The following is a 144,179-nucleotide window of genomic DNA, read 5'->3' as shown; positions in this document are numbered from 1 at the left end:
AACCTGGGAGGCGGAAAGAAGGGCCCAGAAAGAAGAAGGAATCTATTCAGGATCAGTGGACTCCGCAATGTGAGGAGACATTCAGACAATTGAAGTGGAGCCTTACTACTGCTCCAGTGTTAGCTTATGCGGATCCTACCAAGCCCTATGAACTGCACGTGGATGCCAGCCCGAGATGGGCTCGGTGGAGTGCTCTACCAACATCATAATGGACAATTAAGGCCCGTTGCTTATGTGAGCCGAAGTTTATCCCCTGCTGAGAAGAACTACCCCACTCAAAAACTTGAGTTTCTGGCCTTGAATTGGGTCATGATGGACAAGTTGAGAGATTACCTGTATGATGCGGAATTTGTGGTCAAAACAGACAACAACCCCCTCACATACTTACTCACCACCGCAAAGTTGGATGCCACAGACCATAGGTGGTTGGCTGCTCTTTCAACATTTTCCTTCAGCCTGAAATACAGACCAGGAGTGGGCAACAGAGATGCAGATGCACTGTCGAGAAGACCCCACAGTCCCCTGAGCTCCCAAGAGGATTGGACTCAGCTCGCCCCCGAAGGGGTAAGAGCCCTTTGTGAAGGAGCAGAAAAGCAGGAGAAAGGTGGAGCCAGAACTGAAGAGATCGGCGTGACTACAGCAGGGGTGCCCAGGTATTACTGTAATGTCTCTCAGATTGCAGCAGAAGGTCTACCTAAGTTATCAAGAAAAGACCTTAGGAGAGACCAACAGGAAGATCCACTCTGTAGCTTGATACTGGAGGCTTTGGAGAGTCAGCACCCTGATTTACTTCTGAAAAGTGCCCGGAGGGAAGCTCTGTTGTTACACAAAAAGTGGAGTCAGCTGCAGTTCCAACAAGGGGTGGTCTACCGAAGGGGCCCCTCTGAAGATCTAGAGGAGAAGTGGCAACTGTTTCTGCCAGAGAAACACAGGGAGAAAGTTTTAATCGCCCTGCATGATTGTCATGGCCATCTGGGGTCAGAAAGAACTCTTCAACTGATAAGGGATAGATTCTATTGGCCTTACATGAGGAAAGAAGTGGAGAGTTACTTTCACTCCTGCCATAGGTGTATCCAGAGAAAGACTTTGCCGCAACGAGCCGCCCCGATGGGTCATTTATCAAGCCAAGGTCCCATGGATTTAGTTTGCATAGATTTCCTGTGTTTAGAATCCGACTTGAGTGGACAAGGAAATATACTGGTAGTCACAGACCATTTTACCAGGTATGCTCGAGCTTTCTCCACGAAAGATCAGAAAGCAGTCACAGTGGCGAAGAGGCTAGTGGAAAAGTTTTTCCTCCATTATGGCTTACCACAGAGGATTCACTCAGATCAGGGGAGGGACTTTGAGAGTACGCTCATCAGGAGATTGTTGGATCTATTGGGAATTCAGAAGTCTAGAACTACGCTTTATCACCCACAAGGAGATCCTCAGCCGGAGAGGTTTAATAGAACCCTTCTTAATATATTGGGGACACTGACCTCCGAGCAAAAGCCCAATTGGAGTAAGCATATCACTGCTTTGGTACATGCGTATAACAGCACCAAGAGTGACATCACAGGATATTCACCTTATCGATTGATGTTTGGGCGAGAGGCTAGATTACCAGTGGACCTGGCTTTCGGAACTTCTCTGGACCACACCTCAGAGACCTCTCATCGAGGATATACAAATAGGCTGCGGAAGAGTCTGAAGATTGCTTATGAGAAGGCTCGGGCTATGTCAAACAACAGAGGGAGTAGAAATAAGAGCAACTTTGACCACAAAGTAAGGATTCAAGATCTACAACCTGGTGACCTAGTTCTATTAATTTGGGTATTCCTGGGAAACACAAGCTGGCTAATCGCTGGAGGTCACAGCCATACATTGTATGTAAACAGCTTCCAGGGCTTCCAGTATTTGAAATTAGACCAGAAGGAAGTGCTGGACCAGTTAAGACTTGGCATCGGAATCACCTTTTACCCCTCACTGATGCAGTCAGGATAATCTTTGAGGAGGAGTTATCATCTACATCAGATGTTGCACGTCGGCCTGTAACTAGGTCTCAGTCTGAGTCTTTAACAACTGAAGATAATGAGGAGAGAGACATGGACATCAGTTGGTTGTGGTCGTCTGATACACCCGAAGCTGAAAGGAGTGTTTCATTCCCGACAACCAGAGAGGATAGTGAGGCCCTTAGGCCAGAAGCTCCAGAGTTTGTACCACTGTCTGAATGGTCTGAAGAGTGTTTGTCTCCCACTGAATTGGAGGAACCAAGATCTGTAATAGAAGAAAACAGTGTTTACCCAGAAATAGAGGACACACCAAGAGAACAAAGAGGAAAGAGAAGCATTCGCCCACCCAAAAGACTAACATATGATACACTGGGCGAGTGTTTTGAAGTAGCAAAGGTTACCAGTAAAAGGAATGTCGATGAGCCTAATTCCTCCTCTGTCAATCTGGAAATGGAGAGCTCTGTTTCACCCCTTGACACATCTGTATCTGATACCAAGGTGACAGTTGTGGGTACACAGAATAGTTTCCCAACACCTGAGAATTGGTGGGAGGCTCCTCTGTCGGTCCTGTGCACTCGTCTAGAGGCCAAAATGTGTAGCAGGAACAAGGTCTTGCATATCTTTGAGGACCAAAGATTTAAAGCAGGGGGAGTATATAGCGCTGACAACTTTTGTTTCTAGTCATATGTGTTGTTGTAAAGGTAATAAGTTGATATAGCGCCATCTAATGGCCAATTATAAGGGTACAATACTTTTATTTTTCATCATTTTGAGAAGTGACATGGAAGTGATTGATTGTTTACTTCTGGACATTAACTATGACGCCCTCTGTCGAAGTCAGGATATGACGAAACGCGTCAGGGCGTGGCTTACGCGACGTAGGAAGTGACGTGTGCGCTCCACCTGAGCCTACTGCACAACTAGGAAGTGAATTTCGGTTCCTGTTTAGCGGCGCTGACGGTTCATGGTGAAGTAAAACACGCTCCTACTACCTGCTTCTATGATTGCTTTATGATATTTATCATTTGATGTACGTGTACATATTGAAGGGGAGTTTTTTATGTGGTGGAAGGGATATTATCAATAAACAGGATTACGCTATGTATGCCTCTCTTCTTGTTTTTGATGTATTATGAGCCCTGAACATCCCTGATCCCTTATGAGTGATGTCAACTTCAATTTGCTGACTTGGATTATTCTGAATGCTTTATTATTTTCCAACTCTGGTGAGTTTAACCCCCTAGGGGGAGTGTGTCTACACTGGGTGGAATCCTGAGTGATCGGTGGAAGGTGCACGTTAAGAATTCTCTTATTATCAACTGATGACCTGTTTGAAGTACACCCTGAACTCTGCATCACTTATTTCTTTAAGGGACTTTTTCTTTACGGATGTTCCTATAATGGATTTCCTTATGCATGTGTAGTTGGCCACGTGTCTATTGGATGATAGCTCAACATTAGCGCTGTTTTAATGTGTCATTATAGTCTATTTTTAGATTTTTTGAAACATTGTGTCTGCATTAACTATGACCTACCCACAATGCTCATGGACCAGAGGAGAACTGAACTGCATTGTGGGGAGGATATAAAAGGGCTGGGAGCGGCCATCTTAGGTCTCTTGTTCCTGGGACACGTGGCCTGCCAGCAGAACTCTGTGGGCGTGTGTGTCCCACAGGGTTGCGGCCTACTTTGTGAAGGAACGGAGCAGCAGCAAGAATCCTGCTATTGATCACAGTGTGCTGGAGCAGCAGAAGTGATCGTTCCGGAGACCCGTGGAGGAGATAACCGAGGACTCCTGGTCGTTAGTGAATGGAACGGTGTGACAGCGTGGTTGTGGCTCCATACGGACTGAGAACTGCTGAAACGGAGACATCCATCTGTCCGGATCCGGTGTGGTGAGAGGGTTAACGCCCAGAAGTTTGTTCAACATTACACACATTTATAGCAGTTACAGAGTGTTGCTGGGACTGATAGTCCCACGGAACAATTTAGTTGGAAAGCATTACATTTACACAGACTTCAATATCCAGGGATTGATACTAGATGTCTGTCTCCTTCAAGTAAGAACACTCAATCAATTTGCTTGATTATAATTACTTTTGTGTATTACCTTGCACTGCGCAACACTATAGAAGAACTCTCTTGTGGATTACAAATACTAATTTATAGCTAGCTGAAGATTGAAGACGTCAGGACTATCTCTTCTATTGCAGGGCCCTGCATCTAGTCATAAAGGATAGTGACTTTACTGTTTAAAGCAGGGGGAGCTCCTTGGTATTTATATTGTGGAATATTCGCATTCCTGTGTCTTTGCGCTTGCTACAGTGTGCTGGAGGTGGGAAGGTGTCCAGAGCTAAGACGATTTCACTTTGAACACTAGTCCCACCTGGAGACTCACCAACAGGGGGATTTTTCAGGAAGGTTCTGTGTGTGTGGATATATTTTTGTATATTTGCGTATCTGTACAAAGACTGTTGTGAATATTTACTGTACTGTCACATTACGTTGGTGTGACAGTGTAGTCACTGTAATAACTTTTATATATACATATTCTTAAAGTAAAAAGAAGTTACTTTGGTTATCACAGAAGTTTGTGTGCAGTGTTGTTTTTCTCCTGCAGGTGGAGTCACAAGCACCCAGGTAGAGGTATATACAGTATATAAGTGTCAGATATATATATGTATATATTGTGAGTGATAATTGGTATTAGTGTCACTACAACACTGCACTAAAGTTGTGTCAATGGGATTGAATAGGTTAAGAGGGGTGAAGAGATCAGAGAACAGGCCCGCTTTAAATCAACAGCTCCACCGTGAGTTATTGCTACATTTATTATTAGTAGTATTATACTAATAATAATAAATGAATGAATCAATCTAAAACTAAATACACAAATAGATAAAAATCATAAATAAAAAATAAATACATTAAATAAATTAATACTAAGTAACACTAAATAAATAATTAACCCTTAACTTTAACCCTTACCCCAAATTCAAAATAAATTCAATAAAATGGTTGTAAACTACACAGCAACTGTTAACAAAATAAACACTTTGGTCAGGGCTATGTAACATGCAACATAGATACAAAGTTAAATCTGGGTCTGGGAGTTCAATGACCAGGTCTATGTAACACATGAGTGTATAGAAAGCGTCAGAATCATAGGGTTCTGCTGGTCAGTGGGAAGGGGAGCCTGCTATCATCGGGGTAATAAAAAGCTCTACCGTCAGTGGTCTTTGGAAAGAAAAAAATGCCCCAGAATCTGTGAGAAGAAAGCATCCTAATGTCAGTGATCAGTGGAAGGAAAAATGTCTGTCGTCGGTGAAAGGTAAAAATGCCCCATGTCAGTTGTCATTGCAAAGAAAAAAATGCCTAGCATCAGCATTCGGCGTGAGGGAAAACGTCTGGTGTTCGGGGTCAGTGGAGGAAAGAAATTCCTAAGAGTCAATGACAGTGGGGGAAAAATGCCCTGATGTTGGTGGTCAGAGGGAGCCAGTGGGGGAAAAGAGAAACTTTGGTGTTAGAAGGGGCTGGAGGGGTACATTGGTGGTCACTGGGGGCTGAAGGTTGGTGGTCAGTTAATATTGGTGGAGTACATTGGTTGTTAGTGGGATTTGAAGCAGTAGAGTGGTGGTCAGTGGGGGCTGGGGAGATATATTGGTGGCAGGGGGATAGGGGGGAGCTGGGTTGGGTACATTGGTCATCAAGGGGGCTAGTGGGTTACACTGGTGGTCAGTGGGGGCTGGAGAGGTACATTGGTAATTAGTGGGGGCAGGAGGGGTACATTGGTGGTCAAGAGGGCCGGGGGTGTACATTGGTGGCCAGTGGGGGCTGGAGAGGTACATTGGTAATTAGTGGGGGCTGGAGGGGTACATTGGTGGTCAAGAGGGCTGGGGGTATACATTGGTGGCCAGTGGGGGCTGGAGAGGTACATTAGTAGCCAGTGGACACTTACCTTGTAATAGTCTGTGTTTCATACTGCTGATCTCTCCATCTGCCTTCTTTTCTACATCAGGACTAGACTATGTAAACTCCATCAGACAGGGGATCACTCTGCCCGCAGTCTCCATGTTCCTGTGCTTGGCTCCAGAACATGGCTCAGATCCGCAGGACAATGAGATTGTGTTTAAATCCTGGGACAGTCCCATTGAATCTGGGGCTGTTGGGAGGTATGAGAAGACCTCCCTCTGTCCTGGTATCCAAAAACATAATGGGGGTGTTCTGTAGTCTAGAATAGAACTCCTCTGAGCCAGAGGATGACAACACTTCTTTGGATTTCTCATTACAGGAAATTAGGAATTTCTGGGAAGATCAGCAGGTGTTTTTCTGTACTTTCAGTGGTTTAAAATGCAGTAGATATGTACTGCATATGTTATTTTATTTATGCCCAGGTATACACTTTAATTAAAATAATGTTAACATGCAAAAATGTGAAGTGCAAAACTCATTTCTCCTTTTAACAAATCTGGTCGCTAATATCCTATGGCTGCCCCAAACTACCAGATTTTACCAACAAATGGCTAGTGAGGTTGATCGATCTACCCACTTTAAGCTGCTGAATACTGTTTTCTGGTTAGGCAAAGTGGTTAATGTATAACATCTTCCTTGTGCGATATGATAACATAAACCCAGAAGGGTTCATTCTAGGTGCCCATCGCCGTGGGAGACAAGCAGTCTTACACTATTTTCCTCGTCTTTTACATCTAAAGTTAGTTTTGACATCAAAGTGTATATTTTGGCATGTTTCCGATCTCTTTCCTGCCATTTTAATTCCACACAACAGTTTCCGCTGATTATAAATAAATCATTCTGCGTAAAAGTATTTATGTAACCTATGACACACTTGACGAATATTGTTATAATCATTTACCGGCTGAATATGTCTGGAGCAGATAATCGGTGTATGCTTAATTGCCAGTATGAACGTACTTTAATTTCCTGTTTATTTGTTTGTAATAACCTTTGCTATGGGAAAGAACGCTGATACGCTGTTGTTGGTGTTGTTATTTCTTTTTGGTGGAATACAGTTTTAATTTAGGGAGACAGTCTACTGAATACCAATATATTTATGAAGTGAAACTTGTTAGTAACTTGTGTCTTATATAGCTTGGATATTCCATGAGATCTCCCTGCCAAATGATGATGCTGTTCCTGTCTATTACTCCTTCTGTTACATTCTCCTTAAAGGGGTTGTTAAGTCTCTAGGTTTTTCACCTTAATGCATTCTATTCTAAGGTGAAAAACCTTCTGTGCTGCAGCAGCCCCCCAGAGCCCCCCTTTTACTTACCTGAACCTGTTCGTTCCATCATCGAGGTCGAGTCCAGCCACTGTCTTGGGTTCTCATTGTATAGATTTATAGCAGCAGGAGCCATTGGCTCCCACTGCTGTCGATCAAATCCAGTGACATGGGAGCTGGGGGGCGGGGCCGGTTACTGCTGTCTGTGTCAATGGACGCTGCAGCAGGACTCAGGAGCGTGCCCGCACGAGTGCCCCCATGGAAAGCGGCTCTCCGTGGGGGCACTCGATGAGGAGGAGAGGAGCCAGGAGCACTGCCCGGGCACCCCAGAAGAGGAGGATTGGGGCCACTCTGTGCAGAGGAGGTAAGTATTACATGTTTGTTATTTTTTTTTTAATGAACATTAATTAATGAACCTTTACAATCACTTTAAGGCTGGGTTCACACATATGTGGCCGCGGTTTCAGCGCGGCAGTTCGGTACAGTTCTCTTCAACGATTCAGGTGTGAATTTTTACCTGAAATTGCACTTGTACCGGACCCAAAATCGCACAGGACCCTTTTTAAAACCACACCGCGGCCACCCCGCACATGTGTGAACTGGCTCCATTGAAGGCCAGTCCAGTTCACATGTTATGCGAATTGGATGCGGTTAAAAATGCATGCAATTCGCATATATGTAAACCAAGCCTAAGGCTGGCCATACATACATGTTCAATCTTCTTGTACAATTTTCCTTTAGATTTACCTTAAACTATGTAGTGCAAGGGCCTAATTAGTGCTTAATTGGATACATTTGTAAGTTGTTTCGTTTTGACCTCATATTATATGGTTTTTGGTAAATCTAAAGGAAAATTGTACAAGATAATTGAATATATATGACCAGCCTAAAGCCTCGCATACATGATCGGATTTTCGGACGACCGTTCGGCCTTTCGTTCGTTTTTTGTTGCATGCTAGTCTCGTGTCGAAAGTGAAGAGGTTACTCACCATACGACAGAATACACCAGAATACAACTTCAGAAGTGAAGTAATGTGTTGACTAGTTTTGTATGTATTCTTTTGTTTTGTGAGCATGCGTAGTTTTGCTCTTACGATTATTTGCGTAGGAAAACCATACTAATTAAACGAAAATTGCACGTTGAGTTAACGTACGATAAAAATGTTATAGTCTGCACATCCAGCTTTTGTCTGATGAAAAAACAAAATCAGCTGTCGAAAGCACCGTACTAACGATCCGAAAGTCGTCAGATCGTTCATCGGACAAAATTTTTCTTGCGATTTTCGGATCGTGTACGGCCTTAAGGCTACATTCACAATGTGTTGTTACCCAATGAAAACAAAATTTATAAAGCTAAACTAATTAGAAACAGGTGTGTGATCAGGATTAGAATGACCTATAACACAAAAATATGCAAAATATCTGATGCCTGTGTATACACAAAAAAGGTGAAAACAATACAAATAAACACAACCTGAATATGATCTGAATTTTGAAAACCACCAAAAGGGTAAAGAGTTATGAACAGTCTCTCTCAGGTTCTGAAAAGAAAATTAAAAAACAAATCGGATTCAACTGAATTGAAAACAAAACTGATTATCTCATAAGTCCTAAATTGAACAGATGCCGATCCCAAGGTGTATAGACACCTCAATATGAAAACACCACTGTGCTCAAAAATAATAAGATTAGCTGCTTACCAGACCCACAGAGGTCACGGAGCGTGTCTGCTGATCCTTAGCTCATGGAGGCATTCCTCTGTCTACCAAATCGCGGGAATGTACGATGGACAACAGCTCCCAGCAGACCCGGATAAATTGGTAAGAATGGCTGCTCATCTGTGACTGATGGAATGGGTTCCTCTGTACCTTCCTGCAAGGGCTTGAGTGGATCCCTGATTAACAGCTCATGGTGGATGATGAAAAAAATTGGAGGAAGACTAAAAGTGCATTATCTCTTGATAAAAAATCAATTTATTCTCAATAGCACTTACAAAAATATAAAAATCTTACAATAAAAAGTTATGGCACGGCCAGCTGCAGTGTGGTCTGTGCTCCCTAATATTACAACTAGCTCCCATCAGTGCCGCCTATCAGTGCAGACTCATCAGTGCCCATCAGTGCAGCGTCATCAGTGCACATCAGTGAAGGAGAAAAATGACCTGTTTGCAACAGTGCAGTCCCAACAGTGCCCATTAGTGCTGCCAATCTGTACCCACAAGTGCTGCTAATCAGTGTCTACCAGTGCTGCTAATCAGTGCCCATCAGTGCTGCCAATCAGTGCCCATCAGTGCTGCCAATCAGTGCTCATCAGTGTCTCCTCATTAGGGATGAGCTTCGAGTTCGAGTCGAGCGTAAGCGACTCGAACATCGGCCGTTTGACCGTTTGTCGAATTACGAACATTATGGGCCAATCGCGACAAATTCAAGTGGCGCGTCACGGCCCATAATTCACTGCGGCATTGCAGTGCATTGCTGGCTGATGATTGGTCAAGCATGCACTATGACCCGCATGCTTTGGCCAATCACAGCGCGGTAAGAACGGAGAGCCATAATTGGCCAAAGGCAGGGTGGCTTTGGCCAATTATGCCTCAGGGGATTTAAGACACACGCCCCACACTATATAAGGCCTCCTGGAAGTTGGCCTTGTGTAGTGTGTTCCGGCGTGCTGAGAGAGAGAGAGAGAGAGAGAGAGAGAGAGAGAGAGACAGTGTCATTTAATTTGAGTTAGAGCAGGCAAGCGAGTCAGTTAGCTGCAGTCAGTGTATTTAGTATATATATGTATATATGCATCCCAGGTTTTGTGTATATATATATAATATTCTGTTTAGCTAGATCCGTTCCTGTTATTCTCTTCCTAATATACTTGCAGGCAGGCAGCTGCGGTATTTTCAGTCAGTGTACTGTATCCTGTGCACAGTGTGCAACTAAAGCTAACTGCAGACAATTGCTGGTGTTCTCTTCCTAATAATACCACAGGCAGGCAGCTGCAGTATTTTCAGTCAGTGTACTGTATCCTGTGCACAGTGTGCAACTAAAGCTAACTGCAGACAATTGCTGGTGTTCTCTTCCTAATAATACCACAGGCAGGCAGCTGCAGTATTTTTAGTCAGTGTGCTGTATCCTGTGCACAGTGTGCAACTAAAGCTAACTGCAGACAATTGCTGGTGTTCTCTTCCTAATAATACCACAGGCAGGCAGCTGCAGTATTTTCAGTCAGTGTACTGTATCCTGTGCACAGTGTGCAACTAAGGCTAACTGCAGACAATTGCTGGTGTTCTCTTCCTAATATACTTACAGGCAGGCAGCTGCAGTATTTTCAGTCAGTGTACTGTATCCTGTGCACAGTGTGCAACTAAAGCTAACTGCAGACAATTGCTGGTGTTCTCTTCCTAATAATCCCACAGGCAGGCAGTTGATTCAGCTAGCTGCAATATATTAATGTACTGTATACTGGGCACGGTGTGCAGCTAAAGCTCACTGCAAACAATTCCTGTTGTTTTCTTCCTAATAATACTATAGGCAGGCAGGCGATTCAGCTAGCTGCAGTATAATCAGTATATATATATATACATCCGAGCTTTGTGCACCTACATCTCACTGCAGGCCATTCCTTGTGTACCTATTCCAATACATCAAAGACAGTATGTCTGGAAGGCCAACAAGGAGAGGCAGACAGTCACAGGCCAATAAAAGAGGGCAAGCAGGCTCTGTGTCTAGAGGCAACAGTGCTGGTCGTGGACACGGTGCATCCTCATCAGCACGTGGCCGTGGGGCACGCTTGTCCTTTTTCTCAGCAGCTGGCCGCGTTGAGCCACAACTTGCCGAAGAGTTGGTAGAGTGGATGACCAAGCCGTCCTCATCCTCCTCATCCTGTCACCCAGGCTACCTTGGCTGCCAATGCAGGTGCCAAAGCGGACTATTCCTTAGACTCTAAGTCATCATCAGTTACTCCTTCCCTAGCCCCACTGGAGGAGTCCCCCGAACTGTTCGACCACAGTGTCGGGCACATGCTGCAGGAGGATGCGCAGCGTTTTGAAGGCTCCAATGATGGTACCCAGCTTCAGGAAGGCAGTAACGTGAGCCCAGAGAGAGGTGTTGCCCAAGAAGGACAACAAACTGGCAGTCATGTTCTTTCAGCTGCAGCATACTGCCAGGTTTGCTCCAGTGACGAGGAGGGAGGGGATGATGAGCTCACTGACTCTACGTAGGTGCCTGATAGGAGAGAGGAGGAGGAGGCGGAGGAGGAGGAGGCAAGGAGCCAGGATGCCCTCCAGGGGCCAGCTTAAAGGCAGCCAACCGACTGCATCACACTGCAGAGCTCCGCAAGTGCAGGGCGGTGGTGACTCCGCGCGTTATTCCAAAAGTTCTTTGGTGTGGGCCTTTTTTGAGATGTGTGCAGCAGATCGCACCGTTGCTATTTGCAACATATGTCTGAAGCGTATCAAGCGTGGACTAGACAGCAACTCTTGGGCACCACATGCTTAATCAGACATATGTCGAGCTCCCATGCAGCCCGTTGGCAACACTACCTAAAAGACCCACACCAAATAACAAGGCCGACCTCTCCTTGCTCCTCCTCATCAGCTGGGATCTCCAACCCCACTATACCTTCAGTCCTCTCAGAAACCTGCACTGAGAGGAATGAAGGTGTAGAATTAGGTGTGTCACTGCCAAGTACTTGCGGGCAATCTGCTATCGGTACACCAACGTCCGAATCTAGCAGGCAGATTTCCCTACCCCAGTTGCTCCACCGGCGAAAGAAGTTTGCTCCCAGCCATCCACATGCCCAGCGGTTGAATGCTAGCTTGGCTAAATTGCTAGCACTTCAACTGCTCCCTTTTCAGTTGGTAGACTCTGCCCCCTTCCGTGAGTTTGTGGAATGTGCGGTACCTCAGAAGGCGGAAGGCGATTCCGGCTTTCTACCGGCATGTGGAAGGCAATGTCCATGCCTCGCTGGACAGGGTAGTCAGCGGTAAGGTGCATATTACCGCTGACTCATGGTCCAGCAGGCATGGACAGGGACGTTACCTATCTTTCACCGCTCACTGGGTAACTCTCCTGGCAGCTGGGAAGGATGCAGGACAGGGTGCAGTAGTGTTGGAGGTTGTTCTGCCACCCCGCCTCCAAAATTCTACTAGTGGTGATTCTGCCACACCTCTCTCCTCCACCCCCTCCTCTTCTTCTTCCTCCATGGCCTCTTCCTGTGCTGATTTGTCCTCAGAACCAGCTGTGCTCCGTAGGCGTTCAAGGGGCTACTCAAGCACGCAGGCAAAGAGATACCATGAGGTGCTTGAGCTGGTGTGCTTGGGGGACAGGAGCCACACTGGGGCAGAGATTCTCTCAGCTCTGCAGGGGCAGGCTCAGAGGTGGTTGATGCCACGCCAGCTTAAGCCAGGAATGGTGGTTTGCAACAATGGCATCAACCTCCTCTCCGCCCTCCGACAGGGACCACTGACCCATGTGCCCTGTTTGGCTCACGTCCTTAACTTGGTGGTGCAGCAGTTCTTGGGCAGGTACCTGGGCTTACAGCATGTACTGAGGCAGGCCAGGAAAGTCTGTGTGCATTTCTGCCGGTCATATAATGCCAGTGTTCGGCTGACCTCCAAAAGAAATTTAACCTGCCCAAGAACCGCCTAATCTGTGACATGCCCACCAGGTGGAGCTCAACATTGGCCATGCTGCAGCGGCTGCACATGCAGCAGAGGGCCATCAATGAGTACCTGTGCGACTATGGCACCAGGACAGGGTCAGGGGAGCTTGTTTTTTTTCCCCACGCCAGTGGGCCATGAGCAGGGATGCATGCACTGTCCTGTCACCATTTGAGGAGGCCACGAGGATGGTGAGCAGTGACAGTGCATGCATCAGTGACACTGTCCCTCTTGGCCACCTGTTGGAGCACACGCTGCGTGGAATAATGGACAGGGCACTTGAGGCAGAACAGAGGCAGGAAGAGGAGGACTTGCTTACCTCTCAAGGCCCCCTTTATCCAGATAGTGTTCCTGCGTGCCCACCGATCACACATGAAGAGGACGAGAAGGAGGAGGATTGTGTCAGCATGGAGGTGGAGCCTAGCACTCAGCATCAGCAGCAGTCTTCAAAGGATCATTTACAGTCCTGAAGAAACCCATGGACTTGTACGTGGCTGGGAGGAGGTGGCTGCGGATCATGTCGTCCTTAGTTACCCAGAGGACTCTGGACCGAATGCCTCAGCAAACCTACGCTGCATGGCCTCCCTGATCCTGCAAAGCCTGCAGAAGGATCCTCGTATTCGTGGTATCAAGGGGAGGTATCATTACTGGCTGGCAACCCCCCTTGATCCACGTTACAAGGGTAAGGTTGCAGACCTTATCTTGCCGTCGCAGAGGGAGCAGAGGATGAAACATCTTCGGGAGGCCTTGCAGAAAGGTTTGTGCAACGCGTTTCCAGAGCCTGGGAGGTTACAATTTCCTGGTCCTCCTGGACAACGTGTTGCTGAGGCTTCGGTCAGTCACAGAAGGAGTGGTGGAGAAGGTGGCTGTCTGACCGATGCATTCAGACAATTTTTTAGTCCACAGCCCCAAGGTATGATCGGTTCCAGCAACCATCGCCAGCATCTGATTCACATGGTGCAGGAATACCTAGGGGCAAGATCAGACTTGGACACCTTTCCCACCGAAAATCCTCTGGGTTACTGGGTCTTGAGGATGGATTACTGGCCAGAGCTTGCACAGTATGCATTTGAGCTACTGGCCTGTCCTGCATGCAGCGTTCTTTCGGAACGCACATTCAGTGCTGCTGGAGGCTTTGTAACCGATCACAGGGTGCGCCTGTCCACCGAATCGGTTGATCGGCTGACCTTCATAAAAATGAATCAGTCTTGGATCACCAGCTACCAAGCACCTGATGCTGATGTAACCGAATAATTTTTTTTTAAATGTGAGATCCCTTCAAGACTGCCTATGCTGATGCTGAGTGACTATCCTGTTATGCTAAGTGACTATCCTCTTCCTCCTCAATGTTCATGCTGATAGCTTGTAAGAACATTTTTGGTTCTGGGCACCGCCACCAGTGGCTAAGGCCCAATTTTTCAGCCCCTGTTTAACAGTGGCATGTAATTACAATTTTTGATGCAATACTTTGCAGCAGGGCTCATTCCTGCGCTCCAACTAGAGTATCTGTGAGGGGGTTGCAGAGTTGTGGCACCAGCACCAGTGCCTAAGGCCCAATTTTTCAGCCCCTGTTTAACAGGGGCATGCAATTACAATTTTTGATGCAATACTTTGCAGCAGGGCTCATTCCTGCGCTCCAACTAGAGTATCTGTGAGGGGTTGCAGTGTTGTGGCACCAGCACCAGTGCCTAGGGCCCAATTTTTCAGCCCCTGTTTAACAGGGGCATGCAATTACAATTTTTGATGCAATACTTTGCACCAGGGCTCATTCCTGCGCTCCAACTAGAGTATCTGTGAGAGGTTGCAGTGTTGTGGCACCAGTGCCTAAGGCCCAATTTTTCAGCCCCTGTTTAACATGGGCATGTAATTACAATTTTTGATGCAATACTTTGTAGCAGGGCTCATTCCTGCACTCCAACTAGAGTATCTGTGAGGGGTTGCAGTGTTGTGGTACCAGTACCTGTTCAACAGGGATATGTAATTACAATTCTTGATCTAATATTTCACAGCAGGGCCTGTTCCTGCGCCCACCAAGAGTAACTGTGGGGCCTTACAGTGTTGTGGCAACACCACCACATCGTCCACCACCAAAGGCCCAATTTTTCTGACCCTGTTCAACAGGGGCATGTAATTACTATTCTTGATCTAATATTTTACAGCAGGGCCCGTTCCTGCGCCCACCAAGAGTAACTGTGAGGGCTTACAGTGTTGTGGCAACACCAACACTTAAGGCCCAAATTTCTGCAGAATATATAGGGCAGGCACCTACTTTCAAACATCCAACTTACAAACGACTCCTACTTGCAAACGGAAGGAGACAACAGGAAGTGAGAGGAAATCTACCCCTAGGAAGGGAAATTATCTCCCGTAAGAGTTCCTTGTTTCACTAAAAACTCCAAATTTTCAAAATCCAATTGTCAGGGGTGATAATCCTTCCCTATGTTTTCCAAAAAGCTTAAAAATAGATTTTTTGGCTGGAGCTACATGTAAAAAATGTACCAGTTCCAAATTACAAACAGATTCTACTTAAGAACAAACCTACAGTCCCTGTCTTGTTTGCACAGCCTGTATACTGCTTTTCAGAGTATATAGGGCCTGGGGGCCTCACGCCTTTCCTTTTTTTTATTTGGGTGTGGGGTTCCCCTTAAAATCCATACAGGACACAAATGGGCTGGTAATGGGCTGGGGGGGGGGGTTTCAATGATTTTCATCCATATTGCCAGTGTCTTGCCGAGAAAGTTCCCCTGGCGGATAAGGACCCCCCTGTACTGCGCAGGTGCAGCGCTTGCGCAGTACGAACGACTAGGAGCCGCCGAAAATAGCCGAAGCTGAAAAACTTCAATCAGCTGTACACGGCGCCTGCGACCTGGGTCCAGGTTGAAGCCCCACCATCCAAGTGGACCTAGAGGGAGAATATAAAAGTGCTGAGCGAAGCGAGGCCATGCCTGAAGCGTGGCGAGCGAAGCGAGCCCGCGAGGGGCCCTCTTACAGGCGCCGTGTACAGCTGATTTCTATTCTATTTGCCTTCGGCTATTTTCGCAGGCTCCTACTGCGCAAGCGCTGCGCCTGCGCAGTAGAGGGGGGTCCTTATCCGCCGAGGGGAACTTTCTCGGCAGAGCACCGGGACCAGACATGACATTAAAGCCGCAAGCAGTTTTAAATGACTTTTTTTCCTTTAGAAAAGTCATTTTGAGCAGGGACTGTTCTAAACACAGGAATCAAGCGCCACTCTACAGGCATACTATAGACACCCCCCAGGCGTGGCCTGGCTCAGGATGTGAGCGGACGTGTTCCTGTGTAGCTCCGGTCTCTCCCTATACAATCCTGCTCCATCCTGATCATCCATCGTCAGCACCTGATTTCTTTCCAGCCTAATCCCTTCAGGTGTGTCTTGTGCATCATTGAGAGGCATTTTGGTTGATGGGAAAGCGGCGTACGAAGAAACAGCCGCCGGTAAAGATGAGCATCGCTACACGCTCCTGCCAAGATGGCCGCCGCCATACTGTCCACGGGCCTAGCTCATCCCCAGCCTCCACTCCGGATCTCTTCGGTGATGGCCTGGACGGATCCCCACCACCCTCCCCAGAGATTCCGGACCCTGCAGCCATTCCTTCGGTACCGGGCCCGGCGGTCGCGGATGGCGCCAAGGAACCTACCCTGGCAGATGTCCTGGCCATTATCAAGGTAAACCATGCAGATCTGGTGGGGAAGGTGGATGGGCTTAAGATAGACTTAACTATTATGCGGCAAGATGTGCACAAGCTGCGTGGCCGGGTTACCGAGACTGAACAACGTATCAGTGATTTGGAGGACACTATTGCTCCCATTTTACCTAGACTCAATACATATGGGGGAAAGATTACAACTTTGGAGGATAAGGTCAACGACCTTGAAAACCGCCTACGCAGGAACAACCTGCGCCTGGTTGGACTTCCGGAGCGGGTGGAGGGGTCTGACCCTGTAGCCTTCCTAGAGAGCTGGCTTGAGCAAGAGTTTGGCTGAGAACAGTTATCCCCCTGTTTTGTGATCGAGAGGGCCCACCGAGTCCCACCGAGGGCCCACCGAGTCCCCCTACCAGAAGGTCACCCCCCACGTACGATGGTGATTCGTCTCCTTAATTACAGAGACCGCGACACCATCTTGGGGGCCGCCAGGCGGAAAGGAAGTCTCCGCATTAATAATGCAGTGGTCTCACTCTTTCCAGACTACTCCGCGACAGTTCGCAACCGTAGAGCCAGCTATCAACGGATCAAGCAGAAACTTCGGGAACAAGATATTCAGTATTCCATGCTTTTTCCTGCCACCCTTCGGGTCACATATCAAGGGAAAGCTCATTTCTTTCAATCCCCGCAAGATGCCATGTCTTTGTGGGAAGCAATACCCCGCCCTCCCAAGCCTCCTGCCTGAAGCGGATCCCCACATTATGATGGCTCCACAGCTTTAACAGAAGTTTCTTCTCCTCTTTGGGATCCCCTTGCCTGCATTATAATTTTTTTTTCTTTCCCCTTCTCCCCCTTTTTTGCTATATTGGTTATGATGGGCAATTTTTTCCGTTTCGGTACGGATATGTGCTGACCTTGAAGGATCCTACTTGTCTCCGGAGGGAGAGTACCAAGTCCCGGTTTATAACTGGGCCCGAGCTGCCTTGGGGCTCAGTCCCCTTATTTTATTTCCTTTTGAAACATTATAATTGACTAATGACTTTTTTTGTGGCCTTTGAGCTTATATTTTTTTCCTGCCTCCTGTTCCGGGTCATGCGCCCCAGGCACGATACAAGTTTAGGGTATAGGCCCACTCCCCTTTTTTGGAGCTGGGCAGGGGAATCAATGCCCCTGTTGGGTATTGAATGTGACAATGTCTGTTGTTGTATGGTTGTATGTATGATGTATGTATGGTTGAATGAATGTCTGGCACTGCGACCCTTAATTGTATATGTGGCCATGACCGGGGGAGGGATTCTTCTTCAGACCCCTCCTGACCCGTATACACCCATGCTATCAACTCCATGTCTAACGTAACTGTTTGCTCGTGGAATGTCCGCGGGTTGAATTCTAAACTTAAAAGAGCATCCATCTTTGCGGCCCTGAAACTTAGTAAACCACATATCCTGTGTCTTCAGGAGACTCATTTAATGGGGGCCAAGGTGATGGCGCTCAAAAAACACTGGGTAGCCAACCATTATCACTCTACCTACTCAAATTATGCCCGGGGCGTAGCCATATTAATCCGTAAGGGATTGCCCTTCGTGTGTCACCAAGTTGTCCTAGATCCCAAGGGGCAGTATGTTATTTTACATGTATCGATACATGACACACCCCTTATTCTGGTGGCGGTGTATTTCCCTCCTCCGGTCACGGCTGCGATGTTTTCTGGTCTTGATATTCAGTTTGCAAATCTGCCTAGCTGTCCTATGCTTATCCTTGGGGATTTCAACTCGGTCTTGCAACCTGACCTAGATAGATTAAAACCTTTGAAGTCCGGGTTGCTCCGTGCGTGGTGTAATACCTATGGATATGTGGATTTGTGGCGCTGGAAATTTCCAGAGGCCAAAGTGTACTCCTGCCAGTCTAGGTCCTATGCAGCCCTTTCCAGAATTGATTTTGCTCTCGCCACGAAGGATTTCTTACCAGTTGTTCAATCCATAGCGTATCTCCCCCAGACGGAATCTGACCATTCTATGATACAGGTGGATTTGACTATGGGCCATAGACCCGGGTTTCGAACTTGGAGACTCAGCCCTCTCTGGATCTCTACTCCGGAGATAGCTGAGGGCATCCCGACTGACATGACTATTTATTGGTCTCTTAATACTGACTCTGCTCCTGTGGGTCCTGTTTGGGATGCCTTTAAGGCCGTGGTAAGGGGTTCCTATATTTCTAGAATCAAGAGCTACAGATCTGCCGGGAGGAGGACACAAGATGAGCTTTGGAGGGTTTTGGAGGAGGCTCGTGCCCGTCATGCGGGCGCCCCCTCCTCTGAAACCAGAGGCGTGCTGACTGAGGCCCACCGGGCGCTGCAGTTGCACTTGGTGGACTTGACCAGGAAGCAACAGTTGTACCTCTCAGCTCGTATACATGAACATGGTGGGAAAAATGGCAGACTCCTGGCATATCTTGCTCACGCGGACTCTCGGGGAACCACAATTGCTGCAATTCACTTACCTGACGGATCGATTACATCCAACGCATTGACTATTAATAAAACCTTTGTGGACTTCTATGCCACATTATATAAGGGCACGGAAATCCCTCCAGAGACAGACTTTATGGGCTTCTTTGAATCCCTTGACCTCCCGGCACTCAACACCTCCCAGCAGTCCCTCCTAGACAAACCCATCACGCTGGAGGAGGTCACCAAGGCCATAAGCCTCCTTCCCTCTAATAAAGCTCTGGGCCTGGATGGGCTTCCCTCGGAGTGGTACCAAGCGCATGCAGAGGTGCTGGCTCCTAGGCTCCTCAAATTGTTTCAAGACTCCCTTAAGTTAGGGAAGCTTCCTGAATCCTTAAACGAAGCACTTATTGTGGTTATACCCAAACCCGGTAAGGATAGTAAACATTGCGGATCCTACAGACCTATTTCACTTCTGAATGGTGATGTAAAGATCTTAGCAAAAATTCTCGCCCTTAGACTCCAGTCTGTCATCCTCGCCCTTATACCACCAGATCAATCCGGTTTCATGCCTGGCAGGAGTACATTTGATAATATCCGAAGGTTGTACCTACATGTTCATGAGGCGGCACGTGCGGGGCGACCTGGGCTAGTTCTGTCCCTAGATATACTAAAAGCTTTTGACACTGTGAGTTGGCCTTTTTTATGGGAAGCTATGGCATGGATGGGCATTGGCCCAACCTTTATTCACTGGGTCCGCTTACTATATGCAGACCCAAGAGCTAGGGTTCGTACAAACATGGATATCTCTGCACCATTTTCCTTAGGACGGGGTACTCGGCAGGGGTGCCCTCTCTCTCCCCTGCTGTTCGCAATAGCCATTGAGCCATTGGCTCTGCCTCTGCGGCAGATGGCCGAGATTGGGGGCATCCGCTCGGGCCCGTTGGAGGAAAAAATCTCCTTATACGCAGATGATGCCCTGGTATATCTAGACGGAAGGGAAAGCTCTTTTACTAAACTAATGCAGGTGGTGGAGGAGTTTGGTGAGGTCTCAGGACTCCGAGTGGGCTGGGAAAAATCGCAGGCCTTGGCTATCGGTCCCCCTTCCCCTTACAACTATCTACAGAAGTCATGCATTCAACTGACGCCCTCCCTTAAGTACCTTGGTATCCAGATACATACTGACCTTTCTAGGTACGAGGAACTTAATGTCACCCCTACAGTCCAACAGATGACGGAGAAATTCCATACCTGGTCGTCATTGCCCCTTAATTTAATTGGTCGCATAAACATATTTAAAATGATCTTTCTACCAAAATTTCTCTATAGCTTTAGGGCCTCCCCGGTTTTCCTTACCAAAAAATTATTTGCAAAACGACTCTGCCCTGTTTACTTTCATTTGGAACGGTAGCCAACCTCGTATAGCCAAATCATTACAAGCGGCCAAGCCTGTGGGCGGATTGGCTTGCCCAAATTTAAGGAACTATTTTCTCGCTTCCCAGCTCACTTATATCCATGATTGGTTGCACTCTGATCCCCAAACTCCGTCCACGGCTCTTCTATTATCTTTATTTGCATCCCCTACCTCCTTGAAGGACGAACTACATAGGTCCAAAAAAACGGGTGGTTCCAGATTTTCTCCCGCTGAGGTTTGCTTTGTGGCCTGGAGGGAAGGGGGAAAGATACTGACACAATCCCAAGTCGATATTTCGCCACAGACTCCTCTGTGGCGGAACCCGAATATTCCTGAGCTCTATGGTCATCCAGATTCGGCGTGGTGGGCCCGTTTTGGGATCACACACCTCTCACATATTTTTGAGGACAATATACTACTGCCCTTTGAATCCATTAGATTTAAATATGGCATTGCAAACAAATTCTTCTTCAAATACCTTTTATTGCGACATGCCCTCAAGACACAATTTGGCTCATTGACCATAGAGCTCAAGGAATCCTCCATGGAGGACCTTCTGTCATTTCCAGAGATAAACAAACTTGTGACGACCTATTATGGGCGCCTTCAGGTGATGGGCGCGGATCCTTTTCAGAACTCTCAATGTAAATGGCAAAGGATTATGCCTGAGCTTTCTGAAGAGGACTGGGAGGAGGCAGTGGAAATATGCTTTCAGGATATCATCAGTACAGCTGATGTCCTGATACAATTTAAGTTTATACATCACTTACATTATACACCCGCTAGGTTGGTTGCAATGGGACTGGATCAAGATATTGCATGCGCTAGATGTAAAAGGATTGCTGCTGATTTCTTTCATATGTTTTGGACATGTCCTGGACTTACAGCATTCTGGAAAGATGTTTTTTCCTTTTTCAACCGTAAGCTACATATACCGCTGCTGCAAACTCCAGAGGTCGGACTTCTGGGAGTACTAAATGATAGTGTTCCTCGTACTCACACTAGGATGTTGATACGTAATTATTGTTTTATGCACGTAAGACAATTTTACTGCATTGGAAAGATACTGAACCCCCTTCAGCCCAAGCCTTCTTCCGTATTGTTCATGGGACTCTCCCAAAATTTAAGTTGATATACAAGAGTAGGGCATGCTCTAGGAAGTTCACCAGGATCTGGCAGCCATGGCTGGATGTTTCGAGGGACTTCTGGGGGGATGTCCTCTCCTCGCAGTTATCTCAGTGAGGAGACGAGGAGATGTGTTCTTAGCAAACATTATTTGACATATATCTTAATGTGGATGGAAATTTGTATACATTCTGGTGAGAGTTTATTCCACAAGGCGTGCCGGAATTATGCTGTATTACTGGTGGTCGCGGGTGACAGATGTGTGTATGGGTGTGTGTATGAATGGTGTGACTTTGTTCTGGTTGGGGTGTTACTGTTTTTTACAGCTGTACTACTTCATGATTTATGTTATATCTTCATGGAGCTAAATACCTATGACATACATGTATGTAGAGCAGTCTGTATTCTTGGTTCTTTTATTATTTCATCTTTTTTGTATTATTTTCATTGTAAAAATCCAAAAATAAACACCTTTAAAAAAAAAAAAAAAAGCATCATTAAAATCACTGGAAAAAAAAAACGGCTGTTTTTAAAACTTTTTTTTGCATTGATACATGTACCCTGGGGCAGGACTCGGGTCCCAAAACCCTATTAAGGACAATAACTTGCATATTAGCCTTTAAAATTCGCACTTTTGATTTCTCATGTTTGAGTCCCATAGATTTTAACGGGGTTCGAAAGTTCGCAAGAACTTTCGGTCCGTTCGAACGTTCTGATGTGAACCGAACCGGGGGGTGTTCGGCTCATCCCTAATATATGTATAAACAAGGGTTGTGGCGCTTCCTATGGGGTACTGGATGGGAGGGGTGTTAGTAATGTACACGTGTGGTTCTTTCAATGAACCCCAATACAGGTACCTGGTATCTACCAGGGACAAACTATGTTACCGTACGGGTATGTATGTCTATGGTTAGATATACACACATACATCCATATACACCCGCTTATATCAACAAAAATAATAATAATAATAATAATTCTGAAGATGGTTCATTCAGACCTAATTAAAAGAGGTGTGGGCTGGTTCATTCAGACCTAATTACAAGGGGTGTGGGCTAGAGCCCCTGTGGCTGTGATACATATGCCACCACTAGGTAATCATGTGTGTGTAACCTTATAATTGCTCTACTGCAAAAATAATCCAAAATAATCCAAAGTAACCCAAACACTCTGCTCCCGTGCAAAGTGAACATACATAAATGAGCATACATAAAAAATGTGTTACCCAAACATTACATATAATAATCAAATGAACATAAAGGTGATCAAATTAAGTGCAAAGGAGACCAGTAATTAGTGATAATAGTCCATAAAATAAACTTGTTCAAATCCAGTATTCCAAACAATTTCGTGACTTGGGTGCTCTCGGGTAATTCCTGTGACTTTAGTGCTCCCCCTTCAGATCCCCACTCACCAGATGCAACAGCCCCGTAAAGGGGCAACCAGCATGAGATGTCTCTTTCACGATCTCTTTTCCACGCTGATCTGGCGGACTTTGCAGGATGGTATCCGTTGGTTATCCCAATAGATTCCCAGACCCGGGTATGCAGGTGGCTTTCTAATAGGTAGAATGTTCACAAGGGCTCCCTCATGGAAAGGAAAAATAGGAAGCTTCCATGGTGTAGTATGTAAAAGGCTTTATTCAAAAAACTCCATCAACAAGCAGCGGAGTAATTAGGCAAAATAAAGTACATAAACCATAAAAATATATAAAAAATATATAAAAAACTACTCAGACCGAAGCCTGAGAACAGACCCGTAGCAAGGTGGAAAGCGCGCACCGCTGAGAGGAGCTGTGTACGCTCTGCTTGCGTTCCAGCTAGAGCTCGTGTCCGGAAGCGGTATGCGCTCCACCTGCGTGTCAGCTAGGGTCCGTAACCGGAAGTGACGTAGCGTGCGTGGCGTCGTTGTACGCGTTTCGTCATAGACGTCTTCAGCAACGATGCCAGCACGCCACGCGCTACGTCCATTTAAGGAGCCGTCAGTTTCGATCCGCCCCTTAATTTCTACCCCATCCAATCCTAACATACCAAGGCGGGGTGACACTCCAACCTAAGCTGGAGTGTCAGCAGAGATGGTCGTGCGCCAATTACCGTATTACAAACCCAACTACTGGGTTAGAATCTGCCCTCCTATATATTAAATAATACCAAATGGTTAGGAGGTGGGCATAAGGAGAAATATACCGTAAACTAAAATTAAAATTTAAATACAAAAAAGAAAAATTTAAAAAATTAAATGGAGTTAAGTTTAATTTAATTAAATATATAGATATATACCCAGACCGGTGTGGGACAGTAAATATGGGAAAAACATGAGGCTTATTATGGATCAAGTGTGTGAAGGAAAGATTTGCTCTCAGACACTTGAGATCAGGGAAGGAATAAGGGGATGTTGTTACAAGTCAAGACCCCCAGTATTAGTAATAGTGAAATTATAGGTTTCTGTATTCCAAATATTAGGGGGTATTGCCTTTTGGGTCAGAGGATTTTCTAGAAGGAGATTTGGGGTCACCCCCCTAGTTCTATGTGTAAGTGGCTAAGAAGCTATATATGCATTACCTTACACCTTATATCCATAGGGGGAAGAGACGGTAAATATTCACAGATATGGGTAATGTAACCCTATCTCTCACGGATTAGCCAGGAAACAGTTTAAATCGATATCCAGGTTGAGGCCCCTCGGAGCAAGGGACCTCAGCCTGTATATCCATGCGGTTTCGTTTTGTGATATAAGTGTGGTTTTGTTGCCCCCTCGCCAGTGATCCCTCACACAGTCAATCCCATAGAAGATCATCCCTGTGGGATCCCGGTTATGTACTGTGTCGAAGTGGCGGGAAAGATGGTGTTTTGGGAACCCTTTTTTGATGTTTTTTATGTGTTCCCGTATTCTCACATATAGGGGTCGGGTGGTTCTGCCCACATATTGCATTTGGCACGGGCACTCGATGACATAGGTCACGTGTGTGCTCTGACAGGTGATGAGTTCCCTGATCTGGTATTGTTTGTGATCTGATCTTGATTTAAAAGTTTCCCTTTTACGAGGTTGTTTCTTGGTGACCCTACATGGTAGACATTTTTGGCACCTGTAAAACCCTTTCATGTTTGGAAAAATCCGAGTAGTTTTGGGGGGGTTTATAACATTATGTACTAAAAGGTGTCGTAGATTAGGCGCTTTTCGGTATACTACCTTTGGTTTATTAGGTAATATGCCTGCTAGTGTTCTATCCTCCTTTAAGATAGGCCAGTACTTCTTCAGGATCTGCTCAAAATCTTTGTATTGAGAGTTGAAACCTGTAATGAACGTCAATTCTGCATTGTTTTTCTTCCTTTTGGGTTTTGTCAGTAAATTCTTGCGGTCTAGTTTTGCTACGTCCCCTTTCAGCTTATTCAACGAGTCTAGGTTGTATCCTTTTTCATGGAACCGCTCCACCAGGATGCTCGCTTGTTCCAAATAATCATCCATGGTTGCGCAGTTTCTCCTTAGTCTCGTTAACTGGCCTTTGGGGATGTTATCCTTCCACTGGGGATGGTGACAACTGTTAATAGGGATGTACCCGTTTCTATCAGTAGCCTTGAAGAAGGTTTTTGTACATAGGCCATCATTCTTCTTAAATATTTCAAGGTCGAGATATTCAATCTTTTGGGGGTCCCATTTCCCTGTGAAGGTTAGTCCGTATCTGTTGTTATTCAGCCCTTGCAAGAATTTTTCAAAGGTCTCAGATGTTCCCTCCCAAAATATGATTAAGTCATCTATGTACCTACGGTACAGTTTCACTTGTGGTATATCTCTAGCATAAATGTATTCCTCTTCCCACATGTTCATGAGCAAGTTGGCCACACTTGGTGCGTACCTAGCGCCCATAGCGACTCCCTTGGTTTGAACATAGTAGTTTTGGTCATACCAGAAATAGTTACAGGACATCGCCAACTCCAGGCCTTCAAGTATGAAATCTATCTGTTCTTGTCTCATACTAGTAAGCTCGTGGAGAGCTTTTTCCACACCAAGCAAGCCATCCTGTTGTACAATGCTAGTATATAGCGAATTCACGTCAATAGTGGCTAGTAAATAATTTTGTGCCCCGTCTATTTCCTGTAATTCTTCTAAAAGTTGGGCACTATCCCGTAAGTACGATTTTCCCTTCTTGACAAGCGGTTTGAGGAATACATCAAGATACTCCCCAAGCCTAGAGAATACTGAATTAATGCCACTAATTATGGGTCTTCCTGGTGGTTTGTGTAATCGTTTGTGGATTTTTGGTGTATAGTAAATCACCGGAGTTTTCGTGGAACTTGAGACTAAATATTCTGCTTCTTTAGTGTTTAGGATTCCAATCTGTTTTCCTTCCTTCTGATGTGAACCGAACCGGGGGGTGTTCGGCTCATCCCTACTCCTCATTAGTGTCACCTATCAGTGCCACCTACCAGTGCCTCCTATCAGTGCCCATTAGTGCCGCCTTATCAGTGCGGCCTCATTAGTGCCCATCAGTGCAGCTTCATCAGTGCACATCAGTGAAGGAGGAAAATTACCTGTTTGCAAAATGTTATAACAAACTATGAAAACGTTTTGTCTTTTTTTCAAAATTGTTGGTCTTTATTCGCTTATTTAAAAAATAAAAAATAAATAAAAAAACCCAGTGGAGATTAAATGCCACCAAAAAAAATCTCTATTTGTGTGAAAAAAATGATAAAAAATTTGCTTGGGCACAGTGTTGCATGACTGCGCAATTGTGATTCAAAGTGTGAGAGCGCTAGAAACTGAAAATTGGCCTGGGTAGGAAGGGGGTGAAAGTGCCTGGAAGACAAGTGGTTAATTTGAGTAGAGTTGTCAGTCAAACTATTACAGCAATGAAATCTAAAAATTACCTGGTAATGAGGGAGTATTACAGGCTGGTACTCAAGCTCTCTCCCTCCTCACTGGCTCTCATTAGAGGCTCTCTCAGCTCTCTCCCTCCTCATTGGCTCTCATTAGAGGCTCTCTCCTCCTCATTGGCTCTCATTACAGGCTCTCTCTGCTCTCTCCCTCCTCATTGGCTCTCAATACAGACTCTCTCATTCCACATTGGCTCAGATACAGCAGTTGGAGCCATTGGCTGTCAATCACAGCCAGTGACGAGGGAACTGGGATCGGGATTGAGCCCTGCTCTGTTTGTCTTATGGACACACAGAATGGGGCTCAGGAACTGCAGGAAGCTGCTTGCTATGGGGACATTCGGCAGGGGGAGGAGCCAGGAGCGATGGCGGAGGACCCAAAGGGGGGAGGATTGGGGGCTGCTCTGTGCAAAACCACTGCACAGAGCAGGTAAGTATAACATGTTTTTTATTTTAATAAAAAAACAAATAAAACAAAGATTTTCTTTAACCACCTCGCGCCCGCCGGCTGTCAAATGACGGCCAGGCGGCGCAGCTCTCGTTCTGGGCAGGCGTCTTATGAAATCCTCCCAGAACGACCACTCTCGCGCACCCCTGGGGGCACGCATCGTGGCGATCGGTGGTGCGGTGTGTCAGTCAGACACACCGCTACACCGATCTCGGTAAAGAGCCTCTGACGGAGGCTCTTTACCACATGATCAGCCGTGTCCAATCACGGCTGATCACGATGTAAACAGGAAGAGCCGGTGATCGACTTTTCCTCACTCGCGTCTGACAGACACAAGTAGAGGAGAGCTGATCGGCTGCTCTCCTAACAGGGGGGGGTCTGTGCTGATTGTTTATCAGCATAGCCTCCCCTCGGATGCCTGCCCAGGACCACCAGGATGCCGCCAGGACCACCAGGGCATGTAATTACTATTCTTGATCCAATATTTTACAGCAGGGCCCGTTCCTGCGCCCACCAAGAGTAACTGTGAGGGCTTACAGTGTTGTGGCAACACCAACACTTAAGGCCCAAATTTCTGCAGAGTATATAGGGCAGGCCCCTACTTTCAAACATCCAACTTACAAACGACTCCTACTTGCAAACGGAAGAAATTTTAGGTCTTTTTTTATTTGTTTAACAAAAAATAAAAGACCCATAGGTAATCAAATACCACCAAAAGAAAGCTCTATTTGTGGGAACAAAATGATAAAAATTCTGTTTGGGTACAGTGTAGCATGACCGCGCAATTGTCATTTAAACAGTGACAGCGCTGTAAGCTGAAAATTGGCTTGGGCAAGAAGGGGGTGTAAGTACCCGGTATTGAGGTGGTTAAAGAGGTTGTAAACCTCAGAAAAAAAAAAACTAACCTGGAAGACAAAGGTATAATGAGCTAGTATACATTGCATACTAGCTCATTATGAAATACTTACCTTAGATCGATACCCTGCAATGTCGCCCGCACTCCGTTCCCACGGCCGACATCTTTCACCGGCGTCACTTCCGGGTTTGCTTGCTCCGGCACTGGGATTGGCCGGAGCCTGCGATGACGTCACTCCCACGTGTGCGCATAGGAGCCGCCAGTTACAGCACGGGCCCTGAAAAAACGGCACCAGCAGGTTGTTTTTTCAGTGCGCATGCGCCAATGACGTCGGCAGCAGCGCATATAGTGAATATCGCCTAAACTGTGCAAGTTTAGGAGATCTTTACAGTACCTACAGGTAAGACCTTACTATAGGCTTACCTGTAGGTATAAGTGGTGTAACAGAGTTTACAACCATTTTTTAATGATTACAGAGTCTTATTCATTCATGCCCGGTGTCTATAACACATTGCTTAAGTATCACCCCAGTTATGCATCCAGCTTCATAAAACTGTGTCATACACTCCAGTATGTGAATTGTGAAATCCAGAGACACAACAACAGTTCCTACACAGCCCAGCCCTCTGTCAGGACTTCCCATCCCAATATATAATAGAAAGACATGGAGCTCTTCGAAGAACTACAACTCCCGGCATGCTCCCGCACTGACCAACCACAGGCTAGTAGGACCAACCAATGGCTTCTTTTTCGTCAACATGCGCGCAGCATCCTGGGAGATGTAGTGAGCTCGCCGCTGGTTGTCAATGCAGCAGCTCCTGCATGGCCACAACCCCCACAATGCACCGCGGGGCGGACTTGAACTGTGCGATTGAATTGTACAGCCAAGTGAGAAGTGCTGGAGGGGCCCCAGACGTGTCAGGTATGCGGGAGGCTGTGTGCTGTTCTTGCTGTATATGACTATGGATGGAGTGTGTATAAAGTGGGGAGGGAGAGTTTGTTATTGAATTGTACATGATAGGTGATTGTGTGTGGAGTTAGTTCACTTCTTTCTTTCTTCTGCTATTAATCCCTCAGTGTGAGCTGGAGCAACACTAGAACACATGCATGGAGGGGGTCATCTTCTATAATTCACAAAGAAATCTGAAAAACTTTCCCTGCATTTCTATATTCCTCCCTGATAGTGAGTGTTCTCCTGTGCTGACACTGCACCCGTCACAAGGCACACTGCACCCGTCACAAGGCACACTGCACCCGTCACAAGGCACACTGCACCCGTCACAAGGCACCCATCACTAGGCACCCTGCACCCGTCACAAGGCACACTGCACCCGTTGCAAGGCACACTGCACCCGTCACAAGGCACACTGCACCCGTCACAAGGCACACTGCACCCGTCACAAGGCACCCATCACTAGGCACCCTGCACCCGTCACAAGGCACACTGCACCCGTCACAAGGCACACTGCACCTGTCACAAGGCACCCATCACTAGGCACCCTGCACCCGTCACAAGGCACACTGCACCCGTCACAAGGCACACTGCACCCGTCACAAGGCACACTGCACCCGTCACAAGGCACCCGTCACTAGGCACCCTGCACCCATCACAAGGCACACTGCACCCGTCACAAGGCACCCCGACACTAGGCACCCTGCACCCATCACAAGACACCCTGCACCCATCACAAGGCACCCTGCACCCATCACAAGGCACACTGCACCCATCACAAGGCACACTGCACCCATCACAAGGCACCCGTCACTAGGCACCCTGCACCCATCACAATACACCCTGCACCCATCACAAGGCACACTGCACCCATCACAAGACACCCTGCACCCATGACAAGGCACACTGCACCCATCACAGGGCACACTGCACCCGTCACAAGACACCCTGCACGCATCACAAGACACCCTGCACCCATCACAGGGCACACTGCACCCATCGCAAGGCAGACTGCACCCATCGCAAGGCACCCGTCACTAGGCACCCTGCACCCGTCACTAGGCACCCTGTACCCGTCACAAGGCACCCTGTACCCGTCGCAAGGCACCCTGCACCCGTCGCAAGGCACACTGCACCCGTCGCAAGGCACACTGCACCCGTCGCAAGGCACACTGCACCCGTCGCAAGGCACACTGCACCCGTCGCAAGGCACACTGCACCGTCGCAAGGCACACTGCACCCATCGCAAGGCACACTGCACTGATGAGCCTCTATGTGCCCGCACAGGCTCACATTTCTTGCACTGAGCCTCACATGCTTCCCTTTCTTCAGCTTTCTTCCCTTTTAGCCCTCATGCACACAGGCTGTTAAATAAACGTTATGAAAACGCCAGTATCTTTGCAGTGATTTTTTTTAACTTTTTTCAGCTTTTTTCAGCGTTTTTGCAATAGCGTTTTTGAGCGTTTTTGAGCGTTTTTCCGCGTTAGCGTTTTTGAGCGTTTTTTTTTTTTTTTTCAAATTTTTTTTTTTTTTTTTTTTTTTTTTTTTTCAGTGGATCAAAAACGCTGAAAAACGTTGGTGAATGACGTTTTTGAGCGTTTTTCAGAGTTTTTCAGCGTTAGAGCGTTTTTACAGCTGAAAAACGTCTTTCAGAACCCACTGGTCCTGGGTTTTTTTTACAGCTTAAAAACGCCTATGCCACTTGCAGCTCAAAAACACCTAGGTGGGCATGAAGCCATAGACTAACATAGACAGGCCTTTTTAAGCTGCAAAAAAAGCTCAAAAAAGCAGCTGTAAAAACGTCCGTGTGCATGAGGACTTTCACAGAGATCTTTGTGTCAGACCCACAAAACACCGCTGTATTCTGTTAGAACAAACCTCATTTTCCGCATTCCTTAAAGCTGAACTCCGGGGCTCAATTGGTTTAGTTCCGCTTTATGATTTACTGCTGTTTGGGGGCTCTGGGCTTCAGCAAAATGGCAGCCTCCAGCAAGAAGAAAGTTGTTATGGGTAAAGTTCTGCTTTAAATTAGAGTTTTTATGCCCACAGTTCAGCTTTAAGCTGCAAGGCAGCAGAATGTGGTTGTACATATGCTGCAGCCACTCTAAAATGTATACCTTGTTACTTTTGGCGAGCAGTTTGGATATTGTTTCAAGATCCATGGTTTGCTGGTGATATGTGCTTTGACCATTTAACTGAATGCCCAGTCTTCTGTGCTCTGTCATTCTCACCCCGGCCCCATGTAACTCCTGCAGCAGGGGACTAGGAATTTAGTGTACCAGATGCTGGAGAATCTTCAGTGGGGGGGTATCTCTGGCTGAACAAAGCAGTGCCATGGGCAGTGAAACAAGTAGGTATAAAGCATGGTTTTTGATTTCTGGTGCTCAGAGGTCTATTTTAAAAGAAGTATCACCAAACCTTGAAAATCTTTGTTGATTCCCTCAGGGTTTTTCTGTTTGTCCTGTAGCTCCACCCCAGGCTGAAGCCCAATTTATTGGTGTTTCTATGGGGGGGGGGAGGTAGATTACAGCACTGTTGCCCAATGTAGAGAAAACTACAAAAGGGCAGACAGCAGAGCAGGCCTGCTCTCCTGGGGAGAGAGTCCAGACCACTAACTTGCAGCTTGTGTTGCAAATGATGGTGCTCAGAAGCATCGTCATTCACAACTCAAGCTAGTACACTGGTCTCTTGCCAACTCCTTCAACTCCTTCACACAATTAACTTGGAGTTCCTGCAGAATGACATCAATGGTCTGGATGAATATGGCTCAGCACTATGTACCACATGATTAGGGATCTTGTCACCACAGCTGTATTGCCTCCCTCTACTCGCTGTACAAAAGCTCAATGCTGCATCCAGGTGGCTTTAAGAGGTGGAGTAACGTATAGGTCTCAATCTGGGGACAGAACTTCTGTGGGGTCTCGTCTGTGTGTATTGTCTGTTACGCCCCTTCTCTGTGTATGCTGGCACTCAGAGCTAATTATGTATATACACCCTTCTAAGCAGCATGATCAGACAGAAGTGGGGAGCATGAATGCCAACATATACTGTGACATACTGAAGCAGAGCATGATATCCTCCCTTTGGTGACTGAGCCACAGGGTAGTTTTCCAACATAACAACCCCAAACACACCTTCAAGATGACCACTGACTTGCTAAAGAAGCCAAGAGTAAAGGTGATGGACTGGCCAAGCATGTCTCCAGACCTAAAGCCCATTGAGCATCTGTGTACAGAAAAAAGAGGGAAGTTGGGACTTTAAATGAAGCAGTGGAATAGTGGAGGTGAATAACAATAAAAATTGTTTATTTGATGGCATAAGTCTAGAGACATAAAAGTGTAGTTCATTGCAATACATACAAGAAAACGTGCACAAAGGCTAAGATTGGTAAATGGAAAAATACATGCATAACAACCCATGATCAAAGTGCTGGATGTGTATAAAAATGGCGTGCACGTGCCAATAATAACATGCCCAGGTACCAGTATATGCATCCACATGGTGTATATGTGCCCAACCAAATGATATAAAAACATCCTAAAATATAATAGTGGTAAAAATATTATAGTAGTAAATAGATATCTATCAGTCCGTATGGGGTGTAACTGTGGCATCGAGTAAAGCTCTATGCGTTTCGTGGGTATTCCCAAAAGCGTGCAAAATGAAAGTAATCAGGACTGTCTGATGTTGCATCCCTGTGCTATGCCGCCTCAGCTCCCGTGGCGAGGTTGTGTTCTCGACCGACCCTGTGACGGCTACCCCGCGTTGCATTTTATGTCCGGGTTGGTGAGTGTTGTTGGTTCACCATCTACATACATATATAATAATTTTTGAAAGTTTTTCATCTCTAGAAGTATGGTTCTACAAATCTTTTCTATATTTATGTTCCATAGGAATGTCTGTCGCATCTGCACCTGAAGAGTGGGAATACCCACGAAACGTGTAGAGCTTTACTCGATGCCACAGTTACACCCCATACGGACTGATAGATATCTATTTACTACTATTATATTTTTACCACTATTATATTTTAGGATGTTTTTATATCATTTGATTGGACACATATACACCATGTGGATGCATATGCTGGTACCTGGGCATGTTATCATTGGCACGTGCACGCCATTTTTATACACATCCAGCACTTTGATCATGGGTTGTTATGCATGTATTTTTCCATTTACCAAGCTTAGCCTTTGTGCACGTTTTCTTGTATCTATTAAAATGAACTACGCTTTTATGTCTCTAGACTTATGTCATCAAATACATGGATATGTAATGTAATACTGACACATAATCACACACATAGGTTGGACTTGATGGACTTGTGTCTTTTTTCAACCTCACCTACTATGTAACTATGTAAATAAACAATTTTTATTGTTATTCACCTCCACTATTCCACTGCTTCGTTTAAAGTCCCAACTTCCCTCATTTTTCTGTATACAGTACTGGGATGGAGGCACCTTAGGGTGCTTCATTTAAAGTCCCAACTCCCCTTAAATATATATATTGAGCATCTGTGGGGCATCCTCAAATGGAAGGTGGAGGAGTGCAAAGTCTCTAACATCCACCAGCTCCGTGATGTCGTCATGGAGGAGTGGAAGAGGACTCCAATGGCAACCTGTGAAGCTCTGGTGAACTCCATGCCCAAGAGGGTTAAAGCAGTGCTCCAAAATAATGATGGCCACGCAAAATATTGACACTTTGGGCCCAGTTTGGACATTTTCACTTAAGGGTGTACTTACTTTTATTGCCAGCGGTTTAGACATTAATGACTGTGTGTTGAGGTATTTTGAGGGGACAGCAAATTTACACTGTTATACAAGCTGTACACTCACTACTTTACATTGTAGCAAAGTGTCATTTCTTCAGTGTTGTCACATGAAAAGATAGAATAAAATATTTACAAAAATGTGAGGGGTGTACTCACTTTTGTGAGATACTGTATATACTGCCTGTAGCTTTAGCTACATACAGTACACCATACTGGATTCCGGCTGTGAGTCAGAGACTTCCCGTTTTACACCCGGAACAATACAGTCAGGCTGAGCAGCGCTAAACCATTCATAGGCAGTATTGTATTCTGTAAATAAATACAAAGCTTCCTCTGATTGATTGGCTGTGTCGGAGAGCATGGCGTCATCAGCCCACCGGCCAAATTTTTATCCACATATGGGCAGGCTGGTTGTACTGAAGTCGATCCATCGATCAACTTCAGTACAACCAGCCTGTTGTTTCTTTTTTCCCCTGATCACTGCCGACGCCTATAGCTGCCAGCAGTGATAATTGTATTCTGTCGGTGAAGAATGCTCCCCGCCTTCACCCCCAGCAGAACACACTAGCGCTGTGGGAGGGATTCCCCCATCAACTGTCGATGGGAGAATCAAGCAATTATCTTTTCTTCAACCAAGCAATTATCTTTTCTTGAAGGAAAGAAAATTGCATATTGTATGGCCTGCCTTACTTATTTTTGCTGCATCTAGTAAACCCAGTGTCTTCTATTCCACTACAACATAAATATGATTGATGAGCCATCATTTCTTCAGGAGCCTTGCAGACCGATATGGGGACAGATACAGACAGATCAGCTTATGTAATAAATTATCTGGATATATTTGTGTTGTGATGCTCATGATGCGATAAAAAAGGTTACTACCAAAGTTTTGTCCAGTAAGATGCTTTTAAAGTGATACTTTGTAATTTCACCCTATGAAATTATATTACAAAAAAAAGCTAATGATTTCCATATGCTATATATACATACCTAAACCTAGTATGTCCATTATTTTATTGCATTCATTTCTACAAATTATCTCCATTTCTTGATTTATTTTTTTTTTGGTAGGATTCATTTAAACGGTTGTTTTTTTACTTCTCTGCATGCCCTGCTATTCATATGTGGATGCTTTAGTCTGGGTTCAGACCTCCGATGGATGTGGCTCGCACCTGGGGTTCGGTGCGTCCCTGTTCTCAGTTTCAGGGACGAATCGTAGCCAAATTTTTGCATGAATTCGTCCCTGAAATGGAGCCAAAGACACACAATGTTCCTGTGCAAGCCGCTTCGCAAACCGCAACGGAGATATGTGAACCGGCTCCCTAGAGAGCCGGTCTCAATCTCCTGTAGTGCGAATCGGATGTGGAGAAATCTACATCCAATTCGCATAGGTGTGAACCCAGCCTTAAGCTGTGTAAGTGGCTTATTCCATCAGGTTAGTGTGATTGCAGTGGCCATTTCTTTGTACTCATAGGAACATCCAGTAAACAACCATTTAAATGTGATCAGGAGGACACACCGCAAAATGAAGAATCGTGAAAACAAGGAAAGAAAGGTATTTGAATATCGTGAAAACAGCAGAGGTGTTCAGTGACATTAAAGTAATACTAGAGTAGGCTGGTTATGTTGTGAATGTTTAGTGTTCCCCCTTTCACTAATCATTTTATTGCCTAAGACATTTAGAATGTCAGATCTCATTTTCTGATGTTTCCGGTATACTGAAATGCAGTAATTCTGACATGTACCGTGCTAACAGAATATTGAAAGTTAATAAGAAAACTTGTAGATAGTCTAGCTTAATCATCAGTTCTGCTTTATACACCTTAGCAACCTTTGATACCAGTCAAGAAAAGGCAAGGACCATCGAGGAGCTGAACAAAGATCTTCAACTGTCGGCAAGAGCACAGAGTGAGGACAGCTCCAAAAAAGGTGGGATATCTATCTATCTATCTATCTATCTATCTATCTATCTATCTATCTATCTATGGGTATAGATCATAGTTTTTTAAAACTGAACAGAAAATGGGACGTGGAGTAAATCAAGTATACTTTTTAAATATCCAATATTTTCATGTGTGACAAAGTCTAAACTCTTTTATAATATAGCAAAGTAATACATCCCAAAAATTGAGCTAACTTTGTTGGGCAAGTTTTTAGATAAAATGTATCAAACTTTAATTACACATAATAAGTTTAGGCACCAACATGAATATAAATACACATACATTTAAAAGCAATTAAAAGATGTCCTATCCAACATGCATATCGAGCTAATAGCCAACAACACCCTATTCGAGTAATACTAGTAGTATTGCACCAGTTGCTATGCATTACAGAGACAATGATTCAAATATATTTGTATTGACCAATAATGTATACATTATCAATATATCTGATATAGATTTCTGATGTCAGATAAACACGCTTGACTGTGTAATCGAGTGCAAATAACCATATAAACGTGCCTATAGATCTACAGATCTATTTGAAAATCCACTACTTGATATATCCAAGGTGTGCTTCCTTAGTGAGTCCACTATATTGCAACCCTCTTGCAGATATATCTCATAGGGATGAAAGTGTAGTCATACAACTATGACATAATAGCTAGGGACTACTATGGAACAGTAAATGACATATACACCAAATACTGACAGGCTGTCTAAACATCTGGAATCTCAATTTTCATTGTATGATTTTACCCATAACTCCCCAGTATTGGATTACTCCTGAGCCATTAGTGTGTCCCCCTGAAAGTGCTTGTCACATCCTCAATATAGAATTGCTGGAGATGACCTTTTATGTAGGACCACAGTTTATAGAGCCAATTATATTTACCACTTAGAGAGGTCAAATCTCATATTTTCAGAGATAAGTAATCCAGGTCTCCTAAGAAGTGTATAAATCAAATATCCACTCAAAGTGGATGTATGTGCATCTCCTGTGCATTATCTTAAGATGCCTCAGAATACCTGAAGTCCCATCTATACAATAATAATACCACCAGGATGTCGAAACCCAAGTCCAAGAATGGTGAAGCCATGTGATCCTCTGACGTGTTTCTTCCCCAACAGGACTTGCTCAGACTCCTGCCAGCTGATGAAAAGCTATGAATTAAGAGTCCTTGCTACAAAATAATAAAACCACTGTGTTCTCAGTTTTTTTTTTTCTTTCCCGAAATGATTATTGCTCTCAGGTTCTATATTCAAAAAATTAAAGAATGGATCGTTAATATCTGTGGGATGTGAAAGTGTGTACTGGGAGTACATTTTTTGCCTGGTTGTACTTGACTCGAGCAGTGAGGGAGCACATTGCTCAGGGCATTGTGGCAAGAGATCAACTTCCAGTAAATATCTTTATGCTGCCATCAAGTCCCAGCAGTCTAAGATCCAATGACACCATTGACCCTAGGAGTACCATAATCATCACAATTTTTACTGGTGCCACAGAGTCAGCTCACAAAACCATGAACTGGTATTTCTAGTAGATGAGAGCGGGGATCGCAGTATTACAGACACTAAAAATACAGGTATTGTTGTTTGAGATTCCAGCGGCTATTTTTACATAATTGTTTTTTGCTCTTCTTGAAATCTACCTTTGTTTATTCATACAATTTCTGTGGCAGTAAGAGTGAATCTATTTGATTGCAATTTTCAAGAACAATCGGGTTTTGTTCACATCATCACATTGCAGTAAGGCACCATATACCTGTTGGAGCAATATGATGCTGGTAATTTTGAATGGCTTCCCAATGCACCTGTGCTGCTATTTTGTGCGCTAGGATGCTATCCAAATGAAAAGGTGGCTTTAACACAACACACTTGCAAAGTGAGAACAGACCCCAAAAACAAAAATGTAATATATTACAGCTTACTAGTCCTTGGATGTGGTGGCTGCATTAGCTTTCCTTTTTTAATGCTTCTTTTTGTTTTAATTTCCCCGCTGATCTTGCTACAATTACATAATCTCTTAAAGTGACAGCGCTCACTTACTCTACTGTGTTTGTGGAGGAACCGCATCGTCACCCTGGACTGCTTTGGACTACAAATACCTCTCACCTTCTCATCTTTATTGCATTGGCATAAGTTCTTTTGTGGTTCAAAGAAGACATCTTAGAAAGCTGATAACATGGAGATTTCAGTTCAGTCCACTGGAAGTTACAATGACTCTTTCTGAAAGGATCAAGGGTTATTTTTCTGTACTTGTAGAATGTATAAAGCTTGAGAACGAAAGTAGTCACCATAACAAGAACTGCTAAGCTGTAGAGCTGCACGATTAATCGTTAAAAAAACCTTGATCTCGATCAACCCCCATCACGATCTTAATCCGGCATTTCCACGATTATTGTAATAAGTGCAGAGGCGTTCTCTGCTCGCAGCTGACAGCTGTCAAAAAAAAAAGGCAGCTGTAAAGCTTATCACATTGCTCAGGGCTGAGAGATAAAAAGAAACCTTGTATCATTTGGTTCTTTTAGATCCGTGTTTCTCAAACTTTTTTTTTAGTCTTGTGGCGCATAAAAAAGATCTAAAAATTTTCGTGGCACAGCTGAAAAGATTTAACAATTTTTGTGGTCAGCAGTAAATATAATATATACAAAAGCATCAGTCTTGTGTGATCCCCAATATTATATATCTATATAATATTGGGGATCACACAAGACTGCTGTTTTTGTATGTATTATATTTTCCTGCTGATATAATATTGGGAAATGGGGATCACACAAGACTGCTGCTTAAATTTACTGCTGATATAATCACACACTGGTCTGTCCGTCCCCTTCTCTTCTGGGACAGCCAGGAACTGCAGGCTCCTCTGCTCTGTTGTGGGTCGGACTGGGGGAGGGAATGACATCACGTTGACAAACAAGATATTTGGGGGGCACACCCTAAAAGATGCATTAAAGATGGTGCAGCCATAAGACCGTACAGTAGAAGAAAATATTACAGCGCACACATGCAAAAAAGACATTTACCTCCAGCAAGGCTAGTTTAAAACACCTAAACATTTTCAAAAAACATAAAAAAATATGGGGATTTGGTCACACCATATTGCTATATGGTGCTAAGCCCACTTACTGCGACAAAGTACCCCATGATTAGTGGGTCCTACACTATCCATGGATTGGGAGATCCTACTTCTCTGAACCATGAGAGCATACACTCTTCTAAAATGGGAGAATCTTGAGGTCTCCACCCATGACACAAGTGGACACTAATGAGAGATACTTAATGAGGGGAGTGGGGTCCTCCTCACCCAAAGGGATTTGGTCAGAATCCATACAATAGACAAACAAGATATTTGGGGGGCACACCCTAAAAGATGCATTAAAGATGGTGCAGCCATAAGACCCTACAGTAGAAGAAAATATTACAGCGCACACATGCAAAAAAGACATTTACCTCCAGCAAGGCTAGTTTAAAACACCTAAACAACCCTTTGGGTTTTTTCGCTGAGCTTAGTGAATGAGATGAAGCTCTGCAGACTTTTTTTTTTCTTACATGTGACTGGATATTCTTTGCATAGTGAATTTTTACCACACTCACTGAGTTTCCCAGAGTTTACTGTTCGCTGAGTGAACATGCTTTACTGCTTTAAGCAGTAGAGTTCCACCCAAAAGTGCAACCTCCGTTTATTTGCTACCTTCCCCCTCCGGGGCCACATTTGGCACCTTTTCAGGGGGGAGGAGGGAACGGAGACCCCACTTTTGGCACCCCTCCGCCTTCCCCTGCCACGGGCCAATTAGCGCAGCGCTCTTCGCCCATACGCAGTAGGAAACCGGTTCCCTCAGTGGAGATGGCAGCGGCAGCACCTGTCAGCCGATCTGAAAATCGGCTGGGGTGCTGACATCTTGGGCTCCCTGGACAGGTAAGTGTCCATATATTAAAAGTCAGCAGCATTCGTAGCCCCCAGCGGGAGACGAGGCCTTTCCACGCGGGGGGGAAATGAATGCAGCACACCCCCTACCTTACCTCATCTCCCCTCCCCTACCCTGTCCAAGCCAGGGAGTGCCGCTGTGGGTGAGCCATCACAGTGGCGGCTGGTGGGTCTTCTCTTCCGGCCATGCTCTCCTCTCTCCTTTTCCCTCCTTCCTCCTCCTCCCCCTAGGCGACCAATAGGATCACCTGGCATTTGAGCCAATCAGGAAACGGGTCTCATGACCCGCTTCCTGATTGGCGGGGAGGAGATTCAGTGTAAAAATAGCGAATATTTATTCACTATTGTTACACAACTTGGTGGGCTCGGTGCGCAGTGCTCTGCACCCCGAGCCCACCCTTTTTTGAAGCCTATTAGAGCCTCTGGCTCTAATTGCGTGCTTCAGAAAAAACGCACCCCCCATTGGAATCCATGCATCCGGCGCCCTGTATGTAGATGGGGGGCGGCACCTGTGCACCCCTAATGGACGGGCCGCCACTGTCAGTAACTCTTTAGTAAACATTTAAAGTTACTCTAAATGTGTGTGGGGTTTTTTTTTTATAACATACATGTTAAACTTACTTGCTCTGTGTAATGCTTTTGCACAGAGCAGCCCCAATCCTCCTTTTCTCCTTTCCTCAAGTTGCTTGCTATGGGGGTATTTGCGTGGGGCTCACTCTGTGTGTCAATCAACACAGAGTGTGGCTCAGCCCCGCCCCCCCCGCTCCCTTTCCACTGGCTGTGATTGACAGAAGTGGGAGCCATTGCCTTCTGCTGCTGTGTCTGAACCTCTGAGGAGGGAACGAGCCACTGCTTTAGCGCTGGATCAATATTGGGTTTAAGTATAAGGGGGGGCTGGGGGCTGCACTCAGAAGGTTTTTGCCTTAAAGCGGAAATTAAGTCCTGAACAAAAAAAATTCCAGTTCCCCTGAAAGTTAATGGCATAATGTGCTAGTATGCATCGTAAGCAGAGAATGCATTAAGTTAAATAAACAAAAAACCCTTCAGCCGTTTAGAACTACTTTGAGACAAAATATTTTAAAAATTCAAAATACAGTCAGTTACTATAGAAGCTACAAGGTTACATCTACCTGATTGTCTGTCTCATTTATGTGTGTGGCAATAAGAAAATGTCTTACTGTTTGGCTAGGCTTCAAATGTATTTCCATATTTATAAAAAATATCTGTACCTTTAAAACAGATTTAAAGTGAATGAAAATATATTTTTTAAATTAACAAACCTTTAATACTTACCTGCTCTGTGCATGTGTTTTGCACAGAGTGGCCCCGATCCTCCTGTTCAGGGGTCCCCCAATCGCGCTGTCTGCTCCTCCTCCCTTTCGAGTGCTTGTGTGGGTGCACTTCTGAGCTGGGCTATGTGTGTCTATTGATACCCACAGGTTGGATCAGCCCTGCCCCTTGCTCCCTCCTCACAGGATTTGATTGACAGCAGCAGGAGCCACTGTCTCTGAGCCTGTGAGGTGACAGAGCAGCGCTATGCTCTTGGGCACAGTGCTAGATTGAGATCGGACTATGGTAAGTATTTGGGGGAGGAGGCTGGGGATAGCTGAGCATGAAAGGTTTTTTTTTTTTTTTTTTTACCTTAAACCTCTTATATGAAATATGAACAAAGCATATCCCTCTATAGTGTGTACTTCAATCCAAAGCATCATTTCTGTCTGCTGCCTTGTTTCTTTGCTCTTTGTATTGGTCACTTCTGACAAATTTTCCTGAAATCAAGAGAAAAAAAGGTGACGGGAGGGAGCTCCGGCACTCAACCTGTGATTGACAGCCTCAGCTCTGTTCCTGTGTGCTGTGTGAAACACCAATACACAGGTGGAAGTGGGAATCACAACGTTTTAGAGTGAAGTCAAGTGAGATCCACCTGTATAACTCCAGGCAAATAAAAAAGGATCTGTTGCAGTGGTATTGTGCCCGCACTACAATTGTTAATTGCTTTTATTGTCTAGGGTAGAGGAGAAACCGTTTTACTTACCTTATCTTCAGCTCCCCCGTCTGGCAGCGCTCTCCCACGATCAGACGAAGGACTGTCCTTTGGCGTACTCTTGGCTATGGATCCTGTCTTGATGTCATCAGGATCCTAGACCAGTGTTGGGGTGCAGAAGCTGCAGGGTCCAGTCTAGGTGCGCAGAGGATTGGGTAAGTAATTCTCCTCCTTTTTTTTTATTCCCTTAGACCCCTTTCACACTGGGGCATTTTTCAGGTGCTTTAGCGTTAAAAAAAAGCGCCTGTAAAGCGCCTGAAAGAAGCCTCATCTGCAATCCCAATGTGAAAGCCCAAGTGCTTTCACACTGAAACCCCTTTCACACTGGGGCCGTGGGGGTGTCGGCGGTACAACGCCGCAATTTTTAGCGGCACTTTACCATCGTTTTAGCGGCGGTATTCGGCCGCTAGCAGGGCGGTTTTAATCCCCGCTAGCAACCGAAAAAGGGTTAAAAGCGCCGCTACAGCGGCGCTATGCCAGCGGTGTAGCTGCGCCGCCCCTTTGATTTCAATGGGCAGGAGCGGTAAATACACTGCTTCTTTACCGCTCCAAAGATGCTGTTTGCAGGAGTTTTTTTTCCCCTCCTGCCAGTGCACAGCTCCAGTGTAAAAGCCCGTGGGCTTTCACACTGGAGACACAGCAGCGGCAGTTTGTGGTTTGCAGCGCTATTAATAGCGCCTGCAAACCGCCTCAGTGTGAAAGGGGCCTTAGCGTTCAAAAAAGCACCTGCAAAGCGCCTGAAAGAAGCCTCAAGCCGCTTAAGCGCTGCAAAGAAGCTGCTTGCAGGACTTTTTTTGACGCCCTGCCAGCGCAGCGACTCCAGTGCGAAAGCACTCGGGCTTTCACATTGGGGTTGCAGATGAGGCTTCTTTCAGATGCTTTTTTAACGCTAAAACGCCCCAGTGTGAAAGGGGTCTCAGTGTGAAAGCACTCGGGCTTTTACATTGGGATTGCAGATGAGGCTTCTTTCAGTCACTTTACAGGTGCTTTTTTTAACACTAAAGAGCCTGAAAAACGACCCAGTGTGAAAGGGGTTTTAGGAATAAACAAGCGCGGAGTTGGGCTTTAAATCCTGAACCATGTGGCAGAAAGCAGCATAATGTCGGTAGCTCTTGCCACTGACCACACATACTGCATTCAGTATTGCATTTTAACCATAATCCATACGTCGGCAGGCTTGACCATATATGTTTTGTTTTTTTTAAGTAGCCTACCTCTGCATGACCCAGAACACTTTTCCTAAGACAGGTTGCCTTTAACATAAACCTGGCCAAATGCATGCGTAGAGATTATTTTCAGTGACAACCCCATGTTAAAGGAGTCTGTACATCCTGAGATATCAGTAGTTATATAATATGCGTAAATCTTTACTTTTCTGTAAAAGTCAAGACTCAAGACCCAAATCCAGAACTTTGGTATTTACAAAAACTGAAGCTGCTGACTTTTCATAAACAGACACTTACCTGTCTAGGGATACAGCGATGTCCTCATCCAGTCGGCAACTTCACTGGTCTTAGGGTCCCCAGCTCTGGCATTTTAACTGTGGGCATCTGGCTAGGACTCCCTGCAGCTTCACAGACGGTTTCCTACTGCGCATGCGCAAGCCACGCTGCACTTTGTGAATAGTCCCGCAGCCTTCAGGGACCTGTAACGTGTCCCAGAAGGCTGCAGGCAGGGAAAGGGGGAGGAGAACTTGCGCTTGGAACACCTTGGCGATCTGTGCGGAAGTGGGAGTGGGTAACTGTCAAAACTCCCCTCCCAAAAAATAATAATATATGTTCCAAATACGATAGAGGAGTGGGGAGGAGGAAGAAGGGCAGAACTGCCCCTTTTGAGTGAAGTTCAGCTTTAACGGAGATAGTGGATATTTGCATACTACTTCAACTGTCCTTATGTGTGGATCTACTGTTCCTTTTCACTTACAGCTGTCACCGAAGATAACCTTTGCTGTGTTTGTTTCATCGCTGTTTATATTGCTTAACCTGATGAGTTTACTTTTCCAAAGCTGTATGTGACAAGCTAATGACTGAGGGATAAAATGCCAAGTAAGCTTTGAAAATGATAAAACCTTAATAAATCTTTACCAAACAAGAAATTGTGCAGAGCTAATGCTTTGTCCCTTTGTAAATGTATAATATCTCCTTTAATGTAATTAAGGCGGAAGCCAGGTCTGTGGGTTGCTTTTGAAGTGCACTTTATTCAGTTGTCATTTACAAAGCATAGGGCCTGCAGTGTGGGTTAGCAGTGCCCTACTCGTTAAGGGTTTTCTTTAACCACTTAAGGACCAGCCTCATTTTGGATTTTAGGTGTTTACATGTTTAAAACAGGTTTTTCTGCTAGAAAATTACTTAGAACCCCCAAACATTATATATGGTTTTTCTTCTAACACCCTAGAGAATACAATGGCGGTCATTGCAATACTTTTTTTTGCACCGTATTTGCGCAGCGGTCTTATAAGGGCACTTTTTTGGGAAAAAATTCACTTTTTTGAATAAAAAAATAAAACAACAGTAAAGTTATCCCAATTTTTTTTTTTATATTGTGAAATATAATGTTACGCCAAGTAAATTGATACCCAACATGTCATGCTTGAAAATTGCGCCCGCTCGTGGAATGGCGTCAAACTTTTACCCTCAAAAATCTCCATAGGCGACATTTAAAAAATTCTACAGGTTGCATATTTTGCGCTACAGAGGAGGTCTAGGGCTAGAATTATTGCTCTCGCTCTACCGGTCGCGGCGATACCTCACATGTGTGGTTTGACCACCGTTTTCATATGCGGGCGCTACTCGCGTGTGCGTTCGCTTCTGCGCGCGAGCTCGTCGGGACAGGGGGGTTTTAAAATTTTTTTTTTTATTATTTATTTTACAATATTTTATTTATTTTTACACTGTTTAAAAAAAAATAAAAAATTGTGTCACTTTTATTCCTATTACAAGGAATGTAAACATCCTTTGTAATAGAAAAAAGACCTCAGATCTCATATTTACACTAAAATGCAATAAAAAAAAAAAAAAAAAGTCATTTAGAAAAATGACATTTGAAAAAATATGCCTTTAAGAGGCGTGGACGGAAGTGACGTTTTGACATCGCTTCTGCCCAGCAGTGTCATGGAGACGAATGAGCGCCATCTTGGCCTCACTCGTCTCCAGACACACCACGGCGCAGGACGCGATCGCCTCCGCCGCTACCGACGGCTCCGGTAAGCGGCGGAGGGCACCGGATCGCGGCGGGAGGGGGGGGCCTCTCCTGCCACCGATAAAAGTGATCTCGCGGCGAATCCGCCGTAGGGACCACTTTTATCTGAAAGCCGGCCGCCGCACGAAAACGGGGATACCGGGGTTATGGCAGCTAGCTGCTGCCATAACGATATCCCCGTTCAAACTTAGGACGTACATCGTCGTGCGGCGGTCGGGAAGTGGTTAAAGAAGAACTCTGGTCTAATCAAAAGTAGGATATTTTTTTAAACTGACAAGCGTTGAACTCCATAAAGTATAAGTTTGCTTTTAAAAAAAAAAAAAAAATTCACATTTTTTTGCAGGTAAAAAAATGTGCATTTATTATTTTTTTGTTGCAGGAGACTGTAAAGCATTGCACCAGCAATCAGCACTGTCATTGTATCTGCTTTCCCATACAGGTAGGCCGATACTCCATGACAGGAAGACTCAATGAACTTCCACAGTGCTGTGGTGGAAGTAGTACATTGAGAACTACAAGCTGATAGCAGCTAAGGATGTTGGGACCTGTAGTTCGTTCAGACACACAGAGTTGTGTGTATGAGTGATGCAGTCCTGTGGGTGGAGCCCCGCATGGCTGCGCTGTATTCAAACAGTGACAAGGGTACTTCTCCACGTACTGCGGCCACTGGGGGGGGGGGTGTATGAGGCACTGGGAACATGTTACATGTTCCACCCTAAAATCAGATGCAGCATGTAACATGTTCCCAAAGGTGAACTTATCCTTTGAAGTTTTGCTGAGGGCAATTTTTTTTGTTTGTTTTAGATAGAGAGAAGAGGGATTAGAACATCTGTCAGGATTCTATTGCTGTTTGTCTCCTTGTTGGTGAGATTCACCCTCTCTATTTGTCCTGGTGACTGTTATCATTGATGGTACAAAGAAAATCCCAAATTTTGAGTGGTCAGCAGAACAGTAATAGAGGGGAAAACTGTGGACATTAGTTCTGGTGACTACTGGGGATTTCCATCACTTTACACGGATTTCCATTACCTTCCTGCTGCTATGGGACAGAATGTGAAGGTAAATCTCCCCAATGTCACACATATAACAAAAGAAACTGAACAAGGGTCCTAACCCTCCCTAACTCTATCCAAAATGGGGGGAAAAAAAATATATTTTTTTTTATTTTTACTTTAAATGCAACTAATTAAAATGCGTGTCAGGGCACACTTTTTCCTGGACTGAAATAACAGGAGAATGGTGTCAGCTCTGCCCAGCTGTCTGTTGTTAATTTACAGAATCCCTCTCTGGACTCCTTAAAGTGGTTGTAAAGGCAGAAGGTTTTTTTTATCTTAATGCATCATTGACCTGGACATTTTATAGATAGGCAACTGCTATCCTCATATTGATTAGTGGTTCCAAATTAATAATAACTACTGCAGTAGGGAACAGACACAGAAGATACACTCAGCATCTTTCCAAATAACTTTTCTGCTTTATTATGATACAATTGAAGGTTTTTATACACATGATTACATAGGTACAATTGTACGTCTATGGTAACAAGGGGCGTTACATAGGCAGGCTAATTCTAATCAGGACTTGAAAGAATGCAAACATGTGCTGAAAACATTATTAGTGCCGTGTGCACAGTGAGGGCAGTGTGCGATACATACAAAATACAATACAATTATATATACAGAACTTACACATTTCCTTTACAGTCTCCTCTCTTTTGATCAATATTTTGATCACTAACCATACCTGCTATCACCTTTAACCTGGAACCTCCACTGGTGGAGGTAGTCCTGGCCAAAGAGGCAAAGACTGCATTGTGGAGAAAATAGCTGAGCAGCTTTTTCATTACAAAGTGACTTTTTTCAATGTGAAAAACAAATGATTGATAAGACATATTTACAGAGCACTGGCTGTATACTCCTGTGGCTAGAATGGCCTTCTAGCTTAATTGTTGGCATGCTGACTTATCAGCACATGTAAACACAGACAATTCTACATAAAATGAAAGACGTACAAAAGAAAAATATGACTTCAACATGGCTAAATTACTTTTCAAATTATATATATACTCATCTCATATATCATATACACAGTGGGGACAGAAAGTATTCAGACCCCCTTAAATTTTTCACTCTTTGTTATATTGCAGCCATTTGATAAAATCATTTAAGTTCATTTTTTCCTCATAATATACACAGCACCCCATATTGACAGAAAAACACAGAATTGTTGACATTTTTGCAGATTTATTAAAAAAAAAAAAAAAAAAAACTGAAATATCACATGGTCCTAAGTATTCAGACCCTTTGCTCAGTATTTAGTAGAAGCACCCTTTTGATCTAATACAGCCATGAGTCTTTTTGGGAAAGATGCAACAAGTTTTTCACACCTGGATTTGGGGATCCTCTGCCATTCCTCCTTGCAGATTCTCTCCAGTTCTGTCAGGTTGGATGATAAACATTGGTGGACAGCCATTTTTAGGTCTCAGTTGAGCCATTTTTAGATGCTCAATTGGGTTTAAGTCAGGGCTCTAGCTGGGCCATATAAGAACAGTCACAGAGTTGTTGTGAAGCCACTACTTCATTATTTTAGCTGTGTGCTTAGGGTCATTGTCTTGTTGGAAGGTAAACCTTCAGCCCAGTCTGAGGTCCTGAGCACTCTGGAAAAGGTTTTCGTCCAGGATATCCCTGTACTTGGCTGCATTCATCTTTCCCTCGATTGCAACCAGTCATCCTGTCCCTGCAGCTGAAAAACACCCCCACAGCATGATGCTGCCACCACCATGCTTCACTGTTGGGACTGTATTGGACAGGTAATAAGCAGTGCCTGGTTTTCTCCACACATACCGCTTAGAATTAAGGCCAAAAAGTTCTATCTTGGTCTCATCACACCAGAGAATCTTATTTCACACCATCTTGGAGTCCTGCAGGTGTTTTTTTTAGCAAACTCCATGCAGGCTTTCATGTGTCTTGCACTGAGGAGAGGCTTCCGTCGGGCCACTCTGCTATAAAGCCCCGACTGGTGGAGGGCTGCAGTGATGGTTGACTTTCTACAACCTTCTCCCATCTCCCGACTGCATCTCTGGAGCTCAGCCACAGTGATCTTTGGGTTCTTCTTAACCTCTCTCACCAAGGCTCTTCTGCCCCGATAGCTCAGTTTGGCCGGACAACCAGCTCTAGGAAGGGTTCTGGTCGTCCCAAACGTCTTCCTTTTAAGGATTATGGAGGCCATTCTTAGGAACCTTAAGTGCAGCAGAAATTTTTTTGTAACCTTCGCCAGATCTGTGCCTTGGCACAATTCTGTCTCTGAGCTCTTCAGGCAGTTCCTTTGACCTCATGATTCTCATTTGCTCTGACATGCACTGTGAGCTGTAAGGTCTTATATAGACAGGTGTGTGGCTTTCCTAATCAAGTCCAATCAGTATAATCAAACACAGCTGGACTCAAATGAAGGTGTAGAACCATTTCAAGGATGATCAGAAGAAATGGACAGCACCTGAGTTAAATATATGAGTGTCACAGCAAAGGGTCTGAATACTTAGGACCATGTGATATTTTTCTTTTTTAACCACTTCAATACCAGGCACTTAGACACCTTCCCGCCCAGCCCAATTTTCACCTTTCAGCACTGTTGCAATTTGAATGACAATTGCGCGGTCATACAACACTGTACCCAAACAAATTTTTTATCATTTTGTTCCCACAAATAGAGCTTTCTTTTGGTGGTATTTGATCACCTCTGCGGTTTTTATTTTTTGCGCAACAAATAAAAAAAGACCGAAAATTTCAAAAAAAAAACAAGTTTTTCTTTGTTTCTGTTAAATTTTTTTGTAAATAAGTACGCTTTCTCCTTCAATAATGGGCACTGATATGGCTGCACTGATGGGCACTGATACGGCGGCACTGATGGGCACCGATGAGGTGGCACCAATGAGGTGGCACTGATGAGGTGGCACTAACGGGCACTGATGATGGGCACTGATATGCGGCACTGATGGGCACTGATAGGTGGCATAGGTATGCGGCACTAATGGGCACTCATAGGTGGCACCGATGGGCACTCGTAGGTGGCATTGATTGGTATATATGGGTGGCACTGATGGGTACTTATGTGTGGCACTGATGTGTGGCACTAATGGACACTGATAGGTGAGCACTGATGGGCACAGATGGGCACTGACAGGTGGCACCGATGGGCAATGACAGGTGGCACAGATGGGCAATGACAGGTGGCACTGATAAAGCATTGCTGGGCAGATCTGGGCATTGCTGGGCAGATCATTGACATAATAGTGCCAATCAGTGCCCATTTGTGGGCACTGATTGGCACAGATTGGGCACATGTGGATGGCCATGGGGTACATACCTGGCCATCCACGTTCCCCCTTCCCTGGTGGTCCTAGTGGCATCCCTGGTAGTCCAGTGGGGTGATCTGAGGGGGGGCTGTGCTGATAAACAATCAGCGCAGACCCCCCCTGCCAGGAGAGCCGCCGATCGGCTCTCCTCTACTTGCGTCTGTCAGACGCGAGTGAGGAAGAGCCGATCAACGGCTCTTCCTATTGACAGCGTGATCAGCCGTGATTGGACACGGCTGATCACGTGGTAAAGAGCCTCCGCCGGAGGCTTTTTACCAAGATCAGTGTAGCGGTGTGTCAGAGTGACACACCGCTCCACCGATTGCCGCGATGCGCGCCCCCGGGGGCGCGCTGCGGCATGTTAACCTGCTGGACGTCATATGACGTCCAGTCAGGATAACAGAACCACTTCCCGGACGTCAATCCGCTATAGGGCGGGCGGGAAGTGGTTAATAAATCTGCAAAAATGTCAACAATTCTGTGTTTTTCTGTCCAATATGGGGTGCTGTGTGTACATTAATGAGGAAAAAAATTAACTTTATATAACAGAGTGACAAGTTTAAGGGGGTCTGAATACCTTCCGTCCCCACTGTGTATGTGTGTGTGTGTATATATATATAATATACATACAGTGCCTTGCAAAAGTATTCACCCCCTCTGCATTTTTCGTGTTTTGTTGACTCACAACCTGGAATTAACATGGATTGTTTGAGGATTTGCATCATTTAATTTACAGAACATGCCCACAACTTTGAAGGTTTTTTTTTTTTTCTTTTTTTTTATTGTGAAGCAAATAACAAATAGGACAAAATAACAGGAAAAAGTCAATATGCATAACTATTCACCCCCCTAAAGTCAATACTTTGTAGAGCCACCTTTTGCTGCTATCACAGCTCCAAGTTGCTTTGGATAAGCTCTGTGAGCTTGCCACATCTTACCACTGGGATTTTTGCCCATTCCTTCTTGCAAAACTGCTCCAGCTCCTTAAAGTTGGATGGTTTGCGCTTGTGAACAGCAATGTTTAAGTCTGACAACAGATTTTCTATTGGATTGAGGTCTGGGCTTTGACTAGGCCATTCCAACACATTTACATGTTTCCCCTTAAACCACTCAAGTGTTGCTTTAGAAGTGTGTTTGGGGTCATTGTCCTGCTGGAAGGTGAACCTCCGTCCTAGCCTCAAATCACACACAGAGTGGTACAGGTTTTGCTCAAGAATGTCCCTGTATTTAGCACCATCCATCTTTCCCTCAACCCTGACCAATATCCCAGTCCCGAATGCTGAAAAACATCCCCACAGCATGATGCTGCCACCATATTGTTTCACTGTGGGGATGGTGTTCTTTGGGTGATGTGATGTGTTGGGTTTGCGCCAGACATAGGGTTTTCTTTGATAGCCAAAAAGGTCAATTTTAGTCTTATCAGACCCGAGCACCTTCCTCCATACATTTTGGAAGTCTCCCACATGCCTTTTCGCAAACTCAAAACGTGCCATTTTGTTTTTTGCTGAAAGTAATAGCTTTCTTCTGGCCACTCTGCCATAAAGCCCAACTCTATGGAGCATACGGCTTATTGTCATCCTATGTACAGATACTCCAGTCTCTGCTGTGGAACTCTGCAGCTCCTCCAGGGTTACCTTAGGTCTCTGTACTGCCTCTCTGATTAATGCCCTCCTTGCCTGGTCTGTGAGTTTTGGTGTGCGGCCGTCTCTTGGCAGGTTTGCTGTTGTGCCGTGTTCTTTCCATTTGGTTATGATAGATTTGATGGTGCTCCTAGGGAAAATCAAAGATTTGGATATTTTTTATAACCTAACAATGACTTGTACTTCTCAACAACATTGCCCCCTACTTGTTTGGAGATTTCCTTGGTCTTCATGGCAGTGTTTGGTTAATGGTGCCTTTTGCTTAGGTGTTGCAGCCTCTGGGGCCTTTCAAAAAGGTGTGTGTGTGTGTGTGTGTGTGTGTGTGTGTGTGTGTGTGTGTGTGTATATATGTAATGACAGATCATGTAACACTTAGATTGCACACTGGTGGACATCATTTCACTAATTATTTGACTTCTGAAGGTAATTGGTTGCACCAGAGCTTTTTATGGGCTTCATAACAAAGGGGGTGAATACATATGCACATGCCAATTATCATTTTTTTATTTCTGAAAAATAGTTTTATGTATATATTTTTCTTATTTTACTTCACCAACTTAGACTATTGTGTTCTGATCCATCACATATAATTCAGATTAAAAAAAACATTGAACTAAAGGCTGTAATGTAACAAAATAGGTAAAAAACCAAGGGGTGAATACTTTTGCAAGGCACTGTATATCCCTTACAATGAAAGTATTTGAATAAAAAGTACCCTAGACTGTGATTCCAAGAGGGAAACAAATCAAACACGGAGATTTCTTTAATTTAGTCATTTTTGCACTGTCTGGTGTGGATCCAGGTGACTTTTCCTTCAAGTTTTGCACAACTGTACATGAAATAGATGCTGTATTGAGTCTCCAAACATTTCCTTATATATAAATGTCTCTTAACAAACCACAAGTCACCTGGCTTTAGTTTTAGATCCTTCCAAGCTTTTAGAATCTGGAATTGGGGAGAAAACACATAAATGAGTTTGTCACAACCTTAATGCCCTGTAGACAGAAACTACAAAGGTTTCTCCGACGGAGTTCTGCTCAAGCGGTCTTGCCTACACACGGTCACACCAAAGTCCAACCGTCCAGAACAAGGTGATGTAAAACACGTACGACGGGACTAGAAAAAGGAAGTTCAATAGCCAGTAGCCAATAGCTTATGTCTCTTACTTGCTTCAGAGCATGGGTCATTTTTGGTCCGTCGGAACAGACGTTTTCCAGATAGGAATGTGTTCCAGTGGAGTTTCGGCGGAAAGATTTAGAACATGTTCTATTTCTAGGTCCATCAGAATTTTTCCCCATGATGCTCTTGCACTCTGCAGTGTAGTTGAGCATCATGGAAAATGTAGTTCCAAAACATCTGGAGTGCCAAGGTTTGCCATCGCTGCCTTAGGGGCTTGATAAAATATAAGAAAACATTCAGGCAAAAGTTTTCTAGTTTCTTACTCTACTTTTTCCGCTACATTGTAGACAGTAGGGAGTGTAAAAATAAAGCCTCAACACTTCTAGTAAGGACTCTCCTATAAAAAAGATTTCTCTTAGTTACTCTCTGTAGATTCTGCGCTCTGTATTTACAAACTACTTCTGATAACACTTTTTACTGTGGCTTTTGCAGTAGCATTTGCCACTGGGCATCCAGAAAACATGTCCATACAGACATCGTAAGATCCTGACTTGGGCATCTTGATATACCTTTTTGTAATCTCTGGAAGGGATATTCAGCTTTTGGTAACACCTTTGGTAACAGGTAAAACAAGAAGTGGTATGTTATAAAAAAAAACTGTGGTGAACCCTGGCTCTCTATCCCATGCTCCTTTACAAAGGCAGCCATAACTGTTTGTGACTGATGACACGGTCCATCTGTCAAGCTGGAGGGAAAAGAGTGTCTGCCAGACATAAAAGATACATTTTTTCAAAATCCTGTTTCATAAGAAGTTGCCCCCTGTGGACCACTTATTCTTCTCGTTCTGGGGTCCTTAAAGTTGAATTATTAATCCCAGCTATACTGGGCCAGAACTGGGGTGGAATCTGTGAGTTGCACAGATCCAGCAAGTGTCTGGGGCTGTAATGCAGCATCCTTAGTCGCCCGGTCTGCTTCCATGTGTGAATTTTAAAGTTAATATGGCTACCTCAGCAAGAACCTGGAAGGCTGAAGACAGCCGATCAAATTAACTTAGCATGCTTGATTGGTTTACCTGCCAAAGTAAAAAACAAACTTCTGGCCCTTCAAATGGAACCAAAAGCTTTCTATAGCTCGACTATCTATATAAATATATACTCTTTTTATAGCTCACAGGCTTTGCTAAAACATGGAGCTCTGCTTCTTGAGCTGGGGAAAAAGGATCCAATGACTTTGAATACAGAGTATCCTTCTGGGTGATAAACTGCATACTCAGTATAAAACTGGGAATAACTCTACAAAAAATTAAATATCTGGGTCTTCAGGGAGTGTGTCCTGCACTGGGCTCACAGCAGCTGATTCCCGCGTCATCAATTTAACACATGTGGTTTTCCTTTGTCTCCAGCCTTCTCCAATAGAAGCAATAAGGTGGTTGGATTCAAATGTACGCATTTTTCATTGTTAGATTTGTACATAAACAAACAAAACAAATTCATATTTTGAAACTTTCATTAGACAAACATTTAGTTCGCTGTATATTTGCTGCATTAAAAATTAAACATTTGACCAAAATAATGTCTAACTTTGTCTAATGGCACCTTTTTGTATAAAGCTACAGCTCTGATATATCGGGGTGAACCCTTCATTACTGGGTCCAGCTTCCATAAATATATTACAATGGCTTGTTTTCTATCATGCTGTTTGTGCAAGAACTCCAGTTTCATGTTTCAAAAAGACAACTTTTTCCTGGCAATATTATAATAAATGATAATAATACCCTGCGGTCATGCAGAGATGTCCATAAATCCAAAATATTCTTCTGATTATACCACTGCACAGGGAAGGAAAAGGGCCACATCATTTCACAATCCACACATTCTGCTTTGGATTTCAAAAATAAAAATAAATAAAATAGGGCTATTACTGATTAAAATTTTCGTGTTCGATTAATCGATTTTTTTTTTTTTTTTTTTTTTTTTTAATTGATCAACTAATTTCGATTAATTATAATGCACATACAGATGCAACTACTTTTAGCTGAGGTCATGCGTAGCTTCTCCCCGTACGCGTTACGTTCAATCAGAACTTCCTCAGCGGGGCTACGGCGTCACCCTACAATCTATTTAAATAGCACTGTTGTGCATCAGGGGGACCCGGAAGCGGCGGAGAGGTGAGTACCGATCAAAAGAATTTTGATCGATATAAAAAATTAACGATTAATTGAGGAATTAATCTTTAATTTTCCCAGCCCCAGAATAAAAACAAAAGGACCAACAATCTGTATATAACAGAAAGCTCTCAGCCACATCAAAAACTATACAATTGGCTGCAGGTGGCATCTATCAGAACAGGGTGTGTGGACTTGATGTGATGAGTCTGTTATATTTAAATTTTATTTATTATTACTCTCACATCATGGACCGCACATCAAGTTATTATCAGACCTTTAGATTTCATAGATTTTCAAAGGTTGTCTAAACCAGTTACAATATAGCTATATTATTAATAAAATTGTTAAACTCATATTAGAAATTAATACTCAAATGATAATCTCAATATCACATCCTAATACCTCTCTATCTCTATCTCTATCTCTATCTCTATCCACAAATAAATGTCCTTAACCACTTGCCGCCCTAAGTATAGCAAAATGACGGCGGCAAAGTGGTTTAGTTATCCTGATCGGACGTCATATGACATGATCAGGATATCAAAGCCGGTGCGCACCCACGGGGACACGCAGCGAGGCAATCAGAGGTGCTGTGTGTCAGTCTGACACACCGCAACTCCGATCATTGTATGAAGCCTCTGGCAGAGGCTTCTTACCACATGATCAGCTGTGACCAATCTCAGCTAATCATCACGTGAACCAGGAAGTGCTGGTAAATGGCTTTCCTCGGTTCACGCTGACAGAGAGAGCCAATCCGCGGCTCTCCCTGTCAGAGGGGGGTCTGTGCTCTTAATCAGTGCATTGATTATCAGCAAAACCCCCATCAAAAGATGCCCATCACCTGCCAGCCTGTCCCCGTCTATAAAGCCTGTCTGGCACTTTTTTGGGCACTGTTGTGGGCACAATCAGTACCCCATCAGTGATGCCGGTCAGTGCTCCATCAAAGTGCCACTCAGTAAAGCCTGTCACTAGCTCCTCATCAGTGCTGCCTATCAGTGCCCATCAGTTTTTGTTTTTTTTTCAAAATTGTCACCCTTTTTTCGTTTATAGCACAAAAATTAAAAACTGCAGAGGTGATCAAATACCACCAAAAGAAAGCTCTATTTCTGGGAAGAAAATGATAAAAATTTAGTTTGGGTACAGTGTTGCATAAACGCGCAATTGTCATTAAAAGTGCGACAGTGCTAAAAGCTAAAAATTGTCCTGGGCAGGAAGGGAGGAAAGTGCCCGGTATTGAAGTTGTTAAAAGGACATTTTACTTAATTTCCCTTTTTTTAAATGCACTGTTTCCACTATCAAAGGATATTCAATGTGTGTAATACAAGGTTACATGCATATCATTCTCTCACTCTCTTTTAACTCTTTAATATTACCCTACTTGAATTCTGCTTTCCTTATTTTGTTCAGATATCCTTTGCATTCCATGTATTGTAATCCCATACTTCATATATTCTAGCTTCTATGATTCTATGATCAGACGGGCAGCCATAGTGCTCATCCCATCTTCCCTCTCTGACAACATATAAAGTATTCTGTTTTTTAAGTCTCATTTCTCTGGTTTGACTTTACTAGTTGTAGTGCCTGATCCCAAATTCATCCTACAACTTAACATCAAAATGTCCCTTTCTGTCTCGTGATAATTGTCACCCTTGATCCATCCTGCTCACATAGATAGTTGTTTGTCTAACTGTTTACTCTGCATGATTCTTAGTCCCTGTGGACTTTGGTGGTAACCCAGTTACCCATTGTGGATCCCTGTCCACTTTAACCATTAATCTAGGGGCTCAGTATGGCCGGAACTGCATCTTCGGTTCATATATTTTATAGCGCTCATCTTGCGCTGGGAATTTTTGAGGGTCTCTTACCCTTCATTCCCTTACTTAATTTAATGCCCATAATGACTGGCCAGTCTTCTCTACGTGTGCCTATACCCTCTTGCCTCTAAACTACTCTATCTAGCAGATGTACTACATATACCTGTGAACAGCACTTTTCTTCCCTTTCTTAACTATAACACTCCGATGGACAATAGACAGTGACAACATAACATATAACCACCAATCAATACAGTTCGATTAAGGAGAGTAAAATAGGTACCCTTTGTCCCGAAAATGCCTTACCAATCAAAAAAGTCTGATAACTCAAATGTAAGCAAAAGGCTTACCTCAGCCAGCTGATTATCAGAAATTCCCGGATCATCTTAAGTGCCTCGTTTCGGATTCTCAGGGTCACCTGCAAATCCTCCTCCTAGGCAAAGCTTGCCGTCTGACCTGGACATTTTATAGATGGGCAACTCCTATCCTCATATTGATTAGTGGTTCCAAATTAATAACTACTGCAGTAGGGAACAGACACACAAAATACGATCAGCATCTTTCCAAATAACTGTTCTGCTTTATTATGACACAATCCCACGATGTAAAACCTTCAGTGTGCAGCAGCCCCCCTTTACACTTACCTGAGCTCCATCTCAGTCAAGCGATGTTGCACTAGTGCCTCGGCTGTTCGGGACTCTACCTACTGATTGGCTGAGACACAGCAGTGGCACTATTGGCTCCTGTTGCTGTCAATCAAAGTCAGTTAGCCAATGAGGAGCGAGAGGGGGCGGGGCCGAACTGCGGCTCGGTGTCTGAATGGACACACAGAGCTGTGGCTCTGCTGGGGTGCCCCCATAGCAAGCTGCTTGCTGTGGGGGCACTCGACAGGAGGGAGGGGCCAAGAGCGCCCGCAAGGGACCTGAGAAGAGGAGGATCTGGGCTGCTCTGTGCAGAACCACTACACAGAGTAGGTAAGTATAACATGTTTGTTATTTTTAAAGAAAAAAAAAAAAGACTTTAGTATCACTTTAAGGTAAGGATAGTACAAGTTAAAAACTGAATGGACTCCAAGAAGTGCACATAGGAAACAACTTGTCAAACAGAACACTGGTGTATAATAATATATTTACCAGAGCAGTTATAGTAGAACTATAGGCAAAACTCCTTTTTTTTTTTCATTATGGATAGAGTAAGGGAGTGTTATAACTCCTGTCAGTTTACTTTTTTCCATCTGTATCCCATTGAGGAGATTTCCCTTCACTTCCTGTCCCATAGCCGAAACAGGAGGTGAGAGGAAATCCCTGCAAATCAAGGGAATTTCTTGCGGAAAGTAATAGAGAGAAAATCTTCCAATGGGTACATTCGTTCTGGTGACCTAGGTCACCAGAATGAATGTACCCATTGGAAGATTTTCTCTCTATTGCTTTTTTTGCAACAGCCCAAAATTTGTGATTTTTCTTTTACTTTCACTTTCACTGATAATGGTAAACAGGACAAACAGAGAGGGTGAATCTTCCTAACGGGTGCACATACAGCAATAAAAACTGACAGGGGTTCCAACACTTAAAAAAAAAAGTTTTGCCTTTTTGGTTGTACTTTAACCACTTCCCGCCCGCCCTATAGCAGATTGACGTCCGGGAAGTGGTTCTGTTATCCTGACTGGGCGTCATATGACGTCCAGCAGGATAACATGCCGCCGCGCGCCCCCGGGGGCGCGCATCGCGGCGATCGGTGGAGCGGTGTGTCAGCCTGACACACCACTCCACCGATCTTGGTAAAGAGCCTCCGGCGGAGGCTCTTTACCACGTGATCAGCCGTGTCCAATCATGGCTGATCACGCTGTCAATGGGAAGAGCCGTTGATCGGCTCTTCCTCACTCACGTCTGACAGACGCGAGTAGAGGAGAGCCGATTGGCGGCTCTCCTGGCAGGGGGGGTCTGCGCTGATTGTTTATCAGCGCAGCCCCCCCTCAGATCACCACACTGGACCACCAGGGATCGCCACTAGGACCACCAGGGAAGGGGCAACATGTGGATGGCCAGGTATGTACCCCATGGCCATCCACATGTGCCCAATCTGTGCCAATCAGTGCCCACAAATGGGCACTGATTGGCACCATGTCCCAGATCTGCCCAGCAATGCCCCCAATGTTTTATCAGTGCCACCTGTCATTGCCCATCGGTGCCACCTATCAGTGCCCATCAGTGCCACCCGTAAGTACCCATCAGTGCCACCCATATGTACCAACCAATGCCACCTATGAGTGCCCATCAGTGCCGCCTATGAGTGCCCATCAGTTCCGCCTATGAGTGCCCATCGGTGCCACCTATGAGTGCCCATCAGTGCCGCATACCAGTGCCGCCAATCAGTGCCACCTCATCGGTGCCCATCAGTGCCGCCGTATCAGTGCCCGTCAGTGCAGCCATATCAGTGCCCATCATTGAAGGAGAAAACGTACTTATTTACAAAAAATTTTAACAGAAACAAAGAAAAACTTGTTTTTTCTTTTCGAAATTTTCGGTCTTTTTTTATTTGTTGCGCAAAAAATAAAAACCGCAGAGGTGATCAAATACCACCAAAAGAAAGCTCTATTTGTGGGAACAAAATGATAAAAAATTTGTTTGGGTACAGTGATGGATGACCGCGCAATTGTCATTCAAATTGCGACAGCGCTGAAAGCTGAAAATTGGCCTGGGCGTGAAGGTGTCTAAGTGCCTGGTATTGAAGTGGTTAAGGGCGTTTTAACATACAGCAAATAAGTGAAGTTCATTGTAAGGGTTTAACATACACTTTTTTCCCAAAGCATTCTAAATAATTCTCTGTGCACACCCTCTCATCTGCTGATTGACAATATGGCTTGCATAGTTCAGTTTTTTTAATATGTATTATATAATCTGGTTAGTTTAAATGCAAATTGTGCTTAGCAGAGTTCTTCATAGTAGCATTTTGGAAGGAGCAATTGGTATCTCATGCAATAACTTATGGCAGTGAGACTGATAAAACTTATATATTTTTTTTTGTTGGTTGCTTTGTACTGTTGAACTTAATTGCTCTTTGCACCATTCACGCAGATATCAGATTGGCACTGCATGGATGTTTGATGTTCAGTACAAGAAAGCTTATTAGGGGAGGTAATTCAAAGAGCTGTAAAAATACAGTACTGTATGTAGTGTGTTTAGCCATAGTAAGCTGAATGATATAGAACACTGGGTGGAAAGATATCTGCCCCTATACTGCATTTAATGAGCACCAGGAACCCTTACAATCAAATGTAATCCCTACATTGGCGTTGGCACTTCTGCTGTGTTTTGATGATTCCTTCTGCTCCATAGTCCCGAAAAAGTAGCTGGCCTGTTCACAAAGAGATTTTTCAACCAGTTGGGTAATCTTGTAAAATGTGGACTTCCTCAGACTGCAGGGGCAGAAAGGAGAATAATGCCAAGTAGGCTTGATACTATTAAAACTTACAGTGAGGGGAAAAAAGTATTTGATCCCCTGCTGATTTTGTACGTTTGCCCACTGACAAAGAAATGATCAGTCTATAATTTTAATGGTAGGTTTATTTTAACAGTGAGAGACAGAATAACAACAAAAAAATCCAGTAAAAAACGCATTTCAAAAAAGTTATACATCGATTTACATTTTAATGAGTGAAAGAAGTATTTGACCCATTCGCAAAACATGACTTGGTACTTGGTGGCAAAATCCTTGTAGGCAATCAGTTTCTTGTAGTTGGCCACCAGGTTTGCACACATCTCAGGAGGGATTTTGTCCCACTCCTCTTTGCAGATCCTCTCCAAGTTATTAAGGTTTTCGAGGCCGTAACTCAAACCTTCAGCTCCCTCCACATATTTTTTATGGGATTAAGGTCTGGAGACTGGCTAGGCCACTCCAAGACCTTAATGTGCTTCTTCTTGAGCCACTCCTTTGTTGCCTTGGCCATGTGTTTTGGGTCATTGTCATGCTGGAATACCCATCCTCGACCCATTTTCAATGCCCTGGCTGAGGGAAGGGGAAGGAGGTTCTCACCCATGATTTGACGGTGCATGGCCCTGTCCATTGTCACTTTGATGCGGTGAAGTTGTCCTGTCCCCTTAGCAGAAAAACACCCCCAAGGCATAATGTTTCCACCTCCATGTTTGATGGTGGGGATGGTGTTCTTGAGGTCATAGGCAGCATTCCTCCTCCAAACACGGCGAGTTGAGTTGATGCCAAAGAGCTCGATTTTCGTCTCATCTGACCACAACACTTTCACCCAGTTCTTCTCTGAATAATTCAGATGTTCATTAGAAAACTTCAGAGGGGCCTGTACATGTGCTTTCTTGAGCAGGGGGACCTTGCAGGCGCTGCAGGATTTCAGTCCTTCACAGGGTAGTGTATTACCAATTGTTTTCTTGGTGACTATGGTCCCAGCTGCCTTGAGATCACTGACAAGATTCTCCCGTGTAGTTCTGGGCTGATTCCTCACCGTTCTCATGATCTTTGAAACTCCATGAGGTGAGATCTTGCAGAGTGCCCCAGACCCAGGGAGATTGACCGTTATTTTGTGTTTCTTCCATTTGCAAATAATTGCACCAGCTGTTGTCACCCTCTCACCAAGCTGCTTGGCGATGGTCTTGTAGCCCATTCCAGCCTTGTGTAGGTCTACAATCTTGTCCCTGACATCCTTGGACAGCTGTTTGGTCTTGGCCATGGTGGAGAGATTGGAATCTGATTGATTGCTTCTGTTGACAGGTAACAAGCTGAGATTAGGAGCACTCCATTTAAGAGAGTGCTCCTAATTTAGCTTGTTGCCTTTATAGAAGACACCTGAGAGCCAGAAATCTTGCTGATTGGCAGTCAAATACTTATTTCACTCATTAAAATGCAAATCAATTTATAACTTTTTTGAAATGTGTTTTTTTGGATATTTTTGTTGTTATTCTGTCTCTCACTGTTAAAATAAACCTACCGTTAAAATTATAGACTGATCATTTCTTTGTCAGTGGGCAAACATACAAAATCAGCAGGGGATCAAATACTTTTTTCCCTCACTGTATTTGCCTGAAGCACTTGAGATTGTAACATGAGTGATCAGATACAACCTTAGACTCCATGCATACTGGGCTTAAAAAAAAAAACCACAGCCTTACAGAACGGATTGGAACATCACAAACAGATGCTACAGAGTTAGTGTTTGTCTGGGGGAAAAAAATGCAGTGTGTCTCTGTAAAACATGTACATTTTTTTTCATGTTTTGTTTCTTTAAAAAACACAGTAAGTACAAAAAAAATTTCTTGGTCCTGCCAGAAATACTTTCAGTTGTCTTTGCTGCGTTGAAATCCCAAGGAATGTTGCCCAGTTTTCCTTTGCAGGACTACGGAACACCTTTCTGTCTTTACCTTAACATAACATATGGAGGATATGTGTATTCATAAGTCCAGCAGGGCTGATAACACTGCTTGGGATATTATTGTAGTAGAGGCAGCATTGAAGAAGAAGTCGGGAGATCACTGGATTTTTGGCAGGATCAGGAGCATGTTTCTGTATTTGCAGCAATTTTTTTAGGGGCATAAAACACGGGGGAATGTACATGTATTGGAGAGCTGTGCTTGAATATATCTGTTTTTATTTTGTTCAGACTTACGCCTTTTTTAAAATATCTAATTGATTAGCAGTACTGTAGCATGAAGTCAGGAGCTCTAAATGCTCCTTCTGTCCAAGCAGTCTTTTCCTGCTATTGTATTCCATAATGATAAAATTCAACTAGCTGAGAGAAATGAATGCTCTTAGCAGCTGCTAGAAAATTTGGATCGAGTGTTTCAGATTTTTTTTTACAAGCTAAAACTTGGGGTCCATACTTGAAACCCCCCAGAATTTAGCACTCCAAGGTACAGACTGTGAGCTTTTGGCAAGCCGTTTTGGGAATTGTGATCTTTACCAGCTGGAGGGCTGTACCCTAATAAGCTTGGCATGATTGTGCTGCTGGCTCAGATCTTTTTATAACAGCAGTTCTTCTTCATGGGAACACACACATATTCACTGAAGTTCTTGGGAATACCACAAAGAAAATCTAACTTCCTAATTATGTGTTGATGACTACTGCGTATACATAAGGTAAAGGTTAGGACATGTTGCTCTGGCACAAAAGATGTTAACGGGTTATGGTTTCTGTCATTCTCATCATTTCAGCTTTATGTTTGTATACTCTTCCTGTGTTGTGTGTTTTTTTTTTTTGTTTTTGTTTTTTTTTTTGTTTTGTTTTTTGGCCATGTTAATCTTTTCCTACACTGTGTCTTAATCTTCATCATCAGATGCTTTCTCCTCCCTTCTACAGACTTCATCTGATGCCATTTTCCCCTGGAGCAGCATGTGGAGTCACAGGCTGGCACGGCTCTTCTCAGAGGCCAGGAGGCTCGGAACAAAGGCCGCCAGAGGACAGAATTATGGATCAGCCAGGTTCTGCAGATCGACAGGGGTAAGAAATCGCTGGCTCAGCACAGCTCCAGCAACACAAGAGTGCTCCTGGGTCCTGCACCAAGATCACTTTCGTAAGTTAACTAAAGCTTATTTACAAAATGTTAGGAGAGGGAACTGCCTCATTTCTGAGTAAACACAGAACTTTTTGCATCCTGTTAAGTTGCAGTGCCAAATATTAACCTTCATTCATATTCATATTTACATATACGATATTTACAGAAGAAATTACACATTAAGTGGAACAAAGAAAAGACAAGAGATGGTGGCTGAATATTTGGCAGCCATTAGACTGTTGAAAGCTCTTTACCACCCCTCCATTGACTTTCACAAACACAAATGTTTGATATAATGTGTATGTGAAGTGTTTGTGCATTTCTAGGTTATCTCGTGGTAGGAGGAACATAATTCTATATGTGAGAAATTGCCACCCTGCGTGATTTTTCTCCACTGGAGATACCCTTTGGGTCAGGGCTTAAAAAGAACTTGGCCTGTTTTGGCTTGGCGGTGGATTGGATACGTTAAAGTATAACTAAAGGCAAAACTTTTTTTGCTTTGGATAGAGGGGAGATGGTTTAGAACACCTGTCAGTTTTTACTGTTGTCTGTGCCCCCTCTATTTGTCCTGTTTATCATTATCATTATCATTGAAAGTTTAAAAAAAATCCCAAATTTTGAGTTGTGCCCAGAAGTGTAATAGGGGGAAATCTTCCAATGGCGACACTAGTTCTGGTGACCTGGGGTCTCCAAGAGATCCCTTTTAATTTGCAGGAATTTCCTCTCACTTCCTGTTTTGGCTTTGGGACAGGAAGTGCAGGTAAATCTCCCCAATGGGACAAAGATGGCAAAATAAACCGTACAAGGGTTGCAACCCTCCCTTATTCTATACAAAATAGAAAGAAAGTTTTGTCTATAGTTCTACTTTAATTTGTTGTTGCTTATTGTACATGTATTATTGTGACCCTGCACACAGGTCTCAGTCTAGAAAGACTTACCTGCCAGGAAGATGCCGCTTCACTTCTTGGCCAATAAGGTTTTCTGTGAGACAGATGGTCAAACAGGTCAAGGTAGAAGCAGCATATTGTTGTATGTACAAAAAGAAAATGTTTGCAATTTGACAAATCCACCCTATAGGTAAAATAAAACTGGTCTGCTGTCAGATTTTGCCAAGTCTAGTCTACAGGTCATGTGTATCAGTGGTCCATAAATTGTGCACAATACAGATAAGACGTTTTCTGATCATAAAGGGGTGGCTTTTTTGATAAGCATGACCTATAGCCTCTGCATACAGTGCAGAGTGCATATCATTTGATCCCCCTCTACAATGTGAGAGTGTCAGCTTTCATCTCCAAGCATAGTAAACACCACTAAGAAGTTTACTAAAAATTGACCCACTCGTTCAACACTGTTGTGCTGGATCCAACCTTTGTTTGTTTCATACCCTGTTGGATTGCCCCCGGTGAAATGAAGATTGCACATGTTGTGTAACAAGTCTTACACACAGTCTGTTTGGGTTGATAAACGCATGAAAAAAGTTCTACTTGCGAAATATTATGTTGTTTTTCAAAAGAGACTCCTCGCATCCTGTGTAACTTCCTTCTGAAAAGTCATTTTTACATTGTACTTATGGCAAAAGAACTAAGATCTTCCTTTGTTAGTTCCTTTTGTAAAGGTTTATGTTACCCACTGCAGCCAATCCACTTATTGCCTTTTTTTCTCCCACCCCCCAAAGGAAAAATCTGATTGATTCCTGTGGGAAACAGTCTAACCTTGCAGATAATTTAGCCTTGCCTGTTTTAAAGCGGACCTTGAGTCATTTGTTCAACTTTCCATCTAATAAATCCTCTGCCCTTGTTGTTTTTAACTTTGGATAGTAAAACATTTTTTTCTGCCAGTAAATACCTTATACAACCCACTTCCTGTTTCTTGTCTGGTAAAAAGCCTAGGCTTATGACATCATGCGCAGCTCTCTCTCACTCTTGTGAGAGTTTGCCAGGAAGGGAGGGGGGATGAGTCATAAGAGGGCCAATCAGAGCTGCAGAGCTGGAGGTGTGCCTCTGTGTGTCTGTAAATCCAGGAAGTGAACAGGCAGCAGCTTCAGCTGCCCACAGTTAAAATGGTTGCAGCCAGACTCGGAGGGAGATTTCTGCAGCATATTTGGCAAATACAGAATCATAATATATATAAAATAATATGCAAAGTGGTTGGAGGGAAGCTACAAAATGGCAAAGATGCTTTTATTACAAATTATGTGAGCAGACTGCAGTTTCTCTTTAAAGTCACTGGTTAACTATTCTACTCTGTGTCTGTTTTAAATAGAACTGCTTTACTCTGGAACATGTATGCGTTTTGATTACGTGTGGCTGCGAGATCACTGCCGCTCGGCTTCTTGTTACAACCCGAAGACCAACCAGCGCAGTTTGGACACAGCCAGCGTAGAACTGGACATCAGACCTGCACAGGTCCGAGTAGATGAAACCACCCTATATCTAACATGTAAGTTTGGGAATACAAATCCCCGGTATAAGAGCCTCATTGATTGTATGTTGGGAAAGATAAGGATGCAGTTGTAGATTGCAAACCTTCAGGTGGTCTTGTTTATTCACTAACCCTTGCTTAAAAAATTATAGCGGAAATATAGATATAAGGGCATTTCCTCTCTTTACTTTGATTTTGGAACTTGACGATGACATATTAAATTATCGGAAAGAAAAACGAAGCAGAAGTTATCTATATTACTTACACTAAATAAGAAATTCATTTGCTACAGGTACCATTTTCATAAATCAACCTATAGCAGTTTGGAGGTTAGGCTTTTATCGCCTTCAGTTGGCCATAGACAGATGGATCTGTGATTGAACTCGTAAGCAAGAGATCTTTTTCTAGTACACTTTACCAAAACAAGGGTTTTGCTATTTTTTGTGACCAAAAGTCAGTGAAAGCATCCTTTCTCTTTAGTTCATCGCCAGACACAGAGCTCCATTAATCCTGACTATAGGCTTCTATCGCCTTTTGCAGGAGTAGGACTAGGCAGAGCAAAAAAACTTGGCTACGTCCATGGGCTGTCCTCCACTGTTATATAACCCCCTCTCTGCTATAGGCATTCAGTTTGTTTCTGTCTAGTCAGGAGTAAAGATCTAGGCACCCTGCTGGGATCTTTTGGTCCTATCAATTTTTGCTTTTTTCTCCTTCCATGCATCTTTTTACTTTTTTTCTCCTGGGAGATCTACAATCAACTGCTGGGCTTGGCAATGGGCTAGATAATCCAGATCCAGTGGTCTCCCCAGTCCAGCCCGCGTGTGCATGCTAATCGCAGCTATGCGTTAGGTTGGCCGTGAAATAGCCTCAATGGACGGAGGCTGGCCCGCGAATTAAACGTTTGGCAGGGTCGCAGCGCCCCCTGGCCGACAACCCCCCCTTCGGTGGTGAGAGGTTCTGTCTGGAGCGATACCCGCATCCATGGAAAGGTAAGTACAGTACCCGCGGTGGATGTTGGTACCTTCCAGGAATGGTCGGACCTGCCTGCAGGTTTCCCTTCTCCCATCCTAATCCCTCAGTTAAGCTGGGGTCCCCCCCCTCCATTCCCCCCTCTGTGGATGTTCCCTGGGTGGCTCATGTTGGGTGCAGTACCTGGGTTCTGTTGGGGTGTCCCAGTGCAGAGGGCAGTTGGTTAGAGAATTCTGTGTGGATCAGTCAGATAGCTGCCAGCGTTTAGCAGTATTCAGCGACCATTTTCCCCTGGTTTGGTCTCCGCCCGGGGGTCATGTTTGTGTGGGCCGTGACATCACGGCGGCCATTTTCCATTGGTCCGGCATGGCGCTGGAGACAGGTGGCGGTGCCTGGGCTTCCGGGCCTTCCTCTTCCTTCTCCCGCATATAGGGACTGCTAGCACACCTGGCGAGCTGCTGGGTCCGAACATACGGCGCTCCTCTGGCTGGTAGTGGCGAAAACCTTGGGTCCCTCTCCCTCCCTCCCCTAGCAAGTGCCCTGAGTGGGGAGGGTCCATAGCAGTGCCAAAACGTATTTGTTACAGTACTTTGGAACCTCAGGGTCACAGCTCACCATTTAATGCACTGACAGCGGTCGTAGAGTCCTTGGTATCCCGGGTGGAAGTGGTGTGTGGACAAAGGCCTAGCAGAAAGCGTCCTCCCTCCGCCTTCTCCTGCTCATTCTGTCTCTTCTGGGTCTGAGGCCGCTGTGGACATGGCCCGTCCAGTGGGACTTGATACCACACTCCCTGATCCGTCCGATAGTGAGGATGACTCCTCCATGATCGCAGCAGCGAAGGAAAAATCGCTGGTGGATGCACTTGTTATTACAGTGCGTGAGGCTTTAAAGATGGAGGTTGTGGCTAATGTGGCCACGGACGTGGTTATCCCTTTTGGTACACACAAGGCACCTCATGCAGCTAAGGTTTTTCCTTATCTTCCCTATTTTGACAAATTTGGCTATAAGGATTGAGGGCAATCAAAGCAACCCTTTGTGGTCCCCAAACATTTTTAAGTACGTTACCCTTTTAAGGAATTGCTGTTAAAAAAAAAAAAGTGGACCAGTCCACTGGTGGTGGACCCTCCTGTTTCCGGGTTGAATAAAGCAACCATGATCCCAGTAAAGGATTTCCTTTAAAGACCCGGCCGATAGGAAAGTGAGTCTGTGTTGTGCAGCATGTTTACTATGGCAGGTTCGGCTTTGTGACCGGCCCTGGCCTCAGCCCTGGTGTCTCAGACTCTTAACTGAATGGGCTAATCTTTTGCTTCAGGGTCTGGGGAATAAGCAGGTTCCCTCTGCTTACATTGATCTGGCAGACCAGTTGGTCCAGGGGCTACACTTTGTATGTGATGCATCTTTGGATGCGGCTCCCATGCTGCCCAAGCTCTCTGTTACAGCATTAGTGACTAGACACGTGCTGTGTGGTTTCAGAGCTGGTCGGCAGACCAAGCCTCCAAAAAAGCTCTTATCGATCTGCCCTTTCAAGACTATTGCCATTTGGGGCTACTCTGGATGACATCATTAACCACTTCAGCCCCGGAAGGTTTTATACACTTCCTGACCAGGCCATTTTTTGCAATACGCAACTACGTCCCTTTAACTGACAATTGCGCTGTTGTGTGACGCTGTACCCAAAAAAAATTGATGTAATTTTTTTCCCCACAATTAGAGCTTTCTTTTGGTGGTATTTGATCACCTCTGCGGTTTTTAAATTTCTGCGCTATAAACAAAAAAAAACAATATTTTTTACTTTCTACTATAATACATATCCAAAAGAAAAATGTAAAAAAACACATTTTTTTCATCATTTAGGCCAATATGTATTCTACATATTTTTGGTAAAAAGAAAATCCCTATAAGCGTATATTGATTGGTTTGCACAAAAGTGATAGTGTCTACAAAATAGATTTAGGGATAGATTTAGGGACTCGTATTTACTGGTAATTATAGTGATCTGCGATTTTTAGCAGGACTGCGACATTGCAGCAGACAAATCTGACCCCAAGTGGCACATTTTGGGGACCAGTGACACCAATACAGTGATCGTTGCTAAAAAAAAAAAAAAAAGCACTGATCCCTGTATAAATGACACTGGCAGGGAAGGGGTTAACACCAGGGGCGATCAAAGGGTTCTTCTGGTAGACGACGCAGTCATCCTAGTGCCACCGTGGGACCAATACCTTCCTCTTCTCGAGCTTCTTCTGTGGTTCCTGCGAAGGATCGAGGGCGAAGGTGTCCCGGTCATTGTGGTGGCTGTAAACGTCCCAGGGGGCTACCTCTCAGAGAGAATCAATTGTCCCAAGGGCTGAGCTTCCATCCTGCTTTACAGTCGCAGGTTTTGATGGCTGTTGAAAGCCAGGTACTGAGGGATAGAGGTTTGTCTGGATAGTCCCTACTATAAGACGAAGACGAAGGAGTCGTTTACTAGCAAGATCTACCATCATACGTGGAAAGCATACATTTCTTGGTGTGAGTCGATTGGCGCTCATCCTCACTCCTTTTCTGTGGGTCAAATCTTGGTCTTTCTTCAACGGGGCGTTGAGCAGAATTTGGCCTTGAGTACCATCAAGGGCCAGGTATCTGCATTGGCAATCTTATTTCAGCGACCCCTAGTCACGCACTCTTTAGTTTGTACCTTCATGGGAGTTGACATGTGGCTCTGTCTGTGCGGTCTCTTTTGCTGCCATGGGATTTAAACTTAGTGCTCTCGGTTCTCCAAAAACATCCATTTGAGAATATACAGGAGATCCCCTTGCCTACGTTGTCCCAGAAGGTGGCATTCTTGGTGGCTATTACATTGCCCCGTAGGGTGTCTGAGTTGGCGTTATTCTGTCATATTCCCTATTTGGTGGTCCATAGAGATAAGGTGGTTCTCCGTCCCTGTCCATCGTTCCTACATAAAGTTGTCTCAGACTTCGATTTGACTGAGGACATTGTGTTGCCTTCCTTGTGTCTCAAGCCAGCTCATACCAAGGAATTTGCTTTGCATGCCTTGGATGTGGTTCGAGCGATTCGGGTGTATCTGGCAGCCACGGAGTCCTTTCGGCAGACTCACTTTTTGTGGTTACACAAAGACCAAGGAAAGGGCTGGCCACTTCTTTGGCTACCATCTCCAGATGGAAGACAGACGGTGACTCAGGCCTATTCTATTAAAGGTTGGGTTCCTCCTTTCCCTGTCATGGCGCATTCTACTCGGGTAGTAGGGCTTAGTACGTCTTGGCGAAAAAATTGGGTAGTGGCGCTGCTAAATAGTATGAGATTTAATACATTAGTCCTTCAATAAGTCCTTGAAGTGGATACTCAGTATATGTGGAGAGGGAGAGATGAAGAGGGGAGACCTGTATAGATTACTTTAGCAGTCCAAAACAACCTTGGCAGCCTTTGTGGAGGGAGTTGAAAGCAGACTCCAGATATGCAAATGAGAAGAGAAACACAGGTGCCTCTAGGTTAAGAACTGTAAACATTTTAATGAGATACAGGTGCATTATCCACTTAGATGGAGGTTAAGGAAGTAAGGTACAAGTCCATCCACACTGGCGTGTGTGTTCAGAACGCCGCTCTGCAGTGAACACCACGCCAGTGTGGATGGACTCGTGCCTTACTTCCTTAACCTCCATGTACAGTACCTGACCACGAGATTGTGTTTCCAGCGCGATCCCATCGCGCTGGTTCTCGGCGACAGGGTACTGTGCATGTTGCGCTGGCTCGCTGATCGGGAAAGGAAAACTTTTGGTGTGAATCATGAGGGGGAACGCTACGCTAAATTTTAAATGAAAAAAAACGGCGTGGGTTCCCCCTCAGGAGCATACCAGGCCCTTAGGTCTGGTATGGATTGTAAGGGGAACCCCCTACGCCGAAAAATTGGCGTGGGGGTCCCCCCAAATCCATACCAGACCCTTATCCGAGCACGCAGCCCGGCCGGTCAGGAAAGGGGGTGGGGACGAGCGAGCGCCCCCCCTCCTGAACCGTACCAGGCTGCATGCCCTCATCATGGGGGGGGTGCTTTGGGGGGCGCCCTGCAGGCCCCCCCAAAGCACCTTGTCCCCATGTTGATGAGGACAAGGGCCTCTTCCCAACAACCCTGGCCGTTGGTTGTCGGGGTCTGCGGGCAGGGGGCTTATTGGAATCCGGGAGCCCCCTTTAATTAGGAGGCCCCCAGATCCTACCCATTCACCTAGGAAAAAAAAGTGTCAATAAAAAAAACACACTACACCAGTTTTAAAAGTAATTTAATAGGCAGCTCCGGGGTTTTCTTCCGACTTCGAGGGTCTTCTTCCTACTTCTCCCGAAGTCACCCCGGAGCTGCCTAATAAATTCTTTTAAAACCTGTGTAGTGTGTTTTTTTTATTGACACTTTTTTTTCCCTAGGTGAATGGGTAGGGGTACCATGTACCCCATACTCATTCACATAGGGTGGGGGGCCGGGATCTGGGGGCCCCCTTATTAAAGGGGGCTCCCGGATTCCGATAAGCCCCCCGCCCGCAGACCCCGACAACCAACGGCCAGGGTTTTGGGAAGAGGCCTTTGTCCCCTCAACATGGGGACAAGTTGCTTTGGGGGGGGGCCCGCAGGGAGCCCCCCCAAAGCACCCCACCCCCCCATGTTGAGGGCATGCGGCCTGGTACGGTTCAGGAGGGGGGGCTCGCTCGTCCCCACCCCCTTTCCTGACCGGCCAGGCTGCGTGCTCGGATAAGGGTCTGGTATGGATTTGGGGGGACACCCACGCTGATTTTTCAGCGTAGGGGGTTCCCCTTACAATTCATACCAGACCTAAGGGCCTGGTATGTCCCTGAGGGGGAACCCACGCCGGTTTGTTCATTTAAAATTTGGCGTGGCGTTCCCCCTCATGATTCATACCAGACAGCTGTCGGCACTGCCTGTCGCTCATCGCAAAAGGTGAAAAAAGTTTTCCTTTCCCGATCAGCGAGCCAGCTCAGCGCTGGCTCCCGCGACGGGGCTCGCAGGTGTCAAATCTCGCCAATAAATGCGGCGAGATTGACACAATATCGCAGTCACCTACTGTAAGTGGATAATGCACCTGTATCTCATTAAAATGTTTACAGTTCTAACCTAGAGGCACCTGTGTTTCTCTTCTTAGTAAGTGTTGGGCCTTCTGTCATCAAGCGTCCATATCTTAGCTTTGCAAGGTGACCACTTGGTTGTCGGTGCATACTTTCAACAGATTCTACAAAGTAGACATTTTGGCATCTGCATATATTTCTTTTGGCCACAAGGTTTCACAGGCTGTTTAAGAGGTTCTGTTCTCTCTTGAGGGGTGGTTTTTCCTAAAATTATTATTTCAGATGGGGCTCCTGTGTCCTGGTTGAGCTCCTGTGACCCCGTTAGGGCTCTTGTGTGTAGCCTTGGGTTATATTTGCCACCCCTCATTTTTCTTTTGGCACTGCTTTTGGGCATCCCTATAGCCAGGATTAATGGAGTGCTGTGTCCGTCGATGAACTAAAGACAAAAGAGGATTTTTGTACCGTAAAAATCATTTCTCTGAGTTCATCGACAGACACAGCACCCACCCCTCTAAGAATTTTTTGATACTTCTAATACTGCTTGCTACTAAACTGAATGCCTATAGCAGAAAGGGGGTTATATACCCGCTGAGGACAGCCCATGGTACGTAGACAAGTTTTTTTTGTTCTGCCTAGTCCTACTCCTGCAGAAGGTGATATAGCCCTAGTCAGGATTAATGGAGCGCTGTGTCCATTGATGAACTCAGAGAAATGGATTTTACTGCGAGTACAAAAATACTATTTTCTGTATGATTATTGCTACAGACTTTTTCCTGAGTTTTAGTCATTCTTTGTTTTATACTTTACACAGTGCTTGAGAAATGAATGTAATTTATCACTGCTATCTCTTTATAGTTATATTGGTTTGAATAACTTTCGTGTAATATAGATCTTATCAGCAATGTATATACTCGAGTATAGGTCGATCCGAGTATAAGTCGAGGCTCCTAATTTACCACAAAAAACTGGGAAAAACTTACTGACCCGAGTATAAGACGAGGGTGAGAAATGCAGCAGCTACTGTAAGTGGAAAAGAGGGTCAACAATGCCCATCTGCAGCTGCATGCCTCCCTGTGTATGTGTGCATGTGTCCCTGTGTCCTGTGCATGTGTCCCTGTGTATGTGTGCATGTGTCCCTGTGTATGTGTGCATCCTACCTGTGTCCTGTGCATGCCTCCGTGTGCCGCTCTGCACCGATCAGCGTGTGATAATACCATTCGGCGGCCATTCTACTGTTCAAAAGCCGCGCCTCCTCCTCGTCTGTGATAGGCAGAACACTCCATTTCCCAGCGGTCAGCCTATCACGGACATTCTCTCATCCTCATACCACAGACGAGGATAAAAGAATGTCCGTGATAGGCTGTACACTGACTGCTGGGAAATGGAGTTTTCTGCCTAACACAGACGAGGAGGAGGTGCGGCTTTTGAACAGTGGAATGGTCGCCGAATGGTAATATCACACGCTGGCCGCCGTCTGCATGACACGCTGATCATGTAGGCAGACGGCGGTGACTCGAGTATAAGTCGAGGGAGGCACTTTCAGCCTTAAAAAAAGGGCTGAAAATCTCGACATACTCGAGTATATACGGTATATTTGTAATGAAGATGGTATATTGGGTAAGGTTTGAAACATACAGCTGTCTTCCTTTCTAGTGTCTAGAAGAAAATTAGGAGCCAGAAATTTTAGGTTTCCTTTGGCCTAAAGCAGTGATGGTGAACCTTGGCACCCCAGATGTTTTGGAACTACATTTCCCATGATGCTCAACTACACTGCAGAATACAGGAGCATCATGGGAAATGTAGTTCCAAAACATCTGGGGTGCCAAGGTTCGCCATCACTGGCCTAAAGTGTCAACTAACATGATAACATACAGGTTATTGAATGCTATCAATAGTTTTTTCAAAGTGTTTTTTCTTGTTTAATGGATAAGCACAGCTTTGTCACTAAATTAAAAATAACATTGCCTTTTTCTTTCTCCTTGCGTTCATTTAAAGTGATACTAAACACATGCTGTTTAGTTTACATTCTCCCTTCTCTTTCTATATATGAATGATGAGAATAAAGATTTTCCCTCAGGGTGGGACTTTAAAGGCACAGATTGTGAAACGGTGGTTAAAAGTTATAAAGTTTAATAGTATAAAAATATATAAATCGCATATGAAAAATCTTGTATAAAAATATTAAATGCTGGGTCAACACACATAATAGTAGATAACATCAATTCATATACAATAACTGATGTGTACAAAAGGTACTGGTTGCATACGCAATTCCTACTCATTTCGGAGTGACTTTTACTCCTCCTTCAGGGATAGTCCGATATGCACTTTAGTAAAGCTTATATAGTATGCCTATGAAAACAGTGATTGGTGACCAAGAATAGCAAAAATGGCCGAATGGCCCCCCCCCCCCCCCCCGAAATAGAAGGTAGTAGAACTCCAAAAGTAAGGACAGCTAGAGAAGGTCTGATCAGCGCGGGTCAGGCAGCAAAGCACACCCACACACACCAGGACCCAGTGGTGCTCCTTAAATTTGATGTTGATGTTATCTACTATTATGTGTTGACCCAGCATTTGATGTTTTTATACAAGATTTTTCATATGTGATTTTAAATATTTTGATACTGTTAAATATGATAACTTTTAACCACCGTTTCACAATCTATGCCTTTTAAAGTTCCACCCTGAGGGGAAATCTGTATTCTCATTAAATAGAGGGATGTTGCCCTCTTTTTTAGCAGATACAACCACCTCCAAATTTTTGATGTATATGAATGATGGCACTGTAATTATTTAAAAAAAAAATCTAAGTACCTTCTTTCTTAATTTATATACAGCTGTCACATGACCCAATTCCTTTTCAGTCTCTGCAGGGAAACAGTGGCAGGAGGAGATTCTAATCCTCTGGTAACATGTTCAAAATAAAAAAAAAAATAAAAAAACAGCATTTGGGATACAGGGTAAAAATAAATTATATCTATAAACTGTTTTAAATTGTCATATAAATTTATAAATGAAAACAAATCTTGGTTTGGTAGAGTTACGGCGGTCCGTATGAAATACATTCCAAAATTGTTTTATTTTTTTCTGGGTCTTTCTGAGCCCTTCCCATGTTTTGCGCATACATCAACACAGGATTCTGAAGTTTGTCTGGGGTTCTTCTAGACCCAGAATTAATAAACAAGTTCTATACGCCCGTAAGATCAACGGAGGTCTCTCGGTCCCCAACTTATAAGCCTATTACATAGCAGCGAATATAGCTCATTTATCTCACCTCCACGAGAAATCTCAAATGCCATTATGGGCCCCCATAGACTTGGTGAATTCTTTCCCGATCCCAGTCACCTCCTTGCCCTGGCTCCCTCATTTACACCGCCCTGATACGTTTGGACCATGCCTGGCACACTCCCTTTGTTTGTGAGACTCAAATATTCAGCAGGCTTCATCTCCTCATCTTTTCTTACTTCGCCTCCTCCATTGTCCGCTATTTCTGCCTGGGTGTGATAATCTGGAACAGTTCTCCTGGTGGACCGATAACAGCTTTGTTGACATCCACTCTTTGTTCATCCCAACTAGGATAATTGCGTTTGCTGCCTTATGCTCCTCACACGATATTCCCCTTTGAGAACATTATAGCTACCTACAGCTACAGCACTTTCTCCAACAGCTCATGAAGTCTCAGCCTAATCTGTACACCTTGACCCCCTTTGAAAGCCTCTGTAGATCACGTCCTCAATCTCCTGGCCTAATTTCATTAAATCTACTCAGCAATAATTTGCTCAAAAAAGCCACCCCTAACTCCTTACCATCTTCAGTGGGGAATGGAGCCGGGGAGGCAGCTGGACCCAGAGTACTAGCAGGTCATGACTTTAGCATTGTCCAAATACTCCATTTTGGAAAATGCTTATAAAATACTCTATAGGTGGTATTACACCACAGCTCGGCTGGCACATTTTATCCCAACCTATTCTCCCCTTTGTTTCTGTGAATGTTCTCAAGAAGGTACTATTGGCGCACATTTGGTGGACATGTCTGAAGGTATGCAGATTATGGATCGGAGTCTGCGCCCTTCTTCACAATTTATTTCATACCAACCTAAAGAGAGATCCTTTCGAGGCTTTTCTCTGTAAACCAATTGCGGAATTACTTTGTCCCAAGTTGGCGTTTCATCTCTTTACTGCAACTAAACTAACTATTGCGAGGGCATGGAAGACACTAGTACTCAGCTTTGAGGTGGTTAAAAATCATATGAACGATATCATGGTAAATAAAAAATTGACGGCTATGCTATCAGACACCCATGACAAATTTCTTTGGGTTTGGCAACCCTGGGTCGCCTACGTTAAACCCTCTAGGTTTGATGCTATGCTCCTCTCGATTCGATTTATTTCTGGCCCCCACCCCGTGGACTCCCCTTCCTTCTTGCTGTTCTTCCTTCTCATATTCCTACTGTGCAACCCCTCTCTTTCCTTTTCTCGTCTTTCATTTCTCTTCCTGTCGGCACAGTAGGCCCCCAGGCCTAGGCCCTGGGTGGAATGGTTACGTGTTATACTTCTAACATTGTTATATGGTTTATTTCTGATCATTTACATATTAGCTATATGGATTGATGGCAAGCTGCATTCATAACTTGGTGAAGACGTTTATAACTACATTAGATGCAGCGGGTTCCAGAACACTGAGATTCCAGATGGTGTTATCAATTTTCCCAACTACTATGTATGCCCTTTTTGGAACCTCCAGGTTTTGAACCTATCTACTGTGAGGGGGTTAGCTCAGCAGCGGATGTGTGTGACGCCCTGGATGGGTTCACTACACAGAAATTCAGGACAGCAAACAGTGAAGGTGAAAAAACAAAGGTGCGGTTTATTTACACTATTTACAATGGTCCAAAAGCAGCAAAACAAAAAGAAACATGAAAATAAATCCTTGCCAACTTGGCCACTTACACACAGGTTCCCTGGCTATCAGCTAGGTGCAGCCCTGTGCTGTCCCCAGCACCTATTTCCCTGTTAAAGAGGCTTGCCACACAGGCGTTGTCTCAGCGCACAGACGGGTATCACGCTCCCCAGTCTAAAACTGGTTGCAGGATGGAGCAACTCCCTTTGCATGCTGGGAGTTTTTGCAGATGCCTTAATGAGCCAACTTACTTCAGCTGGGCTCATTACCTCTACCCCTGCAGGACTCTCAGCACTTCCCCTTAGTGGTACAAATCGGCATAGAGCCTGAATCTGGGACACACATATTTGCCATCCTGGATGCAACCAGGCGATTTTACCTGCCTGCTGTCGCACTACTTTATTTCTGATTTCTTGCAGTGTACCATTGTATGTTATTCGAGATGTGACCATCACTGTGATGTGCTGTTATGTTGGAATTAATAAAACCTTTTGTAAAAGAAAACAAATCCTTTATTATTTTTGGCAGTAACATGGTGTGGTGAGATTTCTGCCAGTCACAGGCTGTGTCACGCCCCCCCCTCCCCTCCCCAGTCTGTGTCTTAGAAAAAGATGGAGGTGAAGCCTCCATCAACCAAGATGTAATATCTCACCCCTTTATTGTAAATGTGACTTTATAGTCACATGCATGGGCTGCTCAGATGTGAAAAGGGAGGGAATGCTCAGGATAGAAATACAATGAAAACTAAAAGTGCACTAGCTGCCAATACTGCTCTGCATAATCCCGAACTGCAGTAGGGACATAGACAGAAGGGGGAGATAGAGAACAGCAGGACCACCCAGGTTTTTTGCAGAATAGAGAAACCGAATCCCGTAGAGAGTATGAACAGCATATAATACACCATTTATTGTTAGTTTAGAATGATGTGGATTTAATAACACTTTAATGCCAAATTGATTCAATGTAAGGATCATTCAATGATGATACTTATATGGCACATGCCTTAAGTGCAGTTTAAAGGGGTTGTAAACCCTTGTGTGTTTTTTTTTCTCTTCTTTTTTTAACATAAAAATAACAAACCTGCCTATACTTACCTGCGCTGTGCAATCGTTTTACACAGAGCAGCCCCGATCCTCTTCTTTTGGGGTGCCCTGCTGGCACTCCTGGCCTCTCCTCTTCATCGTGTGCCCCCACGGAAAGCCGTTTTCCATGGGGGCACACTTACAGGCCTGCTCCCAAGTCCCGCTGCTGCGTCCATTGACACAGACAGCAGGACTCAGCCCCACCCTCACTCCCGTGTCACTGGATTTGAGTGACAGCAGCGGGAGCCAATGGCTCCTGCTGCTATTACTCTGTCCAATGATTAGAGAGACAGCGGCTGGAGCCGCTGTGCTCGTGCACATCGCTGGATCAGGCTCAGGTAAGAAAAGGGGGGGGGGTCTGGGGGGCAGCTGCAGCGCAGAGAAGGTTTTTCTCTTTAATGCATAGAATGCATTAAGGTGCAAAACCTTGAGGCTTTACAACCACTTTACGAAAACCTAGAGCATCGAAGCTGCAGAATGCACAAAGCCCTGGCTTCCTGCAGCTGGGAATATTCCATGTGACTTCAGCCATAGACTTCATCTATGAAACTAACCTTTAGAATCACGCACATCCTAAGATTCTAATACAACTTTTTTGGTATAACTTTTCAACAATGGAGCCCAGATATTCCTTAGGTTTGGAAGATGCCTTAAAGCGGAGTTCTGCTTAAAAAAAAAAGGAATTAAAAGTTAGCAGCGACAAATACTGCAGCTGCTGACTTTTAATAATCGGACACTTACCTGTCCCAGGGTCCAGCGATGTGAGGGAACGAAGCCCGCTTGTCTCCCCCTCCTCTGCGGCGCCGGCATAGTCACTGTGGGCACCAGGCTGTGGTTTCAGTTAAGGGCACGCACTGCGCATGTGCGAGTTGCACGGTGCGCCGTGACTGGCCGGGCAATCATCTGGGACCTGTGACGTGTCCCAGATGATTGCTGAGAAGGGAGGGGGGAGAGTGATCTCCCTTCCGGTGCCGCGGTGCGCCGGGAGGAATTGGGAGCCAGAACCCTCTAAAAAGAGGGTATCCGCTCCCCCCCCCCCCCCCCCCCAAAAAAAAAGACATGTGGCATGTCAGGGGGTCACCTTCCCTTAAAGCGGAAGTTCCATTTTTGGGTGGAACTCCGCTTTAAAGTAAACAAATGAATGCCTTAACTAGATGGGTCTTTTCTAAGCTGTCAAAGATAAGGATGCAACGGGAAAAGCACCTAAATTGTAGGCTTGTGTAAAATAAAGTAGCTTTGATAAGTGCATCCCTTAGCAGAACTCCACAACATGTTCTGTAGTCCAAGATTAGAATTGGGAGTATTAATTTCACTGCTTGAGATTAAACTGTGGAGATATTTTCAGCTGCATCATGTGGTACGTGCTCAGTTCTCTACTCCGCCAAATCTTAAAATGGATTCCATAGAGGAACTACTAGCTCAAGACTCCCTATCCAAACCTCTTTCTGCTCTATATTTTGACTTGGTGTTGACTCTGCCAAAATGGATCGTCTATGGGATAGATGGAAGGCTGACGTTCCTGACCTTGACAGGGAGGGCTGGGGGATAGTGCCAAACTGTTGATCTCTTTCCAGGATAGGCTAATCCAAATTAAATTCTTACACAGGGTTTATTATACACCCCAGAGACTGCGTAGTATATACACTCAAAGGTCCCAGAGCTGTATTCACTGTGGGGGAGATATCGGTACTAATATGCATATGTTTTGGAGCTGTCCAGGAGTGACCTGTTTTTGGGGAGAGGTGGTTGAGCTTATAAATCTCTGCCTTCAGCTGGCCCTTCCGGTTACTCCCGAGTTGCTGTTACTAGGTGTCCACGACAATGATCAAAGGCCTAGATACACTAAATTGCTAAATTTTTACCTGCTGTATTATGCTAAGAGAGAGATTATCCTTAAGTGGAATTCCCATTCCCCTCCCTCTGTAGCCTTGTGGGAAAAGTCAATAAATGCTGCACTTCCTATGTACAAAATGACATAACTCAGCAGGAACTGCCCTAAGAAATATGATCGAGTGTGGCAGCCGTGGACTGCATAGGAGGGGGTGCTTCCTCGTTGCTTTTGCCTGTTTGAGCTTGCAGCTGCTGCACTCTTTCAGGACTCTTCTTCACGTCTCTGTTAATGGGCTCTGCTGTTGGAATATTTGTAATTTACTTATGTTCTGTGAGATTTGGATATAAGAACTAAGCTCCTCCCTTACTGTATCTATATATCATGTTTATCGTGCTATTTTACATGTGGTTTTTCTTATTATTATTATTTTTCTTATTCGTTTTCTTATTCTTGTATCATGCCAAGTTTCAATAAAGGAACATTTTTTTTTTTTTTTTTTTTAAACAAAAAACTGTAGAGTGCATAGGACAGCTCTGAATTTTTAACATGACCAACAGGTGTTTGCGCACCTATTGAACAGATACTTCAAAATGCTTTTGATAGATTTAACAGACCAAAAGGTAACAAATAAGAGAAGATCATTGTTAAGGTTTTCGTACACTTTAATATATTGCTTTTTTTTTTTTTAATTCTTTATTTAAGGGTTCACATCAGGACTCAATAAAACACTAGGTTAAACAGAAAGGGTATAAGTGAAAATAGGTATATGAATATGCAAAGAATAGCACCTGTTACATGTTATTTCATATTCCATACTACAAACTGTATCACAGCTTCTTCCCTTTGAAGTGATAAGACCTCAAGGATGAGTATCGAGTCTGATGGGCACAAATTTTTGTAGACATTAGGGGTCAAAATGTGTGTGGGGGGTGGGGTCTTTAAATAAGGGTAGTTATTATTGGGGCAGGAGGAAAGGGGAAGAAAAGGGGGGGGCAGTAAAGGACAAGAGGAAATAGGGGGAGAGACAGAGATTGTTCAGAGTAAGAGTCACTGGGATTGGACATGGTGACAGATAGGCCTATTTAGAATTGTAAGAATTCAGGGGACAGTCAGAACTGTTCCCAGTGGAACCATCTAGTCATATGCGCTTCAGGTTTGTCTTTAAAGCGGAGGTCCTCCGACCATTCATTTTTTTTTTTTTTCCAACCATGCAGACACTGATAATAACAATGTAACACTCACTTGTTAGGTGAACTGTGTGCGCCGATGTCCGGTTTCGAATAAAAAAAACGGTTTTAAAAATTGTGGATGGTCGGTTCCATCTTGCTTGTGGGCATGTAAAGTCCACAAGCATTTACTTCCTGGATGCAGTGAATGCTGAGCTACCAGCATTCACCACTCGTTCCTGCGCATGCTCAGTGTTAACAGTGCGGAGCGCCGTAAACTTCCAGGTTGCCATCACAACGGGCGGCGGAAGTTCCCGCCCCGTTGTGATGACAACAGAAACAATACAAAACAAACAGACAATGCAAAGCTCAGTACGGGGAGAGAGGTGCAGAGGAAAGGTAATAAAAAGCTGGTCAGATGGTGAACTTTTGAGCGTTTGCCTCATGTCCTCCGTTGTCTGTTGTGCTGCGTTAGCCTTTTGTGTTCAGGTAGTAATGGAAAAATATACCTGCTTGCCCTCATTTAAAATGGCGATTTTCGATACACCCTCATCACATGACCCACGTCAGACATCATTTCAGGTTTTGCAATCTCTCGATTTTGCTGTGGCGATCCGCACTGACTCCTGGGAATGCTGACACTTAGCTCCCAGGAGACAGTGTGCCGCCGGGGATGAAGAATATACACGCCTACTCCGGCGTGGGTCACACACAGGAAGTGCCACAATAAAGACCGATAACAAGGTAAACACACAGCAAAATTTTTAATTTTTTTTTTTTCATTTACACATCTGTTCAATGCAATGAAGGGATTAAGATAAAGTTAACAATATGTGTGGACATCCACTTTAAAGGCTGACATATGTGTTCCATTCGTTCTATATCGTTCACCCTGACAAAACAGTCTAGTGTAGGGGGAGTCTGTTGTTTCAAAATGCTCGGAATGCAGACCCTTGCAGTGTTTAAAAGGTGAATATAATGACTTGCGATAACTTTTTCTAGATAGAGCGGTCAGTGGAACTGTCGCAGCATTATCAGAAAGGGATATGTCTGTTTTATGTCGTATTAAACATAAAACTTTTTGCCAGATTGGGCAAATGGAACGGCAGTCCCAAACCATACTGTATGTAGAAGTGTACCCTTATGTGTCTTGCATCACTAGCAAAGGTCGCTCTGTAGTGGGAATAGTTTAGGATGACCGGAGTCCTGTACCAACACGGTATGATTGTGTATTTAATTTCTTGGTACCTGCAACTGATCAAGGCTTTATGTGCAAAGAATAAGATTCCGTCCTTGTGATTATTGGTAAAATAATGTTTTGTTTCTACATTTGATAGGGCCAGATGGGCACATGACCAGATATGGATTAGAATGGTTATCGCAGAATAGCTATGAAGGACAAAAACAGCAACTTGTTCAGCCTCGAATCTTATGGAGTGCAAACACTTACAAGGAAGCAAATGTGCCATCTATCAGCTACTCCAATTTCCTGGAAACAAATGAAGGACTTCAAGACTTTCTGAAGAACTTTTTACTGTACGGCATCGCCTTTGTCGATGATGTTCCAGCTACCCGGGAGGATACAGAGAGGGCTGCACGGAGAATTAGTCATATCCGGTAACCAGAACAAAGCTAGGGTGCCTGTAAAATCCCATCCATAGTATTTTTTCATCTCTCTCTCTTGGCATTTGTGATCTGTCTGACATACTTCTATAGAACAAAGCTTGCATATATATTTCTGAGATCTGGGTATTCCTGTAACCATTGTCTAGACACATTCTATCCAAATGACATTTGTCTGATCATGAGCTTAGTACAGAAGCTATTCTAATAAAACCTTGCTATTGTACCGAATAAAAAGTATATTTATTTGGGGAAAAGTATAGGAGGCCAAAGAAGGGCAGATTACTGACTGAGATGGATGGGCAGTGAGATATTCTGACATTTGTAGAATACCTGTAGATCAGTTTAAATGCAAAATACAGTGTCCAAAGGAAAAATAAGGATTAAGGAAAAGGAATGATTAAAGATTGACCACAAAGATTTTCAAACCTGATGCTCGCTCTCTCTGCTGAAACCCAACTAAGACCCCTTTCACACTTTTACGACCTGAAAGTCGTGTGACTTTGCCATGTGACTTTGACCTGACTTGAAGCAATGCCTGTGTAATCTTGAGACCTATGGACCTCAAGTCACATCAAAGTTGGACCAAAGTAGTGCAGGGACTACTTTTGAAGTCGCACAGATATGAATGGTACTCATTGAAAATCATGGAGTCCCAAGTTGCACAAGTGTGAAAGGGGCGTAATTCTGATTCTTGCAAGCAGTACCTAAATATTTAATCAAGCCACGATTACATCTTTTAAATTCAAAGCAAAATAAGATTTTCCCTAACGGAATAGACAAGGCTGAATTCTGTTATAATGAATGGCTAGCCATATACATTGAAAGATAAAGCTATCTAATCCATATACCATTTGAAGCATTTAAAGTGTGTCTATGGTCAAAATATAAAGTTTTATATATTACTTTGCAAATTGTATTTTAATTATTTCGAGCCTACACTTGTTAAGAGAGAAGTATAGGCTTGTGAAACAAAAAAAAAATGGATACTCGCCTAGATGGATGCAGCATCAATCCAATGGTGCATCTGTCCCCCGCTGGCTCTAATAAGACTGAGCCTGGGTTCACACTGATGCAAATTTGCAGCGGGTTTGATGCATTTAGGAACACACAGATTTGCAGGTCATGTAAGAAGCATAGTATTCCATGGCCTTGATTCATATCTATGCGTTGCAAATTTGGTGCGAGGGGAAAAAAAAGGGTCCTGTGCGTGTTGAGTGCGATGCGAATTCCTTTGGTGCAGCGCGAATTTTATCTTCATAGGCTTCAATTGAACTTGCAGTAAACTCGCAGCACACAGTTCACATCTCTGCGAATTGTTCACTGTCCTGCCTCTTGAAATTCGCTGTAAATTCACGGTAAAATCGAGGTAAATTTGCACCTTTCCACCTCAAAACGCAAGGCAAAATCGCACCTCACACAGGACAGAAAAATGGATCAAATTCGCAGTACATCGCATCGCAGTAGTGTGAACCTAGGCTGAGACTTCTTTCAAGTAAGCGGTGTCTTGAACTTTTATATCTGGCACTGCTTTCTTAGTCACATGCTGACTAAGATTTGTTTCAGCCTTCCAGCCCACTGATTGGATAACAAAGAGGCACCAACTCGCTAAGTCATCAACTCAGCTCATTCTAGTTCTGTTACCACGTTTATATAATGGAAAGTCTTATTGGCTGCTATTGCTGCCATTTCCTCTCCCAATCTGAGTTATACCATACAAAAAAAGTAGCTTAAAGGCTGATATCAAGACAAATTGAGATACTTATGATGGTTTTATGTAAAATAGATTTTATTATTTTTGAAGAAAGACCCAACTGATTGGAATTTCTTTGTTATATCCTCCTGGCGTTCATCTATAAATTGGCTTGTATATGATCACCTGTCAGTATGACTTTGGGTGTCACATGGGTAAATTCCAGCTTTGTTGATGGTACAAATGTCTTTCTTTTTATTTAGGGAAACAATCTATGGCAAAATGTGGGACCTCACATCTGACTTCTCCCGGGGAGACACAGCCTACACAAAATCGGCCCTTGACCGGCACACAGATACCACCTACTTCCAGGAACCTTGTGGGTGAGCATACACAAAACAAGCTAACTGCTTAATAATGCTTCCTGTCATCATGCATATATTCTGTTCCACACGTCCAGTTGCCCTCTGAAATCTAATGGTTGCAAAACATATTCAAGAGTCATTAGGTGGAGGTGCAGATAACATTCAAATAAATTACTTGTAATGGGGAACATTAAAGGATAAGTTCACCTTTTGTAACATGTTACATGTTTCAAAAGGTGAACTTATCAACATGTTACACCCATTTTAGGGTGGAATATGTAACAAGTTCCAGCATCTGCTGCCTCTCTCCCACCGATCCCTGCAACCCGCCCACACGGCCACTTAATTTATTCGCAGTTTCTGTGAATTAATGCCTACAAGTACCATCGGCCATTAGGGCCGATGGCTTGTAGTTCTCAATGAGCTGCGAGGCCACTGATGAGCACTCTCGTAGTCCATTGATCTTCCTGCTCTCAGGTAACTGCCTGCTTGTACCAGGTATGCACAGACAACTATGCTGAGAAGTGTGCAGGAGCATGGCATTGCACCCGCACCCTTAAAAAAATTTGCATATACACTAGTCAAATATGAAATGACAAGAAAGAAAAAATTTAAAGGCCATAGCAAAAAGTTTTACAAAAAATGTACTGACTATACACCATGGTTTCCATGAACATTAAAACATCTTTATTAACTATATTACCAGTGTTTAACTGATTTGTTGTGTGTCTGTTAATTGCAGTATGCAACTTTTCCACTGTCTGCGGCATGAAGGCACAGGAGGGCGCACCCTGTTGGTAGATGGCTTTCACGCTGCTGAACAAGTTCGTCAGCGTCACCTTAAAGACTTTGACCTCCTCAGTACTGTGCCGCTGAAACATGAATACATTGAAAATGTTGGCTCGAGTCACAACCACATGGTGGGGATTGGACCAGTACTGAATGTTTATCCGTGGAATAAAGAGCTGTATATGATTAGGTGAGTGTCACCAGTAGAAAACAGGGAGAATTAGAAAAAGACTTTGTGTACATGCTGAGCTCTACTCTGCTGTGTGGAAACCATCAAGCTCATTTATCATCGTGCCTAAAGATTTACTTCAAATGGAACTAAACCCTCCTATCTCTTACAGCCACCCCCACCTGAGTTTATGATCATGCTCTCTTCATACTGCTTTGCTACAAAAGGAGGCATACTGGTAGTAGAAGGGGTAATACCCGGGATCGGCCTACAGTTTTTTTTTTTTTGCCAGTGTCTAGTCCCCCTGTAGGTGGCGGTATAACCAAAGGTTTAAAACTTCCTGTGGCCAAGATCCAATTTTTTTATGCATAACATATTGCACACATATAATGCACACTCCTCTGTCTAGATAGCAGATGGAGCTCTAGTCTCCTTTTCTCATGTTAGGAGAAGTTTGGGAATAGAACAAAAAACAATCATACCAGCATAGATGACTGCAGCTCCAATCCCAGCTACAGCTGTCCCCTGCCGGCTCCACACTGAGAACTGAGCAATCAAAGACCACTGTCAGTCACCAGCTCTCTGCTCTGCCAGGCTGTGGAAGCGGGTGGCTCAGGCTCTCTGTTATTTAAAAAAAAATAAATAAACATGTTATACTCACTTGCTGTGTGCAATGGTTTTGCACAAAGCTCTGACCCCTCTCTTCTCCAGTCAACCACTGGCCCCCTGGCTCCTCCCCCTTGCTGAGTGCCCCCATAGCAAGCCGCTTGCTATGGGTGCGCACTCATGCAGGCTTGCTCCCAAGCTGTGCTCTGTGTATCCATTGACACAGAGTGTGGCTTGGCCCCACCCCCTGCTCCCTCCTCACTAGCTTTGACAGCAGGAACCAATGGCTCCTGCTCCTGTGTGTCTGTAAAAAGTGAGGGGAGGAGAGAGAGAAGCGTTGCTGCTCGTCACATAGCTGGATCAAGATTGGGCTCAGGTAGGTAAGTAAGTAGGGGGGCTTGGGGGGAGCTGCACACAGAAGGTTTGCATTAAGGTAAAAAAAACTTCTGCCTTTAGAACCACTTTATCAGAATTCAAAGTCATCACAGTATTGATTCCTGTCTTAGACGGCTTTGTAGGAAGTTTTAATCGGGCAAAGGGAGCTGCTGTCTATTTAGCTAACTTATTTTGTTTTGTAAAACTGAGATATATTATGTAAGTATGTATATGCTATTTTTTTTTATTTATTTTTTTAGTTAAAGCATTAAAACAGTTTTTCTAGATTAAAAAAAATAAAATAACATTGACCAAAATACTATTCTATGTATCAGTTTCCCCTTTGAAGGACAGGAGAAACTATTTCCTCAGACTGCCAGCAGAGGGACCCCTCTGACTTTTAGTTTACTGGCTATAGGGAACTCACCTCCAGAAAAAGTCACCAGCAGCAGAAATCAGCTGATGTTAGTTAACGTAAATTGTGCCATGTGCAAGCAGTGACGTTAGCAATACAGCCATCTAACTAGAATCTTTAGAAGGGGAGATCACCAGTGGTAGCCTCACTGTTTCTTCCATGACAAGCTAAAACATGTCTGTACATACCAGACAATAAGTCAATAGAAGAGATTATTTACATGTCTTTGAGATGTACTGTATACGTGAACACTGTAATTTTAATTCCTAAATAGTTTTTGTTGCTGTATGGGTTTAGTAAACCATGAAAATACTTCTGGTGAGACTACTTGCAAACAGGTAGCAGTGACCATTTTCTTCTGTTCACACAGGGCTCTATGTTGGCTTAGATCATGTGTGGCAAGCATTAAAATGTGAAAAATTTGGAGGTAGCAGGGGGACACAACAAAATCACGAAAAGGCAAAAGAATGTTAATTAAAGTAGAATTTAAGGTACAAAAATCTATATACTCTCTTCTATTATTGCAGGGACCAAAAACATGTTACGGTTTTATTTTATTGTACTTTAGGTGCGCAGGTGGAGCTTTTGACATGTTTTTTAGTTTATCCCAACCTCCATTTTTAAAAATCCTGTTGATTTATATTGCTCAGTAGCTCAAGCTGACCTATACTGTACAACACAAGTAAAGTCCGTATGTAAAGCAGAATTGAGTCAGTCATGAATGTTGATTCTAAACATCCATATTATCCCTATTCACATGTAATTATGTGAATAGGGATTCTGAGGCTTCCCTTTACCCCTGTGAGGGGTTGTACTGTGTGATTTACTCTATTGCTTTTTAGAACAATAAGATATTCATAGGAAAAGGAACTGTATAGATGACAGACTAGGAGCAGTTTAAACGTTTTTCACGAGTAGGGCTAAACCACATGCTATTTAAGGAAAAGGGGAAGGTCTTAAAGCTGAACTTCATTCTGGTACCAATTAACACAGCCCTGTATTTAATAATTCCTATTTAAATGTATTTTGTTAAAGGTAATGTAAGTACCTGGATTTGACCTGCTATCAGCCTCTTGCAGTCCCTGTACAGCACATCTCAGATTAGAAGAGAGAGATGTGCTCATGTGCTAGGAATAAACATGCAGATAGGAAAAAAAGAGCAGAGTGACGAAAAGATGAGCTCTGCAATCTGCTGCTGCTTCTTTCACAGTTCAGTCACATGGGAAGGAGCAAGACCTGTAATTGTTACTTAAAGGATTTCACTTTTTAGAAAAAAAATAATAAATGCATATTTTTTGCAGGTAAAAAAAATGTGCATTTATTTAATTTGTGAGCCTTTAAAACATTGCATCTCTGGTGCCATGCAGGTCTTCTGCAGATCTGTCAGTGTATCTGTGTGCCTGTACATCCTGTACGGGCAAGCAGATACAATCTGACAGGAAGAGAGGATGAACTAGCACCGTGGTAGTTCATTTAAAAATACAAGCCGACAGCCGCAAAGGCTACGGGACCTTGTAGTTTTCCATTCACAGGATACTGTAAATGAGTGACGCAGCCGGGTTGGCGGAGGCCCGCTCATCCCCTTTTTTTTAAAATGTGACAACTAGCGGAGGGGGGGGTGTGGGAGATCCCCACTAGCTGTTGGTTCGGGGAGGTGTGGGGGCTGATCTGTTCCTTACAGGTTACACCCTGAATATGGGTGTAACATGCTACGAACAGTGAACTTATCCATTAAAGTGGTTGTAAAGCCACTATGGTATATTCATACGATCCCCTCTGTTAAATATCAATATGTGTCCCAGTGTCTGTGCTATATAAATAAGATGCTGATTTCTACCTTCTATCAGAGCATCTCCCAGTCCTCACGTGACTCCTCGCCTCTCTCCTCTCCCAGGCGGACAGCTACAGCGAGAGGGGCCGAGAACTCCCACTGACATCAGCCGGAGAGGAGAGAGAGCCGAGCGGTCACATGAGCGCCAGGAGATGCTCTGATATAAGGTAGAAATTGGCATCTTTTTTTTATATAGCTCAGAAACTGAGACACATATCGTTATTTAGCAGAGGTGATCGCATGAATATACTATAGTTATTATTGCAGCAGGAGGGGAGCAGAGCGGCACTGTTGTGAGCTGACAGGCAGGGAGGGGGGTAGAGGAGAGCTGCGGATGACAGAGGCATGTAAACTGACAACGGTGTCAGGGCTTAGCAGCCATGATAAACAGTGGTCAGTTTACAGAGGGGAGGGCAGAACCAGGCAGGATCAGCCAGGTATTTCAGGTGATACAATGGGCCAAACTATACAGCACTGTGCTGTATAACATACTTTTTTAGGGTAACAAATGATTTAACTTCAGCAGAGAAAAATCAGGTTTCCTGCCCTGCTGTGTTGTGTGATAGAGCTGTGTAAATCTCAGGACTGGATGGAGAGAAATATAAATAATTTGGCAGGTAAAATATTTCTCATAAACAATGTGTATTTTATAGCTGTTATTTTTTTGGCCATACTGCTTTTTGGAGTCACAGAAGTACATTTACCTTAGTTCTCCTGTGACCCAGAGTCAGCTATTATCTACTATTGGCTGATAGGGCACATTTGCGCCAGTCTCTGGAAGGATCCCAATAATATTGTTGTGGTCCACTTGATTTTCTGATTAACAGCTGGCTCTGCCTTTCAAAGCCCTGCTGAGAGTTGGAGCCACCCCTTCCCCAGCCTTGCGCCCCACTGAACGCTGGAGAAGCAGTGACTGACAGTTGCATCGTCACACTGATACTGCAGTATGGAGGTGAGTAGGTAGTTTGTTTTTATTTTACTTATCGCATACTACTTTAACTTTAGTAAATAAAGTAACAGGTCTTTTTCACGCATTAACCATGCACTATGCAGTTTTTAACAAAAAAAAAAAACAATGTTTTCAGATACAACAACTATGATCGTGCTGTCATCAACACAGTGCCCCATGATTTAGTGCATCGATGGTATTCTGCACACCGAATCCTAACCAATGAGCTGAGGAGGCCTGAAAACGAGCTGTGGGTGAAACTGAAACCAGGCAAGGTATGTTAATTGAGATCAAAGAAAAGTTTCCTGTATACAGCAAAAAAGAGTTTCACAGCTGAACCATTTCCTATTACTAAGCAAGTTATCATTTAGGTGAACTACGTATTTGCTGGTGTAATTCTTGGAATTTTTACTAGGTAACATTCACTATACTTACACATTCACTGGTTAAAAATACATTTGCTGACATTTGCCAGCGCATGTTCCCTTGTAGAGAAAGTGGTTTCTGTAACATTAGCCCTGTTTAAAACTGGATTGATGTTCTATTATCTGCTCTTCTGTTGAATTCAATGGAATGATTGCCTATGGAGAATGCTAAACCTGTTTGTCCCAACCCAAGGATAACGCACCATGCAAAACATTTGTATTGGGTTCTAAATTCCTCACTAGCTCCAGTGCCCGGGAAAGGTTTTAGCAAGAAGGGGCTTATGTGCACCCTATCTGCCCCCTTTGGAGGTGAACTGATTTTTTTTTTTTTTTTTTTACTGCATGTGTTTTTCTGTCTAGGATACTACAGGTATCTGTACATACTATAAAGAATTATGAGGGAGGCTTCAATTTGTTAAGACTAATGGAAGCCATATGACATAACACAGCATAATACTGCCTATCCACAGATACAAGACTTGTTCATCAGGTGGTCTTAAAGTGAATCTGTAGACAGCCTGTGGATATTCAAGTATTTACATATTCCTAACAAATGCTAGGTCCTCACTGACTTCTGTAGCTTCAGGCACTTTGAAGCAATTCATCCACAAAGTTCACAGTAGGAGTTCTGAGGACATACAACTCTTTCTGTCAGAAACTCTGCTCACCCGGTTGCTCCCTTCCAACAGTGTTTCATCGACTAAGTTTATCTTGCTCCCCCTTCAGTCAGTGCGTTGACAGCCTTCTAATCTCTAATATAAACAAAGAATAGGTGCTCTGAGAAGAAGAACAGGGGAAGGTGAGCTGCAGAGAAAACCTATATGGGCTCTTTCACTGTATCTGCTGAGAATTTTGAGGATAACTTGCTCCACAGTGCCCACAGCTACAGAGGTCAGTGAGGACTTGGAAGCTCTGGTACAGATATTGTATGTGGGTTAATGTCTATGACTAATGTCCATTACCAGGAAGTGAAGAATTGGCAGGAAGCTCTGGGCAGCTATGAAGTGAGCATTTTTTAGACTTGTTTCTGAAAACAAATGAGTGCAGACAGCCGCTAGCTGCTGCTGTTAGCACTTGTATTAGTTTTGATCATTTGTTTGCTTTGGGACCTGTGTTAATGGGCCTTTGTTCATCAGTACTTACTACTTTCTCCATACAAAGGCAGCACGAAGCAGGATGATGCAGCTTATAAAGAGATCAGAATGTCTGCTGCAGGTCAACCTGTTAATGAACTGTAAGTGATCTCAGATGTGTCTTAACCACTTCAGCCCCGGAACCCCCTTAATGACAGGCCATTTTTTTGATACGGCACTGCTTTACTTTAACTGAAAATTGCCTGTGAGTGCGAAACTGTACCCAAATAAAATTGATGTCCTTTTTCTCCCACAAATTGAGCTTTCTTTTGGTGGTATTTGATCACTGCTGTGTTTTTTATTTTTTGCGCTATAAACAAAAAAAATATATATTTTTTACTTTCTGCTATAAAACATACCTAATAAAAAAAAAATTAAAAAATCAAATTTCTTCATCAATTTAGGCCAATATGTATTTAACATTTATTGATTGGTTTGCGCAAAAGTTATAGCGTCTACAAACTATTGGATAGATTTAAGGTCTTATTTATTTATTTATTTATTTATTTTACTAGTAATGGCAGTGATTAGCGATTTTTAGTGGGACTGTGACTTTGCAGCGGAGAAATTAGACACTAAGTGACACTTTTTGGGGACCAGTGACACCAATACAGTGATCAGTGCTAAAAAAAAATGCTGACTGACACTGTCTATATAAATGGCAGGGAAAGGGTTAACATCAGGGGCGATCAAGGGGTTAAGGGTGTTCCCTCAGTGTGCTTACTAACTGTGTGGGGGGTGGACTCACTGCAGGAACAGAGAGATCTGTGTTCCTGATTAGCAGGAAGCACAGATCTCGCTGTTCCTGCCTGACAGAAGGACCGTCTGCTTTGTTTACATCAGCAGACCGCCATTCTGAGATTCCCCGGAGCAATCGTGGGAGGTCAGCAGATTAACTCCCGCTGTGTCTCTGCAGACCAGGTCGTGTGGACAACGTACAGGTATGTTGTTTCGCACAGCTGGGCCACCCTGTCGCAGTATATGTGCGGTGGGCGGTCCGGAACTGGCTAAACTAAATCAAACTGATATCAAATGCAGCAAATAATTGGAAGCAGTTATTTGGTCCTTAGCCTTCTAGTCCCCACAAGCATAGCTAAGAATCGTAAAGTAGAACTATACTCACTTTCTCCTGTCCAGTGCTATGGTGTCCTGGAGCTTCATCTTCGGGTACAGATCTAAAGCCATTTTTTTGTTGGCCTGGCCGAGATGACATCACTCACGTTCATGAGCGGGAGTTCATTCACCTCATGGTTGTCAAAATTGTACACTGAGCTATGCATGGCGTATAGGCCAGTAAGGAACTTTAATCCAGGAGAGACATAGTATGTCTCTTCTGCATTCAAATCCTGCCTGTTTGCCTATTTTTTGGGGTTAAAGTTCCACTTTAAATCTGATAAAAGTATAAATACATTGCATCACAGGATACCACAAGACTCCCATTTTATCAAAAATGAATAAAAGTGTACTCACGTTTAAGCAATCTGAGAATGAATGAACTACAACTACCATCTGCCACTGATCAGCACTCCCATAGTTCATTGATCTTCCTGTTCTCTAGTAACTGTCTGCTTATATGGGAGACAGCTATACTGATATTCTGCAAGAGCCTGATATTGCACCCGCAATCTGTTGATCACGGGTGCATTGCTCTGCATCACAGGATACCACAAGACTCCCATTACACAGGTGCTTTGTACAAAGCAGGAAGATGTTACAGTAGTTTATGTAGGCCAGTTACAGGTAATTTCCCGTAAATAAATGTTATTTTTAAAGTTGGAGGTAAATGACTCATAATACTATTAAATTATTTATGGTATGAGTTTTACCTACCAAAGGATGTGCAACCAGATTTATAAGGTCATAAACACGTAAATAAATCATTTTGTGCAACAGGCCAAAGATGAATAAGCTGCATGCACAGTGTGACCAAAATCACCTAAGTATGTGTATCAATCAGTGCTGTGCTCAAACCACTTAGTGAATTCTCAATTCAATACATACAAACACCAGAAAATGAATCAAAAGTGTAAATATTGCAATCACAATACATAAATGTGTAAGTATTAAAACAAACACAAAAATATATTTGTAAACTCAATTAATCAAAAGGTGAAATAAACAGCGCACTAGAATATCTAAATGGTGCAAAATCATGTCTAATGATGTACTCCAGGTGAATAGCTACCATTGTCCTCTTGAGGATACATGCTTACCTTAAAATTTAACCCTCATTGCAAGGGGTCAAGGACAAAAGGCACATCTTTATTATACCAGGATTCAGCAAGGTGCTTAGTAATGGCCCCAGAAATGGCAACTCTCCAGTCTGCTTCAGCCAACATGTTTACCAGTATGACTATTAGGCTCATAAGCAACACCTTCAGTAATTATCCAGCAGGGTAGACCATCCAGGTAGAGACTCCTAATGATAATGATCAAAAAAAGCAGAAAAAATGAACCTTTCACCGCTTAAAAACAATTTTATCAAAAATGAATAAAAGTGTACTCACGTTTAAGCAATCTGAGAATGAATGAACTACAACTACCATCTGCCACTGATCAGCACTCCCATAGTTCATTGATCTTCCTGTTCTCTAGTAACTGTCTGCTTATATGGGAGACAGCTATACTGATATTCTGCAAGAGCCTGATATTGCACCCGCAATCTGTTGATCACGGGTGCATTGCTCTGCATGCTTCAGAAAAAATAAAATGCACTATGTGCATTTATTTAAAAAAAAATTTTAAAGGTGAACTTGGCCTTTAAAACAAGGACAAACAACTTTCATGAATTACTGACAGAAGGCAGCGCTGTCTGGGACAAGTACAGAACCAAATCACTATGCAGTGCTGTAGTCCTTCCAGCTCACATCCTACCAGTTCACTGCAGGATCACTAAGCTCCACCTAACATGTTTTGTCATGTATGATGCCATCAGGGTCACCTGATGGTGTCATACAGCTTCAGTAAATATCCCTGCTGGATAATTACTGAAGTGGTTATTTGTGAGCCTAATGGAGTCATGCTGATAATACTGTAAATGTTGGCTGAAGCAGACTAGAGGGTTGCCTTTTCACATATTGCACAGACTTTTGATTTTGCATCATTTGGGATCGGCTCACACTAAGCTGTGGCAGCAAAGTTGTACGACTTTGCCTGCGAGATCCTTCCGACTTGATCCAACTTGGATGATATTTTGGAGCATGTACAGGTGCTGAAATCGTACCAAAGTTGGACCAAAGTAGTGCAGAAACCTTTTCTAAAGTCGGAGTGACTTTTGTAGTATCAGTTAAGACAGCTCTCATAGGGAAACATTGAATTTGACATGTCATGCAACTTGGGGTCTCACAAGTCGGATCCCAAGTCGCAGCAGTGTGAACCAAGCCTAATACATTATAGTGAACGGTTTATTTCACCTTTTGATTCATGGAGTTTATAAATATATGTCTGTGTTTGTTTAAATAGTTACACATTTATATATTGTAATTGCAATACTCATGTATTTAATTTTCAGGTCATGAACATACACCAAGCCTGCTGATTGGATAGTGAAGGAGCATCAGTACACTGATGAGGTTATTGCTCTGTTCTCTCTACTGTTCTTTCATATGCAGTAAAGCAAGGCTGTCATTGGCTTTTAATAGTGCTCCTTCCTTCCAATCTGTCGTACAAAGAAGTACAGGAGACTGATATCAAGACATAAAGTCATATATCTGCCTACCCAGTCACCACACCATGCCTAACTAGATAAACCAGGTAAAGGTAGGTGTGTAACAACATGTCAATGTCCCTTTTTTTAATACATTTCTTTGCCCTACTTTGCTGGGGAAGACTTGCCAAATTTGCACTGCCAGTGCTTGCAGACCTTACAAAGCTTCCCCAGCCATGGCCAGGACCTCTAGGTTGTTGTTGCTCCCAAACGTTTTAGAGGTTTTAAAAAAGTATAAATTGCCAGCACTCCAGTGCAAAGAAATTGATAAAGAAAAGTAACCTGGAATGTCCTTGATGACGCCCTGTTGGAGGGGAGAAACGTGTTGACGTATTTCCGGTTTCCGAGACCTTTAAAGGCACTTCCGCCCTCCAAGGAACGCAAGCCGAGCCGCGGCAAACCCGGAAGAGCCTTGCTTTATTATATGCTCGGCTTTTACTGCAATTCTGTAAGTGGATCCTTTTATTTGCACTTATTAAAATACACTTACAGTACTTCACTATTGGTGCCCTTTCTTTCCATTTGAGCATTGTGTCAAGAGCAGTTGTGGATAACTAAACAGCAGGCTTATGAGATCTAATATGCCCCACACCATTTTCATGCCTGCCTGGCCCCCAGACTGAAAAGCTGCGGGACCATTTCTTCTGGTGAGTGGGGCTACAAGAGGGGAGTGTGATACACAGCACAGCATGTTTTTTGAAGCACGTCAGCACTTTTTTTTGGACTGTTTGGAGCACAGAGCACTTTTAATATTTTTAGATTATTATGTATTGGACTGTTTGTATTGATAATCTAAATTTATAATTGCAAGCGCTGTATTTTTTTATGTACCCAACCTGGGCAGTTGTTCATAAAGCAATAAAACACGCCACTCCAAACACTCCCCTCTCCTTGCTTCTCTGGCTGCTGTCATGTGCCGCCAAGAGCACATGTTCGCTCTGCAAACCCACTGTAATGCCCCGTACACACGGTCGGACTTTGTTCGGACATTCCGACAACAAAATCCATGGATTTTTTCCGACGGATGTTGGCTCAAACTTGTCTTGCATACACACGGTCACACAAAGTTGTCGGAAAATCCGATCGTTCTAAACGCGGTGACGTAAAACACGTACGTCGGGACTATAAACGGGGCAGTGGCCAATAGCGTTCATCTCTTTATTTATTCTGAGCATGCGTGGCACTTTGTCCGTCGGATTTGTGTACACACGATCGGAATTTCCGACAACGGATTTTGTTGTCGGAAAATTTTATCTCCTGCTCTCCAACTTTGTGTGTCGGAAAATCCGATGGAAAATGTCCGATGGAGCCCACACACGGTCGGAATTTCCGACAACACGCTCCGATCGGACATTTTCCATCGGAAAATCCGACCGTGCGTACGGGGCATAAGAATGTAATAACAGGGCCACACGTCGCTTTAACTTGTGTAGGGAAAGTACAGATTCACTTAGTATGTGTAAACTCAAAACCTACAGTATGTCTTTTATGTTTGGCCTCATGTCCACTGTAAGCAGTTTTCATAAGCAAGTTGTGTTTTTTCTTTTTTGCCAGTCTGTTGCAAAGTTCTTTCCATGATATCCTGCCAGTAATGGTACTTTCTGTTACAGGCTGAAAACACTAATACCGTGTACACACGACCGGAATTTCCGGCAGAAAAGGTCAGACGGAATCATTCTGTTGGACATTCCGATCGCGTGTGGGCTTCATTGGACCTTTTCTTTAGAAAATTCTGACGGACCTAGAAATAGAACGTTTCAAATCTTTCCGACGGACTCAACCCCTATCGAGAAAACCGTTCATCTGTATGCTAGTCCGATGGACCAAAAACGATGCAAGGGCAGCTATTAGCTACTGGCTATTGAACTTCCTTTTTCTAGTCCCGTCGTACGTCATCGCGTTCTAAACGATCGGACTTTGGTGTGATCGTGTGTAGGCAAGTCCGTTTCAGCAGAACTCCGTCGGAACTCTGTCAGAAAGACCGTCGGAGTCTACTCTGTCGGAAAGTCCGCTTGTGTGTACGTGGCATAAGGCTCTGCCTTGTATATGGCAGCAGCGGTGTTGGCCTGTTGTGCGCGCTTCTTCAGTTGTCCATTGGACTCCATATCATGTTTGTCACATGGGCAACTGGAGGGGCACACAGAGCAGACTGACAACACTGCTGCTAATTGTGAAACAGTGGCGTAGCATTGTCAGCCTGCAACAAGAAGTGGTATTACTGGCTGTATCTCCCAGTAAGCAACTTTGCAAAAAACTTTGCTGAAGAAAACTGTATACAATGAAGCATGATGCCAGACATAATGAAAAATAGATTTGGGGTTCGCATACATTTTAAGCCATGTTCCAAACAGCTGATTATTTGGTATTGATTTCTATCACAAATGTGTATCATCATATCTTTTGGATATGTTTGAGTCACAAAATTACCCAGTGTCGCATGAGGTTTAGCTAAAGGCAGCGGGAAAGGCCTGCCATTTGTTTTTTTTTGTTCTGTGATTATGCTTACAAAAATCTGCATAGAAGTCATTATTTAATGTAAAGCGCTGCGTAGAATGACGGTGCTATATAAGAACCTGTAATAAATAAAATAAATGGCTCCTGACATTGAAGATATGAATTCAGCCAGATATGAAGAGCAGTATAACATTTACCATTTAATCTGATCAAAGAGGTGCCATTCGCTTTTAACTACAGGGCATCATCCAGATAGCCGCTGGATTGCTTTTAGAGGCAGTGGGAGGTGGCGTCCCGTCCCGCTGCCCATTGGCGCATCTCCGGGTTATCCCGTTCGATCGGGAAGCCGGAGATCCGATTTGGTGGCACCGCCTGGTTACCACAGAGAAAAAAGTTTAAAGTGCCCCCATCCCCTCGTGCTCGCATGCAGAAGCGAACGCATACGTAGATCGCCCCCGCATATGTAAACACTGTTTGCCCCACACATGTGCGGTATTGCTGCAAACATTATAGCGAGAGCAATAATTCTAGCACTAAACCTCCTCTGTAACTCTAAGCTGGTAACCTGTAAAAGTTTTTAAAGCGCTGCCTATTGAGATTTTTAAGTACCGTAGTTTGGCGCCATTCCACGAGTGTGCGCAATTTTAAAGCGTGACATGTTAGGTGTCTATTTACTTGGCATAACATCATCTTTTATATTTTACAAAGAAACTGGATTTCTGCACGTAAATTCATTAAAGTGTACTTTTTCCAAAAGAATTGTGTTTAAAAAGTCACTGTGCAAATACAGTGTGACATAACAAATTGTAACAACAACAATTTTATTCTATAGGGTCTCTGCTTATGTGCTAATTGATTTACAGAATTGGGGTCCTCCAAAACTGATATTTTAATTTTAGGTGCATGGTGGCTGATTAAATTGGTTCAGGAGCACTATCATTGTGCAGCCAGTATTCTTGGCTATGTCCAGTTCATGTCATGTTGTAACTAATTATTCTAATAAATATTCTTTTTCAGGTGCTTTTTGTTGATAACTGGAGGGTCTTACATGGACGGGAGTCTTTCACAGGCTACAGGCAACTTTGTGGCTGTTATCTCACTAGGGATGATGTGCTAAATATTGCCCGCTTACTAGGCCTGAAAGCATGAGAGCCCTAAAGAGCAAGCAGGAACTTCAAGACTAATGCAAAGACTAAGCCATATAACCAAACCACCATACTCTTATCAGTAGATACATTTTTTTTTTTGCCTCCAACCAGTGGACCACCAAGCTTGTGGAATGTGACTTCTCTTTAGCAGAATCTTCAATCAATTTTAGCAGAATGCTAACCATTCTTTGGTACTTCACCTACATAAGCATAATTGAATTAATTGACAAGCTCACTGTTTTAATTTTGTGTATTGTTATTAGTTTATAGTGTAGAATTAGAAGAATTTGTTAATTAGACTCATGTTATTTAAAAAGGTTGTTGTAATAAAAATCAGAGGCAAGTAAAAGTTTAGATGGTACATACAGCAAAGCAGAATAAACAAGTAAATGGTAGTCCAGGAGCAAGAATATGACCTTCTAGGGAAATATGCATATCGAGTCTACAGGAAAGCATTAAATGTAGCTCAGCAATGTAGTGTTCACGTTATCTTGGCAATGTGAACATAGCGGACCAAACACTTTTCTCAGGTCAATGTGAACATGTCAACAGTGTTATGCATGTAGAATAGTATACTTTTTGAAGGGGGGGGGTTTCCAATGTAAATGCACTATTGACCTCTCTGAAGTGTATTTCTCTAGTGCGCCTCACACCTCTGTTTCACTACTAGAAGGCAGTTCAACCCAGACATGTTGAGCCCTACATCATCCCACCACCAGTAAGGATGAGTAGTGCTAACGGTACTTATCACAGTTTGGGAATCATGGCATCAGATGGTGCTGGCCAAAAAAAGCCATATCTTCTGCTGTCTAGTGTATCCTCTATAATAATAATATAGTTATATGGAGTCTATGATTAAACTGAAGACAGTAGTAGCGCAGATGAAAAGCTAAATTGTGGACTATGACCACTGTGTCATTCTTGGAGGGGATTTGCTTGCAAAAAGTTCCCTTTAGTATTCTGTTTATCTTTGTTTTAAGTATCCATTGTCAAATGACTGTTGCCACTGGGCAATTATGGACTCTGTTTTAATTTTAGGGGGTCATTTTTTCTTTTTTTTTTTTTAAAGTGGAGGTGTTGTTAAAGTGACTTGAACGGTATCCTGCAAAATATAAAAAAGAAATCTGATTAGTCACTGTAAAAAAAAAAAAAAAAAAAAAAACTTCACTTTGGCTCCCATTTTCAGCTTTTTAAGTAAGCCACCAAAATGTCATTATCACAATATTTCAAAGACAGCTAAACTCCAGAAAAGAAAATGCTGTGTATATTTAAACATTTTAGAGAACATGGTACGCCTTATTACATTACTTTTATTTTCTTATTTCAAAAGTCCTTTTGAATTAAACTAATAATTAATATAATAAATTAAAGCTCTTAAAGGGTGTAGATAAGGGGGAACAGGACCCTACTTTCACATTGCTACTGTGCCTTCCACAAATCGCCATGTTACCCATTGGCATTGTTGTTGTAGCCTACCTGGTCAGTTGGCATTTGACAGGTGTATTTAAGCAAGGCGTACTTGTAGCAGTTCATGGGCTAGATGTCAATGGGTGCTCAGAATCTGTCTGGACAACTGCTACAACACTCGGCTGTCAACAGAATACATAAGATTTTGTTTAGCCAGTCTTGCAATCCAGGTACCCCCTTCCAGACCATACAACCAGACCCTGAATCTGCAGCCTATACTGCAGTTAAAAAATCTGACTGGGCAAAAAAAAATATATACAGTACATCTCTGCAATACATACACATGTCCCTACATTTTGGCTCTTTACAGATTCTGCAACTAAATTAAAATGCTTTCTGATCCCACCAGAAATTCAGTAAGTTCCTAACTACCTGTGCTGAAATCTTAAGCAGTGTCGTCAACATTGCTCAGTTAGCATGAACTACAGAACACCTTCCTGATTTTGTTGTGTGATCAGGAGAGGGGGATGTGATCTGTGTCCAGCAGGAGAACTATGCAGAGCTAGAGGGCAGGGAAAGATAGTGCCACGCAGGCATAGTGTAGCAACGACAGAGGAATGACAGATCGCAAGGAAGGACGGTCCGAGTGTAAGTCGGGGACTGGAGTCTCTATCCGGGATCGTGAAAAAAAGCTGTGAGGATGGAGCGGGATGAGCCAAGGAACCATCATGGAGAAGCCAGCATCAGGCTGCCCTAAGAGGCTGGGATGATTCCTCTGGTATGAGTATACCTTCCAGGGTGTGTATTTCTCTCCAGCTGGAGTGTCAGAAAGAGATGTCAGCCCATCCATTGTGGGGACCAATCGGAAAACGTTTTGGAAGCTAGCCACACCTGTGTGCAGGGCTGACAATGCTGCTCGTGATAATTTTGGCAAATGTGTAATATTACAGAGATGTGCTGTATGTTTTTCTTTATACATGCGCTTTAAGCAGTTTAGCTTAATCAAAAACCTATCCTGGTCTGTGATTCAGCAATGAAGGAGCAGCAGAACACTGTTTAGGTTATCTCTGTGCATGCTCCTGTACTCATAGCCACAGTGTTGAGCCACACAATTCAAAGCATGAGCCCTGACCCACCCTTTTCAATTTTTGCTACGCAGTTAGTTTCAGGAACCCTATATTGGGACGTATTCCAGTGTGTATTTTAGATTTTTCAAAAAATATATAATTATTACTTTTTAATGAAAACATGACTAGATTAAATTGTGATTTGATATAAAAATGTAAATGTTTTTAAAGTGTTTTACTGTCAAATACTCTGGCTCACAACCATTGTTTATGAATGAATGAGGATCAGAACCGTTTTGGAAGGCTAGCCTTTTGCCTGGTCTCTCTCTATATGCTTCGGTTTTCTGTTTTTTCCAATTGTAAGGGTACTATTATATTAACATTCCTGTTAGCCTTGTCATGGATCAGCGATATTGTGTGGCTTGTTTTTTTCTCACCAGCATACAAGGGTTTATCACCAGCTGTTCATGTGCCTTTTACCTGTATGCAGCCATACATTTTAGAATTGTCTTTTTTGTCATAATCTAATAAAGTATGACCAAAGGTTCCTATATGACAGTCTAAACAAGTACCAGTTTCAGTTACTATGTGCTGCACAAGCCTTATAAAATAAATCAGAAACTTGATTTACCTTCCATGCTAAATCCTCCTTTATTGGTGTCTCTCACACCCCCCCCTCCCAGACACTGCAGCTCTCAGTTGGAAAATTTCCAGAAAAGTGCTGTAAGCAACATTTTTTTCATCACACTGCAGTGCAGTAGGCGCAGCCTACATAAGAATGGCAACTTTGCCCTGAATCCTGGAGCACTGCAACATCGTTGCCCCACAGGAAGTTGCATTGGGTGGATTTCATTGGCAGGCTCAACAGGTATTTGTGAGACATTGCAGATGGACTAAGAAAATTGTAAGTGCAAATGAACTTCTAATTACAGTAGGTGCTACAGCACCTTTTTTTTTTAGAAGGAAGCTATAGTTATGATTTTCATTGTCTGATATTTCTTCTCCAATCTTGTCTTCATGTTTCTAAACCTCAGGACCATTTAAATAAATATGTATGCTCCTTTGACCGACAACATGAGGGACCGTTAAAAGACTTAGGCCCCGTACACACGGTCGGATATTGATCAGACATTCCGACAACAAAATCCATGGATTTTTTCCGACGGATGTTGGCTCAAACTTATCTTGCATACGCACGGTCACACAAAGTTGTCGGAAAATCTGATCGTTCTGAACGCAGTGATGTAAAACACGTACGTCGGGACTATAAACGGGGCAGTAGCCAATAGCTTTCATCTCTTAATTTATTATGAGCATGCGGATTTGTGTACACATGATCAGAATTTCCATCAACGGATTTTGTTGTCGGAAAATTTTATAGCAAGCTCTCAAACTTTGTGTGTCGGAAAATCCGAGGGAAAATGTGTGATGGAGCCTACACATGGTCAGAATTTCCGACAACAAGGTCCTATCACACATTTTCCATCGGAAAATCCGACTGTGTGTACAGGGCATTAGTCTTCAAGGACAACAGTCAAGCTTTCTTTTACAGCAAATTTGTCACCTGAATGAAAGCTACATACAGTTCCCTCTTCCCTTTACATAGTAGATGCTTTTCAGAACAGTTTTCTAGTCCATTGCTGCAGTCCCATGAAATGCCCATTCTTTCTCTGTATAGGCTAGTGTATTGACTCCCATGTGCCTCCTATGGTGCAGCTTTCAAAGCTTGAGTGACTATTTGAGATAGGCAGGGGAAAGTCTAACCATGTGCAAATAATGACTTTCAAATGGTCACAATTATCATTGGATCTTGTTGAAGCTAGCCATGAATGGTAAAAGTCAAATAGAACATTCCTACTATGTAGGGGGATTGGGGGGTTACTATTCAAGTTAATTGAGGAGACAAGTGTACTTTAAAGATTGAAGTGTAATTTTTTCAGTTTCTAAGACAAATATACTCTTTTAACGTTTGGTCCAAAAGTGTAACTACCCTGTTTCCCCGAAAACAAGACCTAGCGTGACTGTCAGTGATGGCTGCAATATAAGCCCTACCCCCCAAATAAGCCCTACCCTGAAAATAACACCTACAGGAACTTTAACTAGGGCTTATTTGAGGGGTAGGGCTTATATTGCAGCCATCACCGACAATCACGCTAGGTCTTATTTTCGGGGAAACAGGGTACAAAGAATGGAACCCCATACCAAAATCATTGCTTGTTCCCTTGCTAAACTCGGAAAGGGTATGCAAAACAAAATCCCGTCAACACAGGCCCTTAATTTGTTAGATCAATAACCTTTACTACTAACCTTTACACTACAGTGTAAACATCTATCTGACTGGAAATATTTGTATGGATGGCTTAGGTAGCTTCTCATACTGCAGTTGGTAACCTTTGTTGATCTGACTGATCAAATTTAGAACAAAATCTATCTGAGATTTTTACACCAAATCTTACCTGCATGCCTGGATTTTATATACCGTATTTATCGGCGTATAACACGCACTTTTTTCCCCTTAAAATCAGGGGAAAGTCGCAGGTGCGTGTTATACGCCGATACCCTGCGATCCCGAGCTGTCAAAATTTCAAAATCGCCGACCGCGATTTGAAAATGGCGCCGAAATACACAGAGCCGGTCCTCGGCTCTTTCCGGCGGCTCTCGTTTACTTTCGGCTCCACTCGTAGTCCCGAGCGGAGCTATCCGAACCTACTCGGATAGCTCCGCTCGGGACTACGAGTGGAGCCGAAAGTGAGCGAGAGCCGCCGGAAAGAGCCGAGGACCGGCTCTGTGTATTTCGGCGCCGGCGGCGCCATTTTCAAATCGCGGTCGGGGATTTTGAAGCCCGGGAAGCAGGGACAGGGGATCGAAGGCTGCACTGGGGCAAGGCTGCATTGGGGAAGGCTGCAATAACAAGGCTGCACTGGGGAAGGCTGCACTGACATGGCTGCACTGACATGGCTGCACTGACAAGGCTGCACTGACAAGGCCGCACTGGGGAAGGCTGCACTGAGAAGGCTGCAATGATGGGCATTTAAATGTAAGTTTTTTTCCCTTCAACTTCCCTCCTAAAAGTTTTTTTTTCCTTAAAATTCCCTCCTAAATTGGGGTGCGTGTTATACGCCGGTGCATGTTATACGCCGATAAATACGGTATATTTCTATTATAAAAAATGATTTTCCAAATACTGTTGATGACTGGCTAAATCATTGTGTTCACAGACTACTGCCTGAACATCTATACACACATGTACAGTACTCCTCAAAAGTTTTAGGCAGGTGTAAAAAAAAAAAAATGTGGTAAATTAAGAATACTTTCAGAAATAGAAGTGGTAATAGTTTATTTTTATGAATTGACAAAATGGAAAGTAAATGAACAGAAGAGAAATCCAAATGATATAATAAATATATATTTAAATATGAATACTTAGTATGCCCACCCTTTGCCTTCAAAACAGCATCAACTCTTCAATTCTATGTTAACACACAGTTTTTGAAGGAACGTGGAAGGTAGGTTGTTCCTAACATCTTGGAGAACTAACCACAGATATTCTGTGAATGTAGGCTGCCACATATCCTTCTGTCTCTTCGTGTAATTCCAGACAGACTCGATAATGTTGAGATCAGGGCTCTGTGGGAGCCAAACCACCACTTTCAGGACTCCTTGGCTTCTTTACACTGAAGATAGTTCTTAACTACTTGCGAACCGATCACTGTCATCGGGATCAGTCATCGCTGTCTTGTGAGTTGAAGCTCACCCCCCCCCCAGTTAGAATCCCTCCCTAGGACACACTTAACCCCTTGATCGCCCCCTAGTGTTTAACCCCTTCCCTGTCAGTGTCATTTACACAGTAATCCGTGCATTTTTATAGCACTGAACGCTGTATAAATGACAATGGTCCCAAAATAGTGTCAAAAGTGTACGATGTGTTCGCCATAATGTCGCAGTCACGATAAAAATCGCAGATCACCGCCATTACTAATAAAAAAAACAATAATAAAAATGCCATAAAACTATCCCCTATTTTGTAGACGCTATAACTTTTGCGCAAACCAATCAATATACGCTTATTGCGATTTTTTTTTTTTTTTTCTTTTTACCAAAAATATGTAGAAGAATACATATTGGCCTAAACTGAGGAAAAAAAATCGTTTTTTTTTATATATTTTTGGGCATTTTATAGCAAAAAGTAAAAAATATAGCTTTTTTTTCAAAATTTTCACTCTTTCTTTTGTTTATAGCGCAAAAAATAAAAACCGCAAAGGTGATCAAATACCACCAAAAGAAATCTATATTTGTGGGGGAAAAAAAGGCCTTCAATTTTGTTTGGGTGCAACGTCGTACGACCGTGCAATTGTCAGTTAAAGCGACGCAGTGCCGAATTGCAAAATGTGCTCTGGTCAGGAAGGGAGTAAAATCTTCCGGGGGCTGAAGCGGTTAATGAAATTGGCTGCATGTTTGGGGTTATTGTCCTGCTGCAGTATAAATTTGGAGCCAATCACAAGCCTTCCTGATGGTATGGCATGATGGATAAGTATTTGCCTATATTTCTCAGAATTGAGGACATCATTGATCCTGACCAAATCTCCAACTCCATTTACTGAAATGCAGCCCCCAACTTGCCAAGACCTCCACTATGCTTCACTGTTACCTGAAGACACTCATTGGGGTTCATTTACTAAAGGCAAATAGACTGTGCACTTTTGGAAGTGCAGTTCCACACTGCAAGTGCAATTGATCCAGAGCTTAGTAAATGAGGTAGAGTGTCACTTTACAAAGAATACCCAATCATGTGCAAGGAAAAATTTAAACAACTGCATTTTTACTTAAAGTGGAGTTCCACCCAAAAATGGAACTTCCACTTTTTGGATTCCTCCCCCCCTCCGGTGTCACATTTGGCACCTTACAGGGGGGAGGAGGGAGCAGATACCTGTCTAATACAGGTATTTGCTCCCACTTCCTGGCATAGATCACCGCGGAGCTTGCGGTGACCTACGCCACTTCCGGCACCTGCGCTCTCCTCCACCGCTGTGTTTTGTGAGACACAGAACACAGCAGGGACCAGAGAGGACGCGCAGCGCGACTCGCGCATGCGCAGTAGGGAACCAGGAAGTGAAGCTGCACATCTTCACTTCCTTATTCCCTTACCGAGGATGGCGGCAGCAGCAGCCGAGAGCCGAAGGATGGATCGGCTTCGGCTGCCGACATCGCAGGCTCCCTGGACAGGTAAGTGTCCATATATTAAAAGTCAGCAGCTGCAGTATTTGTAGCTGCTGGCTTTTAATAATTTTTTTTCAGCGAACCTCCGCTTTAAAGATGATTGGATGATGCAACTCAGCAGAGCTCTCCCTAATTTACTAAGCTCTGGAGTAACTACACTTGCCGAGTGCAACCGCACTTGCAATCAATTTGCCTTTAATAAATCAACCCCATAGTATGGCGCTTCAGCTCTTCACGAACAAACTGCCTCCTGCTACAGCCAAATATTTCAAATTTCGACTCATCATACCAGAGCACCTGCTGCCATTTTATTGCACTCCTGTTCCTATGTTTTTGTGCATAGGACATGGAAACAAGGCTAGGCGACTCTGAACTGTGCACAAATTTGAAACCTAGGCAAAGGGTGGTCACACCAAATATTCATTTGATTTGGAGTTATTTTCTGCTCATTTACTTTCCATCTCGTTAATTGATAAATAAAAACTATTAACACTTCTATTTCTGGAAGCATTTTTTCACACCTGCATAAAATTGTTTCATAGTGCATATCATTTTTTTTTTCCATTTACTAACCCAAAAAAGGCTTGAGCAGATATTATATGGTGATATTATACGGGGATAGCAATGTGATAACCACAGTCCTTTTCCTGTTTTAACACATTTCTTTTCACTTCCCCTCTATTTGATGGTGTCAGACAAAACCGTAAGATAGGTGTAATTTTCAGCAGTGATGACAGCAATCAAAACACATTTTTTTCAGTAGAGCCAGGAAAGTTGGTGAAGGGAAAGTTTCCTCGAAACAAATCTCCACCCAGGAGAGGCAGGACAGACAAAAAGGACCAGGATTACACAGGGAAATGACACAGACAGACTCAACAAGCATGGGTAAAATACTGTAGAAGTCAGGCGATTGGCAATTCATGCCTGAGCACTGCATCCCAGGAACAAGGAGAGAAGATCACAAAGTATTTCCAAGGGCTCAGATAGGTGCAATTGTTTCACTGATCTGAAACAAGTATATCATTCAGGTTTTCTGATTTTAATTGGTGCATACTTGATCAAGGTCATGGACTCAGAAAGTGTTAAAAACAGAGACAGCCAAGCAAATGGCATTTTTAGAAGGGCGTTTGGCGGCTTACACATTTCACCCAGTACAAGTACAATTTTTTTATTTTTAAAGGACTAATATTTTCCTTCCCACTGATATTTGCTCTCTTGAAGAGCTGTACTGGCCAAAAAAACGTGTGTGTTGAATGTCTGGTTCCCTGCCAGGTGCTGTTGCCCCACTCGCAACCCGCAACATCACTACAACACACAATTGTGATGCAGCGAGTGGAACCACAGTCCAATCAGGGACCAGTCATCCAATACGCACCCTAAGGGCTCTTCCACACTTTCATTTGGCAGGCAGTGAGGAGGTGTTATATCATGGCACACGGTCAGGGCTGGTGCTACCACAAGGCAAACTAGGCAGCCGCCTAGGGGTGCCAGGCTGCTGGTTTCCCTCTGCGTTTGCATGCTCTGCAGGCTGCAGCATGTAACTAACTCAGTCCGACTGGTAGTGTAATTAGGGGTGCAGCACAGCACTGGAGCCAGCGCTAGAGGAAGCAGAGCCGATGCTTCCTGCATAACGGCAACCTTTTGTCACATGGGCAGGGCAAAGGGGGTGGAGCCAATGGGGCGGCAAAGTGAGGTTTTGCTTAGGTTGTCAAAAATCCTTGCACAAGCCCTGCACACGGTTGCAAAGCAGCCCCATTGAACTGAATGGGCAAGTTTGACAGACGGTGCCGCTTGTCAAACTGTGTACCCCAAGTTAAAAATGCAGCGACTGTGAAGCAAGGCATCGTGGCCATGGCATGGGTACAGCCCCGGCCAGTTGTATTGTTTTAATTAGGGTGGGAAGCTGGGTGCAGTACAACCTCAGCTCAACCCTCTGTTTTTACAGCCTCCTGGCTGCATCCCTTCAGATGCTGAAGATTCTTTGATTTTCAAAGCTCTTCAAGAGCGAAGATCAAAGGCATGGGTGAAAGAGGGACATCTTTTTCAGTGTGCTCTTTTTTTAAATATTTTTATGTGGCTGCAGAGTTGCTTTACTAGAGATCTTGTTGAACGAATCAGGTAAATATATTTGGTTACTAATATATTATATATTTTTTGACACTAAAATTCTCAAAAAACGTAGTCGCGCTCTTGAGCGTCTGTGGCACAAGACTAAGTCTCTCAAAGACTTCAACCAATACAAATCTGCCCTCCAAATATACTATTCTTTCCTCCACACTGCCAAGCAAACCTATTTTACAACTCTTATTAACACTTTCTCATCCAATCCCCGTAAACTCTTCTCTACCTTCAACTCTCTACTTTGTCCTCCACCGCCTCCACCCACTGACTTACTCACTGCCCAGGAAATCGCTAATCACTTCAAAAACAAGAATGATACAATCCGTGATGAAATCTCTATTCTACAGGTATCTCCCCCAGCTAAGACCCCATGTCAACAGATACAACTGACACTCCCCCTATTCAAATCTACTACTACAGATGAAGTTGCTAAACTCCTTTCTATCGCCCACCTAACCACCTGTCCCCTGGACCCTATTCCCTCTCAAATGCTACGGTCACCCTCTGACCCCATCCTACACTCTCTAACCCACATCTTCAATCTCTCCCTCACCTCTGGCATCTTCCCCGATGCTCTAAAACATGCACTGGTCACCCCCATACTCAAAAAGCCGTCCTTGGACCCTACCAATCTTAACAACCTACGCCCAATCTCCTTGCTCCCCTTTTCCTCTAAATTCCTTGAACGCCTGGTTTACAACCAACTGAGTGACCACCTCATTAAAAACAACCTTCTTGGTCCCCTTCAATCTGGATTTCGCCCTCAACACTAAAACTCACAAATGACCTACTAACTGCAAAAACCAATGGACACTATTCTGTACTCCTACTTCTGGATCTTTCAGCTGCCTTTGACACGGTTGACCACCCCCTCCTCCTCAAAAAACTTTACTCCCTCGGTCTCCGTGACTGTGCTCTTCAGTGGCTCTCATCCTACCTATCCCAACGCACCTTCAGTGTCACTTACAATTCTACTTCCTCCACTCCTCTTCCCTTCTCTGTCGGGGTCCCCCAAGGTTCTGTTCTTGGACCTCTTTTATTTTCAATCTACACCTCTTCCCTGGGTCAGCTGATAGCCTCTCACGGCTTTCAATATCATTTCTATGCTGATGACATACAAATCTATCTCTCCACCCCTCAACTCACTCCATCAGTCTCCTCACGCATCACTAACTTACTAACCGACATATCTGTATGGATGTCACACCACTTCCTCAAACTCAACTTGTCCAAAACCGAGCTTATAATATTTCCTCCCCCACGTTCCTCTTCCCCCGACTTCTCTGTCAAGAGCAATGGCAAAACCATCCACCCATCCCCACATGTCAGGGTACTAGGTGTTATCCTGGATTCTGAACTCTCCTTTCAGCCCCACATCCAATCACTTTCCAAGATTGCCGCCTCAACCTCCGCAACATCTCTAAACTACGTCCCTTTCTAACCAATGAAACCACTAAGCTCCTGATTCACTCCCTGGTTATCTCTCGCCTTGACTACTGCAACTCACTCCTCATTGGCTTACCTTTAAACAGACTATCCCCCCTTCAGTCCATCATGAATGCTGCTGCCAGACTCATCCACCTTACAAACCGCTCAGTGTCTGCTACCCCTCTCTGCCAATCCCTCCATTGGCTACCACTCGCCCAACGAATTAAATTCAAAATACTAACAATAAGTTATAAAGCCATCCACAACTCTGCCCCCAGCTACATCACTAACCTAGTCTCAAAATACCAACCTAATCGCCATCTCCGTTCCTCCCAAGACCTCCTGCTCTCTAGCTCCCTCATCAACTCCTCCCATATCCGCCTCCGGGACTTCTCCCGAGCCTCGCCCATCCTCTGGAATTCCCTACCCCAGTCTGTCAGACTGTCTCCAACTTTATCCACTTTTAGGCGATCCCTGAAAACTTTCCTCTTCAGAGAAGCCTATCCTGCCTCCATCTAACAACTGCACTATTTTCTCCATTAGCTCATCCCCCACAGCTATTACCCTTTTGTATCACTTGACCCTCCCTCCTAGATTGTAAGCTCTAACGAGCAGGGCCCTCTGATTCCTCCTGTATTGAATTGTATTGTACTTGTACTGTCTGCCCTAATGTTGTAAAGCGCTGCGTAAACTGTCGGCGCTATATAAATCCTGTATAATAATAATAATAATACTAAATAAATATATGGATAAATTAAAATGGCCATACACTAATAGAATTTTGTACAAACAATTTTATTTTGGAACGTTCATTGGATTGGTTGGTGGGGTCAAATCGAACTTCATTTTAGACCATAGTGATGAGAAAATTGAAAGGAGCAGGATGGAAATTTTTTCTTGAACAAATTAACTTCTAAATGTGAATGTGGATTTTGTTCCTCATTCACATCGTAATGAAACCTGTTTAATACGCCTGGAATCATATTCAAATTGTGGGTCTGGATTAAAAGATTTTTAATCCAATTAGTCAAATCAGTGACAGCAAGAAGGAATGTTCTGGCGAGTGTTTATTTACTACGAAAGTAGAAAATCTTGCTGTCTATGGCCAGCTTTAGGGTATAGACAAAGGTCATGTGGTCTACAGGGCACCTACTGCTGGTGGTAAATAGTGACCTGAGCTGCTATGTCTGTTAGGTGATTACGTTTTAGTCACAATAATGTGATCTGCAATATATTAGATATGCAACGATTGAATTTTGGTATTAAAGCTGTTTATTTAGTGCCAACAATTTACACAGAGCTTTATATAATGTACATTCCCATCAGTGCCTGAGCTGAGATTACAATCTAAGGTCTCTATCTCACATGCTAGGGCCAATTTACCTGCCATATATTTGAATTGTGGTAGGAAAACACAGGAGAAACAGGCAAACTCCATGCAGATAGTGTCCTGATCAAGATTCAGGGACCCAGAGCTGCAAGACAGACGTGTTAACCACTAAACTGCCGTGCTTCCCCCACAGCTGCTACTTTTTTTTACATATATGACATAACTATTAGTAAAAGGTCCCTGGGTGGTTTGGGCTTAATGACATTGTGCCAAAAGCTTTTGTTTAAGGGTATCCCAGGTGTCAGGAAAGAATTCTGCTTACTTCTTCAGCAAACAAATTTTAGTGTGAGAAGAGGAAACAAGACTTGTTTGAGGTCATGGAAATAAGCTGCTTTCAGATGTAAAATACACTTGTAATCAAGACCACATACCATCAATGCCTGGTACATTACAGCTAACCTGAAGATAGTTTACAGTAATCGAGCTAAATCTGTTAAGCATTTTTAAAGTATAACTAAAGACAACATTTTTTTCGTTTTGGATAGAGAGGAATTAGAAACCTGTCAGGTTGTATTGCTGTCTGTGTCCCCATTAGGGAGATTCACCCTCTCTATGTGTCCTAGTGAATGTTATCACTGAAAGCTAAAGTGAAAAGATCCCAAATTTTGAGTTGTCACCAGAACAGGAAATAGAGGGGAAAACTTCCAACGGGGACACTAGTTCTGGGGACACCAGGATTTCATCGCCCTTTCTGTTTTGGCATTAGGACAGGAAGTTAAGATGTCACAAAATCTACAAGGGTTTTAACCCTCCCTTTACGCCATCCAAATTGACAAACTAAAGTTTTGCCTTTAGTTCTGTTTTAAAGCACATTTTAAGTAAAGCCAAATTCATTTTTTTTTTTTGGATAGTGTGCTGTAAGAGAGAATCCCTGACAGGTTTTATTGCTGTCTGTGTCCTTGTTGATTCCCCCTATTTGTCCTGGTGACCATTATCACTGTAGTAGAAATTGATGGGAAATCCAAAAGCTTGCAATTGTCACCAGAACAGGAGGTAAGGTGGAATTTCTCTGATGAGGACTTTAACCACTTCAATACAGGGCTTTTATACACCCTTCCTTCCCAGACCAAATTTTAGCTTTCAGCGCTCTCACACTTTGAATGACAATTACTCAGTCATGCTACACTGTACCCAAACCAAATTTTTATCATTTTTTTCTCACAAACATAGCTTTCTTTTGGTGGTATTTAATCACTGCTGTTTTTTTTATTTTTTGCAATATAAGCGAAAAAAGAGAGAAATTTTTGAAAAAAAAACACTTTTTTTTAGTTTTTATTGTAAAATTTTGCAAATAAGTAATTTTTCTTCATAAATTTGGGCCAAAATGTATACTGCTACATATCTTTAGTAAAAATAACCCAAATTAGTGTATATTATTTGGTCTCTGTGAAAGTTATAGAGTCTACAAGCTATGGTGCAAATCATTGAAAAATGATCACATCTGATCACACCTGATGTACTGAAGGCCTATCTCATTTCTTGAGGCCCTAACAAGCCAGGAAAGTACAAATACCCCCCAAATTACCCCTTTTTGGAAAGCAGACATTCCAAGGTATTTAGCAAGAGGCATGGTGAGCTTTTTGAAGTTGTAATTTTTTCCCACAATTCTTGGAAATTTTTTTTTTTTTTATTTTTTTATTTTTTTTTTTGCACAAAATTGTCATAATAACAAGTTATTTCTCTCACACAGCACATGCATACTTGCAATAACACCCCAAAATACATTCTGCTACTCCTCCTGAGTATAGTGATACCACATGTGTGAGACTTTTACACAGCCTGGCCACATACAGAGGTCTAAAATCCAACTAGCACCGTCAGGCATTTTACGAGCATAAATTGCACATCTCATATGATGACAACCTATCACACTTTTGAAGGCCCTGGAGCTCCAGGACAATGGAAACGCCCACAAAATGACCCCATTTTGGAAAGCTAACACCCCAACGTATAATCTATGAGGCATAATTAGTCTTTTGAATGGTTCATTTTTTTCCCGAAGTTTTTGGAAACTGTGGAAAAAAAATGAAAACGCATTTTTTTTTACACAAAGTTGTCAATTCATAAGATATTTACAACACATAGCATGTACATAGCAAAAATGACACCCCAAAATACATTCTGCTACTCCTCCTGAGTATGGCGATACCAAATGTGTGAGACTTTTACACAGCCTGGCCACATACAGAGGCCAAACATTGAAGTAGCAGCTTCAGGCATTCTAGGAGCATAAATTACACATCTCATTTCTCAACCACCTATTACAATTTTGAAGGCCCTGGAGCACCAGGACAATGGAAACGCCCACAAAATGACCCCATTTTGGAAAGCTAACACCCCAACGTATAATCTATGAGGCATGATTAGTCTTTTGAATGGTTCATTTTTTTCCCGAAGTTTTTGGAAACTGTGGAAAAAAAATGAAAACGCATTTTTTTTTACACAAAGTTGTCAATTCATAAGATATTTCCAACACATAGCATGTACATAGCAAAAATGACACCCCAAAATACCAAAATACATTCTGCTACTCCTCCTGAGTGTGGTGATACCAAATGTGTGAGACTTTTACACAGCCTGGCCACATACAGAGGCCCAACATTGAAGTAGCAGCTCCAGGCATTTTAGGAGCATAAATTACACATCTCATTTCTCAACCACCTATTACAATTTTGAAGGCCCTGGAGCACCAGGACAACGGAAACGCCCACAAAATGACGCCATTTTAGAAAGCTAACACCCCAACGTATAATCTATGAGGCATAATTAGTCTTTTGAATGGTTCATTTTTTTCCCGAAGTTTTTGGAAACTGTGGAAAAAAAATGAAAACGCATTTTTTTTACACAAAGTTGTCCATTCATAAGATATTTCCAACACATAGCATGTACATAGCAAAAATTACACCCCAAAATACATTCTGCTACTCATCCTGAGTATGGCGATACCACATGTGTGAGACTTTTACATAGTCTGGCCACATACAGAGGCCCAACATTGAAGTAGCAGCTCCAGGCATTCTAGGAGCATAAATTACACATCTCATTTCTCAACCACCTATTACAATTTTGAAGGCCCTGGAGCACCAGGACAACGGAAACACCCACAAAATGACCCCATTTTAGAAAGCTAACACCCCAACGTATAATCTATGAGGCATAATTAGTCTTTTGAATGGTTCATTTTTTTCCCGAAGTTTTTGGAAACTGTGGAAAAAAAATGAAAACGCATTTTTTTTACACAAAGTTGTCCATTCATAAGATATTTCCAACACATAGCATGTACATAGCAAAAATGACACCCCAAAATACATTCTGCTACTCCTCCTGAGTATGGCGATACCACATGTGTGAGACTTTTACATAGTCTGGCCACATACAGAGGCCCAACATCCAAGTAGCACTGTCAGTTGTTCTAGGAGCATACATTACACACAAATTCCTGCCAACCTATCACATTGTTGAAGGCCCTTCATATTTCTAACACATAGCATGTACTGTACATACCAATTACAAACCAAAATACATTCTGCTGAGTAAAGGGTAAAGAAAAGATTACCTGCAGTTTTAGTAGTGCAGTGGTCCACAGAGAAGAGCATCGGTCCAGGCAGCAGGCAGGAATGTGGACAGCGACAGCAAAACAGGCAGCAGGCAGGAATAGTCAGTACAGGTAGAGATGTCAGCACAGCCAAAGCATTAGTCCAGATAGCAGGCAGGGATGTGGTCAGCAGCAGCAAAAGGATCAAAGGATCGTCCATGCAGCAGGCAGGAATACTGTCCATAGTTAGTACATGCAGCAGGCAGAGGTATGGTCAGCACAGCCAGAGTATTTGGCCAGGGAGCAGGCAGTATCATCAAGCTTAGGGCATTGGTCAGGAAAGAATGGGGACAGGGGTAGAGGCTTCTCCCACCCAAATCGCTTTGAAGCCTCCAGGCAACCAGACCCTGTTATGGGAACACAGAAAACCAAAAACTGGTTTTCTGAACTCCGAACACTATTCTGGAGCCCCTCACATATGTGAGACCCCTGTGTAGCAGGGTGAAAGATCAATCCAAGGGGCAGGCAAAAACATGGTCAACAGGCCGAGGTCAGTGCAGGTAAAAGACAGAAATAGACGGTAGGCAGAGGCATAGTCGATACAGTCCAGGGTCAGTTCACGTGAAAGGCAAAAACATGGCGGAAAAACAATGCAGACGGTAGGCAGAGGCATAGTCGAGAAACAGGCCAGGGTCGGTTCACATGGAAGGCAATAATGTGGTTGGTTGAGGAAGGTAAATATTCAGTACAGAAATTAAAAACGGGGAAATGGCAGTATTAGAAATATGGACTAATAATTTTCCAGAGTGTGATATCGCCTGAAGCATTCTCCGATGCAAAGGCCAGGTTGGGAGGGACAGTCGGTACAATGGAAGCTCGTATCTTTCCTAATTCCTCTTTTGGTGCACACCGACATTTTTTTTGGCGTCGTCTTCCGGATCCTGTTGGTGGAATATGGTCTGGGAAATGGCGCTCATGTAGTCTGCTGACAGAATCGGAGCGAATGCTTTCTGGGGGGGATACTTGCTGATAAATCAGGGCAGTGACAATGTCTTCAATAAACTTTATGAAGGTGGTGGGCGTTTCTGTGGATTTTTGGTATATTATGAAAGAATTTAAAAGGGCCAAATGAAAAAAGTAAATTGCGACTTTTTTTGTACCAGAATAAGGTTTTTCTTGTTGAAAGATAGGGCTGCAACAACTGATCGTTTAAATCCACCCCCCCCCATGTATTTATTGTACTCAGTGATACAGGTTGGCTTGCGAACGGTACCGCGTCTTCTGTGAAGTTCCACCGAGGTGTCATCGTGGATGGTGGACATGATGTACACGTCTTTTCTATCCCTCCACTTCACAGCCAACACTTCTTCGTTCCTCAAGCTTGTCGATTCCCCCCTTGGAATGTTTGTGGTGACAAGACACTGTGGGAAGCCCTTTCGGTTTTTTCTAGCTGTACCACAGGCCAAAGTTTGTTTGAGATATAGGTGGCGGAGGAGGGGCAAACTTGTATAATAATTATCCATATAAATATGGTACCCCTTTTGGAGGAGTGGGAATGCCAACTCCCAAACAATTTTCCCACTTATTCCCATGTACGAGGGACACTCAGGGGGCTGGAGCTGGGTATCTTTCCCTTCGTACACGCGGAATGCGTACACATAACCGGTGGCACTTTCACAAAGCTTGTTAAGCTTCAAGCCATACCTCGCCCTCTTACTGGGTATATATTGTTTGATTCCCAGCCGGCCTGTGAAATGCACCAGGGATTCGTCCACAGGGGGCGAACTTTATATAATTTGTCAAAGTTTGGGTGATTTCGGGGGGGGGCACTGTGAGTTGTCATTGAAATGCAAGAAGCGCATTATGATTTCGTATCGGGACCTGGACATGGCTGCTGAAAAAATTGGCATATGTTGGATGGGTTTGGTCGACCAATACTTATGAATTTCATTTTTTTTGTAAGCCCCATGTTCAGGGTTAGGCCTAAAAACAATTTTAGCTCCACTATTGTTAGCGGTCTCCACTCAAAAGGGCGGGCATAGCTGGAGCTGGGGTTGGCTGCAATAAATTGTTGGGCAAACAGATTAGTTTGGTCCACGATGCCTTGAATCCAATCGTTCGGGAAAAATAAATTAAAAAAATCCATTTGTGTAAATCCTGCAGTGTTGACCTGCACACCCGACTGTGCTGTAAAAGGGGGGATCGTGGCTGACCCTGTGGTAGAAGGCAGCCACAATGGGTTTGCCAAGGAATCTGGAAGTTGGGTTTGGGCCCTACTTCTTTGGCGTCCACTTGTGCTGGGTCTTTCCTCCTGGGGTCTAGCAGCGCTTGTACTGGGCCCCTCCTCCTGGGGTCTACCGCCGCTGGCACTGCTGGTAGCTGCCTGGTTTTCAGACCGTCGTCTTTTTGGACGGACTACTTCCTCCTCTAAATCTGATCCGGATGTGCTGCCTTTGGGGGGCTCATATTCCGAATCAGAACCAGAATCTGAACTGAGCGGTGAGAGCTCCCCGTTGCTCTCATCGGTCAGACTCAGGATCTGGTATGCCTCTTCTGGGGTGTACATCTTTCTGGACATAGTGGCTGACTGGCTGTATGTACTCTGGTGGCAAGTGATGAGGTGGCGGGTACTCTGGTGGCAGATGATGAGGTGGCGGGTACTCTGGTGGCAGGTGATGAGGTGGCAGGTACTCTGGTGGCAGGTGATGAAGTGGCGGGTACTCTGGTGGCAGGTACTCTGGTGGTGAGGTGGCGGGTACTCTGGTGGCAAGTACTCTGGTGGCAGGTGATGAGGTGGCGGGTACTCTGGTGGCAGGTGATGAGGTGGCGGGTACTCTGGTGGCAGGTGATGAGGTGGCGGGTACTCTGGTGGCAGGTGATGAGGTGGCGGGTACTCTGGTGGCAGGTACTCTGGTGGTGAGGTGGCGGGTACTCTGGTGGCAAGTACTCTGGTGGCAGGTGATGAGGTGGCGGGTACTCTGGTGGCAGGTGATGAGGTGGCGAGTACTCTGGTGGCAGGTGATGAGGTGGCGGGTACTCTGGTGGCAGGTGATGGACAGGTACTCTGAGATGACAGGTACTCTGAGGTGACAGGTACTGAGGTGACAGGTACTGAGGTGACAGGTACTGAGGTGACAGGTACTCTTTATTTAGGAGGGGCGATCTGGGCACAGTAGTACATGTAATTAGTAACTCACTGTTAGCTGATCTCTTCTCCTCACACTGGATCGGTGTGTGAGGAGAAGAGCCCAGCAACAGCAGTTACTATCTGACTGTGTGTGTTTTGTTTACATTAGTGACCGGCTGTGATTGGACACAGCCGGTCATGTGATGCAGAGCCATGCCATTGGCTACAGTGATCGGGGCTGAGCTGTATCCAGGGGAAAAGCCTCAGCCCCGATCACCGCCCTGATCACTCCTCTTCCGCCGGAAAGTACACGCTTCCCAATGCCGCTCTGCATCCGCCGTTACCGACGCTCCGCCGCCCGCCGCACGCCGCCGCCGCTGCTTCAATACCCCCATCGGGGAACAGCTGTGTCCTGAGGGACACAACGGTACCCCGATCGCCGCTCTGCGGGCCCCCGGGGGCCCGCAGTAGCGGCGGAAACCCGAGGCCGTCATATGACGTCCACCCAGGATGGGAGATCCCATCTGTGGACGTCATTTGACTATGGCCGGGTACTGAAGCGGTTAAAGTGATACTAAGGCCCCTTTCACACGGGCACCTCCATCTTCCGGATTCTGCTTGTTTAGAAGGGGAGCGCCCTGCTGATCCCCGCTGAGCAGGCGGATGACAGGTCCTGTCCGCTCCACTGTGCCGAGCGGACACAGACACAGTCCCGCTCTCCTCTATGGGGCAATCGGGTGGAAATGGACCACCTGTCCGTTTTCATCCAAGCCGATACACCAGGCGAATGGAAAATAGAACCACCATCCCTCTGGATTTTTGCAGGCAGGATCAGACCAGATGGCTGCAGGTGTCAGTGTCCTCTAAAATCCACCGCTCCATAGAGGAGACTGCAAGGTCTGATCAGGTCCACCTGAAAAACTGACAGGCAGACCTGATCAGAAAGCCTGTGTTAAAGGACACTAAATGATATCCTTATTCTCCAAAAATATTACACATAATTCACTACTTAACCACTTGCTGACCACCCACAGTACTTTTACTGCGGGTGGGCGGCACAGACAGACTGGATTGTGTACATGTCATCGGGCTGGGGGTGTGCAGCTGACTGTGGATCCCAATACTTGGGCGTGGGAGGCACGGTGATCTTGTGATCGCTATGCAAGCACATAATCACAATGTCAACAAAGCTGAAATGTATTCATTCATAACAGCTGTATTTCCTATGCTGTGATTGGCCCACAGCTATCACATGGTACAGGGTGCTATGAATGGCACAGGTACCATGTGATAGCTGTGGGCCAATCACAGCATAGGAAATACAGCTGTTATGAATGAATTCATTTTATCTGTAGCCAATCACAGATCACTAGTAACCACAGATGTCATGAATGTAACCCATTCATGACAGTTGAAAACTTTGCTGTTACAATGATCTTCATTGTAACAGATAACAAAAAAAAAATCCCAGATCACCCCCTTAGTAGTACAGTATTACTATGGTGGCACTAAACTACTCTGATGAAAGTATGTAAAAAAAGTTTAAAAAATGATTACATTTTTTTTTTTAACATACTGTCACCAGTCAGTGTCCCTGATTACTACCACATCAGTCATATGATGACACTGTACTGCACTGATGACAGTATGTAAAAAAAATGTTAACAAAAAAAACAAATTTTATTTAATTCAGTTTAAAAAAAAATACCCCTTCAAAAAACTTGCAGTGCATCTGTCTATTTTCCAAAAAGGGGTTATTTGGGGGGAATTTGTACTGTCCTAGTTTTTTAGGGCCTCAAGAAATGAGATAGGCCGTCAGTACATCAGAATTGATCAATTTTCAAATATATACAGTATACCATAGTTTGTAGACCCCATAACTCACACCAACCAACTAATATACACTTATTGGGATTTGTAGCAGAATACATATTGGCCTAAATGTATGATTTTTTATTTTATTGGATATGTTTTTATAACAGAAAGTAGATATACTGTATATAGACTGGTGACAAATGTATATGTGTCCTATTGTATTATCTCACATGCACAATGCCAGATAGCTAAAATGATTGTAAAGTCTCGCTTTAAAAAAAATAAAAAACATGTTATACTTACCTGCCCTGTGCAGTTGGTTTTGCACAGAGCAGCCTGGATTCTCCTCTTCTTGGGTCCCTCTTTGCTGCTCATGGCCCCTCCCTCCTGAAGAGTGCCCCCATAGACCAACATTTTGCTATGGGGGCACCTAAGCTGAGTCAGTGCTCCATGTATCCATTCACATACGGAGCCCTGACCCGGTCCCGCCCCCTCTCCCCTGATTGGCTAACTGACTTTAATTGACAGCCGCGGGAGCCAATGGCGCCATGGCTGTGCACCAGCCAATCAGGAGGAGAGTCCTGGACGGCCGGGGAAATTGTGGACATTGCTGGATAGAGAAGGGGCTCAGGGTAAGTATTAGGGGGTGCTGGGGGGCCTGCTACACACAAAAGTTTTTTTTTTCTAAATGCATAGAATGTTTTAAGATCAAAAACCTTTTGTCTTTACAACTCCTAGAAGTCTGTTCTACTGTAAGTGTAGTGGTATAGTGTAAGTGTATATTAGTAGGTGGACCTGTTTATTTCAATAGAGTTCATATGTAGCTCCTGTTTTTTAATTAACCCTGTGTCTTTTGGTCTGAGATTCTATAGCTAGTTTTAGCTTAGGACTCAATAACCATTATAGGCTAGAGCCAGGTTAGACATCCGACAGCCACTTCTGGTAGTTAAAGGTTGCATGTCAGATTGGAAACTACTAGGGACTTAAGTGCAGAGTAGATAGTCTGACTCCAAGTTCCAGTGCCACACCACAGTTTCTACCTGTGAAAAGCTGCATTCCAGGCTGGTTGGACAACAATTGGAGGATCTCCCCATCACCGTTGATCTTGTGTACAGGTCTCCAACACAAAGATGTACGCCACAACCCTACAACTGGACTTTGCTGCAACAATAATCTGCAAGTATCTTTATTAATAACTATATATACCTGGGTATATGTGCACAATTTCACCAGGACTATTGTTGGCCCTTTGCTGATAATAGATGTTTGTACATTCGATGTACTATATGTACTGTTATCAAACTTATCTTATATATAGCTTCTGTTATTTCCATATTGGTGTTTATCTATACACTTTAGGGTTGTGTTAAATGCTGGTTGCAGTAGTTTCTCTGCTCCCAAATACTTTGATTAGATTACTGGTTATTTTCCCAGGAAGAGAATCCCCTCTGTTCACAGAGGTCCTGTTCTAGGTGGAGGCACTGCCAGCTTTGTTGTCAAACCCACTTTACCTTCCATGAACATTCTTGTTCTCCTATTTACCTACAGGTTTAGCACAGTATCCCCAAAAGAGGCCTACACATTTATCCTTCTATGGGGTTTATTTACTAAAAGATAAAACAATAATTCTCCCGCTTTACAAGACTCTGGTCCGGCCGCACCTGGAGTATGCTGTCCAGTTCTGGGCACCAGTCCTCAGGAGGGACGTACTGGAAATGGAGCGAGTACAAAGAAGGGCAACAAAGCTAATAAAGGGTCTGGAGGATCTTAGTTATGAGGAAAGGTTGCGAGCACTGAACTTATTCTCTCTGGAGAAGAGACGCTTGAGAGGGGATATGATTTCAATTTACAAATACTGTACTGGTGACCCCACAATAGGGATAAAACTTTTTCGCAGAAGAGAGTTTAATAAGACTCGTGGCCACTCATTACAATTAGAAGAAAAGAGGTTTAACCTTAAACTACGTAGAGGGTTCTTTACTGTAAGAGCGGCAAGGATGTGGAATTCCCTTCCACAGGCGGTGGTCTCAGCGGGGAGCATTGATAGCTTCAAGAAACTTTTAGATAATCACCTGAATGACCGCAATATACAGGGATATGTAATGTAATACTGACACATAATCACACACATAGGTTGGACTTGATGGACTTGTGTCTTTTTTCAACCTCACCTACTATGTAACTATGTAACTATGTAACTATGTAAAAGCAAATCCACTTTGCACTACAAGTGCACTTGAAAGTGCAGTCACTGTAGATCCGAGGGGGATATGCAAGGAAAATAAATAACAGCATTTTTGCTAGTACATGATTGGATGATAGAAATCAGCAGAGCTTCCCCTCATTTCAGATCTTTCCCTCAGATCTAAAGCGACTTCACTTGCAATTGCACTTGTAGTGCAAAGTGTGTTTTCCTTTAGTAAATCAACCCCTACTTTTCAGAATAATGAAATACATCATAAAGAAATGATTTTCTTTAACTGTTTATTTAAAGATAGAATAGAAGAAAAGAAGAATGAAATAATAAAGAAAATTGAGAAAGACATACCATAGGTACCAGAAATCACCACAACATGTAATTGCACAGGTGACAAAACTTAGAATAGCAAATAAACAGCTTCTCACATAATAAAGGAACGATTTTAATGACTTCACCCACTATCCTAAAAGTAGGGGGGGAATATATTTTTTTGATTTGTGATGAAATTGAGACCTGCAAATATGGTATACATAATAGAATATATAATTGGAAATAGTAACAGATTCTTCCTGAAGTTTTTACATTACCCAGAGGCTCAAATTCATCTTGATTTTAATTTAAATTGAATTTGGACTCCATGGAATCAATCGATCTTTGTTGGTTCTAACTCCAACTTTATCTAGCGTTAATATTTGCATGCATCTTGATTGATACTGTAGGTATAGGCCTGAATATCACTGAAATCTTCCAACTAGTACCCAGGACCACATCTAATGCCGCGTACACATGATCGGATTTTCCGACGGGAAATGTTCGATGGCAGCTTGTTGTCGGAAATTCCGACCGTGTGTAGGCTCCATCGGACATTTTCCGTCGGAATTTCCGCCAAACAAAATTTGAGATCTGGATCTCAAATTTTCCAACAACAAAATCCATTCTCGTAAATTCCGATTGTGTGTACACAATTCCGACGCACAAAGTTCCACGCATGCTCTCAATCAATTACAAGACGGAAGCGTTCAGTCTGGTAAAACTAGCATTCGTAATGGAGATAGCACATTCGTCACGCTGCAAATTTTTAAATCTTTTAATGCAGCGCATTCTCTTCTTCTTTATAGTGCTAGAATTATGAAGTTGTTTTGCTGCTGATATTCACACAGAGTTCTGAAAAAATGATTTCTTTATTATTTCTCGTGATCTCCTGAATAATATTTTTTTTTTTTTCGTCAGATCTCCATAATAATGTTTTGTATTTATTTTTATAGTGATTTTTTTTTTTTACAAGATCTCCTGTTTTATATATTTGTTTCTACTGATCTCCATATTTTTTTTTTTTTTTCGTTTTGTGTGTCAAGTTACCACAACACCATTATTATCTTGTATTTTTTCCTTGTCAAAAGAAGTTTATTGAGTATACAATGTTATAAAGATACATAAAGTAAGTTTACAAGGATCTATAAAGTAAGCTCATTGTTTTACAGTAGGGTTTATATAGGTAAATATCATGACATTTCAAATATTAAACATTGGGTTCACGTAAACCTAAATTAAAGATATATATCATTTCCTTAGTTACTTTTGTAGGTATTTAAATGATTTATACCTACTATACATATTGTTTACAAGTAGAGTGTATATAGGTCAAATAAATTCTGATAATGAGCTTTAATCATAAGGTGGAGAAAAGGAAAGAGAAAGAAGAAAAAGGGTTGAAAGGTAGAGGTATGGTCCACAAGGTTGTCCCGCTTGTCAGTTTATTATTCTTTTTAGTTCTCTTTGAGGCTTTAGAATGGGTGTCTCTGTAAGTCATTTAATCTGTTACCATGGCAACAGGACAGAGTCATTGAAGTTTGACAGGAACTGTTGTTTTATCCAAGGATGCCAAAGTTTTTCAAACTTTGGAATTTGATTTTGATCGATGGCTACCATCTTAGCATGGGACATTGTATTATTCATTCTGTGAATTGTTTCTGCTAGTACCAATGTAGGAGATTTCCATGCCTTGGCCACTGTTTGTTTTGCAGCCGTTATTAGTTGGATCATAAGTTTGAATTGAGAGAGTGTTAACCATTCCGGTTTTAGATTAAGTAAAGTTAAATATGGATCTGGTTGTATTATTTTTTGAAATATTTTAGATGCAATCACGAAGACTTCCTTCCAGAAGGTTTGGATTACTGGGCACGTCCACCATATGTGTAAATATGTGCCTATTTCTGGGCATCCTCGAAAACAAAGAGCTGAGGTATTAGGTGAATATTTTGCCACTCTAGCGGGTACAAGGTACCAGCGAGTTAGGACTTTATAATTTGTCTCCAGTGCTAAGATGTTGGGTGAAGATGACTTAGATGTGAGCCATATGTTAGACCAGTGTGTGTCTTCTAAAGTTCGTCCCAGGTCCTCCTCCCACCTCTGAACGTAAGAGGGTCTATTAAGATTTGGTACTCCATATAATTGATTATAAAGTGATGAAAATGTACCTTTAGCAAATGGATCTTTTGTACAGATTGATTCAAAAATGGATAATTGGGATAATGGTGTATCCCCCTTTAGGAATGGTGTATAGAAATTTTTGATTTGGAGATATCTAAATATCTCAGAGTTTGGTAGATCATATTTTTCTCTAAGCGATGGGAATGAAAGGAATGATTTAGATGCTATGAAGTCATTTAGTGTCTGAATGCCTGATGTTGTCCAAGCTTTAAAAGAATTTGGGTAGATCCATGCCGGATAAAAGGCTGGATTTCTGATAAAAGAAAGGAGAGGATTGTGTGGAGATTGTAACTGATATTTGGTTTTTAGTTTATCCCAGAGAGATAAGAAGTGTTTAGTTATGGGATTATGAATTTTAAAGCGGTCTTTAGGATCAAGCTATAATAAATTTGATATTAATAGAGGGTCATTTTCTGAAGCCTCTATAAATACCCATAATGGGATTTCCTGTTTTGCATGGTATTTGGACAGACTGGCCAAATGTGCTGCTCTGTAGTAGTTAGTAAAATTAGGGTATCCCAGGCCTCCTTTATTTTTGGGAAGATGTAGTGTGTGTATAGGTATACGTGGTTTAGAAGAGCCCCATATAAACGAAGTTGCTCTTTTTTGTACTATTCTCAAAAAATAGGAAGGAATTGGAATAGGGAGGACTCTGAATAAATAAAGCAATTTGGGTAGAATAGTCATTTTGATTGCATTAATCTTCCCTATCCAGGATAAAGGAAGTTGCGACCATTGTTTTATTAGATTTGTGATCTGTCTTAATACAGGAGGATAATTGGTTGAGAATAAGTCAGAATGAGATGCTGTTAAATGAATTCCAAGATATGGGATTGATTTTTCTGCCCATGTGAATGGGAGTTATCTTGTATTTTTTAACCTCAAGGAGGTTGGTTGGAGTCCCTTGTTTGACATTGTATTTTTGAAATTTACCTGCCTACTCACAAACAAACTGTCCTTTTTGAAGTAAAACACATAGGCAAGTATTTTAACAAAAAAATAGCCATTTATTATGGGTCATAACAAAATAAAGAGGAAGGCAACGCTAGATAAACTGGTGAAATTTGCAAAGCCTTTGTACCCCAGGGCACACAGCAAAACTATTTTACAGGCAAAATTGGAGGCCTGAGGAGTCCATATAATAGTGAGCACAATCCAGTCCAAGAAATCATGAACAGCAGCAGATGACATATATGTCCCCAGGCCGTGGTCATACAACAGCCTGCATCTTTTACCAGACCAGACAGAACCTAGGCCATCACACTCTTGTCTTCCTTAGACGCTTCCTTCCAGGCTGTGGCTCTGGTGTTGGAGTTGTGGCAGGAGGTGGAGGAGGATGATGGTCGACCTCCTGGCTGCCACTTACCCCCACCACCTCCTGACTGAGGCTTTCCTGTGTATGAAAAAGGGACATAGTTTTAGTTTTTTGGTCATCAATCACACACAATTTTGAGCTCATGATTGTTGCAAATTGAATGTTAACAAAAAGAAAAGACTATCATTATGAGCCCAGCATTTTTCATTCTTGTCCCAATCCTTTTTGACCACTACTGTCTATTGATATGTAAACCACTTTGTTAAATCAGCAAATAGTGATCAATAACATCTAGTTAACATCATTCATTTTTACGACAAGAAATATGTTGAACAATGCTCTACCTGACTCCAGCTGGGCTCCTCCACTTCTTCCTGAGTGGAAGGCCCAGGTTGGACATCGGAAGCCTCAGCTGAGGTAGAAGGAAGCTTTGAAGGAAAAGTGGAGAGTGCTGGCCTGGGTTCACTCTGGTCTAACAGAAAATGCAGTCTGTCATAGTACCACAGCCTGGGGGCATAAACATCATCTGCTGCTTATGATCTCTGGGAATTCTGGATCTTCTTTCGCTCCCTAAAAGCCCTTGCATACTGGGGCGGGGGGCAGCGTCGGCGGTAAAACGCCGCTATTATTAGCGGCGTTTTACCGTCGGTATGCGGCCGCTAGCGGGGCGGTTTTACCCCCCGCTAGCGGCCGAGAAAGGGTTAAATACCACCGCAAAGCGCCTCTGCCGTCCCATTGATTTCAATGGGCAGGAGCGGTAAAGGAGCGGTATACACACCGCTCCTTCACCGCTCCGAAGATGCTGCTGGCAGGACTTTTTTTACCGTCCTGCCAGCGCATCGCTCCAGTGTGCAAGCCCTTGGGGCTTGCACACTGGAATGAAAGCAGCGGCACTTTCGGGGCGGTTTGCAGGCGCTATTATTAGCGCAATAGCGCCTGCAAACCGCCCCAGTGTGCAAGGGCTCTAAGATAAGTACTCCTCATGCCACCAATTTTGGCTTTCAAATAGATGATGTCTGTCGTGGGGATCATCGGCTTCACAAATTCAAGCAGTTTCTCCAGCGCTGCCTTCCTCTTTCTTAGCTTATTAAAAGAACGGGTAGTTCACCTGTCAGACAGGGCAGCTCCCTGAACATGTCAATGAATTTTGCTAGAAATTCCCTATCATTGAATGGATCCATTTTCTCTGCAAGACACAACACAAGACAAACCCTAATGTCAGGCTAAACGCTTCTAATCTCATCCCAATATACGCCTCAATCTAGAAGCAGTATAGGCCACTGATGCACCAAGTTCAAATTGTACCTTTGTTATTACGTTCGGCGCTTCCGCTACTCCTTCCTCCGTTCACCACTGTTAATTTAGTCGACTAAAACAACTAAAACATTTTTGTCGACTAAATGAATACTATTTTAGTCGCTAAAATACGGCTAAAACTAAAACAATTGAGATGACTAAAATACGACTAAAACTAAAAGCCATTTTAGTCAAAAGACTAAAAGAGACTAAAACTAAAATGCCATTTTAGTCAAAAGACTATGACTAAAACTAAATTGCAATTAGTCGACTAAAATGTACTGGAGATTTAGTCGACTAAATACGACTAAAACTAAAACAATTGCAGAAGACTAAAATGAGACTAAAACTAAAATGCCATTTTAAGACTAAAATTAACACTGCCACTCACAGATCGTACTTACGACGCACGCGTGTTACGCTTTATATACACTGCGCATGTGTGAAACTCCGCCTGCCCCTGACGTTCTTTCTACTCTATTCCCCGCCCCTTGTCTTTCGGCGCAGTGGGAGAGCACATGGCGGAGAAAGAGCAAGTGCATGCAGACAGCAGCAGCAACGACGAAAGGCCAGAGTCACGAACGTCCCGATCTAAGAGATTTAAAGCCTCAAATACGTCCTTTATAGAGGTGGTGGAGATGGTGGACATCCTGAAGAGGGCCGACTATGATGGGAAGCATGGACCTTACCCAAACCCAAATGTGAGAAAGACCAAGATCGTGACTAAAGTTGTGAAAAGTCTGCACAGGAATTTTGGGATACGACGATCCAAGGATCGATTGAGGAAATGCTGGTCAGACCTGAATTTGAGGGAGCAGGATCAGTACAGAAAGTTATGGTGGGGGTGGGGGCAGATGGAGGATTTCTACTAGCAGCGGAGGAATCAGCCCAAGGGACACATCCTACCGACTGTATGTTATGTCCCTTGTGCTGAATTTTGTGTTTTTGATTTTTGGTTGCACTTAGGCTTTAGCATGGACGAACTCCATTAAAAAAAACTTCCTGGCTCAGGGATTCTGTGGTAAACTATTACTATGGGGGTTATTTACTAAAGGAAAATCCACTTTGCACTGCAAGTGTGCTTGAATGTGCACTGAAAGTGCACATGGAAGCGCAGTCGCTCTAACTCTAAGGGGTAGATTTGAAATGAGGGCAAGCTCTGCTGATTTTATCATCCAATCATATGCAAGTTAAAATGCTGTTTTTTATTTTCCTTGCATGTCCCCCCATCTACAGCGACTGCACTTCCAAGTGCACTTTCAGTGCAATTTCAAGTGCACTTGCAGTGCAAAGTGGATTTTCCTTTAGTAAATAACCCCCTATATCTATAGCTTATGGTACATTAATGTGATGGTCACTGGGTAGGATGCACCTTACCTTTATGTTCTTTGGGAAAAAATACCCACTACCGCTAAAAATGATTATTGGTCAGTGGTTACTCATCTGAGAGGAAGAAGCTGCTCATTGCCCAAGGTGCAACCTCTGGAGGAACCCTGGTTGAGAAAATCTGGTCCAGGGATTTCACTTGGAGCGCTGTTCAGCAGTGTGGAGATAAGTATTTACTTTCTTCTTTTACAGGTACATAATTTGGGTCATATTTTTGTTCTACTGACAAGAGTGCAATAACCCAGAAAATGGCATACTCAGCAGAAAAGTGTTACTTTATTTAGCAAATGAACTGCTACACGTACAACTACAATTTTGGGGGGAGTTTGCCTTTGACTGTCTGGGCTGAACGTAAGCCCCCAACTCTAGTTTTAGTGGCTGTATATACAGGGCGGCGGACTACACTTAAAGCCCAACTACAGAAAACTTGAAAATGATCCCTTGCAGTGAGGCTGCACCTGCACAACAAAGGTTAAATGCTCATGTAGTCTAGGGGAGAGAGAAAAACCCTTTTACATACCTGATCCTCCCCTTCTCCAGCAGAAGGTGTTCCCCACTCTCCAGCAGTGGATCTTATCCAGGGACGATGTTGGGACCTTAGACAGCTGAGGGAGAGAAGACACTGTGGGGACCGGTCTAGCAGTGTGGAGGACTGGGTAATTAGATCTTCTTCAACAAGTCCTCTAAATTTAAATGAGGAATTAAGCCCTACAATGTGGGCCCCAGTGCAAGGGATCATATTCATCGTTCCCGAAGTTTGGCTTTAACCTTTTTTTTAAGCCGTACTGGCATAAACTTCAGCTAAACCAAAAAAAAACATTTATTTAACAAACAAAAAGCAGTATTTTCACCACAGTTTCCTGGAACAAAATGACTCATTTTATGCTCTTGGTATATCAAAACCTCAAATCATTCTCACGGCAACTGAACCTTTATAACCAAGAAACTTGTTATGTGCTCTAAAAACCAAACCAAGATAAGCAGGTATTTCCATCTAAATGATAAACTAGTTACACAGATATAGTAGAGCAACCTTGTCTAATGAATAAAAAACATTTTATATTGTTTTCATATTTGGCCTACTGGGCACAGACAGAAGAGTGTAAAGTGCAATCAAGGATATTGTTTAGTATCACTTTAAAGTGTAGTTAAACCTAAATTTAAAAAATCATTACCTTCTCCTGTGAACAGATACAGTGGGGACGGAAAGTATTCAGACCCCCTTACATTTTTCACTCTTTGTTATATTGCAGTCATTTGCTAAAATCATTTAAGTTCATCTTTTTTCCTCATTAATGTACACACAGCACCCCATATTGACAGAAAAACACAGAATTGTTGACATTTTTGCAGATTTATTAAAAAAGAAAAACTGAAATATCACATGGTCCTAAGTATTCAGACCCTTTGCTGTGACACTCATATATTTAACTCAGGTGCTGTCCTTTACTTCTGATCATCCTTGAGATGGTTCTACACCTTCATTTGAGTCCAGCTGTGTTTGATTATACTGATTGGACTTGATTAGGAAAGCCACACACCTGTCTATATAAGACCTTACAGCTCACAGTGCATGTCAGAGCAAATGAGAATCATGAGGTCAAAGGAACTGCCTGAACTCAGAGACAGAATTGTGGCAAGGCACAGATCTGGCCAAGGTTACAAAAACATTTCTGCTGCACTTAAGGTTCCTAAGAGCACAGTGGCCACCATAATCCTTAAATGGAAGACGTTTGGGACGACCAGAACCCTTCCTAGAGCTGGCCATCCGGCCAAACTGAGCTATCAGGGGAGAAGAGCCTTGGTGAGAGAGGTAAAGAAGAACCCAAAGATCACTGTGGCTGAGCTCCAGAGATGCAGTCGGGAGATGGGAGAAAGTTGTAGAAAGTCAACCATCACTGCAGCCCTCCACAAGTCGGAGCTTTATGGCAGAGTGGCCCGACGGAAGCCTCTCCTCAGTGCAAGACACATGAAAGCCCGCATAGAGTTTGCTAAAAAAACACCTGAAGGACTCCAAGATGGTGAGAAAAGGGATTCTCTGGTCTGATGAGACCAAGATAGAACTTTTTGGCCTTAATTCTAAGCGTTATGTGTGGAGAAAACCAGGCACTGCTCATCACCTGTCTAATACAGTCCCAACTGTGAAGCATGGTTGTGGCAGCATCATGCTATGGGGGTGTTTTTCAGCTGCAGGGACAGGACAACTGGTTGCAATCGAGGGAAAGACGAATGCGGCCAAGTACAGGGATATCCTGGACGAAAACATTCTCCAGAGTGCTCAGGACCTCAGATTGGGCCGAAGGTTTACCTTCCAACAAGACAATGACCCTAAGCACACAGCTAAAATAACGAAGGAGTGGCTTCACAACAACTCTGTGACTATTCTTGAATGGTCCAGCCAGAGCCCTGACTTAAACCCAATTGAGCATCTCTGGAGAGACCTAAAAATGGCTGTCCACCAACGTTTACCATCCAACCTGACAGAACTGGAGAGGATCTGCAAAGAGGAATGGCAGAGGATCCCCAAATCCAGGTGTGAAAAACTTGTTGCATCTTTCCCAAAAAGACTCATGGCTGTATTAGATCAAAAGGGTGCTTCTACTAAATACTGAGCAAAGGGTCTGAATACTTAGGACCATGTGATATTTCAGTTTTTCTTTTTTAATAAATCTGCAAAAATGTCAACAATTCTGTGTTTTTCTGTCAATATGGGGTGCTGTGTGTACATTAATGAGGAAAAAAAATAACTTAAATGATTTTAGCAAATGGCTGCAAAATAATGCAAAATCCCCACTGTATATGTTAATTTTGCAATGAGTGTTCCTTTATAACTACTAATGTGGAAAATCTCCTTTTGTCCCTTTCTGTATAATAGAGACTACACTAGCCCTTCGTGACTTCCCTGAAGGGTTAGCTCGGCCATCCTCCTTAATGTGCTCTTGTAGTATTCTAAGATAATACATGCCAGTGCAAGTTGTTACTCTGACAGCACAGCCAACAGCATAGCTTATGAACAGTGGCACACATGCGCATTGCAGAACATGAGCGGAAGGTATCAATGGATATGTATTAATAGGCCTCATTTACACCTGCAGTTGGGGGGGGGTGGTAAAGAAGTGGTGGAGCAGTGATTTCACCACCCCCCTAACTGTTCCCCCTTAGCTGCAAAGGTGAACGGGGGTGTATACTTGCTGAAGCGCATTGCAATGCACCAAATGTCACATTTGGTGAGCACTATCTCTCACTTAATGTGACATATTCAACTGAATAGGACTACCACAAACACCCCACAACCGCATTCAATGCACACAGTTGCTATGCGATGGTGTGGGTTTTCAGGAGTTAAAAAAGGCAGTGTTAAACACAATCTAAAAAGCGAACCAGAGGGCACAGCAAGTGTAAACGAGCGCTTAGGTTGCCAGTGCCATCTGCCATGGAGCAAAAGCAGACCATGTTATGGCTATTTGAGAGTGACTGGTGGCAGTGAAGGATGACAACCCTTCGGGTAATTGTAGCAGCTACATACAGTAGTGTCAGCCTTCAACAGGAAGTGAGATCTGCACACTGACATTGGCAGGATCAACAGGTATGTTTACCACTAGCATAATGAATAAGGCAGAAAGTTAATTAAAGTGCTTTCTATTTGTCAGATTTTCATTTATAACTGCACAAACACTTTGAAGTTAACCAGGAGTGATGGAATGAGGGGGGACACACAATCAAGAAAGCCAACCAAGTGAAGTCAGAGCTCCTGGTCTGCATATTTGTTCCAGCTCAATGATTTAGGAAGTACAAAAACCTTTGACTCATCATGACAACTAGAGAGCTAGTATTTTCAGAAGAGGGGTGTCAATATCAGCATTATATTGTAAAATCAAATTCCTTTCCAATGTGTATACAGCATTCAAGCCCAGAGCGATGTGAAGAGCTCTGACTTTCTGCACTTCACTGTTATGCCCTGTACACATGGTCGGATTTTCCAACGGAAAATGTTGTCGGAAATTCCAACCCTGTTGTCGGAAATTCCAACCCTGTGTAGACTCCATCGGATATTTTCTATTGGAATTTTCCGTCACACAAAATTTGAGATCTGTTTCTCAAATTTTCCGACAACAAAATCCGTTCTCGTAAATTCCGATCACGTATGCACAATTCCGATGCACAAAGTTCCACGGATGCTCAGAATCAAGTACGAGACTGAAGCGCTCGGTCTGGTAAAACTAGTGTTTTTGTGATTTTTTAAATCTTTTAATGCAGCGCATAATCTTCTTCTTTAGAATGCTAGAATAATGAAATTGTTTTGCTGCTGATATTCACACAGAGTTCTGAAAAAATTATTTCTTTATTATTTCTCGTGATCTCATGAATAATTATTTTTATTTTATTTTTTCGTCAGATCTCCATAATAATGTTTAGAATTTTTGTTTATATATATTATTTTTTTATCCAGATCTCCTATTATTTTTTATTATTTTTTTTATAGTGATCGCCCTAATTTTTTCTTTCGTTTTGTGTCAAGTTACCACAACACCTATATTATCTTGTATTTTTTAACCTCAAGGAGGTTGGTGTTGGTGTCCCTTGTTAATTTGACATTGTATTTTTGAAATGTACCTGCCTACTCACAAACAAACTGTCCTTTTTGAAGTAAAACACATAGCCAAGTATTTGTGAAAAATAAACAGCCATTTATTATGGGTCATAACAAAATAAAGAGGAAGGCAACGCTGGAGAAACTGGTGAAATTTGCGAAGCCTTTGTACCCCAGGGCAGACATTAATTATTTTACAGTCAAAATTGGTGGCCTGAGGAGTCCTTATAATAGTGAGCACAATCCGGTCCAGGACTACAAGAGATCAGGAACAGCAGCAGATGACATCTATGTCCCCAGGCTGTGGTCTTACAACAGCCTGCGTCAGACCAGACTGAACCCAGGCCATCACTTTCTTGTCTTCCTTCCACGCTTGCTTCCAGGCTGTGGCTCTGGTGTTGTAGTTGTGGCAGGAGGTGGAGGAGGAAGACCATGGTTGAACTCACAAACGCGGCTTTGGCTTGTGAGTTCACCCCTCAACCCCTTATTTAGGGTTTGTAACATAACTTCCTTACATAAGAGGCGTTGGCCCTCCTCCATTTCCTGCATTTTGCAGGCTGCCATGTACGCATAGTCCTCTTGAATATTGGGGGGGTGGTTCTGAGGGCCGCAGTAGCCTTCCGAAATAGGCCAAGTGCTGCCTCCTCAAGATTACTCCTCTTCCTGGGACTTTTTTGTGGAAGGCGGAGGGGAGGGACCTGGGATTCGGGCAGGCTACTGGGCCCGGCCACCTCCTGGCTGCCACTTACCCCCACCACCTCCTGGCTGCCACTTTCCACAGCCTCCTCCTGGCTGAGACTTTCCTCTGTATGAAAAAGGAACAGAGTTTTAGTTTTTGGTTCATCAATCACACACAATCAGCTCATGACTGTTGCAAATTGAATGTTAATAAATAGAAAAGACTATCATTCTGACCCCAGCATTTTTCATTCTTGTCCTAATCATTTGTGGCCACTACTGTCTATTGATATGTAAAACACTTTGTAAAAATCAGAAATTACTGACCAATAATAAAATCTAGTTAACATCATTAATTATTTGACTAGAAATATGTTGAACAATGCTATACCTGGCTGAAGCTGGGCTCCTCCACTTCTTCCTGGCTGAAAGGCCCAGGTTGGATGTCGGAAGCCTCAGCTGAGGTGAAAGGAAGCCTTGAAGGAAGACTGGAGAGTGCTGGCCTGGGTTCAGTCTGGCCTGCCAGAAAATGCAGTCTGTCATAGTACCACAGCCTGGGTACAGAAATGTCATCTGCTGCAGCTCCTGATCTCTGGGAATCCAGGACCTTCTTGCGCTCCCTATTATAAGTGCTCCTCATGCCACCAATTAGGGCCTTCAAATAGGGGATGTCTGCCGCGGGGATCACCGGCTTCACAAATTCCAGCAATTGATCCAGCGCTGCCTTCCTCTTTGTTTTATTGTTATAAAAGGGGTGGTTTACCTGCCAAAGACAGGGCAGCTGTCTGTACATATCAATGAATATGGGGATAAAGTCCTGATCATTCAATAGATCCATTTTCTCTGCAAGACACAACACAAGACAAACCTCAATGTCAGGCTAAACAATGTCTCCTAATCTTGTCCCAATATAGGCCTCAATCTATAAGCAGTATAAATGAAAGTATAGTCCCTCGCGCTATCAAGTGAATCAATCTACTCTAAAAACTAAAATAAATAGAAAATTGCAGCTAGACCTAAAGTGTATACAGTGCACAAAATTGATATTGAGTAAAAAAAGTGATCAGCGCAACTTATATAATGAATATATTAAACTAACTATGATCATAAATACCGTATATACTAGAGTATAAGCCGAGTTTTTCAGCACATTTTTGTGTGCTGAAAGTGCCCCCCTCGGCTTATACTTGAGTCAAGCACTTTTCTGCAGCAAAAAATGTCATTTTCTGAACCTAATTTGGGGCCCCGTATCTCGGGGCCACTTGGTGGTAGGAACCCCAAATTTGATGTACAAACCCAGTGGAACTAGCACTACAACATATCCAAAGCTGGTGTTTCTAGCCCCAAGTGGCCCCGAGATACGAGCCCCCAAATTTGGTTCAGAAAATGTCATTCACTGCTGCAGAAAAGTGCTTGACATTTTCTGAACCAATTTTTGGGGCCCTGTATCTCAGGTCCACTTGGTACTAGGAACCCCAGCTTTGGATATATTGTGGTGCTAGTTCCACTGGCTTTGTACACAAATTTGGGGTTCCTAGCACTAAGTGGCCCCGACATACGGGGCCCCAAAGTCGGTCAACTGTGTCCATCTGCAGCAATGTCATTTCGGGACCCTTTGGGTCCAGAGACCCCAAATTTTGGCTGCAGTTAGGGGGCATCTAGGAACCCTTAACTACCGAGTTTGAAGTTTGGGGGACCTATGGCTGCAAATGGGCACAGTGAGGCATGCAAATGGGCACAATGAGGCTGCAAATGGGCATTGTTGACCCTCTTTTCCACTTACAGTAGCTGCGCATTTCTCACCCTAGGCTTATACTCGAGTCAATACGTTTTCCCAGTTTTTTGTGGTAAAATTAGGTGCCTTGGCTTATATTCGGGTTGACTTATACTCGAGTATATACGGTACATGTCTCCTGTGCCAAATGAGTCCCCTATGCAAAATAAGCAAATAAACTTCTGTGCAAAATGCCAATAAATAAATCAGATTACCTCCTGTGCAAAAGAAGAAGTAAACATAACGTGCAAAATGCTAAAGTCAAATTCACTCCTGTGCAAAATACCGCAATATAGCATACCGTGCACATTGCTAATGGTTATACCGTGCATAATGTTAATGGTTATAGGAGAGTGTATAAACAAACTGTGCAGATGAATATAAAATCCCAAAAAATCCTAATAGCAATAACACAATAATTTGTGATGCAATAAATAGTCCACTATGTCTATAATAGATCAATGGATAAAGTGCTGAACGTATCATTAAAAAGTAATCTTCAATTCAAGATCTTCATGAACACCACTTAATGCTCTCTGGACTCTTACCTCAATATGAAGTAATACAGCTTTAATAATCCACTTAGCTGGGAAACATCTATGGATCTTACAATCTTTGAATCCAGTGATAGGTGGTGCCTGTCCAGATAATGTATTCCAGTTGATGGCTTCCAGATTCTCAGCATAATCATTCACAGAAAACGGGCATCTCTCCCGGAATCCTCCGACACTTCTCACGAGAACTCGGTCCCCAAGCACGTTATGTTTATTGTTTATTTTGCACAGGGGGTAATCTGATTTATTTATTGGCATTTTGCACAGAAGTTTATTTGCTTATTTTGCACAGGAGACTCATTTCGCACAGGAGACATGTATTTATGATCATAGTTAGTTTAATATATTCATTACATAAGCAGTATAGGCCACTGATGCACCAAGTTAAAATTGTACCTTTGTTCTAACGATCGGCGCTTCCGATACTCCTTCCTCCTCATGCGTACGTACGACGCACGCGTGGTACGCTTTATATACACTGTGCATGCGTGGAACTCCGCCCGCCCCTGACGTTCTTTCTACTCTATTTCCCACCCCTTGTCTTTCGGCACAGTGGGAGAGCACATGGTGGAGAAAGAGCAAGTGCATGCAGAGGAGAGCAGCAACGTCGAAAGCCCAGAGCCACAAACGTCCCGATCCCGGAGGAGATTTAAAGCCTCAAAATACTTCCTTTATAGAGATGGTGGACATCTTGAAGAGGGCCGACTATGATGGGAAACATGGACCTTACCCAAACCCAAATGTCAGAAAGGCCAAGATCATGGCTAAAGTTGTGAAAAGTCTGCACAGGAATTTTGGAGTACGACGATCCAAGGATCAATTGAGGAAATGCTGGTCAGACCTGAAATTGAGAGAGTAGGATCAGTACAGAAATATCAAGAGAGTTCTTCAAAAAAGTAAGTAGTTGTCGTGTGTTCCTATTATTATTATTATTATTACTTGCATGCTTCTCCATGTGCTTTTCTTTACTGTTGTACAGTTTAAAATGGCAACTTTCAGGTCATGGGCACAGTAATCGTTCATCGTAAGCATAGTTTGTTCGCCCACTAATATGATGTTTTTGGCAGATACAGGTTAACTACATTTGTTCAGGTCTATTTGTATTAAAAGAAGTTTATGACATTGTTGTCTAGATGGGTTTGTACTAGAATGAAATGCAAACTTGATTCAGTGTAAGGAGAGGACACTCAGCAGCTGTTTACACATCTGGACACAGGAGCACTAGTGTGGGACACCAGAACAAACTTTTAGGGTGTCCCACACAGGTGCTCCAGTGGATACTAGGGGTGTCTCCATGTGTGTTAGAAAGTAAAAAAAATAATGTCTTCAGCTTGGAACTCTGCCAAAAAAGACAATTGTACAACACTTCCAAGCAATGTTTCATATTACTATTTCTGGCCTCAAATATCTGTGGGCTAAGTATACCTTTTTTTTATTCACACAGGGGAGAAAAGACTCGGGACATTTGAGGACACCAGGGACCCCCACCTCCGAAAAAAGAGCAAATCCCCACACCACAACCAGAAGATGTGGAAGAAGGAGAGGTTTATGAAGTGGGCGAAATAGTGACCACAACAGGTGAGTGCCTGAGACCACAGCTTCAGGTAATAGATGTATGCCTGCATATTTATAATACATGGTGTGTTTTTTAATTTTAGGTGATGTGGATGTTGTGGAAGAAGATTTGCATTGCACTAGTGCAAGTGCACACGTCCTCATTGGGGAGATCATGGTGTGCAATCGTGATTTACAAAAGATCAAGGAGGACATCAATGATGTGGAAAAAAGACTCAAAAACATAATTGATGTTTTAGGCAGAATCTAAAAAAAACACAAAATTCTTCTAGTTTATTTTTCTTTTTAGTATTTTCACACATTTTAAATATTTTTTAGAAAGCCAAATTTTGAAGATACACACACAGTGTGTCAACATGTGCTATCTGCCATCACGTGATATCAAGGTACGCGTTTTAGGGTGGGACCCCTTCCTCGCAAATAAAGTAGATGCGAGGAAGGGGTTGCACCCCCGAAACACATCCACACATCCATTGATCCCCCATGATGGGAGCTAGCACATGTTGACATTAGACATGGGATCAGGAGGGAAATCCCCATTTTTTAGGAGGCCTGGGCTACCTCCAGGCTCACCTGCCCCATATCTATCTATTCCATGCATGTGCTTCCACTGTGGAGACACTTATAAATTGGTAGTGTTAGGAATGCAAGCAACACAGGGTGCCGTGACGAGGCTTTGCAGCTTTCACATACGTTTGCAAATGTGTGCTAACTAAACCCCTGCTTTTAACAGACGGTTAGACAGGTTAATTTGGTTGGTCAGCAGACTGGTTGGTGAGTTGAGCTGAGCTATTGAATTGTTTTTGTCTTACCCATTTTGACTTTCAATTTGTGTGCATCTTCAAAATTTGGCTTTCACAGGGGTGACATCACCCCATCTGATGAAGGCAAGATCAACACAGCTTGGACATACTAATGTCTGATATTGCCTTCACTGTGAATTGTTTTATGGTTTTAAACATGCCTGTTTAGAAGACTGGCAGTATGCTGGCATGGCTAGCGAGGGAAGGCTCCTCCCCGGTGACTATCTCGACCATATCTGACTTGGACGGGATGATCCTAACGGATCCCTCGTCCATTAACGACAGATTTGTATCATTTTACCAAGAGCTTTATGGTTCTCGAATGGACTGTACGGTCAAAAAATTGACGACATACCTCGACGGGGTGGAGCTTCCTTGCCTGACTTCCACATTTAGAGAAGCTTTAGATGGTCCTATCCTATTAGAGGAGTTACAGCGGGCAGTGGCCTCCTTGCAAAATAGTAAAACGCCAGGCCTGGATGGGATAACTGCCGAATTCTTTAAAACTTATACAGAAGAAATACTACTTTCGTTCAGAATAGTGCTGCAAAAAGCCATGGAGGGAAATTCGTTACCCCAGACAATGGCTGAGGCAGTTATAGTGGTCATCCTTAAACCGGGTAAGCCCCCTGAGCAGTGTTCTTCATATCACCCTATCTCCCTCCTGACTGAACACCGTGTTTACGGCATTGGTGCACGTGGACCAGTCTGGATTTATGCCAGGCAGGGGAACTGACATAAATATCCGACGTCTCCTTACACATCTCTCTAGGGCAAGCGGGGGCGGCCCGGAAGTAGTTGCCTCCTTAGACGCCGAAAAGGCCTTTGATTCGGTTGAATGGAGCTACCTCTGGGCGGTCCTTCGCAAGTTTGGGTTTGGCCCTCGTTTTATTAGCTGGGTCCAGATGTTATACCACAGCCCGTATACGCACAAATAATTCATTGTCTTTGCCATTTCCTCTATCCAGGGCCACCAGACAGGGATGCCCACTATCCCCTGGATTATTCGCGTTAGCCATGGAACTAATGGCAGCTCGTATTAGATCCGCTCCTTCAGTAAAGGGGATCCAAGTCGGTGTAATAACTGATAAAATATCCTTATACGCCGATGATACTCTCCTTTTCCTTAAAGATATCTCTTCCCTCCCACCAGCACTACAAATAATAGATGAATTCCGATCATTCTCGGGTATTAAGGTTAATTGGGAGAAAACCCTCCTTTTTTCACTGAATGTGTCAGGTCACCACCCACCAACTGGCACCCCCCTAAACTGGACATCAGAGTTCAAATATCTAGGTGTAAGGATTGGGACTCCACTAACCTCATATTATGAACTGAACCTTCAACCATTACTTAAAAACTTCTCGCAGAAATGTATAGCCTGGAGGACCCTTCCCCTATCACCATTGGGTAGGGTAAACTTAGTTAAGATGGTTTATCTCCCCAAATTCCATTACCTTTTTAGAAATGCCCCTTTGATCCCTTCGACCTCATTCTTCGCAAAACTAAAAAGCATAATATCTTCCTTTGTTTGAAATGGTAGGACCCCACGACTGGCCATTACTACCCTTCAGCTGCCTGTCACCCAGGGAGGCCTGTCCCTTCCAGACTTTCAGATCTATTTCTGAGCGGCCGCCCTGGTGACGGTCAGATGGTGGTTTTCCCAACTACAAGACAACCCAGCAGTGACCTTGGAAGCAGCTATAATGGGCTCATACTCCTCCCTCAGCAACGTGGTATTTAGGGGGGCAAGATCTCACCCTGGCATCACGGAGCTGATGCGCACAACCATCAATGTATGGCATAAAGCCAGAGCCCGCTTTGCCTCCCCCGAGACGTTCTCTCCCCACAATCCTCTCTGGGGTAATCCCAACCTATCACACATGAATACCGTTCCAGACCCCCAGGTTTGGGCAAGAAAGGGTATAGTTAAACTGAAGCATATAGTTGCGGGGGGTAAGCTGAGGTCCTTCCCTGACCTCAAAAGTGCCTACTCACTACCGGGGTGGATGTTGTTTCGACATGCGTATAGGAAACAATTCCCAGCACAACTCATATTGAAATCAGACTCTGTGGAGGGACTACTTATAGCCAAAACCATAGATAAACCCCTTTCCTCCCTATATTTCCACTTGTCCATAATTCCTTTAAAGAAACTTGAAAAATCCCTAGCTTAGTGGAAATTAGACATCCCAGATCTGTCAGAGGAGGAATGGGAGACATGTGTATCTTCCTTTGTCATTAATATGATCTCGGCCAAAGACCGATTTATGCAGGTCAAGTTCCTCCACAGAGCCTACTACACTCAAAACGGTTAACAATTATGAATCCTAACACCCCGGTGGCCTGCCTTAGATGTAGTCAGAGCTCTGCCTCCTTCTTTCATATGATATGGTCCTGTCCCCGCCTTGGGGACTACTGGTCGGAGATAGCTGACACCCTTAGCCGGGTTACCACTCTGGAACTGGAATCAGACCCCAAGCTAATGCTGCTCAATGTTTTTGACTCTAGGGCAAGGGGTAAATATACTAGATTATTTTTGAATTATGCTACATTCTATGCTCGTAAAGAGATATTCCTTCACTGGAAGGACGCTACGCCTCCCAAGGTGTCATCATGGCGACTAACACTGAACTTGGTGATGCCATTGTATAAGCTTACCTATGCCAGCTGAAACTGCCCTGGCAAATTTGACAAAATATGGTCGGGATGGATAGATGCCTGGGGTACAGAAGTAGTCGATGATCACCAAAATATAGTTGCTGGACCTGCCATGCAATAGTGTGCCACTGTTATGGACTTTTAAATGTATAGTCGTTGTTTGAGTTCTGTGAAATTGGCAAATTAGATGAGGTCCTTCCTTCACTCCCTCCCCCCCCCCTTCTCCCCCCCCTGCCTTCTACCCCCTCCCCTGGGACCTCCTTAAATAGTATTGCTGAAATTTACTATCTCCGAACCCATATCCTAATGTGTTGTAACTTGACACCCCTGCACATCATTCTCCTGTTCAATTGTGTAGCCCATTCGTTCTGTGACAAATCATGTAACAATACCTATGTGAACAACTGTGTATATGCATTGCTTGTACCGTAAAAATCGAAATAAATATTTCTTTTCTTGTTAAAAAAAAAAAAAAAAAAACATGCCTGTTTTAACACAAAAAAGGCTATTTGTACTGTCAAAAACAAAAATGTTATTACTAAAATATGTTGGTTTGTTCAAAAACCATTTTCTAACGCACATGTGAATGCACACAGAGTAAAAAGTTTTCTACTCAAGAATGTCTTCTGGCTTCTTCTTTCAATGCTCAATATCATTTTTTGGACTAAGTTGGTGTTTACACTGAAATAGGGGTTATTTTCTAAAGGCAAATCCACTTTGCACTACAAGTGCACTTTCAGTGCAGTTTCAAGTGCACTTTTGCAGTGCACTTGTAGTGGAAAGTGGATTTTCCTTTAGTAAATAACTCCCACAATGCTTTATAATTTGCCACAAACATGCCGTTTTCGGGACTCTGCAAAATTCATTCATGGTGCTAAAAATGATATATATTTTTAACAGTAATGCATTACATACATTAACAACAAAAACAAGGTGTGTGTGTAGCAGACCCACAACATAATAATAGTTCGCTGAAGAAGAGATTGTCATGTATCAAATAAATTACGTTTGCACTATTGAAGAAAATGTAAAAAAAAAGCCCATTGGAGAACCTAGGAGACAGCTAACAGAAACACAAGCAGTAAATCAAAGGAAATATTATTTCAGTTTAACCGCTTCAGCCCCGGAAGATTTTACCCCCTTCCTGACTAGAGCACTTTTTGCGATTCGGCACTGCGTGGTTTTAACTGACAATTGCGCGGTCGTGCGACGTGGCTCCCAAACAATATTGACGCCCTTTTTTTCCCACAAATAGAGCTTTCTTTTGGTGGTATTTGATCACCTCTGCGGTTTTTATTTTTTGCGCTATAAACAAAAAAAGAGCGACAATTTTGAAAAAAACGCATTATTTTTTACTTTTTGCTATAATAAATATCCCCCAAAAATATATAAAAAAACTTTTTTTTTCCTCGGTTTAGGCCGATACGTATTCTTCAACATAGTTTTGGTAAAAAAAAAATCACAATAAGCGTTTATTGATTGGTGTGCGCAAAAGTTATAGCGTATGCAAAATAGGGGATAGTTTTATGGCATTTTTATTAATAATTTTTTTTTTACTAGTAATGGCGGCGATCAGCGATTTTTATCATGACTGCAACATTATTGCGGACACATCGGACAATTTTGACACATTTTTTGGGACCATTGGCATTAATACAGCGATCAATGCTATAAAATTGCATTGATTACTGTAAAAATGTCACTGGCAGTGAAGGGGTTAACCACTAGGGGACGGGAAGGGGTTAAGTGTGTCCTGGGCAGTGATTGTAACTGTGGGGGGGATGGGCTAGCAGTGACATGACACTGATCGTTGCTCCCGATGACAGGGAGCAGACGATCGGTGTCCTGTCACTAGGCAGAACGGGGAGATGCTGTTTACATCGGCATCTCCCTGTTCTTTAGCTCCGTGACACGATCGCAGGTATCCCAGCGGCTATCGAGTCCGCGGGTTCCGCGGGCACGATCATGGAGCTTGCGGCAGGCGCGCGGGCGCGTGCACGGCGGGAAATTCAAAGTAACATACAGGTACGTTACTTTGCCCAGCCGTGCCATTCTGCTGACGTATATGTGCTGACAGTGGTCGGCAAGTGGTTAAACATTTTCTGGCATATCAATGGCCCCTCTACCCGCAAAATACTCCATATATTTTATACGGACCTCGTGTGCACTTTGGGGGGGCAAGCACTGAAAACCAGATACGAACCCACAAGCACATACTGAAGAGCAGTAACGATTGGAAAAGCATGCGGCTGAAAAGCGCGAATCGTCTCTCACCAAACTTCTACTAACACGAGATTAGCAGAAGGAGCCCAAAGGGTGACACACTGGGTATTGAACTTCCCTTTTCTAGTGCCATCGTACATGTTATACGTCACCGCGTTCTTGACGTTCAGAATTTCCGACAAGATTTGTGTGACCGTGTGTATTCAAGACAAGTTTGAGCCAACATTCGTAGGAAATAATCCATGGATTTTGTTGTCGGAATGTCCGATCGTGTGTACGGGGCATAAGGCCTCATTCACATGGGCCTACTTGACCACTTGCCTACCGGGCACTTTCACCCCTTTCCTACCCAGGCCAGTTTTCATCTATTTATATAATTTTTTTGAGACAGATAGAGCTTCTTTTGGTGGTATTTAATCGCCACTGGGTTTAAAAAAAAAAAAAAAGTTTCAATTTTTTTTGTTAATAAGTAATTCTTCACTGATGTGCACTGATGAGGCTGCAGTGATAAGGAGGCACTGATGAGGCTGCACTGATAGGTGGCACTGATGGGCACTGATAGATGGCAATGATAGGCATCACTGGTAGGCACTGACAGGCAGCACTGATGGGCACTGAGAGGCAACACTGGTGGGCACTGATTGGCAGCACTAACAGGCACTGTTGGGTCTGCACTGATAATCAGAACAATGATGATCAGTGCCCTGATTATCAGGGTAGATGTCCCCTGTGTGGATTGCCACTTACCAGCTGACAGCGTGTGAGGAGAGGACTGCCGATAACCAGCAAATTCTGTTTATACTGTGATCAGCTGTGATTGGACACATCTGGTTACATGGTAAAGAGCTGCCGTGATTGACTCTTTACTCCAATCTGTGATCAGCTGTGTCCAAACAACACAGAGATCACAGATCAGTGCCATTCGTGCAGGTGTGTGGGAAACATGATCACTGGAGGACGTCAATAGATGCCCTTCTGGCAGTGTGCGACCACACTGTAGCTGTTATTCGGCTATAGCACTGTCGCAAAGAGGTTAAAGCAGGGTTCCTCTAAAATTTTTAACTTAATCTTACCCCCTTCAGTTAATTGCATAGATGTTCAAATGCCACACAAACATTTTTTTAATCGCTGTAATTACCTTTATATTGTACTTTATTGTGGCACTTCCTGTCTCTCCTCCCATGGAAGTAGGCATGTTTATTGCCTTTCCCCGGCGCCGCACTGTCTCCTGGGAGCTTAGTGTCAGGCTTCCCAAGATTCAGTGCGGAAACAATGATCATGCGTGTGAACAAGCTGTGAATGAACAGCATTCACCGCATCCAGGAAATCAATGCTTGTGGGCTTCACATGCCCACAAGCAAGATGGAAACAGCCAGCATCACATTTTTTAAGTTATTCTTCAGTACGAAAACAGACAGAGGCGGAAATATTACACCCAAACTGTGAGTATTATTTTGGGGTTAGCAAAGTGTCTCAATGACCTAAAAACAAAAAAAAGATTGGTCGCCGGACTCCCGCTTTAAGCATAATCTCATGAGAGGGCCGCGCTTGCTGGTATAGGGATGGACAGCTGTTCTGTGCATCCCCGTGTAAGCAGTTACATTCATGTCAATTGGGACATAGACACAGCCACTTCTCCTAATTTGACATCCGTGCAGGGGCAAACCCCAAACCCAGACAGTGTGCACGGCTGTCAAATGAGGGGAGCAACGGTTGTGTCCATGTCCCAATTGACATGAATGGGACTACCTGCACATGGATGCACAGAACACCTGCAAACCCGGGCCTTGCACAAGCACATGCTTAAGTACGTCTGTGTGAATGAAGCCTAGTAGCTAAAGATTTAAAGTGAAAATCCAGCCAAATTTTCTTTTTCAGTTTTGGAATAGTATACAAACGAATGAAGCTAGTCAAAGATGGTCAGTTTTTTGTTTTTTTTGTTAGCCAACTAACAGGTTTTTTCCATCAACAAGCGAGGTTGATGGAGGAACCAAACCCTCTTTCCAACCCCCATACCCCCCACCTGGACCTGCCGCTGTCATAATACACTGATCAAAATCTTCAAATGATGGACTTCTGTAAAGCAAGAGCAATCACATGCTAATTAAAATCTGATCCCTGCTGAACAGGCCAAATGTCGATCAGTCTATGGCCAGCTTTAGAATGTCAGTTTTTTATTGTTGTCTGAGGAAAACTTGCCTCACTTCCTGTATTGGTGGCTACAGTACCTGGAATATAAAGTGAGGGTGGCAGCACA

At 43.5% G+C, this 144,179-nt stretch overlaps 1 protein-coding gene across 3 annotated transcripts; it reads left to right on the top strand.

Annotated features, from left to right (window-relative positions):
- The first annotated feature begins 28,507 nt into the window (after positions 1–28,507).
- Positions 28,508–100,377, top strand: TMLHE (trimethyllysine hydroxylase, epsilon). 3 transcript variants are annotated; one of them, XM_073599077.1, is made up of 10 exons: positions 28,508–28,627; positions 34,909–34,989; positions 35,262–35,363; positions 61,961–62,174; positions 64,419–64,595; positions 80,925–81,204; positions 83,167–83,286; positions 84,011–84,247; positions 88,539–88,677; positions 97,138–100,377. In XM_073599077.1, the coding sequence occupies exons 4-10, from the start codon at positions 61,994–61,996 to the stop codon at positions 97,267–97,269; spliced, it is 1,266 nt and encodes a 421-aa protein (XP_073455178.1). In that variant the 5' UTR covers positions 28,508–28,627; positions 34,909–34,989; positions 35,262–35,363; positions 61,961–61,993; the 3' UTR covers positions 97,270–100,377. The 3 variants fall into 3 exon arrangements, with proteins under 3 accessions (XP_073455178.1, XP_073455177.1, XP_073455180.1); XM_073599076.1 differs by lacking the exon at positions 34,909–34,989 and having other exon boundaries at positions 28,515–28,627; XM_073599079.1 differs by lacking the exons at positions 34,909–34,989; positions 88,539–88,677; positions 97,138–100,377 and adding an exon at positions 85,993–86,114 and having other exon boundaries at positions 28,515–28,627.
- Positions 100,378–144,179: the final 43,802 nt, after the last annotated feature.

This window comes from Aquarana catesbeiana, linkage group LG09, assembly GCF_042186555.1.
Source record: "Aquarana catesbeiana isolate 2022-GZ linkage group LG09, ASM4218655v1, whole genome shotgun sequence".
Taxonomy (NCBI): Eukaryota; Metazoa; Chordata; class Amphibia; order Anura; family Ranidae; genus Aquarana; species Aquarana catesbeiana.
The sequence above is the reverse complement of the archived record's forward strand: the minus strand, read 5'-3'. Positions and strand labels throughout refer to the sequence as shown.

Excerpts from the sequence above, each read along its gene's own strand:
- TMLHE (XM_073599077.1), top strand. The coding sequence starts at position 61,994 with ATGTGGAGTCACAGGCTGGCACGGCTCTTCTCAGAGGCCAGGAGGCTC. Across the intron at positions 83,287-84,010 it reads TACTTCCAGGAACCTTGTGG|TATGCAACTTTTCCACTGTC; the intron begins GTGAGCATACAC and ends TGTTAATTGCAG. Across the intron at positions 88,678-97,137 it reads TGAAACTGAAACCAGGCAAG|GTGCTTTTTGTTGATAACTG; the intron begins GTATGTTAATTG and ends ATTCTTTTTCAG.